We start from the raw sequence: 143,323 nt of genomic DNA, 5'->3' as shown, positions 1-143,323 counted from the left end.
GGCTCTGAGGCAAGGGGATCTGCCGAGGGGAGAGAGCTGCCAGCTCCCAACTCTCCCAGCCAGGAGGGGTGCATGCCTTAGTCTAGGGGAGGTAGGGAGTGGAAACTGCAGAGCTCCCCACAGAATCGACTACCGTGTTCCACATTTATAAGGAAGGGGTCATTTACCGGCACAGCATCTGACGGGGGCTTGGTCAAGTGCCTGGTTTGCCTCCCAGCTCAGTCGTTTCCTGGATGGAGAATTTTAGCAATTCGCTTAACTTCTCTGCATCTCCATGCCTTCATCTAAAATAAAGATAATGCCCATTTGATGGAATCGTTGAAGAAAATCGTATATACAAAGTCCGTGCTACTAAGTAAAATCTTCCTCCTCAGTTTTGTAGAAACCAATACTCCACAGAGAAGGGACAGGGTGAAGGATGGCAAAGCTAAAAGGGGGCTGCTGTATATTCAGAAGGGACAGGTTCATAATGGGCCATTTAGGGAGACACCAGGTTTTGCCTGGACAACTTCAACCTTTTGAAGTGTGTGTCATGAAAACCAACTACTTTTCTCTGTTGGATGCTTCCCGTACTGTCAGGCGGAACAGGGATGGAGGAATAGGGAGGTGGGATGAAATGGGGTAGGGGGGATGACTATGTCAATTCCTTTAGTCGCTCTGTCTTGACATTCCAAAACACTGCAAAGCTGATCTGACAAACGCTGTCAGAAAGAGACAGAAAATGCCAAACAGGAAGAGTGGTGGCCTTGGCAATATCAGACGCCATGATGCTCCCTCTTGCTGGAATGGCACCAGGCAGAAAGCCAAAGGTTTCTTAACAAAACAAAACTAAACAGCTCAGCAGGCTATGGACCATGATTTGTTGGGGAATGTGAGCAACTACAAATGGCCAAGGCACTCCTAATATGTGTAAGATATTATTATTCTCGCCACCTAGCCCAAATGTGTACTGATCTCAACCCATGTCCTCCAGAAGATGATATCAGTTTGGGGGACAGTGGGGCTGTGTGGAAAGGGAGGATTTAAGGTAGCATATGCCACAGTGAGGAGGAGGAGGGGAAAGAGCAAACCGCCATTTAGTGAGCAGCCTGCATGTTGCTAGGTACTTAGCTAATTTCATCTTCCAAACAACTCTATAAGTGGATATTGGCATTATCCCATTTCTCAGTTTAGAAAACTCAGGTGCAGGCTGGGCGCAGTGGCTCATGCCTGTAATCTCAGCACTTTGGGAGGCTGAGGCAAGTGGATCACCTGAGGTCAGGAGTTTGAGATCAGCCTGGCCAACAAGAAGAAACCCCGTCTCTACAAAAATGAAAAAAAAAAAAAATTAGCCAGGTGTGGTGGCACACACCTGTAGTCCCAGCTACTCAGGAGGCTGAGGCAGGAGAATCACTTGAACCCTGGAGGCAGAGGTTGCAGTGAGCTGAGATCCCACCACTACACTCCAGCCTGGATAACAGAGCAAGACTCTGTCTCAAAAAAAAAAAAAAACAAAACTGAGGTGCAAAAAGGTAAGTATTTTCCCAAGTTTACTGTGCTAAGTAATTTAATGGAATAATTGGGATGAGAACTTGTCTCATCCCAACTATTAAGAGAGCATGTCACGGCGTCTGACATCACTAAGGCCACTGCTCTTCCTGTTTGGCATTTTCTGTCTCTTTCTGACTGGGTTTGTCACATCAACTTTTCTGTGTTTTGGAATGTCAAGACAGAGCGACTATAGGAATTGCCACAGTCATCTGCCCCATCCCATTTCATCCCACCTCCCTCTTCCCCTATCCCTGTTCTGCCTGACCGTACGGGAGGCTTGCCCTCTTCCCACCACCCCAGGGCCTGTAGATGGTCTGTATCTACAGCAGTCAGTACTCTCCTCCAGCCAATGACCTCTGCAGGCCTGGAACAGCCTCAGGTTCTGACACCTTCTTAGACCCCCACTCCCCACAGCAGGCCTAGCCAGTGGCACTTCAGGCAGGAAGGTGGCTGCATGCACTACCACGGCTAATATGTCAAAGCTGCAGCAGGCGCTTAACTGCCTACTGCAAAGATCCCCTACTGCCCTACTCTAAGCGCATGGACCACAGCCATCTCCCCAAGGGTGTCAGGGTTTCTCAGGCTGCTGAGGACCTCAGCAACTCAATTAGCTCAATGACCATAAACTTGTAACAGAAAACACAGGCAAATGCACCAGTGCTCTTAGGCAGGCTCCATCATCAAGCCTACTGAAGTCTGACACATTTCTCCCGTGTTTCCTCGAGAAATACCTCAATTCTGACTGTATCTTTGACCACTTATGTCTAACCTTGTGTACACTGTGTGACCACACTGAGCTTCCGTCCCACCTGGAAAATGGATAGGACTGTGACTTTCAAAAGACAAACTCACAAACTCACAGCCCAGTTCCATCACTTACCAGTTGTACAACGACTCCCTGCAGGCTGGTTGCATGGCAGAGTTTCCTTTAGCAGGAAATGGGGACCCGTACAATTATTTATGTGGTAGACAGACAGAGCATTAAGTAACATGGAATAGCAAGTGAGAACGTTGTTCTTTCCCCAGTTCTCTTTCAGTGGTTCAAGTTAAGGCAAGAAGAAATGCCTGTTTGGTTCTAGTGCACTATCTATTTGTTTATTTATTGATACGGAGTCTCACTCTGTCACCCAGGATGGAGTGCAGTGGTGCAATCTTGGCTCGCTGCAACCTCTGCCTCCTGGGTTCAAGCAATTCTCTGGCCTGGGCCCCCTGAGTAGCTGGGATTACAGATGCCCACCACCATGCCCAGCTAATTTTGGTATTTTTGGTAGACACAGGATTTTACCATGTTGGCCAGGCCGGTCTCGAACTCTTGATCTCAAATGATCCACTCACCTTGGCCTCCCAAAGTGCTGGGATTACAGACATGAGCCACGGTGCCTGGCCCGGTTCTAGCACGCTTTACAAAAGCTAACACTTGTTAATCTTCCTTAAAGAGATCAGGCCTCAGGTCCAGAGTATTATCTAGTTGGAACTTGATAACACTGCTTTGTTTTAATTGTATTTCTTTTCCTGGTCATCTCCTATTTGTGGTAGTTGATGCTGGCTTTCTATTAACAGTAGCAATAACAACTTGTCTTTTAGAAAATACATTTGTTTAAATAATAATGTTAGTCCATTTTAAAGAAAATTATTAAGCAAAATAATGGTTTAGGTGGCACACAGAAATGGCAAAACTAGTGAAGATAGAACACAAATGGCCGAATTTTTGTGAACACTGTTAAAAAGACTACGGACTGCATGCCAAATGCTTCATGTACACCAACCATATAGTGGGTACTCAATAGATTTTAGCTCTTGTATTCTAATTTTTTTTATTATTAGCCTTGGAATTTAATGGCACAGCTCACTGCTGAAGTACCCAAGAGCTCCCATTTCTGTTTCATGGTGCTCTGGCACTAACACGGCATCTTTTCTAATAAAAGAAGAGTGTGGCTGGGCATGGTGGCTCACACCTGTAATCCCAGAACTTTGGGAGGCCAAGGCGGGTGGATCATTTGAGATCAGGAGTTCAAGACCAACCTGGCCAACATGGTGAAACCCCGCCTCTACTAAAAATACAAAAATTATCCAGGCGTGATGGCAGGCTCCTATAATCCCAGCTACTCAGGAGGCTGAGGCAGGAGAATCGCTTGAACCCAGGAGGCAGAGGTTGCAGTAAGCCAAGACCGTGCCATTGCACTCCAGCCTGGGTGACAGAGCAAGACTCTGTCTCAAAAAAAAAAAAAAAAGAAGAAGAAGAATTGAAGAAAAGGAAATCTATCGGGGGAACCAGTCCCCAATATTTTAATGTAGGTCTTTTCTATTTTCCCTAAGTGTCGGCCAGTCTAAGAAATAAAGAGAAAGAGTACAAAGAGAAATTTTACAGCTGGGCTTCCGGGGGTGACATCACATATTGGTAGGACCGTGATGATGATCCCGAGCTGCAAAACCAGCAAGTTTTTATTAGGAATTTTAAAAGGGGAGGGAGTGTAAGAACAGGGAGTAGGTCACAAGGATCACATGCTTCAAAGGGCCATAAAGATGACAAGGCAGAGGCAAAATTAGAATTACTGATGAGGGTCTATGTCCCGCTGTGCACGTATTGTTTTGATAAACATCTTAACAGGAAACAGGGTTCGAGAGCAGAGAACCGGTCTGACTAGAATTTACCAGGCTGCAATTTCCCAATCCTTGTAAGCCTGAGGGTACTGCAGGAGACCAGGGTGTATTTCAGTCCTTATCTCAACTGCATAAGACAGACACTCCCAGAAGGGCCGTCTATAGACCTATCCCCAGGAATGCATTCCTTCCCCAGGGTTATTCCTTGCTGGGAAAAGAATTCAGCGATATTTCTCCTACTCGCACGTCTGTTTATAGGCTTTCTGCAAGAAGAAAAATATGGCTTTCTTCTGCCTGACCCCGCAGGCAGTCAGACCTTATGGTTATCTTCCCTTGTTCCCTGAAAATCACTGTTACTCTGTTCCTTTTCAGGGTGCATTGATTTCATATTGTTCAAACACACATGTTTTACAATCAGATTTCATTTTGTTCAAACACACATATTCTACAATTTGTACAATAGTGGTCCTGAGGTGACGTATATTCTCAGCTTACAAAGATAACAGGATTAAGAGTTAAAGTAAAGACAGGCATAAGAAATTTTAAGAGTATTATTAGGGAAGTGATAAATGTCCATGAAATCTCCACAATTTATGTTCTTCTGCCTCGGCTCCAGCCAGTCCCTCCGTTCGGGGTCCATGACTTCCCCCAACAGAAATCAATTTCAAAAGATGAACTCACAGCCCAGTTCCATCACTTAATAGTTGTACAATGCTGGGTAAGTCAAGTAACCTAGCCAAGTTCAAACTCTTCATAATAGCTCCGTTTATTAAACACTTATTACATGCCAAGCCACCTTGTTAAGGAACTTACATCAACCATCCTGTTTAAATCTCATAACAACCCTATAGAGGGCGCATTATTATCTTCATTATGCAGATTAGGAACTAAAACTCAGTGAAGTCACTTGAGGGACTGCATGTCACACCACTGGGGAATGGCAGCATCAGCATTCAAACCCAGTTCTTTCTGACTCCATACCTACCTCCCAGAGGTTGATATGAGGATTAAAATATAGTAGAGAGGATGCTCCTTCTGCATAATACCCATTTGATAAGTGGTTCTGCCTTAATACGTTTAGAATATTCTTAAATATTCATTGTTCGTAGAGGCAATGAACGAATGTTAGTTTCTCAAACTGAGTTCAAAAGATGCACAGAGGAAAGAAGGAGAAACCAGCTGCTGTTTAGGAAGAGTTAAGTCAGTGAACATCCGGCTCTCAGCATCTGCAGCAGGACTAGAGCTTGCATTCCCCCGGCAATTTGCCTTGCAGCGAGACAGCTAATGAGGTTGAGCAGAGTGGGTGTACACAGCACATCTGCTGCTGCCAACCACGTTGCACTTTAAATGCTCAAGACTGACAAAAAGGGCATTGTCAGTGGGAAGAATTACCCACTTCCAGCCCAGCACAGGGACCGACTTGCAAATCACAGGCTGCAGCACAGGCTGCACAGTGCTGAGAAGCCAGAAGAGGTTGAGAGGCACTGATGAGGCTGGCAGAAAGCTGCAGTTAGAGCCATGAGTCCCCAAAAAGCAACAACAAAACAAACACAGTGCGACTAGGGAGAGTTGCGAATGGCGCAAATCACTCTGTTGTCTACACATGACAAGAGCACCCTCAGAAGTAGAGAACTGCCCTGATTTAAATGAAAAATAAGGTTCAGACTGCTGGTCCTACACTTCAGGTGCTTGTACTGTACAATCAATCACATCATTATTATGAGATTACATGCTTAATTTTTTTTTAATCATCATAAAAAGAATGCCTTAAATTTTCCATATACTGGTAATAATTTTTCAGTTTTCTCAAAAATTAAGCTGTGAAAGGGAAAAGAACATGGTTCATTGGAGAAAGTACCCAGATAGCGTGAACAGGACATTGAAGGATTGCTGACGGGACGCACGCTGTTCCTCTCTACTTTGCTAGGGAGAAAAGATAATTGTATCTACAGGGAAATGGCAGAAGAGAGAGAACTGGGTGACTGGAGGCTCTGTGTTGGAGAGATAAAAAAGAAAAGACAGTTCCACAGAAGCATTCATGGAATGATTCCATTAATTTTGAAGGGCATGAGCTGATAGATGTTGGTTGTACTGGCTCGTGTGTGTATTGTGCAAATGAACCCAAAGGGGACAGATAATGCTTCAGGGTGACCACCTGTCATATGCCAATACCTTGCATTTCAAAAAGGGTTAAGAATGGCTGACTTAGTCCTTAGAGTACCTGAGTGGGAGTCAATAGACTTGAACACCATTCTTTCACATCTGACTCATTGTGAGCAACATTAATTTCCTATTTACAGAAACCACTCTCCGAAACATCCTATTTATTCAATTTACCACCTACAATATCTGTCAGATGTTACTGATGTCCAGAGACTCTATTAGGCTTCCCTCACTGACTTGGAAAAGTTATGCTTTTTCAATTATGCTCTTAAAATGGCAGCATTCAATGTTTGTCTCAATCACATTAAATTAATAGTCGACAGGTCATGAATTGTTAAAAAGACTTAAAAGTGCTGAAGGGGGAAGAAAACTGTATCAAAGTAGGTCAGTCCACCCAATGACAATCTTACCACAAGACAGTCCCATACCAGCTAATCCCCTCTCTCAGCCAAGGCCACAACAATTCATCACCCTGGTTCAAAAGCATGTATTGAATGCCTTCCAATGACCCAGCCAGCCCTCAAGAGATTACACCAGAAGACAGAAAATGATTTGGAAGCTGCATTGCCTTCACATACAAGACTATGCAGTGGGAGAAAGGTAAATAAACATTATACAGATTCCTTTCTTTATCTTTACTTTCCTCCAGCTCCTCCAGCTTAAATTGTAAGAATAAGGACTATAGTTTTACTTGTCTAGCCAACACTTATTTTAAAATTCAACAAAGCTACATTGCACTTCATACTAAGGTACCTCTTGGTGCTATTACAGAATGAGAGTTTTTTTTTTTTACAAGTCCACATTTAAAGGATGCAAGATAAATTGAAGACAATATTTACACATCTGCCAAGGGCCATCTATCTCTTTAATAAGACGGTCACAGTATTCTACTATTTTTCCCTTTCTTTTCATCCCTTATTGTTGTTGTGATGTTATCTGTGCAATAAACAAAAACCAGGAGAAAAGCCTAAAAAGCATCTGGTCTTTTCTTAACCCATTTTTTAAGTAATAAATTCAAAAAGAGCTAAATCACCATAAGCCAGACAGATGGACAATCCTGCCAAGGTGGCAGTCTTCCTCTCCCCAGCACACTGCTACAACAGATACTAAGATGGAAGGATGAGGTTCTTCGTCCCACATGGCAAAATGGGACTGGATAATGAGATCGGTGGCCAGCCTCCTACACACCCCGAACCCATCCCAACTCTGTCTTCCCTTCTGATTTCTCTCCGGAGAGACAATCAGTAGACTGATAGGAACTTTGGTGAGCAGAGCACTGGAAGAGGGGCTCTGGCCATTGTAAAGAACTGAATGAGAGTCCAACCCTCCCAGGCCACTGCAGAAACACAAGAATGACAGACAATTCTCAGCAGTGGTCTCTCTCTGCTCCAGTCTATTCTTTACATTACCACGCTGACCTTCCTTCTTGTAACGGACATTTGTTGGTTTGGGGCCCGGCCTTCAAGCACTGTTTGCAGCCACAAGCCTGTCTTCACTTAGAAATTCACTCCTCCCCTGCTTTCATTCAATGTGGTTGGGTTGGGGCCAACCCCACTCTGAGTTGGGGAAGGGGGACTGTAAATTTAAACTAGGCTTAAGGGACTTGGCACAATGCATTCTTCCAGTAACAAATACTGGTCCTGAGGTGTGCATATAAACCAAGCCAGGCGGTCCCAGCCATCTAGACTTAATTCAAGGATAGTTCTTGGAATCACTGGGAAAGCTAATAACCTCTCTTCCCCTAGACCTCAGCCTTGGAAGACGTGAGCCTGGAGCTCATGCACCATCCCATCACCATGAGAGGAAAGACTGCCTGAGAAAGGAGCCTACACAAAGGATGCAAAGCAGAGAGACACAGGAAGAAGCCAGTTCTATCACTTGCGCTGCTGGATCAAGCCATGCCTAAAGATGTCTCTATCCCTGGACTTTCCAGTTAAGCCTATTTGGATGGCTTTCTCTCGCAGGCAACTCAGAGTCCTAATAGAGATATTTCCAATGCCACTGATTTCCAGATATTACCACTTATGCTCAAAAACTATCAATGGTTTCCTACTGCCTATAGGATAAAGTTGAAATTCCTTAGCCTGGCACCAAGACCATCTACAAGATGGCCTCAATTACTTCCCCACCTTTATTTTGAATTGCTACCTTAAATATAGCCCTTCTTCTGTCAAGCTGTACACTCTGTCTCCTGAATATTCACCTTTGAAAAGCAGTCTTGTTTTTCTAAGAAATATCGTCTCACCCACCACAGGCCCCAGTGATCTCTCTTCTCTGAATTTCCATCATACCCAGTGTCTTGAGCTTTTCTCTGACACTCGTCATAAGCTACCTAACTGCTCTCATTCTTTAACCATTATTTAATGGGCATTAGAGGTACTGAGAAGACATGATATCTGTCCTCAAGAAACTTGCAGATTAATAGGCGAATCAATGACCAAATATTTATGCAAAGAGTATTACATAATTAAGCAGTAAGAAAAATAAAAGGCCAAGTTTTCATCAGAAGGCATTAATCAGAAGTGGCCTGATCTTTTGTACCTAAAAATAAGATCATAAGCCCCTCAGCCGACTGAACAGACCCCCTCTTGGCCACGTGGACCGCAGAGAAACCTTAAAAACTGCGTTCCCAGCCATGGCCCAATGGAAAGTCAGACGTGCCTCATTATACCTCCTTCCTTTTGCAGTTTAGACACAACAAGACACCAGCACTAATATGAAAATAGAGATCATACAACTGACAGAATGGACCCTCTGTAGCAATAAGATACTAAACTATAAACAGGACCTAAGGCCACACCAGGCAAGGGTTAAGTCACATATCCTACACTTAAAGGATAAACTGTGTTCTAGCTGCCACAAGATTTTTCTTTTCCTCCAGAAGCTAAACAAGTGCTGGCCTGGAGATAAGCAATACTGAAACAATGGCAGCTCATCCACTGCCAGATGCTGACCCACTGACCCCCTGCTCCACAAGCCGTAACTACAGCTTTGATTGGACAGGAAACTGATTTCAACAACTTTCTGCTGGTAAGAAAACCACCGACCATGCACTGGCTCTGGCCGGTTTACAGAGGCTACGCACTTGAGTGCCTTTGCGTCCTTTTCACATATAGGCCTGACAGTAATATATTTAAATGTTAAGTCTTCACCCCAAAGTGAACATGGGTTGTATGTAACATGCATGTTTATTCAGTATGCAGGTGTTAGGACCACCTTCGTGAATATTCATAGCTCCTTCTGTAACCTGTTGAGTATGTATACTTGGCCAACCCATTAAGCTTATGCTCCTGTCTTACCCCTTTCTCCCTCAAAGTGCCTGCCTTTTGGGCTCTGTCAGAGGCTATGCTTCCCAGCCTGTCAGGATGGCCACTGTGCATGCTGTAACCCTTTATAGAAAATAAAATCTCCTTTTGAAATTTATAAAGTGTGTAATTTTAAAGTTAACATAATGAAACTTAATCTAAATTATAGGGGGCAGGGAGGGCCGCCCTGAAAAAGTAATCATCAATGCACAAAGAAATGGCCACGGTGGGCCAGGCATGGCGGCTCATGCCTGTAATCCCAGCACTTTGGGAGGCCGAGGTGGGTGGATCATGAGGTCAGGAGATCGAGACCATCCTGGCCAACACGGTGAAACCCCATCTCTACTAAAAATACAAAAAAAATTAGCCGGGCATGGTGGCAGACACCTGTAGTCCCAGCTACTCGGGAGGCTGAGGCAAGAGAATGGCGTGAACCCGGGAGGCGGAGCTTGCAGTGAACGGAGATCACACCACTGCACTCCAGACTGGGTGACACAGCGAGACTCCGTCTCAAACAAAAACAAAAACAAAAAAGAAACAGCCAGTGTGGCTGGAAGGGGAGTGATGGCAGCTGGGGATCGAGAAGCCAGTAGAAGCAAAGTATGTTGACTGTCAGAGGACTTGGGAATAACTAAACTTTAATCCTACCAGCGAAGGCATTGGGAGATTTTCAGCAGGGAAGTGGCCTGATCTTTTTGTACCTAAAAAGATCACTCTTGTTGCCATGTGGAAAATGGATTACAGGAGAGTTGAGACAGACAGCTGTTACCATTGTAAATAAACTTTTTTTAAAAAAAAATTCTAAGCTCTCAACCAATTGAATGGACCCCTCCTCCCAGCCAAGAGCATTCCTAAGTTAACCTGAAAAACTAGGTCAGGCCATGATGGGAAGTGGAGGTCAGACATGCCTCATTATACCATCATCCCTTGGGAATTCAGGCCGAGGCTGACCAGTATTTAACATTAAAACAGACCTTAAGACTGACGAAACAAGGCAGGCATGGTGGCTCACATCTGTAATCCCAGTACTTTGAGAGACTGAGGCAGGTGGATCACTTGATGTCAGGAGTTCGAGACCAGCCTGGCCAACATGGTGAAACCCCACCTCTACTAAAAGTACAAAAATTAGACGAGCATGGTGGTGCATGCCTATAGTCCCAGCTACTCAGAGGCTGAAGCAGGAGAATCCCTTGAACCTGGGAGTTGTAGGCTGCAGTGAGCTGAGATCATGCCAGTGCTCTCCAGCCTGGGCGACAGAGCGAGATTCCGTCTCAAAAAAAAAAAAAAAAAAAAAAGACCCCCTCCCTCTCCCTCTCCCCTCTTCTTTCTTCGGTCTCCCTCTCCTTCTTTCTTCGGACTCCCTCTCCTTCTTTCTTCGGCCTCCCTCTGTTGCTGAGGCTGGACTGTACTGCCCTGATCTCAGCTCGCTGCAACCTCCCTGCCTCGGGCTCCTGTGATTCTCCTGCCTCGGCCTGCCGAGTGCCTGGGATTGCAGGCACGCGCTGCCACGCCTGACTGGTTTTTGTATTTTTGGTGGAGACAGGGTTTCGCCGTGTTGACCGGACTGGTCTCCAGCTCCTGGCCTCGAGTGATCTGCCCACCTCGGCCTCCCGAGGTGCTGGGATTACAGACGGAGTCTCACTCACTCAATGCTCAATGTTGCCCAGGCTGGAGTGCAGTGGCGTGATCTCGGCTCGCTACAACCTCCACCTCCCAGCCGCCTGCCTTGGCCTCCCAAAGTGCTAAGATTACAGCCTCTGCCCGGCCGCCACCCCGTCTAGGAAGTGAGGAGCGTCTCTGCCTGGCCGCCCAACGTCTGGGATGTGAGGAGCCCCTCTGCCCGGCCGCCCCGTCTGGGAAGTGAGGAGCGCCTCTGCCTGGCTGCCATCCCGTATAGGAAGTGAGGAGCATCTCTGCCTGGCCGCCCATCGTCTGGGATGTGAGGAGCGCCTCTGCCCGGCCGCCCCGTCTGGGATGTGAGGAGCGCCTAGGCCCAGCCACCCCATCTGGGAAGTGAGGAGCACCTCTGCCTGGCCACCCCGTCTGAGAGGTGAGGAGCGCCTCTGCCCGGCCGCCCATCGTCTGGGATGTGAGGAGCGCCTAGGCCCAGCCACCCCATCTGGGAAGTGAGGAGCACCTCTGCCCGGCCGCCACCCCATCTGGGAGGAAGTGAGGATCGCCTCTGCCCGGCTGCCCCATCTGGGAGGTGAGGAGCACCTCTGCCCAAACGCCCCGTCTGGGAGGTGAGGAGCGCCTCTGCCCGGCCGCCACCCCGTCTGGGAGGTGAGGAGCGCCTCTGCCCGGCCGCCACCCCGTCTGGGAGGTGAGGAGCGTCTCTGCCCGGCCGCCCATCTGGGAAGTGAGGAGCGCCTCTACCCAGCCTCCCCGTCTGGGAAGTGAGGAGCGCCTCTGCCCGGCCGCCGTTTGTCTGGGAAGTGAGGAGCGCCACTGCCCGGCCGCGCCATCTAGGAAGTGAGCGCCTCTGCCCGGCCGCCCCGTCTGGGAGGTGAGGAGCATCTCTGCCTGGCCGCCCATCATCTGGGAAGTGAGGAGCGCCTCTGCCCCGCCGCCCCGTCTGGGAAGTGAGGAGGCCCTCTGCCCGGCCGCCCCGTCTGGGAAGTGAGGAGCGCCTCTGCCCGGCAGCCCCATCTGGGAGGTGTACCCAACAGCTCCCAAGAGACAGCGACCATGGAGAACGGGCCATGATGACGATGGCGGTTTTGTTGAAAAGAAAAGGGGGAAATTTGGGGAAAAGAAAGAGAGATCAGATTGTTACTGTGTCTGTGTAGAAAGAAGTAGGCATAGGAAACTCCATTTTGTTCTGTACTAGGAGAAATTCTTCTGCCTTGGGATGCTGTTGATCTATGGCCTTGCCCCCAGCCCCGTGCTCTCTGAAACATGTGCTGTGTCAACTCAGGGTTAAATGGATTAAGGGCAGTACAAGATGTGCTTTGTTAAACAGATACTTGAAGGCACCATGCTCCTTAAGAGTCATCACCACTCCCTAATCTCAAGTACCCAGGGACACAAACACTGCGGAAGGCTGCAGGGACCTCTGCCTAGGAAAACCAGAGACCTCTGTTCATGTGTTTATCTCCTGACCTTCTCTCCACTATCATCCTATGACCCTGCCACATCCCCCTCTCCGAGAAACACCCAAGAATCATCAATAAATACTTAAAAAAAAAAAAAAGACTGACAAAACAGATTCTTCATAGCAATAAGATACCAACATGACAGATGGGGGGCCCTAAAAGAAATCGAAGTATTTTACCCCAAAATGTATTTCTTTGACCTTTTTTTTTTTTTTTTTTGAGATGGAGTCTTGCTCTGTTGCCCAGGCTGGAGTACACTGGCACGATCTTGGCTCACTGCAAACTCTGCCGCCTGGGTTCAAGTGATTCTCCTGCCTCAGCCTCCTGAGTAGCTGGGATTACAGGAACCCACTACCACACCCGGCTAGTTTTTGTATTTTTCGTAGAGACTGGGTCTCGCCATGTTGGCCAGGCTGGTCTTGAACTCCTGATTTCAGGTGATCCACTCACCTCAGCCTCCCAGAGTGGCGTGAGCCACTGCACCCCATCTTCTTTGACATATTTTGAAACAGCCCTTGCAAAGTTTGTCTCTACAATCTACAGATTTTCCCTTCCCTTTCCAGATCTTTTTCCTGATCCACGAGGAAATTAACTAAGAGTCTGGCACCTTTTCCCTTTCCAGATCTTTTTCCTGATCCACGAGGAAATTAACTAAGAGTCTGGCACCTTTTTAAGTCTGATAAGAAACATTTACAATCTATTCTCTCTGAAGCCTGCTACCTAGAAGCTTCACCTGCATAATAAAAACCCTTGTCTGTATAACCCCTTATCTTAACCCCAAACACTCCATTTATTGGTTCCAGGTCTTAAGATAAACTCTTCAACCAACTGCCAATCAGGAAATCTTTGAATCCACCTATGACCTGGAAGCTTCCCACCCTACCCTGCTTCAAGTTGTCCTGCCTTTCCAGATTGAACCAGTGTACATCTTACATGTACTGACTGACATCTCATGTCTCCCTAAAACATATAAAACCAAGCTGTAGACTGATCACCTGCACATGTTCTCAGGACCTCCTGAGGCTGTGTCCCAGGCATGTCCTTAACCTTGGCAAAACAAAATTCTAAATTGATTGAGACCTGTCTCAGATACTTTTTGGTTTATGCAATGGTACAGGAGACAGATGATGGTAGCTTAAACTTTGGTGATACGAGTGGATATGGAGAGAATTGGGTGATTTCAGTTATATTTTGGAGGCAGAAGCTATATGACTTAGTGATTTACTGGATATACAGGCAGGGGAGATATGAGAGACAGGAGATCACAGGATGATGCCTGGGTCCCTGGTTTCAACCACTCCATGAAGATGGGCAACACTGGAGGTAGAGCAGGCTTGGAGAGATTTATTTCAGATAAGTTTAATGTTAAATAGTTGTAGAATAGGTGCATTTATTAAAGACAGTTGTAGATATGGGTTTGAAGTTTTAAAGCCTAGGCTCTTAAGTATGAATTTGGAAGTCTCTGGCATGTAGAAGTCTCTGGCATGTGCCAGAAGCCACAGGGGTGGATGAGTTTACTCAAGAAGAGTGTAGAGCTAAAAGATGGCCTGAGAGAACTCCAGTTTTCAGAAAGTTTACTTGTTGGGATAGAGGCAACATGGATAAGAGGAAGATATTCCCAGCTTCCCAGATAGACTGAAACTTCTTGAGAAGAGTAACATGTCTCATCTCATATTTCTTTGAAAAGACAGTACTTGAAACTTAACAAGTGTTAAGAAACATTTGTGAACTACACTGAACAATGGACAGAGCATCAGGCTGAGAATCAGAAGTGTATTCTAAAATTTTATGATTCTGGATTAAGAGAAAAAACTTTAGCCCACATTCATAATTTAATTGGATGTGACAGGCTCTCATTAATTAAGCTGATATTAAATGGAATCTATAGGCACAAACACTGTATAAGGCTGGGAACAGAAAATAAAAAGGGGTTCAGGGAAGGAAAGAGAAGTACTTCCCATCTTATTTAGTTATTTAATTCTTACCATGTGTCTATGAGTAACAATCCTGCAGAAGGCAGGTTTTACAGATACGTGATTGCTGAAGAAACTGAGGTTCACAAAGTTTCAGTTACACAGCCAATAAACAGAGGGACCAGAATTCAAACAAGTCTATTTATCTTCCAAACCTGTGCTTTTTCATCTACCGCACATCGTCCTCCAACCCCTGCTCAACGACTCACAATCTTAGAATGAAAGTTAACTAACAATGCAAACTGGCCTACAATTAAATGTCAAGAGCCGTGTACCATGAATGCCACAGTTTCAAGGGGTGAACAATATGATACAGATGGTTAGGAAGGTCTGGTGGACTAGCTGGACCTTGAAGTAAGGATAAGAGAATATAAGAGTCATGGGACAGGGCAGCAAATCCCGAAGCCACACCACCAACACGAAAAGCAAAGTTAAGCCTCAGAAATTCTCCTTTTATGTATGTGCCTCACTCAGGTCCTTAGAGAATGTATTCCCAGTTACGTTGCATGTCAGTGATGATGGATACTGGAAAGGAGCAGGTATAAAACTTAAAATCTCTTTCATGACAACTAAGGGTCTGAAAAAGCATGTAACTTTAGCTCTAAATGTAGTGTTCACTGGAAGACATGACACCAATCACAAGTAAAATAGCTACAAATTACTAACTCATTTTAATTCATTTGAAGGAGTATTAAAGATATATTCTACAGCAAGGACAAAATCAGTCGCCTATCTGTACTGGGCCAATCCTATTCTCAACTCTTCCAGTGATTAATTGGATCTATTTGCAACAGATCTGGCCAGGGAGAGTGGGTGACCAGAGCCCAGGAAACAGCAAAGTTCGCCCTCTTTCTTTATAAAAGCTAACTACATATAAGGCTCAGTCTTTCATAAGAGGTCACATTTATATCATGCTTAAAAGCGTGCCAATGGCTTTCACTTTCATCATCTCATTTGATTTCCCCATAATAATCTTGTGAATAAGAAGCACTTAACACAGTGCCCATTAAGAGTGCAATCAAAGGCCGGGCAGGAACGGGTCATCCCATTTCACACATGAGAAACAGGTTCAGAGAAATAAAAGTAAGCGGCTGAAGCTCTCTCCAGGGCTCCCAGAGGGGACACGGCTCAGTCTGCCCATCTGTGAAATGTGCGCGTGGGTTGAGATGATTATCTCTGAGGTGTGGTGCATTCTACGACGTCCGAGAAGCTCCATACGGCCACCCGCGGGCCCCAGGGCGGCAGCCGTTCCTACACTCCGGGCCCTCTCGGGGCCAGAGTTTTCCAGGCTGCTCTTGGTCCCTCCGCTCCCACTCTCCTCGCTACCCCCGTCCTCCGCCCTGCCCCGTGGCGCCTCAGCTGCCGCCTCCCCTCGCCCACCTCGACGGCCATGTTCGTGGGTGGGGACAGGCCAGCCCGACCCTCGGACTGCAGGACTCGCGGGCTACTTTAGGTGGGCGCGGACCTGGGCTCTAGCACTGACTAGGTCACTGCGCCTGCGCAAGAGTCTCCGCCACTCTTGTCCGGGTGGGAAACCAAGCCAATGACTTCCATTGCGGAATCAAAGTCTAGTGCCGCTTTTCAGCGCTGCGGATTTGTTTCTAGCTCTCACTCCCGAGGCTACCCAGGGCCTTTTTCTCTAACCCTCAGGAGGAAGAGCAAGCTCCGTAACAGACAGAAGTTTAGATTGTCATTCTCAACTGCTAATCAGGAAGCGGAAGTTAAACTCTTAGCAAAATGGCAGCACCTGGAAAGACAAATTGAGCCAAACTACCTGGGTTCAAATCCTGACTCCACCACACACTACGTAGGTGACCTTGTCCTTTATTATAGTTTCCTCATCTATTAATATGAGGTTTGAATGTATAAATAGTTGTAAATCAACTGTACCAGAATAGTGCCTGGCATACAGTAAGCATTATATAAGTGTAAAGTATTATCCCAAATATTTTACTTGGCAAACATTTTATCAATACTACTCTTGAAATAGGCTTTTTGATATTGTTAACAACGATTAGAAGATTTGTCTTCTCCTCTCCCCTTAATTGCCAAGAAGTGTTCTCTCCTTTACCTGAGATTTTACCATCCCTCTCAATCTGCTGACCACAAGACATTTTTCCAAAGGGGGTGTCTGTCTTAGGTTGTACTTGTATATAAAAGAAAACCTATAATTTTGATGTGTTAAGAAACTGAGATGTAGTTGTCACTCAACATATGACTAGTGGGGGCTCTCTCAATATTTCACTACTTAGTACAAACATTTCAATTAACAAAAAAGCCTTACTTTCATTTCCGAATCTGTGGTCTTACTTTCCATAAAACCTGTAGTAGATTGCAAAAACAAAACACTTCTATTCCTGTATGCATTTCCCTTTGCAACATGTGTTAACTGTATTTCTCATCAAGAGATGAAGCTTCGTAACATGCTTTGACAAATAGAATGCAACAGAAGTCCCACTGTGGAATTTCTGAGCCTAGACCTCAGAGACTTTGTAACTTCCACCTTCTTTCTTTCTTGTTGATAGGGTTACCAACGATCCTGATCTGCCCAAGGCTGAGGAGTTTCCCAGGATATGGGACTTTCACTGCTAAAACCAGGATAGTCCCACGCAAAGCATCATGACTGATCACCCTACTTGCTGCCATGAGACTACCACCATCCTCGAGGATGATAGATCCCAAGGAGAGAGTGCAGTCAACATCCAGCCCCATCAGCATGTGACTTATCCAGCCCCAATCCAGTCACCAGATAATAGCAAATGCATGAGTTAATTCAGGCGAGACCATCAGAATGATCTAGCTGAACTTATCTCAAATTGCTGTCCTCTGTTGGAGTTTTTCTGCACATAAAAAATAAAATTGCCGTCCTACATAACTGTAAACAAGCAAAATGGTTGTTTTTATAAACCACCTAGTTTTGGAGTTGTTTGTTATATAGCAGTAGATAACTGTTACAATACTGCAACCCTTTAACTACAGGGAATTACGCTTAAAACCTAAGGTATAGACTCCAATTTTAAGACAATAAAGCCCAGCCCTCCCTCACCACTTGTTCATTTCTTAGACTCAAAAAATATTGATTGAGTGCTTACTGTGTACTAGGAACTGTATCATGGGCTTAGCATCCACTACTGAACAAGACAGGTAAGTACTCTGCCTTCAAAAATAGTGTCCAGTTTGGGATACAGATATTAAATGAATAATTGTAAGTTATGGGGTGCTTTAAAAATAAACGGGGCTAAATAGAAGTGAAGGAGTGTAAAAAAAGCAAGTCTTTTTTAAAAAAGAAGTGGCATTTAAACTCAGTTCTGAAGTGGGAGTTATCCAGGTGAAAACTGGGCTGAAGTGTGTTCCAGGCAGAGAGAGCAGCATATAGGAAAGCTGTGGACTAGGAAGGCTCTTGATGAAGAGGGACAAAGTAGCTGGAGTTTAGGAGCTAGGGAAAAAGAGGCAGAAAGTGAAACTAGAGATGCAGGCAGAAGCCCAATCCTGCAGAATCTTATAGGCACAGTGAGGTTAAAATGCACCTATCTGGCATCCAGCTTTTCAAAATATGTCCAGCTCCATCTGCTTTTTCTTAAAGACATCTTATGAGGCGACTGTGCTATATGGAAAGATTGATAAACTAGAAGATAAAATGCTGTATTTGTTCATTTTGTGCTTCTGTAACAGAATACCACAGCCTGGGGAACTTATAATAAACAGAAAGGTATTGGCTCACAGTTCTGTAGACTGGGAAGTCCAATATTAAAGTGCTGACGTCTGTCAAGGGCCTTCTTGCTGCATCATAACATGGTGGAAGATCAAGGAGAGGGCGAGAGACAGCAAGAGGGGGCAAACCCACTCCCTCAATAACAAACCTATTCCCATGATAACAACATTAGTCCATCCATGAGAGTGGATCCCTCATGACCTAAACCACCTCTTAGAAATTCCACTTCCCAATACTTTCAAAATGGCAATTAAATTTCAACATGAATTTTGAAGAAGACAAACATTTAAACCATAGCAAATCCCTAAATCCATTTCAGCAAATAATTAAATTCCACCAACCTAGGTTTTCTTATCTATAAAAGGAAATAATAATCCCTATACACTACAATATATATTTCAGGCATGGGATGAGTACAAAGTGAGTTAGTATGGGAAGGAACACTATAAAATGACAAGCGTTCTATAAATATAAGGGCTATGATATTGAGGTGCTGATAGGCCCACACCCCATGTTTTTGGTCACATATCGTGTTTGGATCCACCTATCCCAGTAAGAATCAGAGATGATTTCATCATTCCTTTTGCTGTGCCCAGATTCTCCCCACCCCAGATAAAAAAGTTTTGCCCTACTTTCTTACTGAACCAACTGATAATTAACACTCTAACTTCTGTGTTGCACTTTTTAAAGTGTTGTAGCATTAAGTGTTTCATCATCTGATTATGCGTTCATTCAGCAAATATTTTTTGTGCATCTACAACTGTGTCAGGCACAGTCCTAGATATCGAGGATACGATCATGAACAAGACAGAGTCTCTGCTCTCTAGTGGAAGAGACAGATACAAAAAAAAATTCTGTAAATGTAATGTCAGGCAGTGACAAATGTTATTAGGAAACAAAAAGCTCAACAGGAAAACAGGAAGTGATGGGGTGAAAGAGTGTTCATTTCAAACAATGGTGTTATGCATGAACTAATTACCAAGGAAGAAAAATTGTAGTCAGTGTCCAAGGTTTAAAAGAAGCCAAGAAGCTGTTATTTCAGCACCTCTCTCATTAGTTCAGCTCTTTCATACACCAAAGATATTGGTTGTTTATTGTGATGTGGGGTGTTGCTCTGGTAGGGTGAGAGGAGACAAGATAAAAATCAACTTTCTTCAAAGGGATCACTGTATAGTTGGGAACATCATGAAAATGCACAGTGCTACAGAACATTAATTTTGCTTAGTGCCATGCGAAAGGCAGTTACCTGTATACTTTCCTTGCCAGTCTCTCCCACCATGCATGGTCACCCTTGGCTCTCTATGTGCTCACCCCTAGGAACTCCTGGTTTTTTTCACTTTCTCTCTTAAAAGTTCATGTCCTTCCTGTTTCAGGACTTTTGCTCATTTTGCTCCCTCAGCCTGAAATGTTCCTCATCTCTTCCTTTACCAACTTAATTTAGTTTTCACTGAGATGCCATTTCTTTAGGGAACCCTGCCATAGGCTGCTCAGACTAAGTCAGTGTAACAGTTAACTATAAACAATAATGCTGCGTAACAAATAGCCACAAAAATCTCAGCAACTGACAACTTAAGCATTAATGAACTCCCAAATGTGCGGTTTAGCTAGAGATCAGCTGGCCTGGATTGGGATTGGCTGGGCAGCTCTGCTAACCTTGGCTGGCCTCTCTCACTCATCTTCAGGGATGAGGAGCCAATCAGGGCTCCTAGGCTTCACTTAGCTAAGGCAGTTCAGCTGGGATAGGTCGGCTCCACAGGTCTCTCATCATCCTCATGGGACTAGCAGGCCAACCAAGACATGTTTTCAAGGTGATGGCAGAGGAGCAAGAGGGCAAGTGGGAACACACTAAGACCTGTCAAGGCCCATGCTTAGAATTAGCTCACTGTCACCTCCACTTCATCTTACTGGCCAAAGCCAGTAACATGAACAAGCCCAAAGTCAAGGGGTTGTGGAAATATACTTTGATCTTATGGAAGAAACTTCAAAGTCACATGACAAGTTTGAGAATGCAAGGAGAGGTAAAGAATAGAAGCAGAAGATGCATTTTACCGTAATCAAATTCCTCTTCCTACCATCTTCAAGCACCCTAAACTTCTTCTTGGGGCTTGCCACACTTAAAATCATGTTACAGGATAAGAATTTCTTTGTTTGGTGTTTTATTTTCTCACTAGATAATAAACTCCACAAGGGTAGAGAATAAGTTAGGATTGTTTATTTCTAACATGGCGTCTAACACAGCACATGGCACATAATAGGTGCTCAGTTTATATTCATTGATTGAATGAATGAATGTCAGAAGCACTAATGGGAGGCATTCACAGGAAGGATAAATAATTTCTGCATGAGTTGAGCAAGGCAGGCTTCTTGGAGGAAGGGGCTATGAGTTAAGGATTAAGTGCATTTCTCTTTGGCTCACTTTACTCCCTCTGACTGGTTTTGAAGCAGAGACTGGAGTTTACATCTCTTTATTCCAAACAGCAGGAGGCTTGCTACTTTCCCCACCCTCCCTTTGTGGGTGGTGATGAGGCCTTTGGGAGGGTCCAGATGGTGGCTGAGGATGCCCTGGACTGAAGCCGCAAAATCTCTGGATTCTCCACTCATTCCCTCTCCGGTTGCCATTTCACCTTCAGCATCCCAGTCCCGCAATCCTTTCTCCACGTGGCAAGCAAATTGATTTTGTGAAAAACTTGGTACCAAAAGTGGCTTCCCATTTTCCCTAGGATTATGTTTGAAGTCCAGGCAGGTGTCAGAAGCATTCAAACCAGAGCAACTCCATCTTAAATAGGAGCTGGGTAAAATGAGGCTAAGACCTACTGGGCTGCATTCCCAGATGGTTAAGGCATTCTAAGTCACAGGATAAATTAGAAGGTCAGCACAAGATACAGGTCATAAAGATCTTTCTGATAAAACAGGTTGCAGCAAAGAAGCTGGCTAAAACCCACCAAAACCAAGATGGCCACTAGAGTGACCTCTGATGTTCCTCACTGTTACACTCCCATCAGCACCATGACAGTTTACAAATGCCATGGCAACATCAGGAAGTTACCCTATATGGTCTAAAAAGGGGAGGCAGGGAGGGGAACATCATATACTGGGGCCTGTTGGGGGGTGGGGGGGTGGGTAGGGGAGGGATAGCATTAGGAGAAATACCTAATGTAAATGATGGGTTGACAGGTGCAGCAAACCAGCATGGCACAGGTATACCTATGTAACAAACCTGCATGTTCTGCACATGTATCTCAGAACTTAAAGTATAACAGAAAAAAAGTAAAAAAAAAAAATTAAAAGGGGAGGCATGAATAATCCACCCCTTGTTTAGCACATCATCAAGAAATAACCATAAAAATGGGCAACCAGTAGCCTTCGGGCCTGCTCTGTCTATGGAGTAGCCATTCTGTATTCCTTTACTTTCCTAGTAAACTTGCTTTCACTTTACCCTATGGACTCGCCCTGAATTATTTCTTGTGGAGGATCCAAGAACCCTCTCTTGGGGTCTGAATCAGGCTCCCTTTCCTGTAACAAAGGCATGGCCTACAGCAGCCTCAGCAACCTCAGGCATGGCATGTCCACCTCCCTCTTAGACCTCATCTCCTTTTCTGTGCCCTGCCTTTCACCATCTAAGTACCAGCAATACTATACTACTTTCGATTTCTAGAAAACGCCAAGCCATTTCCTGCCTGGGCCTTTGTTCACACAGCCTCCTCTGCTTAGAACACCCTGCTCCACTTTCCCCACCTTCACCACTGGCTTCTAAAGGCTCTACTCATTCATTATATCCTCTGGAAAGTTTTGCCTGACATCTCTAGAAAATTGGTCTTCCCCTCCTTCATTTCCACCTCTCAGACTTCTATTATAGCACATGAAGTACTGTTTAAGAGTATTCATTTCCATGATGAAGTGGTTAAGATGAGAAATTTCAAACATCAGGTGTGCCGCCTGCTTGTGTTAGATGACAGCCCTTTCTTCACAACATATCGGTTAAATAGATTAAAAGCACTTGGAACATTGCTGGCACAGGGTGAGTGGTCATTAAGTGTCAGCTATTGTTTTCTTTTCTCTTCTTCCTTCCTTGTCAACATGTTTCCTTTCTTGCCTAGGCTGCTAGGAACCTCTGAGAAAACAGGGATAGTCAACACATCTATAATCACCTCCCTGGTTAGGGAGTGCTTTCTGTCCAGAAAGGGAACAGACATTAAATCAATAATTTTACAACTAAGCAGTGAACTACAATGTTGATGGCCACTGTGAGTAAGGAGTATAGGTGCTTTGAAAACATATAGATTGGGAAAATTAATCTGTGTGAGGGGTGGTGTGGTAGGCAGAGTAACAGCCCCCAAAGATGTCCCTGTACAAATGCCAGAACCTGTGCATAAATCATCTTACATGGCACAAGGGTCTTTGCAGATGTGATTAAATTGAGGATCTTGGGATAGGGAGATGACTCTGGATTACCACGGTGGGTCCTTGTATAACCACAGGGGTCCTTGTACATGAAAGATGGAGGCAGGAGCATCCATGTCAGAGTGAGAGGACATGAGAAAGATTTGACTGGCCACTGTGGCTTTGAAGATGGAAGAAGAGACCATGAGCTAAGGAATGCAGCAGCCTCTAGAAGCTGAATAAGGCAGAGATGGCTTCTTCCCTAGAGCCTGCAGAGGAAGTGCAGCTTTGCCGATGGACGCCATGATTGTAGCCTTAGTGAGACCCATTTTACACTTGTGAGCTCCAGAACTGATAATAAATAGAAGATAATAAATGTGCATTGTTTTCAGTCACTGAGTTTGAGGTTATTTGTTACAGAAATTGTAGGAAACTAACACAGGTTGTCAGCTCAATGCATTTTTGGGAGAAAGGGAAGAAGGGAGAGAGGAATGGAAGAGGGGAGAGAAGAGTCTAAACCTAGGGAGGCTGAACCAGTAGAAGGAGATGGTCTCTAGGGTCTGCTCTAAGCTAATAGCTTCAGAGCTGTTTGTGGGAAGGAAAGCCTCTTGTCAGTCAATATTTACTCAAGGGGAGTCTTGACCTCTGTGCTGTTCCTCACGCTGCTTTATTATGAGCCACCTTTAGCCTTCATTTTAAAACACTCAAAATCAAACACACTGCTGGCCCCAGGGCTCCTGCAAACATATGGAGCTGAGATCCCCATGGACACAGGAGAAACATTTTAAATGTAGATTAATACTTTAATATGAGCCCGGCTCCAGCACAGTAATCCTTCGTGCCACGTAGCAGACCCCAGGGGAAGCTGTGATTGGTTTGGTGGGATCACCCAGTCATCTCTGTACACAGAGACTGCACGGCTGTGCCCCGAACTGCCTGACAGTTAAAACAGGATGGAGCTGAGCCAAACTTTGTTTCTCAGCCTCTGCCCTAGATTCTTCTGGGTGCCTCTCTGGCCAGGCCCATGGAAGACGGGATAAAGGCAAAGTCCAAGTTCAGAGCCGACCGTCATGTGCCACAGTGTCCTGGGATGTTCATATACTCTAGCGAGGCTTGTTTGATCTGGTTTTTAAAGTTTCTCTCCAGCAAAACCAATATGACCCTCGAATTCTCTCTCTTTCTACAACAGCAGAAGTTGCTCTCTGGATGGAAAGGCCTCATTCCTTTTTTAAAAAAATGTTTTATTTTTATTTTAAGTTCCAGGGTACATGTGCTGGATGTGCAGGTTTGTTACCTAGGTAAATATGTGCCATGGTGGTTTGCTGCACCTATCAACTCATCACCTAGATATTAAGCCTGCATTAACTATTTTTCATAATGCTCCCCCTCCTCCCACTCCACCCCCCAAGAGGCCCCAGTATGTGTTGTTCCTCTCCCTGTGTCCATGTGTTCGCATTGTTCAGCTCCCACTTATAAGTGAGAACATGCGATGTTTGGTTTTCTGTTCCTGCATTAGTTTGCTGAGGATAACGGCTTCCAGCTCCATCCATGTCCCTGCAAAGAACATGATGTTGTTCCTTCTTATGGCTGAATAATATTCCATGGAGTATATATACCATATTTTCTTTATCCAGACTATCATTGATGAGCATTTGGGTTGATTCTTTGTCTTTGCTGTTGTGAATAGTGCTGCAATAAACACACACGTGCGTGTTTATTTGTAATAGAATGATTTACATTTTGAGGAGTATGTACCCAGTAATGGGATTGCTGGGTCAAATGGTATTTCTGGTTCTAGATCTTTGAGGAATTGCCACACTGTCTTCCACAGTGGTTGAACTAATTTACATTCCCACCAACAGTGTAAAAGCATTCCTATCTGTCAGAGGTCTAATATCCAGAATCTACGAGGAGCTTAAACAAATTTACAAGAAAAAAACAAACAACCCCATTAAAAAGTGGGCAAAGGACATGAACGGACACTTCCCAAAAGAAGCCATTCATGCGGCCAACAAACATATGAAAAAAGCTCAACATCACTGATCATTAGAGAAATGCAAATCAAAACTACAATAAGATACCATCTCATGCCAGTCAAAATGGCGATTATGAAAAACTCATTCCTTATTTTTGACCACACTGCCTCTGCCAGGAATGTTCCACCCAAATGGGGTATTCAGATGGTGATTCCTGTCTCTCCTCTGAGTATCAGCTTTCAGATCTCCTTAGAGAGGCCACCTCCATCTCTCTAGCTAAAGTCAACTCAGTGCAGTCCCTCTATTGTGCACCAGGTTTATCCTTCCAGGGCTTGTCATTGTTAGAATGCTGCAGTGTATACGGATTTGTTTGTTTGTGGAGCTCTTGCTCCTGCTTCACCCGTTCCCACTAGAACGTAAGCCCCTTGAAAGCAGGGACCTCTTCGCTCTTGAATGTTGCTGTATCTTCAGGCCCTCAATATGTTTTGTTCCTGCCCAATAATCACATTCCCATTTCTCAACCACTATGTTAAGGGCTGAATTGTGCCCATCCCCCCCACCAAATTTATAACTTGAAGTCCCAACCTCCAGTACCTCATCATGTAGCCGTATCTAGAGATAAGGTCTTTAAGGAGGTAATTCAATTAAAATAAGGTCATTAGGATGGGCCCTAATCCGATATGATAAGTATCTTTAAAAGAAGAGGAAATTTGGACATAGACAAGTACAGAGGGAAGACAGTTTGATGACACAGAAAAAAGATGGCCATCTACAAGCCAAGAGAGAGGCCTGAGATATATCCTTCCCTCACAGTCCTCAGGAGGGACCTACTCTGCTAACACATTGACCTTGGACTTCTAGCCTCCAAGAACTGTGAGAAAATCCATTTCTGTGGTTTCAGCCACCCAGTCTATGGGACTCTGTTACAGCAGCTCTAGCAAACTCATACACATCACCACAAAGTGGACCAGGAACTTGCAAGAAAATACTCAATGGAATGTCCATTACCTTATCCATGAACGCGCTAGCAAGAAATAGATGCCACTCTCAATTTGCATAATTTGAGGTGAGTTTAATAAAAGGACTACCTGGAAGATGTGGGCAGGGTATGGGGCAACATAGGGAGGGTGCAGCACTGTGGGGCAAGCAACAGTGGGGAACCAGTACCACCCTGGGCTGCCAGGGAGAGGGAAGAGGACAGTTAGCAGGAAGCCGAAGAGAGAGAACATTTTGTGGAGAGAGAGTTGCCTGGATAAAAGCTGTGGTCTTTGGAGATCAGCCAGCTTGCAGTGATGCTGCGGGGAGCGGGGCAGGGAAATAAATACCCACACCTGACTCTCTTCCCTCCCACGCCAGGCAAGGCTCACAAATGGCAGAACTCACTGACATGGTCCACATGGTCCAGCCTTCTGTGGCAGGGCAGAGTAAAGAGGAGTGGAGAGTGGGTCTGGAGGGCACGTGGAAGATTTCAGCATAACACCCTCTTTCCCCAACTATTGTCAAAGCACGTCTCTTCCACTTGCTAACTCCTACAGAGAAATGAAGCAAATGCGCTTTCATCTTCACCTCCTGCAGGCTAGGAATGCCATTTCTAAACAATGCTCTCAGTATTGAATTCCACTGCAGATGGCCAAATGAGTCTATTTATTGAGTTTTACCAAAGCTTTATTGATACCATGTTGGAGAAGGATAGCACAATCTCAGTCCTGCCTCACCCGGGCTAGAGAGATTGCCTTCCCTAATTATTCTCAGGCAAGAATAATCTACAAGTTTGATGTAAATAAGATGCGTCACACGCTCCATTTATCAATGCCCAGGAAGACTCAGAAATAGAAAGAGTGGGTGGCTAACATTTGCTGAACACCTATTAAGTGTCAGACAGCTAACTAGCTTAATCCTGGCAAGAATTATGAAGTCAGACCAGGCTTAATGGTGTGGGATTGTAGCCCCAGCTACTTGTGAAGCTGAGGTGGAAGGATTCCTTGAGCCCAGGAGTTTGAGACCAGCCTGGGCAACACTGCGAGACCCCTGCCTCAAAAAAAAAAAAGAATTATGAGGAGATATTATGCCAGCTTCACAGATGAGGACTCAGGCACAGCCAGCAAGTTAGCAGAGCTGGGATTGGTGCTCCAGGGCACCTCACTCCAGTGTCTTCCTCCTTCCCTATCCCAGATGCCTTTCAAGAAAATGAAATGGCTCAAAAAAAAAAAAGCTAACAAATAAAGTTAGACTCTCAGAATAATAATAATGCCAGATACATTTTGAGTATTTACCATCTGCCTAGGTACTCCGATTTACATAAGTTATCCCATTAAAGCCTCAAAACCACCCTAAATAAGTTTATGCTATTTTAGCTCCATTTTAAAGATGAGGACCTTGAGTCTTAGAGGAGTTCAAGGACTTGGCCCAGGTAAGGCCTAGACTCTCAGTTCAAACCCCAGATAACCTGGCTTTAGAGCCCAAGTTCTTCATAAGAATCGGAACTACAAAGAATGGAATTACAATGAACAAGAATATAGGACATGGGTGAAGAAGGGAGAACCCATGTGAGCAGAAAACCCAACAAGCCCAGGGTATGCTTGCTGCCTTGCACTGAGTCAGCAAAGGGAGGTGAGAATATGGCAAAAAGTGCTCAGGAAACCTTCCAGAAAGAACCTGTTCTCTTGGTGTTCGGGAAGAATACAGGAGACTAACTTGGGTTTCTCAGCCCCAGCACTACTGATATTTTGGGCTAATTTTTTTCTTTTATTTATTTATTTATTTTTGACGGAGTCTTGCTCTGTCGCCCAGGCTGATGTGCAACTCAGCTCACTGCAACCTCCGCCTCCCAGGTTCAAGCGATTCTCCTGCTTCAGCCTCCCGAGTAGCTGGGATTACAGGCGTGTGACACCACACCCAGCTCATTTTTGTATTTTCAGTAGAGATGGGGTTTCACCATTTTGGCCAGGCTGGTCTTGAACTCCTGACCTTAGGTGATCCGGCCGCCTCAGCTTCCCAAAGTGCTGGAATTACAGGCTGGGTTAATTTTTACTGGGATAATAAAATAATTATTGGAGGGATAATTTTTTTTGATAATTTTTATTGGGGATAATTTTTATTGGATAATTTTTATGGGGGGTAATTTTTTTTGGATAATTTTTATGGGGGATAATTTTTATTGGATAATTTTTATGGGGGGGTAATTTTTATTGGATAATTTTTATGGGGGGATAATTTTTATTGGGCAGAGGTGAAGTGGTTCCTGTGCACTGCAAGGTGTTGAGGAGCATCCCTGGCCTCTCCTTTCTTAGATATCAGTAGCATCTACCTGCCAGTTTGTGACAATCAAAGATGTCTGTAGGCTCTTTTTTGGTTGAGAACCACCGCTGTAGCTCACAAGGGTGAAGGGTAGGAGGGAAACTCAAGGTAGAAGCTCTTCATCTTGCAGAGCCAGAAGTAAAACCTCCAGATGGAAGGGCTGACCTCCAGAAAGAAGGCGGAACACAGGACCAGGAAAGCCACCAAGAACATTTTGTGGTATGATGAAAGGACCATGGACTTCAGCACCAGATGGGCAAGACTCAAATCTAAATATGTCACTTATTGCTCTGCAATGGGGTGGGAGGGTGGCAAATTGCTTCACCTCGCAGAGTTCCGGTTTCCCAGGCTCTCAAAAGGATATAAAAATATCTACCACACAGGGTTGTTGTGGGCATCAGCTGATGCCTCAGTGTTCTCTCAGATGATTGGTTGTCATTTCTCCTCCTCCCTTGTTTCTAAGACCGGCAAAGCCAAGTTCTGCAGTGGGGCCGTGTGACTGCTCTCCATCTTCCTGCATACATTTCACTCAGATGAAGTCCTTTCTCGCCCTCTAAACAGCTGGCCGAGGATGAGTCACCACCACAGGAGAGCCATATCCTAGAGAATGAAAGGGGAGGGGCATTGCAGGCAGTAAAAAAACCATCTTGTGGAAGGGCACGGAGATATAACAGAGTATGGAATATGTGGAATGGTAAATTGTCTGGAGCTCTAAAGCATGCAGAATGTCTTAATCCCAAAAACTGAGGCTGAAAGATTACATGGTAATTGGAGTTTGAAAGTTCTCACTGTTGTCTGGAGAACTCCTACTCATTTTCCAAGATCCATCCCAAAGAAGGAAAAATAGAGCTAGTTATAGGTGGATGCAAAGCATTCAGAGTGGAGTAATTCCAGGAGCTGGGGCCAACAGGGTGTTTGGGGACCAGCTTTTCAAACACCAAGCCCTTGCTGTGTTTCCCTGGACATTCCTGTCCCATTGTCATCCATCGCAAACGTCATCTTCTTTGTGATAGCTATTCCAGCTCCCCCAGGTAATCTACTTAATTTCTCCTGCTCACTTTTCTGTGCTCTGTCACTCTTCTAATGTTATCTATGTTGTACTGTAAAAGGTTGTTCCCATGACTGGCTCCTCTACAAGGCAGTATGCCCCATGGTGGAAGCGGGGTGCATATATATTAGTCATCTGTGTATTCTGCTCACCTAGCACAGAGCCTAGATGACAGGTATTGCCAGTGACCTGCCCAATATCCATCCTTCCCATCTTCCTTTCCAATAGAATCCCAGGTGGGCAACATGCTTAATTAAAGACATTCGTGTCCCAGACTCCCTTGAAGCTCCGATGCCATACGACCCAGTTTGGGCCAGTGAGATGCAAGTTGAACTCTATAGGGTGTGCTTCTAGCAAAGCTGTTGTTTTCCTGATAAAAGGTCAGCCCCAGGCGGCTCTTTACCTTTGGCCTTCATTTCTAACCACCTTTACCCCATCTTCCCACCTAGAAGCTTAGACTTCACACACAGAGGTGGAACAGTCATCTTGAGACCATGAGGATGCAAGACACACTGGGGATAGCTGCACAGGTCCCTAGAGGGATCCTGAGTCCTCAGGATCTCCTTGAGCAGCTACAGCAGCCTAGGACTTCCTTCGTCTGGATGGTTATTAGATGCAAAAAACAATTCCCAGTTTGGTTAATCCACTGGCTGGGCTTCTGATTTGTGTAGCTAAATGCTACAACTTGGCACATAACCAATGCTTAGGGAATTTTGATGACCCAGTTGAATGGTCAGCACTCCCTCTGTGCAGCTTAGGCCACTCAGCCTCCAGTGATGCAATAAAGAGCCATAAGGGATCTGCAACGTTGATAGACTCCTTCTTGGGTTAAAAATTCTCAGGTATTCTCTCTCTCTCTCCTTTTTTTTTCCCCCCAAGACAGAGTTCCACTCATGTTGCCCAGGCTGGAGTGCAATGGTGCGGTCTTGGCTCACTGCAACCTCCACCTCCTGGGTTCATGTGATTCTCTTGCCTCAGCCTCCCAAGTAGTTGGGACTACAGGCATGTGCCACCAAATCTGGCTAATTTTTGTATTTTTAGTGGAGAAGGGGTTTCATCACGTTGGCCAGGCTGGTCTCGAACTGCTGACCTCAGGTGATCCGCCCACCTCAGCCTCCCAAAGTGCTGGGATTACAGGCATGAGCCACCACGTCCAGTATCTCTCTATCCCCAATGCAGCAAGGACTCCAGGGCTTTCTCCTTCTGGGAACCCTTCTTTCTTAGAAGAGGCTAATTTTGGAGACCATTTCTAACTAGTTGATATACATTTTGGGGAAATCTGTGAAACTGTGGCGTGGGTAGAAGCATTGACTTTGGAATTGGTTGGACAATTTGCCTTTTCTTTCTTTCAACGGATACATGTTGATGGGGTGGAGGTGTGTGGGCAAAAACAGTCCTCCTTAAGGAACTTAGTCTAGTGGAAGAGCAGAGCTGCACTGATGAGTGACTGATTATAAAGGGAGATAAGTAACACATAGAGAATGCTAGAGTATACAAAAGGACTCTTCTGGTGTTCAGAGAAGGCTTCCTGGAGGAGGTGGCACTTAGATTGACATCAGCAAGTGACCTGGATTCAAATCTCTATCTGTCACTTACTAGTTGATATACTCCGGGCAATCATTTAACCTCTCTAGGCTTCTATTTCCACAATTGAAACGTCGAATTTCTCATATTTCCCTCTCGTATTTGTGAAGCTTAAATGAAACAATGTTCATGGTGCTTGGCCCACAGGAAGCACTTCTTAGACTGTCACTCACTCTTACGTTTTTTGTTTCAGACCAAGTTCCTGGCTTCTCTGGCCTGGGGTTGGTGTCCTCAACACCAGTGCTCAGGGTGGGTCAGACACTATTGATCTCTGCCAGTTCAATAGTGTAGACAGGCTCAGGAGATCATATGCTGGGGAGGATGAGAACAAAGGCTTCAGGCAACAGTAAAAGATAATTAAGTCCCCAGGGCCGACCCCAGGAAAGTCTCCATCTCCTCTGCCTTGGCCCCTTCCTGGGGTCCCTCAATTACCCCAAGATTTCACTGGAGTCAACCTAGTCAAAGGGATGGCTAGGGTAGGGAGACAGTGGGGATCACCCCTGGGATATCCTGGGGAGATCCAAAGATACTGGGCTGTGAGGGGGCTGCATAGAGCAAAATGAGCTCCTTGAACTCAGGATGTCTCTTCCCCAGTCCTCCCACCAGGAGGGCCACAGGGCAGGCCCACGCTCGAGGGAAATCCACTTCCCTTCTTTGACCCCCAATTCCCTCACCTGTAAAATAGGTAATTGGACTAAATTAGTGGTTCTTAAACTTTGCTGCACATTAGAATCATCTGGGGGAAATTAACGCCCCCCACAAGTACCCAGCTGCTGCCCGCCAAACCAACTAAATTGGAACCTCTGGGGGTGGAAGCTGAGCATCAGCGCTGTGACTCCCTAGATGGTTCCATGTGCAGCCAGTGTTGAGAACTGGTGGCTCTGAACGTCTTTCCAGCTGTGAGAATAGATGCTGCTTCCTGGCTGTGTGAACTCAGAGAAATGACTTTAAAACTCCATCCCTCCACTTCCTCATCAGCAAAGGAAGAGTAAGAATGATACATCCCTCATGAAGGTATCATGAGGATTAAAAGGATGGATTTCTATAGAGTGCTGATAAGAGGGACTGGGCACCATGGAAGGGCTCCAGCAGGGCAGTTGGAGGTTGCTGTTGCTGCCCTTGTTATAGCTCTTATTGTGATCTTGGAGAAGAAGGAGGAAAGAGAAGAGATGGAGGTTGGGGGTGGGGAAGAAGAAGAAACTCTGTGTTAGGCCCTGAACTCTGTCCCTCTCTCCACTGTGGCCATGGCCTTCGCCTCAGTCACAGCAGTAGAAGTAGGACAAGTTCTACTCTCACATACTGAAGAACCCAGGGGGCAGGTGTGCACTAGCTTTTGGGAGTGCCCCATTAGTAGGAGAGAGAGTGAGTAAACCCACTCTCCTTAGTGGGGCCTTAGTGTTGCACTGCCCAGCGTCTTTGGGGAGCTACTAGAAGGAGTCTTAGACATTACCTAGTTCTAACTTTTTCTCATTTAAGCAATGAAGACTCTGAGTTACAGAGAGGTTAAGTAATTCACTGAAGGACACACAGCCTTGCACCAAGCCAGGTCTCAAGTCTAGGTTTTTAAACAAAAAACAAAAAAAAACTTCAGTCTCAAAGTCATTAAAAAATAACAATAGCACTCTGCAGCCTCCTCTCAGAGTACAAAATCCGTCAGCATTAATCAGTCTTTTTTACTTTGGCAGGGATGCCTTATCTCTTCCTTCTAAGCAGACACAGTGCCTGCAGCCGAAAGAGCAATTGTGATAATTAATAATAATATTTTGTACTTGGAATTTTCCCCAGGCAGCAGCTACTCTAAAAGCATCTCCTCATTCAGCCACACATATCAGCCAATTGACCAGTCCACAGGAGCTCCTGGAGCTTCTGCTGCTGGTTCCACAGCCCTGCGTGGGGTCCTGGGAGGAACCCAGCCACAGGGGAAATGCTTCCAGCACTCAAAAAGCTTGTTCGGGGGGCCAGGCAAAATAAACCAGACTAGAGGCTGTCACTGAGAAAGGCTCCTGGCCTCTGCAACATCACTTTCCTTGGCACAGTAATAAAAGCTAGATATTATAGGAGCTTCTGTTTGATTTACCATCCTGTTTCCTTCATTAGAATGATGCCTGAAGTTCATTGGCCAAGGGTAACTAGTATCCATTCGGGAATAATGCCTGAAAACATCTACTCCAGAGGGAGGGTCAAATGAGTTAAAACACGTACAGCACTTAGAACAAGGCCATGCATATGGTGAGTACCCCATAAATGCTAGCCTTTGTTGTTGTTAACTATATGCCTTGGTGTCTGCATCAGCAAGGATCCCACTCAGAAACAGATGGAGTGCCCAAAAGGTTTACCAGGAAGACATCATAATAAAGAGACTATTTTTGAGGTGTGGGCAGGGTTAAGGGAAGCCAGAAGGGATAGTGAATAGCTTTCTGGCAATAGCAGAGAACTGTTACCATTAAAGGACAAGACCTTAAGGCACAAGGGGAGGGACTAGCTGCTGGTGAGAGCTGGCGCCACAGAAGAGGGAACTCCACAGGGGCTGTGGCCACTGCAAGACCCACCGTAGCCAGGCAGGTAGGAGTGGGGAGGATAAAGGCCCCAATCTCTCTTTCTTCCTTCCTTGCAATCTCCTCTTGGTACCTCCTACTGGAAGCCAAAGCCAAGGACAGATGATAGATGGGGTTTGCAGTGGCCGGCCTCTGGGGACACAGAGCAAATCTGAGAACAGCAGATGATGAATCTAGCACGGGGCAGTAAAGGTAGGGAGGGGCAAACAGTGATTAACCAAAGTTAAGCACAACCAATAATTCAACATGGCGGTGAAGGTTTGGTGTGACGATGCTTTGCTTTGGTGTGATGATGCTTTTCATGCCATTGGCCCTGGAATGTTGCAGTTGCATTCTTACATGTCCTCCACACTCAGTTCTTTCTTAAACATTTTAATTTTTCTGGAGAATGTAGTATACCTATTCCTTGTTCTAGAATTCTGGCCGTGGCCTTGGACCAAATGCTTTAAAGCTTTGAAAAGGTAGACCCTAGGAAATAGGTGTGAAACTGTGGGAAAAGGTACACCCATATCTAAGCAGCCAAGGAGAGCATCCTGATAGCAAGGCAGGTTCACACCCTCACTACCTGGAACTCCTCTCACAACCCTAATCTCTCCTCTCCGGGAAGGGAGCCTCTGTGCTGGGCATACTTCCCACTTGCTCAGCAACATAGAGGTATCTTTCCCTTGGGCTCTGGAGTTGGACAACCTATGTCTGGCTCTCAGTTGTCCTCACTCAGAGGCTCTGTGCATTTCAGCGAGTCACTCAGCCTTATCTGAAAATGGGGATAGTAATTGTCCTAACCTCATACGGGCGTTGTGAAAACTCCATGAGACCATGTGCATAAAGCACTCAGCATAATGTCTGGCACATAGCAGGTGCTCCATAAATATTGGCTCTCATTACACCCCACTGACTGTTAGTTCCTTGAGGTCAGAAGTCATGACTTTTTAACTCTGGACCTCAGTATGAAGGACAGTGCTTGACACATACCTAGTAATAATTGTTGTACAAAATAGGACAATCATTCCTATTTTCCCAGTGAGGAACCTGAGGCTCATGGAAGTTGTTTGCATTGCTCAAGGCCACAGAGTTATTAGAACCAGAGCTAGGATTTAAACCCACGTGGGTCTGATTCCAAAGCTGCATCTTCTACCTGCGTGGTTCTCAAATTCTAGCAAGCATCAGAGTCACCTGGGGGGCTTGTTAAAACATTGTCCATGTTTCTTATTCAGCAGATCTGGTGGCCCAAGTGTCTGTATTTCTAACAGGTTTCCAGGTGACATTGATGGAGCTGGTCTGGGGACCGCACTTTGAGGTCCTGGCCTATACTCTCAGCCTCCCAGTCAGTGTCCATCTCCTCTGTGAACCCTGCCCGGACTTCTTCAGTCTCCCACCAAACATCTGCACCATCCAGTTCCAACCCGAGCCCATAATCCTATCTCACCTTCCAGGTGAGCTCCTAAAGTTTGTCTGAGCTTTCCCACAGGACTGGCAGCTCCTAGTGGTCAAGAGCCCTGCACAGCATTGCCCCCCACCCTGTTAGAGACCACCTATCATCTTTCCTTCCCTTCTCCTCCCTCCCCCTGGGGCAATCTTGCTATAGCCACTTCCATGCCAATCTGTATTCACACAAACATATACACACTTGAAGCTTTCCCTTTTTTTAAAACAAAAATAAGTTTATACTATACAATTTCTCTATCCCTTCCTTCTTTATTTCCTTCCTTACCTCCTTATTTCTTCCTTCCCTTCCTTTCGTTTCCTTCCTTCTTTCTTTCCTTCCAGTTTTACCCTTCTGGAAGAAAATTTCTTCCCCGTTCTTTTTTTTTTTTTTTTTTTTTGAGATGGAGTCTCACTTTGTTGCCCAGGCTGGAGTGCAGTGGTGCGATCTCAGCTCACTGCAGCCTCCGCCTCCTGGGTTCAAGCGATTCTCCTGTCTCAGCCTCCTGAGTAGCTGAGATTACAGGCACGCACTACCATGCCCTGCTAATTTTTGTATTTTTCATAGAGATGAGGTTTCACCATGTTGGCCAGGCTGGTCTTGAACTCCTGGCCTCAAGTGATCTGCCTGCCTCAGCCTTCCAAAGTGCTGAGATTACAGGCGTGAACCACCGTGCTCAACCTCTTCCCCACTCTTGACGAGTCCTCCAGGAGCTGAGCTATCATGACTCTGCTGACTGTCTCACCCCCCCCACATGCCCTCCCCTCTGAGTGACCTATCTCATTGGTGAGTCTAGGCTAAGGAACTGAGTGGCAGTAGCCCAGCCCCTTCCTCCCCACTGTCTCTTGGGTATGAGCTGCCCACGGGGAGCCAGGTTCTGTTTGGCTCTTCCAGTCCCTGCCACGGCCCAATGCTGCCTACACCCAGGTGGGCGAGTCTGCCTATTCTGAGTACAACATAAGGCAACCCACTTCCCCACAGAGCACCGTCTCTCCCAGAGCAGCTTTATCTTTAGTGAAGGTGATGTTTGGGGCTCCATCTGCCTTTCTCTGGTGCTTATTTCTCAGTTGGTTCAGAATGTGGGTGGGGAAAGAGGGTTATTGTTTATCAGCACTTACAATATATCACATACCTAAAGACCTGGCTCATTTTAAGCCACTGATTCTGTTGGGATGCTTTTGGTGGCACATAACAGACGGTCCAACTAAAAGTAGCTTGGACAATAAGGGGGCTGTACTCTCATATGGTAAAAATTCTGTGGGCAGATCTCTCCACCCACCTCCTGATCTTAGACTCATTTCCTTCCTCAACTCCTGGCCCAGCTCTGGGTCAACTTTCCCATCACTATGCCCGCTGTAACGGGAGAAAGGGGACAGGAGAAGGTGCACCACTGGGGCCCAAGATCTGCTGTGCTACTTCTATCTGTGGGTCCTTGGCCAAGTGATCTAAATGCTCTGACCCTCAATTCCATCCTCTGTGACATGAAAATAACAAGATCTTCCTGCTAAGAGTGCAGTAGAGATGAAATTAAATCATCGAGAGTGCCTAGCACAGTCCTTGACACATAGTAGGACTCAGTACCCAGTAGTTCATGCCCCATTTCCCCTCCTATGACCTTCTCAGTGAAGAAGAAAAACTTAAATCATCCACTTTAGTGCTTAGAAATTCTTTGATTTATGCCTTAGCTGTGTGTGTGTGTGTTGCTCTTTGTAAATGGGAAGCCACCCTCATGTACCTGTGCTTTCAACCAGGTCCCAGGCAGTAGGGAACGAGTTTCTCCCATTAGCCACTCCCTGACCTATTTCCCTTTGAGACAAGAGATATTCTTGGGGCTAAAAGTGCAGCTCCTAAGGCACAAAACAGCGTTTCTCTCTTAGGCCATCTGCCGATACAGATGCAATAGGCACCAAACAGACACCCCGTATGAGGCCGCTAGGGCTGCTGTAACAAAATACCACAAACTGAGTGGCTTAAACAACAGACATTTATTGTCTCACAGTTCTGGAGGTGGAAGTCCAAGATCAGGGTGTTGGCATGGCCATGCTCCCTCTGAAGGCACCAGGGAAGGATCCGTTCCACGCCACTCCCCCTGGAACACGTGGTAGTTCCTTAGCACATGGCAGCATCACGCCAGTGTGCACATGGCATTCTTCCTGAGCATACATCTTTGTGTCTAAATCTCTCCTTTTCATAAGGACACCTGCCATATTGGATTACGGGCCCACCCTACTCCAGCATGACCTCATTTTAACTAAATACATCTGCAGTGATCCTATTTCAAGGTCACATTCTGAGGTGCCGAGGGTTAGGAATTGGACATAGGAATTTGGGGACACATTCCAACCCATAACATACCCCATGCTTAGCCATAGTATCTCTCAAACACATCCCCCTCTTCCCTCTCTCTGTTCTTGCTCATGGGTTTCCTTGACCTGAGATGTCCTTTCCCTTCCATCTCTGTCAACATTCTACCCATCCTTTAAGGCCTACTCAAACACCACCTCCTCCATGCAGTCTTCCTTCAACCATCTGGTCAGAAACAGTCTCTCCCTTCTTTGTCTTCTCTGACATTCTCTTTGTGCCCTCATTATAGTGCTGTTCTGAAGTCAGCCCCACACTTGATTCAGTTGTGAGATGGTGTGTCCAGGGGCAGAGCCCAGATCAGCCACCTTCCAGCTATGTGGTCTAGGACCTCCTTACTCAAGTGTGGTTCATGGCCCGCAGTATCCATATCGCCTGATTAGAATGCAGAATCTCAGGCCTCACCACAGCCCTACTGAAGCTGAACAATCTAGAGTTTATCAAGGTCTTCAGGTATTTCATAGGCACACTACATTGTGAGAAGCACTGGTCTAGCACAAGTTACTTATTTGAGCCTCAGTACTCTAACCTGTAAAGTGGGGATAGTGATAGTACCTGCCTCATAGAATTGTTAGAGGAATAATCGAGAAAATGTGTGTACAGTGCTTAACACAGCACCTGCAGCAGGGTAAGTAACTACTAAATAATGGCAGTTATTATTAGTATTAATATACATTCTTAAAGAGCAAAGATCAAGATTAAATAAAGGAATGCAAATAAAGCTTTCAGAATAACCTCACTAAGCCCTCAACAGGGGAGAGCTGTTGTTCATCTTAATGACTCCTGTTTTTCCTACCCACCCCACCTCGGGCTGGTGCCTTGCTAAACTGTTTATTGGTGTTTATTGAGAAGAAGGCAGTGGCCGAGTTAACAGACCCATATGGAGAGGGAGCCCTGGGCCTCATCAGCGCTAATTGCATTCTCTGGCCAATGCCAAGGCCCTCCTCCCAGGCAGCTGCCCCTTGCCCCAGTTCCACTCACAGCCAAGAGCTCTGGACATGGATACACAAGAGTTTCCTGTCTTCATTCACCTCCTGCAGTGTCCACAGCAGAAAGAGAGAGAGAGAGAGAGAGAGAGAGAACATGCTGGAATTGTCACTGAGAGTGTAGAGAGGTTGTGGAATGTGATTTTGGAACATGAGACACTGAGTTTCTGCTGGGAAGGGAAGGGACAGGCATTTCAGGGCCACCCACTCTGTGCTGGGATCCTCTTGGACCTTTGCAAGTTCCTTGTCTCATTTTCTCCTCACTACAAAGTCCCTAAGAAGCCATTATTTTTCTTTTCATTTTGTAGATGAGGAAACGGAGGCACATAGAGATTGAAGAGCTTATGTGAGCTCACTAGACTGGTCAGTGACAGAGTTGGGATTCCAATCTATATCTCTCTGATCCTAAGCCCGCTACCCTGAAACAGATGGGAAGAAAGGGGAAATGGGAAGACCTTCAAAACCCCTACTGCCCAGTTCTGTTCAGAGCAGAATAAAGACTAGCATGGAGAAGAGGGCTGCCACACAGGTGAGGACCACAGAGGAACCTTCTGGAGCAATCTAGAAGGAGGGTGTGTTTGAGCTGGGAGGAATCTCTGTTTTTTTGTTTTTTTGTTTTTTTTTTTTGAGATGGAGTCTTGCTTTGTCACCTAGGCTGGAGTGCAGGGGTGCGACCTCAGCTCATTGCAACCTCCACCTCCCAAGTTCAAGCAATTCTCCTGCCTCTGCTTCCCAAATAGCTGGGACTACAGGTATGCACCATTGTGCCCCGCTAATTTTTGTATTTTTTAGTAGAGATGGGGTTTCACCATGTTGGCCAGATTGTGTCTCGAACTCCTGACCTCAGGTGATCCACCCACCTCGGCCTCCCAAAGTGCTGGGGTTACAGTCATGAGGCATCGCATGTGGGCTCAAGCTGGGAGGAATCTTGGTGAGCATCCCATTCAGCCTTCCCGTGGCCACTCCTCCCACAGACAGGCAAACGGAGGCCTGGGGGTTTCAGTGGGCCTTGTATTAGCAACGTAAGGAAAATGCACATTTATTGAGTCCTGCACTAGGTGCGTCGCAAGTGTCTCATCCCCTCCTTTGGAGGCTGCATGAGCTCACCAGCCCATGACAATCCCTATCAGCTGCCATTCCAAATCTTTTTGGGAATTAGGTGGGGAACACATGTTTCAAAAACTCTTATCACTCCCATTTTGCAGATAAAGAAACCGAGACTCAGAGCGGTGAGGTGACTTTCCCAGGGCCTCAGAGCCAGTGAACAGCAGGGCCAGGATCAAAACCCAGCCCTGCCTGATCCTGAAGCCCGAGATTCCTGCCACTGCCCCACTTAAGAGAAGGAATCTCAGAGAAAGAACACAGATGGAGGCTGCCCTCTTCTGCCCCCTGTAACCACAGCACAGCTTGTCCCAGGGGGTGGGGGACAAGAGTTCCTTTTCCCAAAGCACAGCATGCACAACCCTACGATATTAGGAGGTGGACAGAAGTCCAGTCTAGAGGCCCCTGCTCGGTGGGAGCCTCTGACACCTACTCACCATTGCCAGAGGTGGAATATTCCAGACGTCTCCAACTCTGAGCCCAGGGCCCCTGATTCAGCCAGGCCTTGCTTTCCACTGTTCCTGTCCACTATCTCCAGCCACGTTTGTCTCCCCAATACTCACCTCTGTAAGCACCCTGTTTATAGCTGCATTCCTTTGATCGCCGCATCCTTTTTCCTCCTATACTTTTATTTACTTAATATTTTTTGTTAAAGTGACTACCTCTTATAATCTGACCTCTTCCTGAAAAATAGCCACAAAATTGCAGCCATAATATCCTCATCATTCATGTTGAAATCCATAGAAATAAACATGCAACTATTAGAATAAAATTTGTTTATTCTTGTACCAATTAAAAGTATCTAAAGTTGCACCAGAAATAAGAGTACCAAATTCCAGAAAACTCTGGCCTATAGAAACTGAACTAATCTCCACAACGACTTTTGCATGGCAGTGTTATCCTTACCCTCAATTTGACAAAGAGGACATTGAGCATCAGGGCGGCTTGCCACCCAAGGTCACATAGCCAGTGAGTTGAGGAACCCAGGTTGCCTGATTACTGGTGCCCCACTCTCCCTACTGACCTGAAAAATACAGTTACCTCTGCTTCTCCCTCACCAACTCTTCCCTGAGTCTCTGGCAGTGGCTTCTGGGCTGCTCTGCCAAGGCTACCATCCAAAGAGCTGTCCAGTAGCCTTCCCTTTGCTTGAAGCTCCTGTTTTCTTTTTTTTTTTCTAACTATCATTCCATTTTTTTTTTTAAATTTTTTTCTTGTTTTTTTAAATTATACTTTAAGCTCTAGGGTACATGTGCACAACGTGCAGGTTTCTTACATATGTATACATGTGCCATGTTGGTGTGCTGCACCCATGAACTCGTCATTTACATTAGGTATATCTCCTAATGCTATCCCTCCCCCCTCCCGCTACCCCATGACAGGCCCCGGTGTGTGATGTTCCCCTTCCTGTGTCCAAGTGTTCTCATTGTTCAATTCCCACCTGTGAGTGAGAACATGCGGTGTTTGGTTTTTTGTCCTTGCGATAGTTTGCTGAGAATGATGGTTTCCAGCTTCGTCCGTGTCCCTGCATTCTTGCAACCTTTGGCACTGTAATATTCAGTCTGTGAACCCTCCCCCTGCAGCCTTTGAGGCAACTGGGAAGGAGCAATCAAGACTCTGCAAGGGAGGAAGCCATGCAATGCCTCCAAGTTGTCTAAAAGGGGCACATTCTAACTCTCCCTCCCCAAATGACAGCTTGAAGAAAGGTCTTCCCTGAGTCTAAGCTTCTTCATGCTACAAAGGCCAGCAAAGACATGCGAGATTTCTGCAGCCAAGATCAATGTTACAGATCGTTGATTTCCTGAAACAGAAATCCACACTGAACCACTTAAGCAAATAAGAAATTCATTGGGAAGATGGGGGAAAGCTTTCAAATTAAAGGAAAACGGAAACAAACATACAAGCCAGATCTCAGAAAGAGTAAGAAACCAAAAATCCAGGTAGCGGGAGCAAAAGGGCACCTGCCAGGGCCCTGAGGGTGAATTGTGTTCACACAGTCACTATCTCTGTGTGACTCCCTTTATTTAAACTCCAGAGCAATCTCGGGTTCTGAGTTCACCTCTTAGCTGGGCATTGGACAGGATACCTTGACTGACAGCCCCACCAATCCCGTTCATGGCAGAGAAGGGGGTGCTCATACCAGGAGCATCAGGGCTGTCTTATCATAATGAAGAGGGATGGGTACTGACATCCAAGATCACCACCACATCACCTTTAGAAGACGCCAAGGGGTCCATTATTTTCACAGTCAAGGCAATTCTAGGTCCTTATCAGAGCTGTGAAATGATGTAGGTTTCAGTGTGAATGTTCTCAGATAACCAGCTAGACTAAAGGAGGGTGAGAAGAAGTTCTCCTGAGGATGTCTTGGCCTACAAGTGGTTCTGCCTCCAGATAACTGTCAAGTCCCTTGGTGGTGACCAGAGGTCTAGGGAGAATTTTGCAGGTTCCTACTCACTCATTCTCGAAGCCTCTGTGATGCCTGCTTCCAAAGATGGGCACACAATCTTTCCCATCCCACGTGCCCTTTTGCAAATGTAGCTTTGCTACTCCTCCCACCAAGAGATGAAATCTATTCTCCCCACCTTCTTGAATCTGGACCAGCTTTAAGAGTTGCTTTGACAAATAAAATATAGTGGATGCAATGCTGTGTGACTTACCCATTTAAGTCTTAAGTGGTCTTTTAGCTTTTGGTTTTGCATTTGGTACCTGGCACTTAGGAAATCTACCTGTTATGGACTGAATTATTACTGCCTGCCCACCCCCCACCACCCCCCAAAATTCATATGTTGAAGACCTAATTCCCAATGTGACATTATTTGGAGATAGAACGCAGTTGAAGACCGCCCTCTTCTGCCCCCCATAACCACAGTACAGCTTGTCCCGGGGGATAGGGGACAAGAGTTAAAGTTAAATGAGGTCATAAGGGTGGGGCCTTAATCCAGTAGTACTGGTGTGTTTACAAAGAGAGGAAGAGACACCAGGAGTATGTGTTCGCAGTGGAAGGGCCATGTGAGGACACAATGAGAAGGTGGCCATCTGAAAGCTAGAAAGAGAGGCTTCATCAGAAATGAATTCTGCCAGCACCTGGATCTTGGACTTCCAGTCCTGCAAGTGATAAGAAAATAAATTTGTGTTTTAAGCCACCCAGATTTTGTGACATCCTGTTATAGTAGCCCAAGCAGGCTAATGCACCTCCAATTTTTAATGGGTGGAATCCCTCAAGGATTAATCCTGGCCCCTTTCCTCATCCCACACTTTAGTGCTGGTATATCCACCCCAGGACTTAAATGTCACCTATATGTTGGCAACTGTAAAATATAGCTTAAACATGGCCACTTCTCTCCAGCCCTGTTGCCATCACCTTAATTCAAGCCAATCTTATGTCTTGCCTAGTGTATCAGTCAGCTAATGCTATGATAATGCTGCATAACAGATACCTCCCCACCACAACACACAAATCCCATTGACCTGCCACAACAAACATTTATTATTCTTGTCGATAGGTTTGTGGGTCGTTTCAGAAAGTTCTCTGGGCTACAGGTCAGATTCTGATCTTCTCTGTAGGTCTCCTCATTCTCTGTGAACCAGCAGCTACCCAAGGCATGTCTTTCTCATGGCAGGTGGCAGATGCATAAAAGAGTGAGCCAAACCATGCAAATGCTTTTAAAGTCTCTTCTGTGTTCCATCCACTAACATTCTAACATTTAACTAATGTTAGAGCAAGTCACATGGCTAAGCCTAAAGACTAGGGGGCAGAAAAATATATTCCTCCCGTGGAAAGGAAGCCATGACAGGGGGCAGGAAAGGAGGAAGAAACAAAGACAAATAATACAGTCTACCACACCTGGGCTGCTATGATAGCCTCTATTATGGGCATCCCTCCCCAAACCACCAGAAGAGCCATCTTTTAAGATAAAAATTGGATCAAGTTGCTTTTCTGCTTAAAACCTCTTGGTGGCTTCCCATTGCTCATGGAAAAAATTCCAAATTCTTACTGCTGCCTGCAAGGTTCTGAGTGGCCTGGCCCCTGCCTCCTGCTGACACTGTTCACCCACTATTCACTCTACCCCAGCCACACTGGTCCTCTTTTAATTCCTTGAACTCACCCATCTTAGGAAAGTTCCTCTCCCTAGAAATCCATCTCCATCTTTCCTCTCTGATATGTTTTGGCTGTGTCCCCACCCCAATGTTATCTTGAATTGTAGCTCCCATAATCCCCATGTGTTGTGGGAGGACCCCGTGGGGAGTAATTGAATCATGGAGGCAGGTTTTTCCTGAGCTGTTCCCATGATAGTGAGCAAGTCTAACAAGATCTTGTGGTTTCATAAAGGGCAGTTCCCCTGCACGCTCTCTCTTGCCTGCCACCATGTAAGATGTGCCTTTACTCTTCCTTCACCTTCCACCATGATTGTGAGGCCTCCCCAGCCATGTGGAACTGTAAGCCCATTAAATCTGTTTTTCTTTATAAATTACCCAGTCTCAGGTATGTCCGAATAGCAGTGTGAGAACGAACTAATACACTCTCCCTTCCTGGAAAACTTCTAGTGCTTCAAGTCTCTATTGAGTTGTCATTTCTTCAGGGAGGCCTTGCTTGCCCCTTTCCCACCCTGATACTTTGTATCTTCCTCTTATACATTCTCCTCACTTCCTGTTAGGGGCTTAATTGTGTCCCCCCAAATTCATATGTTGAAATCCTAACCCTCAGTACCTCAGAATATGACTATATTTGGAGACAGAGTTCTTAAACAGATGATTAAGTTAAAATAAGGTCATTAGGGTAAGCCCTAATCCAATATGGCTGGTGTCTGTAAAAGAAGAGGAGACTGGGACACATACACACACAGAGGGAAGACCATGTGAAGGCAAAAGGAGGAGGCAGCCACGTACAAGCCAAGGAGAGAGGCCTCAGAAGAAACCAATCCTGCTGACACCTTGATCTTGGACTTCCAGCCTCCAGAATTGTGAGAAAATAAATTTATTTTGTTTCAGCTACCCCATCTATGGTATTCCATTATGGCAGCCCAAGTAAACTTTTATACTTCTGATACACTTCTTCACTGCATGAATCACAAAGGTAATCACATGTTTATGATGTAATTTCTTTTACATGCCTGTCTCTTCCACTAGATGGTGCAACCATACAGAGACGTCATCTGGTTTACCTAGCATGGTGCTTGGCACATAGTAGGTGCTCAAGAAATTACTTGAATGAATGAATGAATGAATGAATGAGCTTCATCTTAGTTGACAAAGCAACGGGAGAGGCTGGAGATGGACTTGGTACGGATCCACCCTGCAACTTCCCTTGAGGCATCCACCCTTTCCTCGTTCCTCACAACCCCTCCAAAGCAAAGCTGTTCAACTGTGAGATTTGCAATTTGATTTACTCCCAAGTGACATCATAGCCATCGCCATGGCAACACCCAGCGATGCCTGTCTGCCAGACAAAGTCTCTCCCATCAGCAAAGGGCAGATGGACACCCAGGATGGAAAGGAGCCATTTGTGAGGCACAAGCATCAGCCTTTGCTGCCCTGCAGCCAGGGGCTGATGGAGCCGGTGCTGGTGTACCAGGGGTGGGTGCCCCTGTGGGGTGGCAGCCTCAACATCCTTCCTTGCCATGGAAGAACTCTTTATCTCTAAGACAGGCCAGCTGCAGCCAAAAGCAAAATTATGCCAGTGGGGGCCAAGTATAACACAGGCAACTCTGGCTGGCTTATCCATGTAATCCTCCCTTCGGCCCTCAAAACACTTGAGCAGTAGACAAAGCTATTGTTTTCCTGTCTGACTATCTCTCTCTTTCCCTTCCTGATTTCTTACTTTCCCTCCTGCTGTCTTTCTGTCCTCTCTTTCTCTTGCCCTGCCTCACTACCATCTTCTCTCTGTTTTTGTCAACAGTTATCACAAACCTGAAGTGTGTCAGACCCTGTCTTGGACAGACATGGAGTATTAACTGGTGTCTAGGATGGGTCTCTCTCTCATGGAAAAAGGAGTAAAGCCCCACCCTTTCCTTTTGGGAGGAGGTCTTAGGTTGCAGCTTGTGGGTGAGGGGCATTGAAGAGGAAAGAAATGTTGCTGGTATGATGAGTAAAACCTCAGAACACATTTCTTATAGCAACAGAATTATAAACAAGAGTTGGTTGTAGTTAAAATACTACTAGTATCTCTGCAAGTATTTAGGGGTCAAATAAGATTTTATGGATCAGTCTGGAAATCCAACCAGCATCTTAGGTGAAAGGATTCTGATTCTAAACTTTTAGACACTATCTCACATGCACTGAGAGCTGTATCTAGTGTTCTCCCATTTCCTCTCTCTGTACCTCTCAGGGCCACGTAGACTTCCTTCATCCCCAGAACCAAAGGGACCAGAAACTTAGAAGATGTCACAATTTTATCTACTACTGACCCTGCAGGCAGGGCTGCCTGGTGGTGAAACAATATGATACGTAACAGAGTTGAGACAGGTTCATGTTGGACAGACACAGGCTCTCACCCTGCGCTGCACTGCCTGGCTGCCCGATCTCCCTCAACGAGCCTCAGTTTTTCACCTGTAAAGTGGGGATAATGCATCCACATCTCAGGATCATTGTGAAGAGTGAGGACATCGCATATAAAAAACTGGCCCACAGAAAGCATGGAGTAAATGCCAGCTGTTACAGCAGCTTCTGTAGGAAGGCAGAGCCTGCCTTGCAGCCACCTCACTGGCAAACGTGTCAACAGGAAGAGTGAGAAATGAGCAATGCCTCCTGAGCTGATGCCTACAGAAGAGCTGTGACAATCTGCCTCTAGAACAACCTCAGCAAGCTGCCTGGCCCAGGGGAGATCCAACCATGGTGACTTTGCCCAGACTCTGCAAGATGCTTTCTAATTGTTGGTGTTCACGAGGGACAAGCAACAGCTGAGCTCATTCCCTTCCTATCAATTTGCAACATCTGCCCCAGCCCTTACTGACAGTAGAGAAAAATAACGACTTTCTGATCACACCTTTAGGCCACCAATCTTCAATAAGTTACTGGGCCCTTCCAGAAATCAGATTTTCTAACTGGTCCCTGCATTGGCCCCAGCAACTTTGGAGTGTGAGTGCTGTATCTTTGGAGAGACTGTGGGCTCCTTGAGGGCTCTACCTTTTTGTTCTGTGTAGCCCCAGCACATAATAGGGGAAGTCACACAGTAGGTATTAATAAATATTGGGCGGATGGATGGATGGATGGATGGATGGATGGATGGATGGATGGATGGATAGATCAATGGGTGGGTGGGTGTATGGAAGGGTGGATGGATGGATGAATAAATGGATAGATGAATGGGTGGGTGGTTGGATGGGTGGATGGGTGTGTGGGTGGATGGATGGATGGATGGATGGATGGATGGATGGATGGATGGATCAATGGGTGGGTGGGTGTATGGAAGGGTGGATGGATGAATAAATGGATAGATGAATGGGTGGGTGGTTGGATGGGTGGATGGGTGTGTGGGTGGATGGATGGATGGATGGATGGATGGATGGATGGATGAATGGATAGATAGATCAATGGGTAGTTGGGTGTATGGATGGGTGTATGGATGGATGGATAGATAAATGGATAGATGAATGGGTGGGTGGGTGGATGGATGATGGATGGATGGATAAATGGATAGATGAATGGGTGTGTGGGTGGGTGAATGCATTGGTGGATGGGTGTGTGGGTGGATGGATGGATGGATGGATGGATGGATGGATGGATGGATGGATGAATAGATGGATAGATCAATGGGTGGTTGGGTGTATGGATGGGTGGATTGGATGGATAGGTGGATGGGTGCGTGGGTGGGTGGATGGATGGATGAATGGATGGGTGGGCCAATGAATTGATGGATGGATGGGTGGATTGGATGGATAGGTGGATGGGTGCATGGGTGGGTGGGTGGATGGATGGATGGATGGATGGGTGGATGAGTGAAGTACAATGACTGAAGTAAAAATTGGCTCCTTTCCATAGGGAAATCCAAAAGCATGGGAAGACCCTGGGCTGAGAGAGCAGAGGCTGAAACTCTGGGAAAAGCTGTGAGGACCACAAAAGTGGTTGGGCCCCTAATGGCCTCGAGACCCGAGGCAAGTCATTTCTTGTACCTATACAAGGCATACTTCATAGAGGCGGGTTGGTGGGCTTGGGTCCCAGTGCAGCCTTTTGCATTGTAGATGAGGGCTTGGGCCTCCATTTCCTCTCCATGGCAGGGGCATAATTATGACAACTCCCTTGTGAGATTCTTGTAAAGTTTTTATTGAGATAATGCTAGCTAAGCAGTTCACAGAGTCTGACGTTTATGCATACTCATGATATAGTCAGAATATATTCATGTTATTTATAACATACAAACATTTGTAACACATAAACTATTAATATAATTGTCCACGGCAGAGGAATCTCTAGAGGGGGGCAGCTACAGAGAGAGGGAGAAGTTTGCCTTTATTTAGTTACATTGTTTTCTGATTTCTTCCCTCCCCAGGTACAACAAACCCCACAGGAGGCCCAGTGACACCCCCTGTCCTAACTCAGCTCAGGAAGAGGCAGCTGCCATGGTTTAAAGAACGTGGGTTTTTAGGGTAGATAGACCCCACATCTGCTGCATACTTTGCTGCATGAGTTATTTCCCTTCTCTGAGCCTTAGTTTCCTCATTACAAAAATGTAAATAAAAATATCTTCTTTACATGATAATTGTTACTAGGATGAGATGAATTTATGCATTTTTAAGAACCTGGGCCGGGCGCAGTGGTTCACGCCTGTAATCCCAGCACTTTGGGAGGCCGAGGTGGGTGGATCACGAGGTCAGGAGATAGAGACCATCCTGGCTAACACGGTGAAACCCCGTCTCTACTAAAAATACAAAAAAATCAGCCGGGTGTGGTGGCGGACGCCTGTAGTCCCAGCTACTCGGGAGGCTGAGGCAGGAGAATGGCATGAACCCGGGAGGCGGAGCTTGCAGTGAGCCGAGATCGCGCCACTGCACTCCAACCTGGGTGACAGAGCGAGACTCCATCTCAAAAAAAAAAAAAAAAAAAAAAAAAAAAAACCTGGTCTGGGTAGATATTCCCATCAATTCTCTCCTTCGCCTAAAGAGGCAGGGTAGATATAAATCGGGATTTGGTCCAAGTACAGGAGAGAGATGGTCAATCAGGGGCAGAGCCATCAGGAAAAACTCTGCTCCCAGTCAGCTCTGAAAGGATGAGGCAGGGCATTCCTGGCAGAGAGCAGTACCTGGAAGTAAATCTAATGTTCCAGAAGCTGAGGGGAGGAAGGGAAGAGGGGAGGAGGGAAGGAGAGGCAGGTGGGGAAGTTGCAACCTCAATGACAGAGCTCTGCATTTCAGGCAGAGGGAAAGAAGACACAGAACAGCTTGTAATCATGGACGACATGATCAGAGCTGGAGTTTTGAATGGGAAACTGCTGGCCACGTGCGAGGCGGCTAACAGATGGAAAATAACAGAGGCCATGCATCCACTGTGGAGGAGATGAGGGATCCTGAGCCAAGGCAGTGGCAGTGAGGAAGGGAGACTGGGGAATGGATTTTAAAAATAGTTTGAAAACATCCATTGAGCACTTTCCCCCAAACTCTGACCACTCCATATCCACTCCAATCCCTCCCTCCAAAGTTTCACTCTGCAGCCAAGTGATCATTTTAAAGTAGATCTCATCACATCTCCCCTGCTTACCAGTTCTCTGATGGCTTCTGAATTCCTTTGAGATAAAAGCCCACGTTCCTTAGACCCCGCAGGGTCTGGTGGTCAGCCTGTCCCATGCTGCTCCTTGCTCTCGCTGCACCAGCCCATGTGTTCCCCAAGCACAGGGCCTTTGCACGGGCTGTTCCCTTTCCTGGGAGGCTCTTCTTTCTCCTCCTCCTGTGGTTAACACTCACTCATTGAGATCTCCATTCAAGTAGATGTCCCGACCTTCCTGATTAGCTCAAATTCCCCTAGGACAGGCAAGCACCGTGTAGCTCTCTTGATGGCATTTGTCATCCCAGTTGTTTTTGTACTAACTGATGGCTTCCTCCTCCACTAAAATGTAAGCTCCATGAGGGTCAGCACTGTGTGTTTCTTATCTCATTGTATCCCCAGGACTTGGCAAATAGATGTGCTCAATAAACATGGGTTGAATGCTTGAGTGAAAGCATGAGCACGCACTGCATGGCAGGTACTGTGCTAGGCATGGTGGGAGGCATTGACAGGCAGGGACTCATTCAGGAGCAGAGGACCAGCCCCCCTAGAAGAGAGCTGTCCTTCTGACCCCCTGTCCCCATTTCCCACTGGCTCCTCTCCAGTGTTCAAAGGGCCAGAGCATCTCACAGCCAGCATCCCCTTGACAACGTTGCCACCAGTCAGACATGATTTGATGCTTATCTGGACCATGCTGGCTGGGCCCAGCCTTGGAAGAGCTAAGGCGGATGTCATGGCAACGACCTAGCTCCTCAGAGGCCCTGGCTTGCTCCTAGGGATATCAAATCAGGCTTCTCCATTCTCTGGGGACTGCACCCAGCATCCAAGTTCACAGCGACAAACGTCTGAGGGAGAAAAACCACCTTCAAACTTACTGGGAATACATCATTGCAATCAATTTCCTCTGAGAGCCCAGGGGAACCACAGATCAATTAGCCCAGCCCATAGGTCTGTCCACATGTCCATAGTGACTGTCACCATGGGGACCTGAGGCTCCTCGGTGGAGAGAGAGAAGTCACATCTTAGAGCAGGTCATGGAAAGCTCCATGCAGCAAGCAAGAGGCAGTAATATGGTACTGAAGAGAGAGGCGGGCATCCTAGGCTCGAATCTTGGCTCTGCCTCCCACTTCCCTGCACCTCTCTGCATCCAGTGTCCTCACTTACAAAATGAGGATCATCATAAAGACTTATCTTCCGAGGCTCTTGTGAGGACCAGATCTGCTAATAAGAGAAAATTTCCTGAGCCACCGAGAGTGTACAACAAATCACAACTGCCTTCATTGGTATCACTGTTGAGAATTCACAAACAGGACCCTATAGAGAGGTGTTGCTAGTTCTTCTCTGTAGATGCTTAAATTGGATTAGTCACCTTTGGAAAATGGTGTGCCAAGGTCCTCGTTCTTTAGGTAGGGCTGAGACCAAGGGTTACCTATCTGGATGTTGAAAGGTATGGTTTCCTGGCCTGAGAGAGGATGGTTTATCTGAAATGAACTAAATTTCTTAAGTCTTGTGCAATGCAGGTGGAGGAAGATTTCTGTGTCAACTCTGTGTGGGGTAGGGGAAGAGGCAGCTTGGCCTGTACCAGGCCCTGTGCTGAGCCCTTGACCTACCTAATCTCTTCTGTCTTCACGACAGCCCCACGAGGCAGGTATGGCCATTCTACTTTATAGAGGAGGATATCGAGTTCCAGTAACTTGCCCATGGTCCAGTAGGTAATGAGTTCATATATTCTCACAAATACAACTGAGAAGACACAGGGGTAGCTGCTAGCCCACATGCCATGAAAACCACATGGGCCATCTTTGGCCAGGAAGCCACCAGTCCCAGTCTCTCCCTGGACTCTTCCCCAACCCAAATACAAATGCTTTTTGATAAGGAGGAGGATTGCATGATTGCTTTTGCTTGGACGATGGTCCTGGCTGGACCCTGGGCTCTTCTGCCAGCGTGTACTGGTTTCCTCCAATTCCATAGCTGGGACTAAGGACCCAGAGCAGACAGGTGCGCCCCTGGAGTATGTCTGTGAGTTAAATAGGCAAACGGACATCCCTCAGCTCCCAAGCACTATCCCCTCCTTTTTCTCTTTGAAAAAGACTCAGCACAGACCAGAAGCCACTTTCATTTATGCTTTTTGCCCATGTTACACAGGCCATGGAATGTCTGCAAAAGTAAGGAGCAAAGAAGCAGTTGTGAGAGATGATTTTTTTTTCACGCATTCTCTCCAGAAGCCCTTGTGAGAGATGATTCTGTTCATGTGTTTTCTTTTCTTTTTCTTTTTTTCTTTTCTTTTTTTTTTTTTTTTTTTTGAGACGGAGTTTCACTCTGTTGCCCAGGCCAGAGTGCAGTGGCGTGATCTCGGCTCGCTGCAACCTCCGCCTCCCGAGTTCAAGCAATCCTCTGCCTCAGGCGTTTTCTCCAGAATTAAGTCATATTGTTGCAGTAAAGGCCTTCTGCCTCTATCAGAGCCAACTTTAGAAGTGTGTGCTGATCCTGACTTCCCGTGTGAGGATGCAAGACTGGTAGGAACACAGACACGCTTACTAAATCGAAACTCGACTTTGATTTACTACTGAGAGCAAAGGGCCATAATTAAGGTGTCTTAGTCCATTTTGTGTTGCTATAAAGGAATATCTGAGACTGGGTAACTTATAAAGAAAATAAGGTTTATTTGGCTCATGATTCTGATGGTTGCAAACTTCACGATTGGGTATCTGCCTCTGGTGGGGGACTCGGGCTGCTTCCACTCATGGCAGAAGGTGAAGGAGAGCTGGCATGTGCAGAGATTACATCTCAAAAGAGGAAGCAAGAGAGAGATGGGGGAGGTGTCAGGCTTTTTTCAACAACCAGCTCTCTTGGGAACTAATAGAACAAGTTCTCACTCACCCCTGAGAGAAGGCGTTAATCTATTCATGAGGGATCCACCCCATGACCCAAACACCTCCCATTAGGCCCCACCTCCAACATTGGAGATCAGATTTCAACGTGAGATTTGAAGGGGACAAATACCCAAATCACAGCAGAAGCTGAGCAACCATTAGCAAGTGTCATTAACATGAATACACAAAACCCACAGGCCTGGGGCTGCTGCTAGCTGGGTAGGGCCTCAGATGCCTACAAAATCCCTTCCTTTGAGTATTTCTGGAGGTCCAAGAGTGGGGAAGGGCTTGTCCTGCACATACCCTCAAACAAGTCCATGCTAGCTGGACAGCACCACACCATCGTGATTGTCTGCGCAGGGCTGCGTCTAATTTTTGTGGATGCTCAAACTGCTGTCTAGGATAGGATACTATAGTTTAGTGTTCTCCAAGATGAAGCCTCAAGATGTCAAAGTGGCCTCTCTTCCCATTCTATCCTCCCCATGTGGGAGCCATACTGGGGTCCGTGCAGGTTGGGAAGAATTTGTTCATGCAACAACTATTTATTGAGCATCCACTATGTACCAGGCACTGGGATAAGGTGGTCAGGGAGGACCTCTCTGAGGAGGTAACATTTATGCTGAAGCCTAAAAGTCATTCATGCAAAAAGTAACGGGCTTAACACTCTGGTCAGAGGGCACAGAGTAGGGGGAGGACCTGAGGGTTGGGCTTGAGGCACTGAGAAGAGGTTGAGTGGCTGGAACACAGGTTAGGGACAGGGAAGTAGGAAGTAAAGTTTGTAGGGGAGTCTGGGCCCGGTCATCCAAGACCGTGGTGAGGAGTCAGGGTTTTATTTTGAATGTGATGTCATCCCCAAAGTATTTTAAGCAGAGCAAAGATGTGATTTAATTTATGGCCACCAAGCAATGAGTGCACAGTGGGGTGAAGCATGAAGGGCAGCTGAGAGCGGGCAGGAACCACCATGTGAGCCGGGAAAGGGGCTGGGGTTCGGTCCTGCAGGGAGGCAGGGGGAATGATGAGGGGTGTGTGGACTTGAGAGATATTCTGTAGGGAGAATCAACCATGCTTGCTTATGGACTATCCACGGATAACTTGGTTTTTTGTTTTTTGCTTTTTAATTATAAGAATAATATGTGCTCATCATATCAATGCCTTTCTCAGTAGAGCCCAGACCTGGCCCATGTGTCTATGTCAGGAAAAGGCCCTCCACAGATTTCTCCCTCTCTGGCCCTGGGCATTGGCACCCAAAGCTTCCTCTACGCAGTCTTCCTTCCCCAGACAGAGGTTGCGACTGCCTCCGTGGCCTGTACTGGCTTCAGTTCAGCCAGGAGCACCACGCCCCCCAAAAATGAACACGTACAAATGGGTACATGCTATAGACAGCAGGAAACCAAGCATTGCAGACATTTCTAGGCTATGCCTAGAAGAAACCACCATGTGGGCCAGGTGACTACATTTCTAGGCTATGCCTAGAAGGCCCAGAGAGGTCGAGAGACTTACTCCATATTCCACAGCTACCATATAATGAGTTTTAAAACCACAAATGTAGTTTTATTGCCATTGGATCATATATAGTAATTCCGAGAAGCATTACCTAAGAGATATTTTTGAGAATCTGTTTCAATAAGTAGCTAGGAATTCACTTATGCAATAAACCCATCAAGTTTCTATTATCTATTATGGTCATGAGTTATCTATTATCTGCTAGATATCTGGCACCCAGCCATCCCCTGGAGTTATAAAGATAAATCAGATAAGGCCTCCTACCCTTGCAAAGCTCCAAGTTTGGTGGATGAGTGGGTACGGGGCGGGTGGGGAGAGGAAGAGTAAGGGTGCCTCCAAACAAAAGGGCTACAATACCACCAGAGAAGTGCTGTGACAAAGTCATTCTTAATATGCTACAGGAAAGCAAATTAATTGTGCATAAGCCCATCAAATGTTTCTGATATAGAGCCTGTAATAGGTACTTCTAATGGCTTGAAAAGAGTTGTTCTCAAGCTCTTTATAAACATTTTCCTCACAAGCGTACTTAGCCTATTAATTTGGACCACCTACCACAGCTGGTTCTGTGAGGCTAAGGAAAATGTCAATCCTGATGCATACAAATGGTCCCTGATTGCAAATTTGTCATGTGACTGTTTTACGTATTTGAGGCTGTGTTTGTTTCTGGATGCCCTCACCTAGCATAAGTTCCTTGGAGGAACGGATCATGTCTGTGGCTTCCTTTTATGTTCTCCTTTCGGTCTTCAATAATGACTCAAGTGCCTACCACGTGCTAGATTGTAGGTGACGGGCAGAGAGCAATGAACAAGACAGGCATGGTCCCTGCTGTCATGGAACCTGCATTTGATGCTCACAGAGGATCTTGTTGCTGGGTATTAATTTCCATGTATAGCTTTACGACTCCTGAATTTCATCTCCAGCTCAGTGTCATCTGAACTCCAAGCTAATATATTCAACTATAGTCTGTACCTGGATACATGATTTACTATAAACTCATTACACCCTAAACAAATTTCTAGATTCCCACCAATGCCACCGCCCAACTGGTCCTCCCCCTGCCTTGCCTATTTCTACAAACGGCACCACCACCCAGGTAATTACACAAACCCATAACTGGGGAGGCACCCTTGATTCTTTCCTTTCCCTTTCACCCACACCCAATCCATCCACTGCTCTCCATCCCCCACCACTCCCCGCCACCACCATCATCTTTTATCTATTACCACAGTAGCGTCTCCATGATCTTCTCCCAGCTTCCCCTACTCTAACCCATTCTCTACCCAGTGGCCAGGATGAGCTCATAAAATGCAACAAAAGCACATTTGCCCTCTTTATATATCCCGCAGTGACTGTCAATGGCGCTCGGAGTAATATTCCAACTCTCATGGTGACCCATCTGTCCCTCCGACCTCTTACTTGCCCCTCTCCTTGGTGTGGGCCACTCTCACTTTGCTCTGGCCCATTTCATCCCCTTTCTCTTCCCTGGGTTTACGGAGCCCCTTCCTACCCTTTGGAATTACTGCTCCCACTGTCTCTGAATGCTCCTCCCCTGCCCCACCCTTTGAAGAGCTGGGAGCTGGGTTCCTCCTCGTCTTGCATTTTTCAGCTCGGGTGTCACCTCCTCAGAGAAGCACCCTCCTGACTTCCCAATACAACATAGTAATCCCAGTTGCCCACCCTAGTGACTCTGTAGCAAATGACTCAAGTTATTCCCTTTGCAGCACTTATCAAGACTTTAATGACCTCATTTTTGTGGAGTGTAGGATCCAGATGGTGAAGACAATGTCTGTTGGGTTGACCAGTCATGGCCCAGTGTCTACACAGAGGAGATGCTCAAATACTGGTTGAATTAAAACAAAACAAACAAAACCCAAACACTTCCCAGGGCTGTTTTGAGGATGGCATGAATCAGCATGTGCAAAACATAGCCCCAGGTACCTGGTAGGTCCCCAATATACTCACCCAATGTCCCAGGTAGCCTGAAGATTTCAGGCACTAGAAATGCACTATCCTTTTCTCCTGGGTGTGGGCAGGGGGAACATGAGAGACCAGAGGGCAGGAAACACATGGAAGTGCTCCTGACCACACTTGAAAGAATCTATTTACCTTTGTTTTCCTCCTTTTTTAAAATTTGTTTTTGCCATGTGTCTATTTTTAAAGAGCTAGAAGAGCACGGTACAAGATTGATAGCTTCAGAGATTCAGCCCTTTTTTGTCCCTCTAGCAGCCCTCCCTTGGCTTGATCAGCCACCTGTTTTGAGATGCTTGCATCTGCCCAGCCCCTGGCTCTCCCTGCCATCAGTGAGCTGCCCGGGGCCCCTGGCCAGGCCAGGCTGTGTTCCTGCCCCCAGGACAGCTTTGAAGCCAGGAGCTGTCGCTGCTTGTTTGTTTGTACCGAGGCACTATGAATGGCAACAGATCATGAATAAGAAACAGGCACCTGATGACAGAGCAGTCATCTCCAGCCAGCACCGACCCCTGCCAGCAGCCATCTGTACACTCCAAGCAGCCTGCCTCCAGGAGAGACAGCAGGGTGCAGGGCACAGGGTGCTGAAGTTGTAGGGAGAACCCAAGTCAGCTCAGTAAGCAGGGATCAAGCCCCTCTGTGTGCCAGGAACTACGTCTGGGTTCCAGCCCTGGCTCTGCCACTAAGCCAGGAGACAGATAAGTTCCTTAACTTTTTGGATCTTCAGTTTTCTCACCTATTAAGTGGGTATAATAATAATTCCAAATGGGTACCTTTTATTCTTGATAAAGGTCTTTTTCATCAGTGATTTCATTTGGCTTATACTCAGTTGTTCAACAAATATTTTCTGAGTGCCTACCTGGTACAGGCGCCAAGCGTGGCATAGCAGAGGAAGTAACCGAAAGAGCTAAGGTATTGGCCTTCATTGAGATTGCATTGTAGTAGAGGAGAAAGACATTCATCAAGTTGTTAGTTGCAGTTGTGATAAGTGCTACACAGTCTACAGAGGGACTGGTACTCAGGGCACAAGAACTGGAGATTGGAGGGTGTGACCTTGAAGGTCTCCTGGGGAAGTGATGCTTGAGCTGACACCTGAAGAACTAACAGCTTTAATTGAAGGGAGGAGGGAAGAATGTTCTGGGTAAAGGAAACAGCTTAGACAAAACCCAGATAGCCCAGAGCCAATGAGGGCCTGAAAGGGATCCAGTGTTTCTGGACGGTGCGGAGTGGATGGAAATGAAGTGGGAGCCATTTGCAGGGACCAGACCTGCAGGCTCTTGTCGGCAGGGGTGAAGAGGAATTGTGTCTTCATCCAAGAGCAATGGGAAGACATTGACCACTTTAATCAGGGTGTCTTAAGATCGAATTTGATGCCTTGCAAGGTCCATTCTGGCTGCTGCATAGAGAGCATTTGGGAGGTGTCTGAAGGGAAGCAGGACATGAGAGGCTGTTGCAGTTGTCCCAGAGGGAAATGAGGGCAGGGCTGGAGAAAGCATCACGGTGGCCTGGGCTGCCGCTCACCAGTGGGGAGACAGGAACTCCCATCTCTACTCAAGATAAGAGAATCAAGCCTCAGAAAGGAAAAATGGTCCCCACAAATAGCCAGTGATGGAACAAGGACTCATGTTTGACCCCCAGGGATCCAGGGGTGGGTGTCATTATTTAGGTGAGTGCCGGGTGGCTCTGAGTAAAGACTGGTCCCCGAAGCCGGGGAGGACCTCTTTCCTAAGGCTCTTGCCACTAAAGTGATGAGAGCAGGCTGCAGCCTGACTCCTCCCTTCTCAACAAATGCTGAGCCTTCAGCCAAAGCCCAAAGGGGCCGGCAGTGGCCAGAAGGAGACCAAGCTCGAGGACCAGCTACAGACAGGACCTGGAAGGTGCATTGTGTGAGCTTTGGTAGCACAGAGACCTGGCGCAAACTCTGCCTTTACCACCTTCTGGCTATGAGCCCTGTGAGCTTGCCTGTGGTTCCTGGCATCCAACCTAAGCTACATAGCATTACACTGAGGGCATAAGCCTTTGTAACCTAGGCTGGATACACAGCGGTTGTTAGGACCCCTTTGACAGATTCTCAGCTGTCCTGTCTCCAAGGCTGTCCTCTGGTGGGACAGACTCAACATCAGGGCTAGAAAGGGGTGTATCCTCCCCGTACTGGGGCATTAAGGCATAGGCACTGGCACGGTCAGTGAGGAGGATTATTTTCTCAGTGCTTTGTTTTAACATAACACCACAAGGTGATAATAAAATGAAAACTGACTTTTAGTTGAATTGTTTTTAAATTCCCTACAGAAAATGCAACTCTTATTGCCTGGACCCAGAGCAGATGGCTTCCACCACCCGGCCCCCTGGCATGCCATGATCTCTCTCCCACCTTCTTCCCACCTATGTCAGGTTTCAAGGCTTCCCCACCCCCTGCCACTGCCACCTTCTCTGGGGAGGAGAGGAGTAGCTTACCATGATTCTTTGGGTGTACTGAGGTAATAGGGTCATGTGTTCTTTCATTTGCTGATTCAACAAATAATTATGAAGCCCCTCTCTGTGTCAAGATCAGCAATAGATGCCGTGAATACAGGTGTACATGAGATATGATGCTGCCTCTGAGGTCTCATTTACTTCTTCGTCCAATATTATATTAATTGAGCACCTACTGTGTGAGGGGCCCTGTGCTGGGCATGGGACACTGTGGCCCCCTAAGTCAGGTAATCTAACAGGATGGTTCTGCTTCCTGGAGGAGATGCTTCAGCTCTCCTTTACAGGGCAGGTAGAAGAGAGCCAGGAGGGGAAGGGGCAGGGTGTCTTCTAGATGGAGGGATCAACATGGGTAAAATCTCAGAGGTGAGAGACAACTCCAAGTCCAGGGAACCACAAGTAGTTCTATGTGGTTGGAGTGAAGAGTCCATAGGAGCAGGGCTAGACGTCAAGACAGATCATAAAAAGCCTTGAATGTTATGCTAACAAGTGGAACTTTTTATGGAAGCCCATGGGAAAGTCAATGAAGGGCTTCAGGGCAGGTTGAGAAAAGGGATTAACAGATGGGGACAAGTGTCATCAGATATTACAAAGATCTGGCTACAGTGTGGGGAATGGACTGGAATCTATGAGACTAGAGACAGAGAGACCAGGTAGGAAGCTGTTAGGAGGCTGGAACTAATGCCAGGGGAATGGAGAGGAGGACCTACCCAAAAGACATCAGGAAGGTGAAATGTACAAGAGGTGGTTGATATGGTTTGGCTGTGTACCCACCCAAATCTCATCTTGAATTCCCACATGTTGTGGGAGGTACCCAGTGGGAGGTACTTGAATCATGGGGGCAGGTCTTTCTCGTGCTGTTCTCATGGATATTGAGTAAGTCTCATGAGATCTGATGGTTCCTATAATGGGGAGTTTTCCTGCATGCACTCTTTTTTGCTTGCTGCCATTCATGTAAGACATGACTTGCTCCTCCTTGCCTTCCTCCATGATCCTGAAGCTTCCCCAGCCACATGGAACTGTAAGTCCAATTAAACCTCTTTCTTTTGTAAATTTCCCAGTCTTGGGTATGTCTTTATCAGCAGGATGAAAATGGACTAATACAGTGGTGTATCAGTTAGCTATAGCCAGAAAATGCTGCATAGCAAACCACTCCAAACTCAGTGACTTAAAGCAGCAATAATTTATGGTCACGTATCTCTAGATTAGCTAAGAATTGGTTGATCTTGGCTGGGTTATTCTGGACAGCTCTGCTGAGCTGTGCTCGATTTGCTTATGCATCTGCAGTTGGCTGATTTCAGCTGGGCTTGATTGGGATGGTTTGGTCCTGCTCTGTGCATCTCTTCTCCTCCTGGAACCAGTGGGCCAATCTTGGCATGTTTTTCTTATGGCAACAGGGGCAGAGTCCCAAGAGAAAAAAGACAATCAGGCAAGCCCTTTATCAGCCTTTAATTATGTAATTCCCACCAATATTAAATTGGCTACGTCATGTGGCTGAACCCAAGGTGAAGGGATGGGAGCAACATTCCACCTTTTTAGAAGAAGAACTGCCAAATCACATAGCAAAGGGCATGGACACAGGGAGGGGTGAAGAACTAGGGCACTTCATGCAATTTCCTGGACCAGGTAAGAGGTTGGAACAGGAGAGTAGAGAGAAAGGGAGTTCATGAGGGTTTGTTTGTTTGTTTGTTTGTTTGCCAAGAATGTGGTATCAGCCCAACTGTCTCCAAAACTTGAGCTTGGCCCCCTTTATACCCCACAGCCATACTTGGCTGGGTCCAACCCCTTGAGGAATTAAGCCTGAGGCAGGGGTCCTCTCAGATGCAATGCCTATGCAGACTGGCTACCCTGCTCAGGATGTTCTAGGGAAAGAGCCACCCCTAGGCCCCTGTCCTCCATCTAGACTCTCCCTAGTCTCTCTGACAGCCCTGCTCTGGCCCCCCCACAGGCTGCATCACTGAAGGACTAGCTTTCCTTTCTTATCCAGACTGTGTTGGTTACACACTCCAGAGATTTGTTTCCCTCCATGTGGGCAGAAAAAGCCGCACAATTGCTTTCAATCATGTAAACAAGAGGGCTGGGTGGGAAAAGAGGTATGTGTTTGCAGGCAGGAGGAATCCATTGCTTCTGTCCTCTGAATTCCCTCTTCATCTCTGCACCCACCTCTCTCCTCGTGCTGCCATTCCAGACCATCCACCTTGCATTCTCCAACTGCAGAACAAATAGGAAGGAGATTTAGCCTCTCCAGAGGGCAACCCTGAAGGAAGGAGGCAGAAGTGGCCTGTACCCTGGCTAGCCTGACCAGGTGACCTGGGAGAAGTCATCTCCCGTTTCCGGATCTCAGTTTCACCCCTATAACATAGTAATATTCATCTAGGGAACATCGCATGTTTATTAACATTGCATGTTATTTTAACAGATGCTCGTATGGTGCTTACTAAGCCCTTTGCAAATATTAACTCACTTAATGATCATAACAGCAATTTAAGGCACCATCATTTTACAGAGAGGCGACTGAAGCACAGAGAGGTTAAGTAATTTTCCCACGGGCCCACAGCTGGGAAATGATCAAGCCAGGGATTGAACCCAAGCTGTTTGGTACCAAAGTCCACATTTAATCATCCTATTATGCGGCTACTTCCTTTCCTGGCCCCTCTGAATTTCTAGAAGTTCAGCAACCTGGCCTCTTGGAATCATGCCTGTCCTGTGTCCTTTATTTCCTCTGTACGGGTATTGTGGATTAAATTGTGTCCCTTTAGAAGATATGTTCAAGTCTTCTTTTTTTTTTTTTTTTTACTCTAAGTTCTGGGATACATGTGCAGAATGTGCAGGTTTGTTTCCTAGGTATACATATGCCATGGTGGTTTGCTGCACCTATCAACACCTCATCTAGGTTTCAAGCCCTGCATGCATTAACTGTTTGTCCTGATGCTCTCCCTCCCCTCGCCCCCACCCACAGGCCCTGGTGTGTGTTGTTTCCCTCCCTGTGTCCATGCGTTCTCATTGTTCAACTCCCATTTATGAGTGAGAACATGCAGTGTTTGGTTTTCTGTTCCTGTGTTAGTTTGCTAAGGATGATGTCTTCCAGCTTCACCCATGTCCCTGCAAAGGACATGATCTCATTCCTTTTTATGGCTGCATAGTATTCCATGGTGTAACATATGTTCAAGTCTTAACCCCCGGTACCTGTGAATGTGACCTTACTTGAAAGTAGGGTCTTTGCAAATGTGATCAAGCTGAGATGCAGTCATACTGGGTTAGGTGGGCCCTAATCCAGTGTCTTTATATGAGAAAGGAAAGGGAGATTTGGAGACAGACATGGAGACACACACAGGGAAGACGGGCCTGTGAAAATGTAGGCAGAAGTTGAGGGTTGCAGCTACAAGCCGCAGGATGACAAGGATTGCCAGCAACTGCCAGAAACTATGAGGGAGCAAGGAACAGTTTTCTGCAAAGACTTCAGAGGGGGTGCGGCCCCACTGGCACCTTGATTCCAAACTTCTAGCCCCTAGAAATATGAGAGAATAAATGCCTGCTGTTTTGATCCACCCAGTTTGTGGTCATTTGTTCTGGGAGCCCCAGGAAACTAATACAATGGGGTAAGAAAATCTTGAACCCTTCAAGAAGAGGCAGCTCACAGCCTTCTCCACACACACCATTCACTTCTCAGGTCCTCTGTCTCCCGCCACCTCTCATGTCCTCTTCATGCCTTGTATCCACTTAACCAGGCTGATGTTGTTCTCCCAAACAGTTTTGGTCCTAAAATGTAAACTCCAGGCTTGGGACAGTTTAGTCAAAAGGATGACCAGTGGATACAGAGTTCTGGTCCCATGGGAGACAGGGAACTTGAACTTTGTCGGGGACTGAGAATTGGACTTTGGGAGCCGGGGATGTGTGGGGGTGGTGGGGGTTAGAATTCTAAGTGGCTATGTCCCCAAGCCCCTGTCCCCTATCTCCAAGGAACCAGGACTCTCTGAGCTGAAAAGTAACTCATAGGCACTCTAAGAGGCATGAGGTCGTGTGGCATTGTTGCAAGGGTGATAGACTTGGGAGTCATGGAGAACTGAGTTTGAATCCCAGCTCTGCCACTTCTTGGCTATAACAAAAGGCCAGTCACTTCACCTCTCAGGCTCAGTCCCCACCCCCTATGGAGCCGGGCTGATGATACCTGCTGCACTGGGTGATTACGAGGGTTAAATAAAATAATGCACGCAGAAAGGCTTCAGGGAACTGTTGTGTGGGACAAAATCTGGTTGGGAGCCTGTGTGCCAGGTTCCTGGAAATCTGTGTCTTACTCACCATCACTTTCCCCAAGCACTGGCTCCAAGGCCCGGCTCAAGGTGAGCAAGTGTAAGTATCGAACTGAAGGTAAACTTTGTCTCATCCTTGGTTAGCTCTTGTATGACAGAGGCACCTTTCCATTGCCCAACTTATCATTTTCTCCTCAGCCTATGACAGCAGTTTTGCTTCTCTCTAGAGGCTGATCCAACACCCCAGCAGGCATTCAGAGGTAATCCAGGCAAAACAGCCAAGCCTGAGAAGTTCATTTAGCCATGTCTAATTCACCTTCCTCTCACCCCCTCCATTCCCTCTGCCCAGCAGTCCCCCCCAAATTCCCCCTCCAGAATGTTCTCTAAGGTTCTTTTGCTGGGGCTTCCCTTTCAGCTGTCTGACACCTTCATAGATGGGGAAGTCCTGAGACTTCAGGTAGCATGTTTCATGAAGTTCTGGGGGGATTCAAAACTCTTTTGGAACTCTAAGGTGTGACTGCATAATGGGGAATCACTGGTTTGTGGACTTCTGGCTAAGATCACATGTCATCTGTTACCCAAGCAGGGAGTTCTTGCACCCCACCTGACATCTGTGCTCCCTTTTCCCATTGCATCCACCCACTACCCCTATCCTATCCTCAGGCTCCTCTCTCCTTAGGCAGAGAGTCCAGGAGAGGGGCTGATCATCTGTCCCAGATGAAGCCTCTTGTGTGGAGAAGGAGGTAGGGTGGAGAGGTGGCATCAGACAGACCTGGGTTCCAACTTTGGCTCTTCTACATCCTGTGTGGCCTTAGGAAAGTCACGTCACCTCTCTGAACTCATATTTGAAATGAACATAGCATAGCATCCACCTCCCAGTGTTTGGTACAGAATGAGTGAGATGCACTTCTTCCAGGCTATGTGTGTGGTGCCCAGCACAGTGACAGCTATAAAAAGCCAATAAGATACAGTGGAGTTTCCGTTGTTGGGATCACTGTGAATTTGAATCCCTGCTCTGTCATTTCATGGCTGTGTACCTTCAGCAAGTCACTCTGCCTCTCCGAATCACAATTTCTCTGTCAACCTGGAAGAAAGGCCCTCTTCCTGAGGATTTTTATAAGGCTTAAGTGAGATGTGTGATGATTTGCTCCATCCTGTACCTCTGAAGCATCTCTCAACTTGGAACTCTTTAACTCTAGGTTCTGAATTTAGATTTTGCAGTCCTAACCCAGCTGGCCACTTGGCTTCCTTGATTATGAGAAGCCCCTGGCTCTCTGGGCTACCCAACTTTGTATCTCCAAAGGCCAGACCTCCAGTCTGATGCCTCCAGGAGCTGCACCTAGAATCCTAGCAATTTCCCGTGTGGCTTTGGCATGGCCAGGGGCAGCAAGGGATGGCTTGGGACTCTAAGGGTGAACAGGCATGACCAAAGGCCCCGGCAGAGGACCTGCCTGTGACCACAGTCACCAATGCAGTCTGTTCACTATACCGTGGCCTCACTGGGGAGAATGGATTGGCAGCTTGTAACACTTGGCTAAAAAATCAACTTGCTGGGGGGCAGGGAGATATAGAGGGGCCAGCTCCTGCACAGGCAGTAGGTACCCCTGGGGAAGGCAGACTCTGCACAGTGCTGAAATACCCTGGAGGCAGCCCCACTCCCCAGGGAGGAGCTGCCCGCAGGACTGTTATCACCGGCCAGGCCCTTTCCTGCAGCCCCAGCAGGGATTAGCTGAGGCTGCTAAGTGGCCTCCAGCTTTCTCCTGTGCTCCAGAGAAGAGGGGAGGGAAGGGCGAGGGGTGGGGAAACAGCACCAGCGGTGTGTGCATATGGTGTGATTGTCATGGTTACGCTCTGACAAAACAAATGGCTCGGCTTCCTGCAGGCCACCTAAACAGCTATTGCAATGTGGGCATTGATCAAGCCAGCTGCCAGGGCAGCAGGCGCAGGGCTTGGGCACTGGAGCCCAGCCCCGGACCGCACCTCCAGCAGTGCTGGGTGCAGAAGGCAGTCACTGTGGCAGTGGAGAGAGGGAGTGTGTACCCAGACACGTGTTGCTTCTGGGGTAAGGTAAGGGCTGGCCCCACTTGTGTGAGGAGGAGAGGCTGGACAAGGGGGCTGCTCTGGGTGGGCAAGCGCATGCATGAGTGTGTGTGTGTGTGTGTGTGTGTGGTGAGTTTGTGTGTCTATGGGCATGTGTGTCAGGGTGTGTACACTGTGTCAGGCACCATGGGGAGGAGCCCAGGATGCTTCAGCATAAGAAGTGAGGGAGCATGGCCACATGTTGCTACTCAGGTCCAGCTCTCTCTCTCTCTCTCTCTCTCTCTTTCTGTCTGTCTCCTCTATTTCTCTCCCTCCCCACCCCTTCTCCTGCTCCCTCTTCTCTTTCTTGTTTGCTTTCTGTGTGTGAGTCTCTGCGTCTCCTTCTCTCTGTGTCTGTCTCTCTCTTCTCTGTCTCTGCCTCCTTCCTCCCTCTCTCAACCTTCCGTCCCTGCCACCTGTTTCCACCACTTCCTGGTCAGTCCCCCATCATCCCTCGTCTGTCCTCCAGAGCTCTGGGGCAGTCAGGAGCTCTGCAGGGTGCCCACCCCGGCAGCCGGGCTCATGCCTGCTGCCCTTCGGATGCCCCGCAGCTTGTGACCGTCCCCAGAGCCACCGGCCAAGCGCACACCCTTTCCTGAGCCCCGCGTCCCTGGGCTCCTGCAAGGTAAGAGGGGAAGGAGAAAAGGTCCTCGGGCAGAGGGAGGCGGCTAGGGGAGAGGAACTCAGCAGCGGGTGCAGTGTGGCGCCTGCTAACGCATCAAGCCTCCACTGGAAGTTCCACCATAACATCTGCGGCAGCCCCAACAGTTCCACCCCATGCTCCCGCCGGCACCACAGCAGCAGAAGGAGGCCTGTGGGGCGGGGGCCAGAACCATTCCCTCCTCCCTTCTGAAGAGCAACAGGCGTCACACCATCCTGCCTCTTCCACTAACCCTGTTCCTTCTTTTGCTTTTTCTTTCTTTTTCTCTCTTTCTTTTTTCTTTTTCTTTCCCTCTCTCTCTCTTTCCTTTTCTTTCCCTCTCTTTCTTTCTCTCTCTCTCTTTCTTTGCTCCCCCCCTCCTGTCCTTCCTTACCTCCTTCCTTCTTTTTTTTTTAGACATAGGAAGTAAGTCTTTTCTGCTGAGGCGCGGCCCCTTCCCTGGGCTCACCTGTCTAAACCCAGCCAGCTCATGGGGACTGGACAAGGCTCAAAGGAGTCTAGATGAGCTCCGGTCCTCCTGCTCCTGGGAAGAGGCCGTGAGGCCACAAGGCTCTGTGGTCAGCTGGGTTGGCCAGTGGGGCTGAGCACATGTGCATGTGTGTGTGTGTGATGCATGCAGGCATATGCTCCTGAAAGGTATATTGGGGCATGTGTGTGTAAGGGGATTACCTGGAGGGTAGTGATGTATATCGGAGAACTACATGAGTTGGTAAGCAGGTCTGTGTGTGTATATAAATGTGTTTACATGTTTGTGGGTGCATGTGGGGGACACCCTGTGTTTGCTGCTGTGCAGGGATTTAAGAGTGCAGTGTGTGTGTGCACACGTGTGCACATGCAGAGGATTGTGAGTTGAACTTGACCCAAAGGTTGCTGGGCAGGGTCCCCAAGGTCTGGTATGTGGCTGTGGGGCCCTCATCACCCAGCCTTGGCTGGCATCTGTCTTCAGGGATAGTGCTTCAGTTGTCTCCAATCCAGCCCCATCCAGGTGATGGTGCAGGGCTGGTGGTCACTGTGCCCAGGTGGGTGGCCTGCAGACCCCACTGCCTTGCTGGCCTGAGATGGGCCAAGGCTCCTGACCTGGAAATGGCTCAGGCTCTGAGCAGCCTCCTCAGCTTCAGGGATTAGGAAACTCAGGATCTGTGACCTCACAGAAAATGGGGTGAAGACCAGCCCCAGATCTGGGCCAGACGCAGCTCTCAGAAGGTGCTCTAGACATTGGCGATTAGGCTGTTAATAAAGTTGTCCTGGCTGGGGGGAGGAGGTAGAAGACAGGGAGCCCCACCCAGGGTGATGACACCGGTGTTCTGTTCCAAGGGGCTAGGACACCCACTCAGCCATCCCTGCGGCCCCTACTCACCTGGCAGCCCCTGGGCCCAGAGGGAAGAAGCACCTTTGTGCTTCCTCTGTCTCACTCATTGCGGCTTTGCTCCAGGCTCTGCTCCAAGCCAGCACCTTCACTGACTGGCTGGCCTCTCCTTACCAGACAATGATGCAAATGCTGTTTATGGCTCTGTGAGAGGCCAGCTCCATGGGGACAAGGGACAGCTCTGAGGAAAGGAGGGTAGTGGAAGAGGCACCCAGGGGCTCAGGGACAGCACTCCTCCAGGCCACTGGCCGGGGCTCCTTGTCAGATACCAGCTGTCGTCTCTGCTAAATACTTACCTGGGTTTCTCGCGGTACTCCTGATGGTTCCCTCTACAACACAACCTCGAGTGACCAATGACCAGGCTATGCAGACACAGGTTTCTCATGGTCTCACAGGCGTCCTTGCTCCAGTCAGCCTGGGAAGGAGCTTGACCAAGGCCAAGAAGAGGGTCACCTAAACAGGAAGCTGACAGATATCCCTGGGGGAACTGGGAACAGCCCAGTGGGGTCACTTCACTGAGTATGACTCCAGGTCACCAGAGGTGCACAAGTCTTCTCATCCTATGAAACCCTCTGGGTTCCTGGATTTCTTAGGGAGAGGGAATTGGGATCAGCGGTGTTCTGTGTGGGGCTAGGCAGGCTTCCTGAAGGAGGTGACACTAGAGTGGGGATTTGGAGGAAGCAATGGATGGATGTGACTACGTGGATGGGCAGAGAGGAACAGGGAACTGTTTCCCACATAACCGGAGTGTGAGTGCAGGCAGGGCTGGGAGGGGCAGGAGGTCTTGGTCCATCAGTGTCAGTTTGAATCAACAGACAAGAAAGGGTGGAAATAGGGAAAGGAATGAAAACCATCGGATCACTGGGCGCCCACTTCATGCTGGGCTCTGGGCAGGATGTTGTGTCTCTGTCCTCAGGAGGCTTGCAGTCTCAAGTGGGGAGACCAATGGTCATCAATTACCCAAGCTTATGCAAAATAGCACTCAGGAGAAGAGCTTCTGGATTTGAGGCACAGAGGCAAGGGCTGGGTCAGAGGCACATCTTTATTGAGTCAACTGCTTATGCATCAAAGCAGGGCAGGGCAAGTCTGAACCTGGAGGAATTTTTGTCTTCAGCGGCTGGTCACTTGCATCTCTATAGTCCTGGCCCCAAGGATGAGCCTGCAAAACTAGCAGAGAAGGAACAGTTAGACACGGGGGTGGGGGAAAAAGGGACAAAGAGTAGTACCTAGTTTCTTCCTTGCCTTGTGTCATTCCCTTACCTGGTGCCTTACCCATGGGGTTTTATTTATTTATTTATTTATTTATTTTTGAGACGGAGTTTCACTCTTGTTGCCCAGGCTGGAGTGCAACGGCATGATCTCGGCTCACCGCAACCTCTGCCTCCCAGGTTCAAGAAATTCACCTGCCTCGGCCTCCCAAGTAGCTGGGATTACAGGCATGCACCACCACGCCAGGCTAATTTTGTATTTTTAGTAGAGACAGGGTTTCTCCATGTTGGTCTGGCTGGTCTCAAACTCCCAGCCTCAAGTGATCCACCTGCCTCACCCTCCCAAAATGCTGGGATTACAGGCGTGAGCCACCATGCCCGGCCTCCCATGAGGTTTTACTAATCTTTACTTTACAGGTGATAAAACTGAGTCTCGGAGAGCTCAAAGAGCTAGCAATAGCAAACAGCAGTGCCACCCTCTAGAAGAGAACTTAAGACCGCTCCATGCATGGAGATTGTTACAGCAGGATTTAGCTGAGCAAAGTTGGATCCTAGATGCCCAGAGGAGGGAACAGTCACTCCTAGGTAAAGGGGTGGGGAAAGGCTTCAGGGAGGAGGTGGGTTTGAAAGGACCCAGCAGGATGAGTAGGTTTCAAAACACAGAGATGGGATCACAGGGCTCTGGGTTGAGGGAGAAACATAAACAAGGGTGCAAAGTTGAGGCTCACAGAGGTCTGGTCTGGGGAAGAGCACATATTCTAGTCTGGAACACAGAGTCAGAGTGGAAGAGAAATACGGAATCAGGCTGCAAAGGGGGATTGTGGGGGCGGAGCTGAATTTGACGTGAACAAGTCAGGCTTAGTGAAGACTATGAACAGTCCCAGAGCAGGGAAGCACCGTGGTCAGATCAAGATCTCAGGAAGACAAATTAACAAGCCTGAGAAATTGAAATCTCACCTCTTGAATCCTCACTGGGGTCTGGAATGGAAGGATCCTCGTCTCCAGTTTGAAAACCCTTTGCTAGATCGTGCATTGTGAATCTTCCTAAGGCAAGAGTCCCCAGGTGTCTCAGCACAAAGCTCTTCTCCCTATTCCTATGACCACAATAAGGATCAAACTGCTGGGTGCAGGACTCTCTGCCAAGAGGTTCCTTCCATGGGTGCCACCGTGGAGACAGAGACAGGACCCAGGGCCAGGGCAGGCAGCTGGAGTGATGGTCCCAACCCAGCCTAGAATGCGGCCATTGAGGGAGTGGCTGGAGGGCAGGAGATGGGTCTACCTGGTTCGCCGTAGTATCTCCCTTTCCTTATTCAGGCCCCATGGAGGGGTCTGCTTAATCATTATCTGTGACCCCATAGATGTGAGGTTGTAGGTTGGTTTGTTTGACGGAGTTTTGCTCTTGTTGCCCAGGCTGGAGTGCAATGGTGCGATCTCAGCTCACTGCAACCTCCGCCTCCTGGGTTCAAGTGGTTCTCCTGCCTCAGCCTCCTGAATAGCTGGGATTACACGTGTGCACCACCAAGCCTGGCTAATTTTTTGTATTTTTAGTAGAAACAGAATTTCCCCATGTTAGCCAGGCTGGTCTCGAACTCCTGACCTCCGGTGACCCGCCCACCTCAGCCTCCCAAAGTGCTGGGATTACAGGCGTGAGCCACCGTGCCCGGCCAAGGTCGTAGGTTTTTTAAAATGTCACCCTAATAGAGAACGTGAATAGACTGTCCACTTACAAAAGTAGTCCCTGAATAAATGTCTGTTCTTGCTCAGAACCAGCGTTGATCCCTGCCCTTCACCCGATACCCATGTCCATCAGTTTCTCCGTCAGGTGGGGTAAGCAGCTGATCATACAAAGCCAAAGGATTGCACGGTGAAACTGACATCATGTGAAAGTTGTGGGAGTTAGTGAGGCCAATCAAAGAGGACATTGGAGGACTCCTAGTCCTACACAAGGCCATAGATGAATGAGAACCTGGCATTTAGGCCAGAGAATGACAGAAGAGAATATGGACAACAATGAGTTCATGATAAGAAACTGTAATCATTATGCTGTGACAGTGAAATACGACCTTTTTAAAAATGTCACATCATGCTAGCATATAATGTTGTTCAGGAAAACCATGCCCTGCTAAACCAATCAATATTTGATTTGTCCTTTGAGGACTGAAAGTTTTGGCACATGGTTGTAACTATAATCTTATTTTGGTCCAACATAAGGTTCTGTTTTCATATTTTTAGTCTCATTTTTCAAAATGAAATCCCAACTGAAATCTTTTCTTCATTCACCCTTTCCTATGACACGTTGGTCTCTGTTTTAAGTGGATTCACTTACAGTGGGCTTTTTCTGGTCAAATTATTGGGTTAACATGCGGATCTCTCATGATAAGTGTTTAATGCTTGTGGAGTTTGTGAATGAATGACTATGGAGTTCTTTCCAGAACTATTCACTTTTGCCTTTCAGGCCTCTTGCTTCTGCATTGCCTGCCTCACCTCAAGTCATTCATTAGTTTATTCAGCATTTAATGAGCACCTGCTGATTGTCAGTGTCTCTTCTAAGGCACTGGGAATACAATTGTTGACAAAATATACAAAGATCTCTGTCTTCCTAGAGCTTATATTCTAGTGGACCCACTGGCCAATCTCACCTTCCTCCATCTCTTACTCCCTTTGGATACCATGGATTCTATTCCTGGGACCATCACCTTTGCTCAAAGACCCAAACATTCATGGCTGTACTAGCCAAGTTAGATTAGGCTACGCTGCAGTAAAAAAGCAGCAACGTAATTCCTGCTCTTGCTCCATGTCCAAAGTAGGCCATGCCTCTAATGGAGGCTCCTCAGGGGCACATTCCTCCATGATCGCTGTGGCAGAGAACATGACATGGGCAAGCACACACTGGCTTTGAAAGCTTCCACCCAGAAGTGACACACGTCACTTCCACACATTTCATTGGCTGAAGCCAGAGGCACATCTAGGCCTTCAAGGAAGCTGGGAGCTGCAGCTTACCATGCACCCAGCGGAGGATAAGGCAGAAGATCTGTACAATTGCATGAAGATCACATGCAGCCTTATTCAAGAGCGGCGCATCATAGCCTTGATCAGAATACTTATAGGAAATACAGGAGAAAGGAAAGGTCATCTTTGGTTGAGTCCCTTCAAGGATCTTAGCCCTCCTTCTCTGACCACTAGCACTCAGGGCTGACCAGCAGATCTGAATGCTTGGTGGCCAGCAGGATTGGCCTCTGCCTCAGCACAGCAAAGTAGCAGGTCCCCTATTCACAGAGGAAGTTCTGCCCTGGAAGCTACAATCCTCTTGTGCTATTTCCCCTCTGAGCCTCAGTCTCCTGATCCTTAAAAATGGGATAATAATCCTTATTTTGCCCCTATTCATAGAGCCCTAATTAATTCATGGATGTGAAAGTGCTTTAATTATAAATTGCTTTCTATGAAGGCTCATTATGATTACTTTCATGACTCGGTGGTGGATTTTTTTTTTTTTTTTTTTTTTTTTTTTTTTTTGGTGGGGGGACAGAGTCTTACTCTGTCTCCCAGGCTGGAGCACAGTGGTATGATCATATCTCACTGCAGCCTGGAACTCCTGGGCTCAGGCAATTCTCCCACCTCAGCCTCCCAAGAAGCTGGGATTCAGGTGTGCCACCACACCTAGCTAATTTCTGTGTATGTGTGTAGAGATGGTCCCCATATGTTGCCCAGGCTGGTCTCAAACTCCCGGCCTCAAGCAATCCTTCCATTTCAGCTTCCCAAATGGTAGGATTACAGGCATGAGCCACCCTGCCCAGTCTCAGTGATGAATTTGAAAGGGTAAGCTGGTCAGGGGCTACAGCCTCTTCAATACATACAATTCCATCATTTTTAATCCTTTCCTTTGAATTCTTGAAGACTTTTCTAAGATACTGCATTTCTAAAAGATTCCTTACAAGCCTATCAGGAAGTCTGGCCTTGATTAGCTTTATCCCCACATCCCACCTTTCCCTACACAAGGCAAAGCCACCAGCTCACCTTCACAGTCAGCCAGGCACTGTGCCTGGCACTTTACCCACAGTCCTCCTTCTCATCATCATGAGGCAGGGAGGTGAGCTCTACTTCTGTGCCCTTTTATAGATCAGAAAACTGAGGTCAGGGAGGTGAAGTAGCTTGCCTGTGTCACCCAGTGCTACAAGTCAAAGCCTGGCTTTGAGCCTAATTCCTAGAGCCTGAGGAGCTCCTGATGCCCAGGCTGGCTGACGAGGGGGACTCTGCAGCTGGCCTCCTCTCTCTGCTTCCTTGTCCCTGGTTGGTTTAGTCTGTGTTGCTGACAACCCCATGTCGTACCTGGGACTCTCAAAGAGAGGGCTTTTCTCTTGCCTCTGGGGATGTGGGATATCATTACCATGGATTTTGCTATGGCATAGTGGTAAATGCAGAGGCACTGGAATGGAAACGCCCGGGGTTCAGTTCCCAGAGTCATCCCTTCCTAGCTTTATGACCTTGGGCAGTTTTACTAACCTCTCTTATATTCACTCAGATCACCTGTAAAAAGAAAGAAAGATTGCACTTACAGGGTTATGAGGGATCCGTGTGATCATCCACATAACTTTCTTAGCACAGTGCCCACGACCCAATGGAGGAGTTTGTGCAAAGTGTCGGGAACCTCTAAACCCTAAAACCCTGCCTCCTTAGACCTGGTTGGCAGTGGGAAACTCGGTATTCTAAATGCAGCCTCTCCAACTGTCTCTCCCTTCCCTCTTAACCTTCGGCTGGTTCTGCACCAGCTGGAGCCCAAGAAGGGGGCAATACCAACCTTGCCCAAGGTTTTCCTGCAGTAAGATGCCCCATGAGATCCATTCTGAGGCCTCTTTGTGTGTCCCTTGTGTTCCAGTTTTGTTTTTTGTTTTGTTTTTGTTTTTGCTTTTTGAGACAGAGTCTCACTCTGTTGCCCAGCCTGGAGTGCAGTAGTGCGATCTTAGCTCACCGCAAGCTCCACCTCCCAGGTTCAAGCGATTCTCGTGCCTCAGCCTCCTGAGTAGCTGGGACTACAGGCGCCTGATGCCCCGCCTGGCTAATTTTTGTAGTTTTAGTAAAGGCGGGGTTTCACCATGCTGGCCAGGCTGGTCTCAAACTCCTGATCTTAAGCGATCCACGCACCTCAGCCTTCCAAAATGCTGGGATTACAGGCGTGAGCCACCGCGCTCAGCCTCCAGTGGCGTCTTGTTGAAATGACTTCAAAATGGGAGTCATCTCTAGTGTGCTGATTTGGTAGGAGAGAGAGCCAGGGTACTGATCCACTATCCCACTCAAAACATGGGGAAGATGCTGTCTCCTTTCCCCACTCCTACCCCCACCTCCCCACTCCTAGAAAGCACAGCAAAAGGGCAGGAGCCAGTGAGAGGTGGAGCCCTGGGGGTTTGCCGCAGTCGGTGTGGAGGGGTCACAGGCCCTGCAAAAGAGCAGCTGGCTGGCAGGTGCACTAACTCAGCCTGGGCACCTGGACCTCGCTGGAAAGGAGCAGGCAGCAGGGGGGGTGCCATTAACAACCCAGGATCTGGGACCAGATGCTTGGATTCAAATCCTGGCTCTACACCCACTCACTGTGTAACCCTGAGGTTTTCTTCACCTTTCTAGGTCTTGGTTTCCTCTGCTGCAAAGTGAGGATGAGCTGCTTCATAGGGTCTTTCTGGGGATTCAGCGTGAAAATCCCCCTGGCACTCAGGAAACAGTGCCACCTCTGAGAAGAGACTAAGTAGTCAGACACACAGATCCCTTCAACTGGGCGGGGCGCATGAGGAATGAGTATACATCTTCAGTCCTGATATGGGTTGTCTCTCAGAGCAGCTGAGACCCTGGACTGTCAATCTGAAGAGATGGGTGGGATGAATTCTCCAGGTGCACCTCCTCTTGTTGTTAGATAAAGATGCCAGTACTCAGAGCCCAGAGGGACCCTGTGGGAAGGACCTTCTCCAGGTCATTCATGTATTCATTCAGCAAATAAGTATAGAGGGTGATGAATCTTTGTGGTTAGGAGCTCGATCTCTGAAGGTGGAGTCCAAATCCCACCACCAGCTCCACCACTTACAAATGTATTACCTTGACCAAGAAATGTAACCAACCTGGGCTTCAGTTTCCTCTTCTGCAAAATGGGGATAATAGCCTTGCCTTCTTGATAGGATTGTCCCGAGGGCTACTAGAACTAATTCATGAAAAGCACTTAGAACACTAACTGGCATCTACTCATGGCTCAATATGTGTTAGCTGATATTTTTTGAAAACTGTTTTAGGCACTGTTCCATGTGCTAAGAACCATAACAAGGAAGAAGTACAGCTTTGACCCCCACCCCAGGGTCTTAAGACCCCACCAATCTTTATGCCCCACCAGCTGTGCTCCGTCCAGGCCCAAGAGGTATGGACAGACCATATGCATGACAGCAGGGTCCCAGTCTGGAGTTCATACGCAGTTGGTGGCAGAGCTGGCAGAACAGGCTGAGTTAGTGCACCTGCCAGCCAGCTGCTCTTACTCAGGCCAGGGGGCGCTTTGACTCCCAGTCCAGTGCCCTCTGCCTCCCCACAAAGCCTCTCTGTGGAGGGGGCGCAGTGTGTGCGGGGAAGCAGTCTCACTCACAGGTTGGCCCAAACTGCTCTGGGACCTCAGAAAGAAGGGAAGGCAATGAATGTATTCTTTAGCCAACACCTAGGCAGGGGGCCCTGGGATGGCTGGGTGACAGGTCTGAGGGCTGTAGGTGGCCAGAACCACCATGGGGAAATGCCAAAAGCTCAGGTGCACAGATGCAGTCATAGTGGGTGAGAGAGTGAAGCCGGGAGGATAACCCAAAGAGAAAAGGGAATTAAAGCAATGGCCAACATTTACTGCGGACCAGAAACTGAGGCAGACATTTTATAGGGCAGTGTCTCCCTTGCAAGCTTCTCAATAACCCTAAGAAAGAGAAGACATTTTTACCTGCCCACTATACAGAGGGTGAAACTGAATTTCAAAGAAACATCCAATGAGAGAACACTGGAGAAGGAAAAGGAAAGGCAGGTTCCAGGGGCAGGAATTTACTTCCTAGCCTGTCACTTTACCACTTCGAGGTTTTGCCAGCAGGCACAGCACAAGGATTTACTCTTCAACTCCCTAGGAGCCCCACTGCAACAGAGTAGCTCTAGAGGGGCAGTGGCTGGATTCAAAAACAGCTCTCCCTCTGAGCCACCAGCCGGTGAGCCCCTCAGCACATGGAGAGCTGTGTGCTGGAGACAGGGACAAGGCTTGAAGCCACATAGAGAATTTACTTAGTGCTTTTCAGTGGAGCCACAGGGATGCTGGCAGCTCGGCTGGGTGAGCTCACCTTGCAAACATGCCCCTGGAAAGGTGGGTGTACATTGAATTTGTGTAATAAAGCCCAATTTTCCCAGCGATGTGTGGGCGCATTTTTGAGTGACCCTCAGTGAGCAGAGGCTCCAACGCAGGAATCTTACTGGGCCCCCCAGTGGACCAGCACGGCGCAATTTCTGTATATGTAAACCACTTCCTCGTTGATCTAATCTGACAAGCATCTTTTCAGACGCTTAGCCCAGATAGATGGCCCTCATTTATCTTTTCAAATGTGGATGTGCCTATTTCTCCCTTCTTCAGCAGGCCTAAACACAGTCTTCTAGCTGGAAGCCCCAGACACCGTGTGTGGCTTGGCCCCAGCCTCCTGTCCAGACTGACTGTCCAGGACATCTCAACTGGCTGGACTCCAGGTCTCTAAGGCAGTGTGAGGACGCAAAGCACTGAGAAGCCTGAGCATTCTGTACTTTGACTACTCCCCCAACCCCCAGCCCCTACCAAAGGAGACTACAGCTATCTCCAGGATAGAATCTCATGGGCTCTGGGCTGAAATAAATTTCTCCCATTGTTAGATTCTTTAGATGAACCCGTAGCCAAGTCCTATATCCACCCCATGGCACATTTCATTCTATTTATTTGGCCACTGACTCATTCGTTCAACCAATAGAGCACATGCCATACATTCATTGTTAAGCACTAACTATGGGCCAGACACTGAGGAGAGACAGAGTATCCTGTCTCAAGTTCTGGGGACTAACTGCTCCTGGTTGGGGTGGGTGGGGGACAGGACACAAGGCCTGAGGGCAGAGGCCCTGTACTTCTTGGTCGTTGCAGTAGCCCAGCCTAGCAGTGTCTGGCACAGAGCAGGTCCTCCATATAGGTCTGTTAAATGGACACACGGCACATGGATGATGAGACAAATAACATGAGTGGTGCTGACTGTGCTGGTGGCAGGGGGCAATCTTAGGCAATGCAGGACCCAGAGAAGGCTCCATGGAGGTGGTGGCATTGAAGCTGGCCTTGAAGGATGGCTAAGGAGGGAGAGGTGGAGACAGCATTCCTGGCAAAGCCCACAGTGCCAGAAGAGATAGCAGTAGCAGAAGTCAGCCTTGTTTGGAGGCATAGCAAGAGGTCTTGACTGGCTGGAGCATGGGGTAAACGGGGTGAGGGTGGGCCTCACAATCAGGGATTTGTTACCCATGTTGGCTGGATATAGGCCTACGCGGGGAGGTTAGAGGAAAGAGACCAGAATACGAGAAGCCCAGAATTCTAGAAGGTTAGAACAATCAGACCAGATCCAGAGAACCTACCGACTTGGCCCCACTTTGATAAGAGTGTTGGTGCTATCTGTGATTGGGTGGCCCTTGCAGCACAGGCTTCTAAAGGGGCTATGAAAGCAGGACTTCCTAGAGGGGCTGGAGATGAGAAAAGAAGCAAAGGCCCCTAGCCCCAGGTAAGAGGGCAGGTGGCAAGCCCAGAATTGCTTGTGGGCTCACAGTCTTCGTCTAGCCCAGGCCTGGCTGAGCCCACACAGCTAGGGGACCCCAACTCTATGGAGAAGCATCTGGGAGGGATCAGGCCAGGTTGAGGGTGAGTTGCTTCCAGAATGGGCTTTGCAGGTGGGAGGAACATGTTTCTGGGACAACAATGTGCGGGGGATGCAAGGGAAAGGGTAGATTTCAGCAATAAGATCAGAGTCAGGGTCAGGATTTGCTAAGGCAGATGCTAGGCAGAGGCCCATGGGACCTTCCCAGCTCAGACCTGGAGGAAGCTAAGGCACACGGAGGTTTAGTAACTTGCTCAAGAACACGCAAAATGTGAGTGGCAGAGCCCAGCAGAGTGACTGGGCCAATTACTATAAAAGTGGCCATCCCAGGAACTCTAACCTCAGGCAGTTCCCCAGAGACTGGGACCTAGGCACCCCTAACCACTACCCCACGGGCAAGTTTCTGCCTTCTCAATCTCTTTCTGAAAAGCAAATATCCCCCAGCAAGAGGAGCATGAGGGCCTTCTCCTTGACCCCAGGAGCCCTGACACAGCCCCCTGCCACCTCCACCTCCCTTGTGATGGCTGAAGCCAGCAGGGCCCCAGCACTCTCTTCCCTCCTGTGCTCAGCATGAACTGGGAAGCAGCCTGAGCAGGGGAAAGAGCAGGCTTTGGAGTCCGGGCTGGTTTCCATTCAGCTTGGCCACTCTCTGGCTGTGTGATGGCTTTTGGACCTCCGTCCGAACCTGGAAATTGGGAGTAGATGTATTAGCAATGCCTGTAAAGCACTAGAACCTGGTAGATGCCCCTATTCAGAGGCCCTTGTCCAAACCAAGCACAATCCAGGGAGCTGGAACAAGGCAAAGGAGGAGGTGCAGCCATTGCTCTTTCAGAACTCACAGCCCCATGGGAAGATAAAGCCATTGCAGATGAGTGGTTACAGTGCCGCAGGATGTGGGGTGTGATAGACAAGGGCCCAAAGGCTATGGAAGCCCCAAGGAGAGCGTGTCTGATGGACTGGAGTGTCAGAGAAGGAGAAGGCTTCCTGGAGGAGGTGGATCTAAGCCTTGAAAGATGAACAAGACTTTGACGGCAGAGAAGGCAAAGGGTGGCAAAGAACCTGACGTGTTCAGGGCATGGTGAGAGGGTCAGTGTGTTTGGAGGAAGGCGAGCATGTAGAACGTGGAGGGCGGTGGCACTGGAGAGAGACGGGGACCCAATGGGGAGAGCCTTGAATGCCACATTAGATGTTTGACTTACTCTTTTGGACAAAATCAATGGGAAGCCATTACACTCAGGAAAAATGGAGGTGTGTGTGCACGCGTGTGTGTGTGTGTGTGCACGCGCGTGCACGTCTGTGTGTGTGTGGTGACAGAGGAGACCAGAAGGGAAACAGCCTGGAGGTTGAAGGAACAGGTAGGAGATGATACAGTCTAGGGGAGATCAGTGAAGCAGCAGCAACAGGAAGAGAGAAGAGAGGATTGCAAGACTCGCTCAGGCAGAGGTGACAAGGCTTGGGGGAAGCTCAGCGCAGGAGATGGTGTACCCTCATGTTTAAGCACATGGTCCTTCTACTTTGGTTTACTCTTAGCCTCATTGTTTACTGGCTGTGTGGCCATGGGCAAGTTGCCTCACCTCTTCAAGCCTTGGTATTTTCGTTTATCAAATAAGGATAATAAGAGTACCTACCTCCGAGAGATGCTGAAAATCATATATGTAAAGCACTCAGAGTGGTATTTCATCTATTCAGCAAATACTTATTGAGCATCTACTATGTGCCTGGCACTACTCTGTGGGCAGTGGATACAGCAGTGAATAAACTAAAACAAAATCCTGGCCCTCACAGGGATTACACCTTGGAGAGTTAGGAGACACATTAAACAAGATAAATAAGCAAGATATATATTATGTCAGATGGTGATAAGTGCTAAGGAAAAAAACAAAGAAAGGAAGCTGGAAAGTGTTGGGAGGTTGCAATTTTAGGAATGAGCAAATGGTCTTGAAGATGGACCCATCACAGATGGTATGTGAAGTTCAAGGCATGGGAGTGGAAATGCAGGCTGAGCTGGGAAGGAAGCAAAGGTTGCTGACATGCAGGATCAAGGGGTAAATGCCCAGGTTGTTGATGCACTGTTCCCAAGGATGCTCAAGTCACCTGAGATGATGGCAGGGCTTGGGAAACAGAGGAAGTCATGAGCCAAGCGCCAAGTGTTGACTAAAGGAGTATGATTGAGACCTTAGAGAAGGCAAGCCACAAGGATGGGATAGCCAAAATGCATCAGCCCCCCAAGGAGAAGGGTTTTGACAGGAGGACAGAAGAGTGACAGTCTTGGAGCAGCAACTGGGACCAAGGACACAGAGAGTTTCAGGAGAGGCACAAGATCTGGGGGAGTTTGCTGGCCATGCAGGGGCAGCTGTAGATGACACAGGGGGAGGTTTGGAGAGGTGGGCAGTGGCCAGGAACTGACTCAGGGGCACAGAATTACAGAGCTTCCCCCGTGGGTTGACGGCCTGTTACAAGACGGGTGGCACCTGTGGTGGGCAGGCAGGTAAAAACTGGAATGGGAGCCCAACAGATTGAACCTCCATAGCTTCTCTGTGGAGCCGCGCCTGACCTCATGGCCAGAGGATATCTCTCCCTCAGCGGAACCCATGAAAAACCCAGAAATGACCAGCCTGGCATTGTGATGACATATGGATCCATGCATTCATTCAACAGATATGTTTCACCCCTTTCTATGAGGTCAAGCATAGTTCAAGGTACTAAGGATGCATCGATGAGAAAAACAGGCCCCAATACCTGCCCTTGTGGAAGGAGGCAGATGAAAAGCAATAAATGCAATAAATGTTTTCTACATAATACATTGGAGAGTCATGCTATGGAAAAAACTCCAAACAGAGCAGGATGAGGGATCTGAAGGAAAGGAGGAGAGGGGTGCAATTTTAAAGCAGGTTTTCAGGGCCCTTCCTGAGAAGGTGCCACCTGAGCAGACGTGAAGGGGTGAGGGAGCGAGCCACGAGCACGTGCATGTCTAGAGGCTGGAGTGAATCAATTAAGGGGGTGGTCAGAAGGGAAACCAGCAGGGGCTCAGATCAATGGGGGCTTGAGGGACGTGGCGGCCATCAGGGAGTTTGAGCCATGGAGTCACACAACTGGATCCTTGTCTTCAAAGGACGACTCTTACTGCTCCACTGGGAATAGACTGCAAGGGGACAATGTGGCTGCTGCAGTGGGGATGACAAGAAGAGGCCAGATCGTGAACTTCTGTCTTTATTTACTGGCTGTCTCTTCCATTAGTAGCTCTACTCACACCTGCCTGTTCCCACTGCATCCCCAGCACCTGGTGTCCTTCAGTGTCCTTGGGAGGCTGCTGGCACTCATTCATTCATTTCACTTTAGAAATATTGATTGAGCACCTATTATGTGCCAGGCATAAATATGAATAATGTCCTGCCCAGAAGGACAGCAACCATTTGGGATTTAGCATCTCTAGGCCATCACAAAAGTGTTGGTATTTAACAGGCACACCAGGAACCTCCTCTAAGCCATATAGAACTCTTAGCATCCAGGTTTGACCCAACGTTTCATCAGGAAAACACAGTCCAGAGCCTCAAATCATTCCAATCTTTCTATGTGCCTCTTAGAGAATATGAGAGGGGATCCAATTTATAACTCCGGGCACTCCTTCTGAAAAATCCTTTTTCTTGCCCTCCCCAGTCCTCCCTCCCTTGTTCTTTAAGGCCCTCCCTCTTCTGCCAGGCCCCTTCTGCCAGCTCCACTCAATCCCTTTCTGGTTTCTCTCACCTCACCAGCTCTTTTCCAGATGTCGCATCCCAAAAGTCAAGGAACTCGGCAAAGACATGATGTCTGGCACACTGAGGAAGGAGGTGGGGAAGGTAAACATAGTGTTGACCCTCACACACTTGACAAGCCCCACTCACACCAGACACCATTCCTAAGACTGAGCCTTGGCTTCCCACACCCTGACCCGGAGATGCCATGGCCTCGTCCTTGTCCCTGGATGCTTCCTGTGGCCCGTGCCCACCTGAGGCCCAGGTTGGGACAGAGCTGGAAGGGAAGACACTCAGCACAATCTACTCTGGTCCTCATGGTCCCCGTCTCTCATGGGGATGGCCCTGGGCCCCTCCCAGGAGAAAGTCCTACATGCACACCCATTTACCTGTGTGCCATTGAGGCACCCCAAACCCACATCCAAAGCCAGCACACTCCCTTGAGGCTTCACTGTCCTCATCTGCAGAAGAATAATACCTTAGAAGGTTTTATGAGGATTAAATGAGATAATATATATGCCTGGCACATTTTCACTGTTTAATAAATTCCCACTGTCATTGCTATGACCTTTCCCCAATCCCACATTTCCTCTGCTGCTAGATTATAAACTCCTTGCCATTTGGGCTGGGTCTCATCTTTGTATAGCCAGTGGCTAATTCAGGGCCTGGAATACAGTAGGTGCTTATCAATGCTGGATGAATTGATAAAAAATTTGCATTAACCAGGCCCCTACAGGATTTAAAGTTTATTATTTCCAAGGGATTCTGACATTCTTTTTTTTTTTGAAATATAGATTTTGGTTTTTTATTTGTGTGCATGTGTGTGTGTGCGTGTGTATGCTTTTTTAAGATAATTTCAACTTTTGTTTTAGATTTAGGGGGTACATATACAGGTTTGTTACATGGATATATTGCATGATGGTGAGTTTTGTGGTATGACTGATCCCATCACCCAGGTATTAGCACAATACCCAACAGTTAGTTTTTCAACCCTTTCCCCACTCCTTCCCTCCCCGACCAGTAGTCCCGAGTGTCTATTATTGCCATCTTTGTGTCCATGAGTATACAAAGTTAAGCTCCCACTTACAAGTGAGAATATGGGGTTTTTGGTTTTCTGTTCCTGCATTATTCGCTTAGGCTAATGGCCTCCAGCTGCATCCATGTTGCTGCAAAGGACATGCTTTTGTGCTTTTTTATAACTGCATGACATTTCTAAAGGGTCAATGCTGAAGGAGTCTGCCGTCCGTTATCAGATGTCCCTCATCTAAGCCCCGCTCCCTGGGCCAGGGACAGTGTGGGTAGATTGGGTTGGATAAGATGCCTTCGGCAGAATCTCACCCCAAGGTGGACTGGAGCTGAGGTCTGGGATCGCTGCATGTCTGGGTGCTGGCTCCCTAAGGCTGCCTTCCCCAATCAGCATTCCAGACAAGAGCGAACCAGGATGCAGGGGGACTGGGGGGGAGTGAACATTGGGAGGGGGGATGTGGCTCTGTCAGGAAATGAAGGCCACCATCTTGTCCAGCACCCTCACATCTTGCCTCCCCACCCCCTTGAAGTTGCCAGGCTTTGCTCTGGCCACCAGGAGAGAGATCTCCTGAGAGAAGGCCACTTGGGGAGACAGCAGTTCCCTCCCGGCTCTTTATCTGCCTGCTGCTGTCAGTCAGCCCGACAGGAGATAAGCCCAGAGCTGTCTGGGCCTGAGCCCAGAGGGAGAACATAATTAAAAAGCCACTGCTGGCCTGGCGGGGTGCCGGGGTGTGGGGGAGCACCTAAGGATCTCAGCTGGGGACATGGAGAGGACCCAGGGGGAAACAGTCCCTTCTTTGAGAAAGAGCAGGGTACTCAGCACTCATTGAACAGCCTTGCAAATAAAGGGCAGCAGGCTACCAGCCCAGGGAAGATTTGCCTGGCACCTACCCCGCAGACAGGAAAACCAGAGGGAATCTGACCTCAAACTTCTATCCTACACCCTTCATTTGACTCTGCTTCCCATTCCCACCCCACTTCTTCAAGGCATGTGATTACTTGGGCGGGGGTCTTGGGAGGCCCTAGATCATTGAGACGTGGTCCTGAGAAGTGCTATGGAAGCCTTCATGCTGCAAGGATGAAAGCCATGCATCTCTTATTCATTCAATCAACACAAAGGGGGTTGTGAAGCCAAAGTCGAATCAAGGTGAAACCAAAGTCGATGTGGCCCGTGCCCACGTATGTAGCACCTATGCTCAAACGGGAAACAGAGAGTAACAGACATTGCTCAGAAACAGAATGCAGCACAACAAATGGATAGAGATATTCTTGGGGAGAGAAACTCAGCTCTGTGGGGGGATGACGGAGGATGCTGGGCACACTGGCCTGGCCTCCCTGCAGAGAGGACCAGAGTTGACCATGAAGGATGAGTAGGGGGTTACTAGTTTAAAAATGGGCGTGACGTGGGCCTTCCAGGAGGAGCAGCAAGCACAGGGATGGAAGGAACAGGACACGTGTCCAGAGGGGAAACTGCTGAGACCCACAGGGTGTGTTTGGGGACTGTGGTGATGCTGGGCTGGAGAGGCCAGCAGGGGCCCAACCCCATAGAGCCTCAGGCCACCTTAAGCTTTGGTTCTCTGTCCAAGAAGCAAGGGAACCCATTGGTGGGTAGAAGAGGGTAGTGGGGTAGAAGAGACCTGTCCAGTTTATGCGTCCAGAATGTTTGTTCTGGCCAGTGGGTGGAAGATGGATTCTTGGGCAAGAATAGATTCAAGAGGCAGATCAGGAACTGCAGTCCAGGCAGAGGTGGTGGTGGCCTGGGACAGGGTGCTGGTGGCCATGAAGGGAGGATGTGGATGGATACAAGGGCTTTTCCAGAGAAGACACACGGGTCTTGGCGATGGATTGGCTCTGTGTGTGTGTTGCGGGGGGCGGCGGGGAGGTGGTGAGAAGGAGGTGCAGGAATGACTCCCAGGTTTTGGCCTCTACACCTGGAAGACTGTGGCTCCCCTTTCTTTGGTGACTATTGGGGTTGGCCCTCACCTACCAAGTGTTCACTGCATTGGGCAGCCTCACTGAAGTCAGAGAAGGAGGGACGTGGTGAGCTATTCCAACGCCTTCATTCTGCAGAGGCAACATCTGAGGCTTAGGGATTATGGGATGCACAGAGGATGGGGTCAGAGCCTGAGCCCCTCGACTCCCCTCCGCTCCCCACATGGTCTGTTGGGGAGAATTCCAGGCTGAACATAAGGCTTCCTGGGCTCTAGCCCTGATTGTGCGCCAATGCTTTGAGTGAATCCCAGCAGGTCACATGCTTTCAAGCCTCTGTTTCTCTACCTGTAAAATGAAAGGAAGAGAATGGCCACTTCTCCTCTTCTCAGGGAAGATTGGTAGTTATCCTGCAGTCACTTCCTTCCCAGGAACTGGGAAGTTCTTGGGGAAAATGAAAACAATGATGCTCTGACTGCTTGGGGGTGTCTGAAATGGGAAAACTAGGTTGAGGGGACCTGGGGGAGCCTCTTCCCACTTCCTGCCCTTCCTGTGTCTCGTAGGTTCTGAAGGCTGAGTAGCCAGTGGGATGCCCGGCTTGCTGAATTGGATCACGGGGGCAGCCCTGCCCCTCACTGCATCTGATGTCACCTCCTGTGTCAGTGGTTATGCCCTGGGCTTAACTGCCTCCCTCACCTATGGCAACCTGGAAGTCCAGCCCTTCCAGGGTAAGGACACCTGCTGGGGCCTCCCCGGGACCACCCCCTCCTCCACATTGAATCCCTGTCTTGACATTTACTCGCTGACTGACCTTAGGCAAGTCATGCCACCCCTCCGAGTCTGTTTCCCCATCTGTAAAATGGTGAGACTATTTCTGCTTTGCAGGCCTCAAAGCTAATAGCAAGGAGGGTCAGGATTTGAGCTGAGGAGGTTTGGATTCAGCCCCAGCCAATTGTCCCTGCACTTTTCTTTTTCTTTGAGACAGGGTCTCATTCTGTTGCTCAGGCTTGAATGCAGTGGTGCGATCACGGCTCACTGCAGCCTCCACCTCCCGGACTCAAGAGATCCTCCCACCTCAGCCTCCCAAGTAGCTGGGACTACAGGCATGTGCCACCACACCCAACTAATTTTTGCATTTTTTGTAGAGACGGGGTTTTGCCATGTTGCCCAATCTGGTCTCGAACTCCTGAGCTCAAGCAATCTACCCACCTCAGCCTCCCAAAGGGCTGGGATTACAGGCATGAGCCACAGCGCCAGACTGTCCCCACACTTTTACAGTCCACAAGGCACACTGTCCACTGATCAGTCCCACACTTTCTCCAGGGAGCCTCACAAGAGGAGAGGCATCAAGACTCAGTCAAAGCCAGGAGCCTCCACTCCTAGCCATGGTTCTTGCTCCTATGACCCTGGGGAAGCTGCCGCCCCCTCAAAATCACTATGCTCCTCTCTGCTGTCCAGATGCCCTGGATTGTGGTGGAGCAGATGAGGTAATACAGAAGGCAGGACTTTGTGGACTGAGAAACCATCTGTGAATATGAACCACAGTCTGGGATGTGGAGTCACACTGGCCTGCCAGAGTCATTTGTAAATCAAACTCCTCTCCTTCCACTTCAGGAGGGGAATTGTGGGAAAGCTAGGAGGGCACCGGCCAGGATTCCCTTCCTATCCGCAGTGATGGGGCCTCATAACCACCAAACTTCATGTCTTTGGTTACCAACCTTTGGTGACCAAACCTCAGCCCCACCTGAGGTTCTGAAACCCCTGCAGGGCTGCCCTGAGGACCAACACTACCCAAAGGGAGCTGCAGGGAAACTTTCTTCCCCTTAGAAATCTCCTGGGCAGGGCAAATGGCCCTGTTCTGTGTTCAAGGAGACCTAGAGAGGGTGACTTAAATTAGGATCCACCTGCGGACTCAGGGGTCTAAATACCAAATAACTTCCAACAGCCCTTTGGCTTTCCACATGCAGAAGGAACAAGTGCCCCCATTTTACAGATGAGGAGACTGAGGCCCAGAGGGAGTGGAGGTCGGGGTTTGTGAGAGGCTCACCCCGGACCCAGCATTGTGCTGTTCCGATATTAAGAGAGTAGATAAAATAAGACCTTAACACTGTAAATGTGATCCCCAGCCACCAGCATTACTCAGAAGCTGCTTAGAACTGCAGGATATCTGGCCCTACCCCAGAGCTACTGAATCTGAATCTGCATTTTAACAAAATCTGAGGTCATTCGTGAGCTTCGAAAGTTTGAGAAGCACTAAGATATAATAATGTGTGGCACGTGGCTTAATAAATGGTGCCTATTTTTCGATTCTCACTACAACCCTGGGAATTAGGTTTCATTATCTAGGAGGCCTAGAGAAGCTAAGCGTCTTATCCAAGGTCACCTGGCTAGAAAACATGATGGGGTCTGGATTAGAACCCTAGTCTTCCTCCAGAGCCCCAATCTTCCATGCCACAGGTGGCAAACTTGTGGCCCATGGACAAAACTGACCACACAGATGTGCTATATGAGGCCCACACAAGTCCCATAAAAAACCATGTTTTCCCTCTCTTGGAAAATCAGAAGTTCTGGCCACACCAGTCTCACACACCTGCAAAATAAGAGCTGGCCCTGTCGCTGTGCTTACCCACCTGGTCCCAGAGCTGGGAGGTCCCAGTCTGGCTCCCTGCCGAGGCCTCTCAGCATCCACTAAGCGGCAGTGGGCACCACCCAATGGGCAGGCCAAGGGTTCAGGTTCCTTCCAGGCAAGGGGTGTGCAGGGTGGGCCTGGGGCACCCCGCGATGCTGGGCCCTGCTCCAACAGGCCTCTTTGTGTACCCCCTGGATGAGTGCACCACGGTGATTGGCTTTGAGGCAGTCATTGCCGACCGTGTCGTGACGGTACAGATCAAGGACAAAGCCAAGCTGGAGAGCGGCCACTTCGATGCCTCCCATGTTCGATCCCCAACAGTCACAGGTAAGGAAAGGAGAAGCGCTGCAGCGGGACCTGGGTTTGGCCAGCCAGAGGCTGCCTGGGCTGGAGCCTCAGGCCGACTGCAAGGATAGCAGTGGGATATGAGGGAGAAAGAGCACTGAACTAGTCAGGAATCTTGGACGGAATCCTGTGCCACCTTGGGCCAATAATGAACTTCTCTGAACCTCAGCTTCACTGTCTGTAAGACAGAGGTAATTGACTTTCTGTAGTCACCTCGAAAGTGTGAGGATCAAAGGAAGGGAGGCAACAAAAGGATTTTAAAGGTCTCTCTAGAGAACAGAATAACACATCTTTTAAGTTCAGAGGCTGTGGGACAAGTCACACCAAGATTTGACTCCCTTTCCTGTTGCTCACAAATGGTGCGAGCTTAGAGAAAAAATTAACCCCCTCTGTAAAATGGAATAAATAGCTGTCTTCACCCGATGCTCAACCAGGATAATGCACGCAGAGGACTCACATCACAGTAAATACTCAAAGCATGGCTACTAATGCCTGCTACTGAGGAAACTGAGGCTCAGAGAGGGAGAGCAACTGGCTCAAGGTCAGTAAAAGACAGCTGTTACTGCCTTTTAGGCAGCACATCACACAGCATGTTAGTGGAAGAGCCAGGGCTAGAACGTAGACCAGGTATAATATAATGTAAGAGATTCTTACTATTGGATCTGTGATCAAGGTGAAGTTTGTTCACGTGGTTATTAAAATGTTCAGTGAGCACTCATCCTGTGTAATGTGGAAAGTTGTCCCTGAGTTGTTATGATTTATCACAGTCTGAAAGGCCAGTTAGGATCTGTCTAGGAGTAACCATGATGGGAGCAGGGGGTAGAAAGTGGCTGTGTCAAGAAAGGTTGTGATGATGTTAGAGGAAAAGACCAGCCCAGATCAGGGACCAAGGAGGTGTTCACAGAGGGGTTGCGTGGGTGGGTAGACTGGCTAATTAGGGATGAAGGAATGGGTGTTTTGATAAAAGGAAAGAGCATGAGCAAAACTATGGATCCCCAAGGTGGAGGATGCTTCGATTTGGTTCTTGGGGTGGGAAGTAGAGTTTGGAGGATGAAGATGTAACCCTCTGTTGGGAGTTTTGTGAGTCCAAGTTTTCCACTCCCAGCAAGGTAGAGTGGAAAGTTCACAGGCTTAGAGTCAGACGCATGGGGGTTCAGATCCTGGTTAAATGGGTTACTTATTCACAAGTCACCCTCAAGCTGAGCCTTGATTTTCCCATCAGCAAAATGGGGCCACTCACCCTTACCACAAGAGCAATCTTAGAGGGGATCAGAGATAATCTATGTACAGCCCCTGACACCAGCCTGGCACTTAGGGAACATTCTGCAAGAGGGGGTTTCCATCACCCCTCATTCCTGCACACCAGGAAAGTTGACCTTGGACGAGGATTTGGAGCGGATCCTGTTCGTGGCCAACCTGGGGACCATTGCCCCCATGGAGAATGTCACCATCTTCATCAGCACCTCCTCGGAGCTCCCAACGCTGCCCAGCGGGGCTGTGAGGGTCCTTCTGCCTGCTGTCTGTGCCCCAACCGTGCCCCAGTTCTGCACCAAGAGCACTGGCACCTCCAACCAACAGGCCCAGGGGTAAGGAAGCCCTGCCCAGACCAATCAGAGTCCCAGGTGGGCAGCAGAGAGTGCGTCAGGTGACATTAGTAGGGGATGGGGTGGGGGGAGACAGGGAGGAGATGGGGAGGCTCTGCTATACGGTTGCCACCCTCTGAGTCATTTGCTTCTCCCCTGCTCACTTTTAGAGCACTTAAAAGTATCCCTGAAATGCCCCTGTAATGGTACTGGCCAGAAGTTATGAAATTTGGACAGCTTGGAATCAGCATTTCCAAGCTGCCCAAATTTCATAACTTTACTCAAGAGGTACTTTCTGAGCATCTACAATGTGCCAGACACTGGGCTGGTTGTTAGGGATAGAGAAAGAGAAAAAGCAACATGTTTCCTGACATTTTGGAACTTGGAGGAAGACCATTATACAATGAATAACACAACTAATTACGTGACTAATTATGTACTGGAATGTGTTATTGACTGAAAAGTACAAGGAAGGAGAAGTTCATTGGGCTAAGAGTATAAAAGAGGGACCCAACCCGGGGGACCAGGGGCCAGGCCAGGCTTCTCCGAGGAGTGATGTTTCAGCTGAGAACTGAACAATGCGGAGGATGTAGGCACAGAGAGGAGCATTCCCGTGGGCGAGAGCAGCAGGAACAAAGGCCCTGGGGTAGCAAGGACAGGGCCCTGGAGAGGAACAGAAGCACAGGTGGCACGCAATGAGGCTGCAGAGGCATTGGACACCCTTTGGCCCTGGCTAAGACTGCGTTTCTCCCAAAAGCAACAAGGAGCCATTAAGAGGGTTTTCAACAGGATGGGGAGGGGAACATGACAAGCCCAGTACTTGGACAGTTTCTCTGTCCTCCCCTGGTGTATAGGAGGGAAAAGGAGGTGGGTCACAGTCTAAGGCACTTACAGCTGAGATCATTTGCTATGAAAATAAGTGCTATAGGGGATGGAAGGGGACAGAGTGGGACAAGTGCTATTTTAGCTCCAATGGACAAGAACTAGGCATCATTTGTGGCCTGACCTGAATGAAGGGTGCAAGCCATGGATATATTCTAGAGGGAATATTTTGCACAGGGAGAGTCACAAGTGCAAAGGCCCTGAGGCAGCAGCAGGTGCCATGTGTCACGGCAGCAGCAGAAAGGCTAGTGTGGCTATCACAGAGTGAGAGAGGAAAGGAGAGAGGTCAGATGGGTGGTGACAAGGGGGAACGTGCAGGGCCTTGAAGGACGACACTTGGCACAACAGAGAAGCTGGTGGCATAGCCAGTCTCAGACCAAAGAGTGCCAGCCTGTGTGTTGTCTTTGTAAGTGTTGCCAGTGATGATGAGCCTTGTGCATTTGAGAGGCAGGGCCTAGCTAGGACATCGGGACCTCAGTGGATCAGGGAACAAGAGGCTCAGGTAGCCCTGATGCCACTGAGTGGGTCCTAATACGCTTATTCCTGCCCATTCCAGCAGGCAGAGTTAAGAGTGACACTCTTGGGAAAAGACTGCCTCAAACCCATGTGAATCTCAAAGGAGCTCAGATAGAGTGACACAAGACAAAATTCAAAAACCAGATGATGCCAAGTATTAGTGAGGAGAGGGAGGATGCTTGTTCACTGCTAATGGAATTAGGAACAGGGACATCCACCCTGGAAAGCAATCTGGCAATCCTCGATGTGGCCTTTCACCCAGGGATCATGGAGAAATTCTTTCACAAGTCCAAAGGGAGCACGGACAGGGATATTCATGGTGGCATCATTTGTGGATGCAGGGAGGCCAATCTGGGAACAACAAGTACAATGTAATGGATGCCCCCAAGTGACATCAAGTTGGCAGCGAGGACTTGGGTTTGCAGCCACCTGGGTAGAGTTTTAAGACATAACACGGTGCCAAAAAAGTAAGAGATCGAGGGAGACTCATAATATAAGGCAATCTTGTCAGCTTAAAGCACAATCACACCCAAATGCTGGCACGTATTTTATAAGGATGTATGCATACGGAAGGACATAGATTAAAGACCTTAGGGGGTGTGCCTGTGGAGACAGAGCAGGATGGGAGATGGGGTGGAGATTGCAAAGAAAGAGGGTCCCGAAATGTGAGCATTCAGCAGGTGACAGACACTTGGCTCAGCCGTTGCTCCTGGAGTCCTCAAAGCAACTGCAAAGTATTGTCCCCATTTAAAGGATGGGAAAACAAACACTTAAAGGAGAAATGACTTGCAAGGCTTGTAGCTCACAGAGACAGAGCAGAGATTCAGGATGTGGTGTGACGCAGTACAAACTCTTTCACCGTGGAGCCAGACAGACCTAGGCTAGGAGATCTGGGCCAGGACTCTGCCAAATCTTAATAGTGGGAATGGAAGCCGAGAAGGGCGGATCACGAGATCAGGAGATCGAGACCATCCTGGCTAACATGGGGAAACTCCGTCTCTACTAAAAACAAAAAAATGAGCTGTGCGTAGTGGCGGGCGCCTGTAGTCCCAGCTACTTGGGAGGCTGAGACAGGAGAATGGCATGAACCGGGAGGCGGAGTTTGCAGTGAGCCGAGATAGCACCACTGCACTCCAGCCTGGGTGACTGAGCGAGACTGCATCTCAAAAAAATAAAAAACAAAAAAAAAATAGTGGGAACTTGGGCCAGTCACCTCACCACACTAAGCTTCAGTTTCCCCGCATGGAAAGTGGAGACCCTGACATCTTCCTCCCAGAGCTGTGGTGAGAACGATGTGAGCTACCCCCTCGGGAGCACCGTGCCTGGTGCCTGGCCCAGCATGGGTGCTCCTTGGAGGTGGCTGTGCCTTACATCAGAATCCAGGCTCTCCCTGGGGTCAGGTTGAGTGGGAGAGTATGGGTCTGGGGGCCCCCTTGGTGGGCAGGGCTGCCTGGAACTCATCGTCCTCTCCCTGTCTTCTCGCGCTGGGACCCTCCTTCCACCCTGACTGGTCTCCTTTCCTTCTCCCTGCCCTTTTCCAGCACAGACAGGCACTGCTTCGGTGCCTGGGGCCCAGGCTCCTGGAATAAGTTGTGCCTGGCAACTCTCCTGAACACCGATGTGTCCAACCCCATGGAGTATGAGTTCAACTTCCAGCTGGAGATCCGTGGGCCATGTCTGCTCGCAGGTGAGAGGGAGACGTCCAGACGGGATGGGTGGGCTTCAGGCCAAAAGCCAAAGACTGCCAGGGATAGGACGGGGGTGGGAAGGGAAGCCAACTGGCCCAGATGGCAGACCAACTAAAGTACACAAAGCCTGTGGACCCCCATTTCCCATGGCCCCAACAAGCAGCCCAAAGATAAGTCTCTTCCCAGGATGGATTTCAAGGCAACCGACTTTCACCCCAGTGGCTTCCTCAGAAGAATGTCCATGGGGAATGGTGGCCCTTGGTCCTCTCCTAGAGGCCACAGCTGTAAAGCTGCTTCCTGGTTCTCACCTTGTCTGCATGTCAGAAGCACCCAGAGACACCCAAACATCCTGCATCCTAGATCCCACCCCCCAGAGATTCTGGGGTGTGTTCCAGGCATGGAAACATTTAAAAGCTCCCCAGGAGATTCTAACATGTAACCAGGATTAAGAACCATTGCTCTGAAGGTTCTCCCCACAACCACTCAGAGCCTTAAAAGGACACTAGGATATGGTTTCTTGTCAGTGCGTGCTCTCCTAGAGCAAGATTGCATTCCAGTGTGAGGTGCATTTATGGAGCACCCATCAAAAAAGCGCCCTCTGACGGAGCACTGAGAGCCATCTGCTTGGCAGCATGCTGGGGGCTGTGCATGCCCTATAAGAATGCAACTCCTCCAACCCCCACTAGATCCTGAGTTCAGAGCAGGAAGAGCCATCAGACACCATCTATCTAAGCCTGCATTTTACAGGTGGGGAAATTGAGGCAGCCTGGCCATGGTCACACTGCAGGTCAGGAACCCCTAATGGGGCTGGCATGTCACTCATCTCTGGCCTGGATCTTGGTGTGCCCCAGCGAACTCCTCTCTCTTCTGACCTTATGAGCGTATATCCCCCTTGCTTTTCTATGCCGCTCAGGGGTGGAGAGTCCCACGCATGAGATTCGTGCCGACGCCGCCCCATCTGCCCGCTCGGCCAAGAGCATCATCATCACCTTGGCCAACAAGCACACCTTTGACCGGCCTGTGGAGATCCTCATCCACCCCAGCGGTACGGTGCCCCGCAACGGGCCCCTGGGCTGCCTGTGGGAGGGAGGAGGTGCTGATCCTGTGGGGACAGAACATGTGACCCCCTGCCCAGAAGCTAGCTAGCCAGGGAAAGGGTCAGGGGGGTGTGGCCAAGGAGAGGAGACCCACTACTTGCCTTCCGGGAAAGTTGGCTCTAGCTGGTGGAATCGAGTGTCTCCTGCCCTGATTCAAGCTCCAGAGGCCTAGGGTGTCATCCACCCATCAGGGCACTTTACCCCCAGGCCAGCTGAACAGAGGATCTTTGAAACCCAAAGCTCAGTGAGACCCTGGAAATTCTGTAGCCTCAAGGAGAAAATCTTGTCTGTTCAAGAATTCACAGAATGTCAGGACCTAAACACATTGGAGAGTCATGTAACCCCAACCTACTACCATTTTACAGATGGCCCAACTGAGGCCCAGAGAGGGGCAGTGAGTCACCCATGGCCACCAGGCTCCCCTGCCTCCCAGCTAAGGAGTCTTCCCAAGCCCTACACTGCTTCAGGCAGCCAGAACTTCCACCCCACTTCCAACTGGGAGTCCCACCCCTGTGAGAATCTTGCACCTAAACCAAAGCCCCCAGCATCCTTCTCCTACGATATCTGGCCAAGTGCTGAAAGTCAATCTCATCTCTGCAGAGCCCCATATGCCCCATGTCCTGATAGAGAAAGGGGACATGACGCTGGGAGAGTTTGACCAGCACTTGAAGGGAAGAACAGATTTCATTAAAGGGATGAAGAAGAACAGCAGTGCAGAGCGGAAGGTGAGGGCAACTGAGGTGGGGAGCGGATGGTGGCAGATTTGGGGTGGCACTGAGGCCTGGTCTCCACTGAACCAGTGAGGTGGGGAGGTAACCAGCTCGAGGTCATCCAGCAAGCTGGAGGCAGACACCAGGCAAAAAGTGTTTCCTTCCGTGGGCCCCGGGGCACTGCAGGACACTTTCAGATGCCCCGTCATCCTGGCTCTGTTCCCACCTCCTGCCAGATCACCTTTCTCCAGGACCTAGCAGGTGCCTAAGCCAGGAAAATTTATATATGGTGGCAGAAATGGCCTTGGCCTCCTCCAGGCCTCTGCATCCCCAGGGGTGCCCAGGACCCTTCAGCTCCTTGCCTCCTGGACCTCCCTTACCCACCAGCTGAGTAGCCTCTTGCTCTTCCTCCCTCTGGGGCCCTTGCTCGCTATGACATAAAGGACAAAGGCAGAGTGGGGAAAGCCTGAGAAAGATCCTCTCCTTCTGTTGTCCCCCACCCCATGAAGCTGCAGGACAAGGAGGCCTGGCCAGGGGGCAGGAATGGGAAAGGGAACGTTGGAGGCTGAGCGTCAGCCACAAGTCACACCCCGTGCTCTGCCTCCTGCTCATGGTCCTGCACACTGAGCCAGGTCCTGAATGCCAAGATAGGTTTCAGAATGATGGCTCATCTCTTTCCATTAGCCCCCTTTTTAGATGAGAAAACTGAGATCTAGCACCCAAAGAACACCAGTAAGCTGGAGGAAGGGAAAGACTGTGATCTCAGAAGTTAGATTTGGTGACCAGGAGGCTAAGGGATGAGAATGGATTCTGTGGGGGCAGTTGAGCTGGATTTCATACCACCACCCATGCTCTGCCTCCCTAGCTGGCACAGAGCATGGCAAGGTGAGGAAGTGGACAGAGACCCCCCTGGAAGCACATGCTCTCCCAGAGGTGCCCCTCAGCCAGATGAGTCAGTTGGGAGAAGAAGCTGGAGCCGGGGGTTCTCAGAGTAGGGGACGGCAGTGCCAGAGGTCCCACTGAGCTCTGAAAACTGCTGCCTGTGGGCCAGTGGGGCCCAATGGGCCTCCCAGGCCTGGGGTTGGCTGCCCTGCCTGCCAAGCCTTAAATAATTAGCCCTGGGATGGCGGAAGCAAATGAGAATTAACTTGCCACCTTGGGTTTGTTATGCAAATAGCTTGTATTCTCACAAATTCCAGGGATGAGAGCAATCAACCCACGGCTGCTAAGAAATGATGAGTTTATTGTAATTGGATAATGGCAGCTTGAGGAGACATTAGAGAATCCTGAGCCAGGGCACCCACCCAGTCCCTCTAAGAGGCAGATAAGGTTTCTGGAGGTGGCTTCTCTCACTGGCAGATGTGGCTGCTGCTGCCTAGGGCTCTGTCATCAAAAGAGCCAGTCTGGGCTGTGGCCTCTGGTGGAGGGGCTTCACGTGGGAGAGAGACAGCGAGATCCCTTGGCAGGGAGAAGAGTGGGTTGTGGGTATCCACAGGGTGAACATCAATCAGGAAGAGTGGGTGGGACAAACTGGCAGAAACCCTGGTTTAGCAAGGAGAGCGTAGAACACATAGAAGGGCACACCACGCATGAGAGACAGAGATGCCAAGAGTAACAGAGGCAAAAAAAAAAAAAAAAAACACGAAAAGATGCCCACACAGGTCAGTGGCAGACAAAAAGGCCCACACAGATTAATTCCCTCACTTATTTATTCAACAAATAAATCTTAGGGGGGCAATACTGAGAATGACACAGTCTTTATCTTCATGGAGCTTATATTCTGGGATGGAAAGACAGAGGAAAAAAAGCAAATCAGGCTGGGCGCAGTGGCTTACCCCCGTAATCGCAGCACTCTGAGAGGCCGAGGCAGGCGGACCACAAGGTCAGGAGATCAAGACCATCCTGGCCAACATGGTGAAACCCCATCTCTACTGAAAATACAAAAATTAGCTGGGCATGGTGGCGCATGCCTGTCATCCCAGCTACTCGGGAGGCTGAGGCAGGAGAATTGCTTGAACCAGGGAGTTGGAGGTTGCAGTGAGCCGAGATAGTGCCACTGCACTCCAGCCTGGTGGCAGAGTGAGACTCTGTCTCAAAAAATAAAAATAAAAAAGCAAATCAATGAGCCAGATCTGTTTGGAGAGGGCTGATATGATCATGAGTAGTAGGTGCTTGGGTGTTCTTTAGCCGGAAGTCAGCAAAAGCCTGTCTGAGGATGAGACCTGGCAGAAGACCAAGAGCCCAACGTGGGAGGAATGGATGGAGAGGGCACAAGGGATGAAAGAACAGGAAGCAGAACAATGGTGACCTGTTTGGAAAACAGGAAAAAGGTCAGTGCGGCTGAAATGTAGGGAGCAGAGTGGGTAGACAGGATGTGGACAGGCAGGCAGGGGTCAGGCCACAGGGGGCTTCCTAAACCATGGTCAGAGTATTCAGTGAGGGCACTGCTTGAGCAAGAGAATGACAAGAACAGTAGCTCTGGCTGCTCTCTGCAGAATGGACCACAGGGAGATAAAAGTTGGAGAAAGAGAGCAGGAGGAGACTATTGCAAAGGTCTAGAGAGAGAGACAGTCCTCTCCTGTATATGAGCAGTAGTGGAGTCAGAGAGACGTGGACGCGTTCTGGCTGCATGTTAGCAGCAGTACTGGCAATGCTTTGCTGCAAGATGGAATGTGTGGAGTGAGGAGAAGAGGGGAACTGAGGACAACTGTTAGGCGTTTGGTTTGAACAACTGGGTGGGTGGTGATGTCATCTATTGAGATGGGGAAGGAACCCAAATAGACAGAAACTGAGAAACAGACACAGAGACACGTGTACACACAGAGACAGCCAGATAAGGAGACAGAGAGAGAAAGTTGGGGTGGAAAGTGAAAGCAGCGTGAGAACAAAGGGAATGAGATTCTGTGTGAAGGGGAGGGGGCGAAGCAAGGGGAAGGGTCCTGGCCTCAGGGCCAGCTAGGAGGCCACATAAAAGGATAAACACCAAGGCGCTGTCCTTCCCTTAATCTTTACTGAGCCATCTCTGGACTAGGCCCTATATTAAATTCTGGAGATGTGAAAGAAGCTAAAAGATGACCTGCCTTCAAGTATAATAGCAAACAAGTTGATGGGAGGCAGAGATGGGAGCAAAAAACTATTCAGTATGAGAAGTGCCTGGGCCTCCAGGACCAACAACAGCAGCACCAGCAATGGCAATGATGGCTGATGTTTAGAGACCATTGCTCTCTGCCAGGCAGCCAGCTTCACAAGTGCACTGAACCCATGCAACAACTCAGTGAGGTATGTCTTCTTGTCCTCATTTCATGGATAAGGAAACTAAGTAATTAAGTCCACCTGGAAATTGGAGAAGCCTTTCCAAACAGGTAGAATTTGAAGAGTGAGTAGGAATTTAACAATGGGAGAGAATCGGTAAACCAAGGGAACCCAGTTCACAGCCAAGATGAACCAGAGAGCAGTTTACACACTGAGTGTAAAAGCGAGAGACCATTACTCAACCAATGGTCTTCTCGCATCTGTGCTGACTCAGTTCATCCTCACAAGCACCCTGAGAAGCGGACATTATTTGCCCCCTTTTACAAATAGGTAAAATAGACCCAGAGGAGGGACCCACCCCCATATCACACAGTCGGATGGTGACAGAGCTGGGATTCAAACCCAAGTCTTTCTGTCTGCAAAGTCCATGCTTGCTGTTGCAACCCGTGAAGGTATAGCAAACAGAGGAGCTGAGCACCGTCCGCCCGGAAATCTTCTGTGCAGAGCCTGAGCAGGATGTGGGTGCACGGTGAGTGACGGGGACCAGCATGAGTCCCCAGGAGTACATCTTGACCCCCTGATTGCCCAATCAGAGCGTTCTTTTCTCTTCCAGACAGAAATCATTCGAAAACGCCTCCACAAAGACATTCCCCACCACTCCGTCATCATGCTCAACTTCTGTCCCGACCTCCAGTCAGTCCAGCCTTGCCTGAGAAAGGCCCACGGGGAGTTCATCTTCCTCATTGACAGGAGCAGCAGCATGAGCGGGATCAGCATGCACCGAGTCAAAGTACCTGCTGAGAGAACCCCTCCCCAGGGCCCAGGGCTCCAGGGGAAATCAGCTGTGTGCCCCCAATCCAGCTTCCTCAGCACTTTCTGTTCCAAGAAACAACTTTTAAAAATCAGTTTAAACAGAGACACCCAAACTCCATTTGCGTCCCCGTAAAAACATGAAGTGGTGTGAGCAGAGGCTGAGCTGGCATCCATTTATAGGGGATGAAGTCATCCGTAGCTGTCCTTTGCATTCTACAAACTTTAGCTAAAACACTCCAGTAGGTACTGAGTGGAGCAGGGCACAGAGAAGAGGGGAAGGGAAGTAACATTTGCTGAGGGTCTGCTATGTGTTGGATATGGTGCTAGCCACTTAACGTGAAGCTTGGTGTCTAATCCAGACAATAAGCTTATGCGTTTGATCCTATTTTTGCCATTTTCCATATAGAAAAGCTGATCTTGAGAGTTTCAGTCACCTGCCCAAGGTCACACGGCCACTGTGGTCTAAGATTAAACCCATGTCTAACTGACTGTTCCCACCACGTGACATCAGAGCTTCAGTGGACATGGCCCCTGCCGTCAAGGAAAGTGTAGAATTTGGTAGAAAAGACTTGGTTTCTCTTTTTTTCAAATGCCTGATAGGTGCCAAGCCTTGCCCTTGGCCATCTGGAAAAACAGCAGAATGTAAACACATTTGCTGTCCTCAAGGAGCTGACAGTCAAGAGAGAGGCACAGGCCTGCTAGCCAATCAGAATACATGGGAGCTTGGTCTCCCAGCTAAGGAGAGCTCCTCAGGATGGTGGAAGCAATGGTGATAGAATCCTCCCCCCTCACATTCCAGATGCATTTCCCCTGCCCTCTGCCCCACCCCCAGGAGATTACTGGTCTCCCTTGTGGCATTATTCAACACTCCCTTGTATTTTTGATTGTGCAGATGTCTGTCTCTCTGGAGTTATGAACTCATTTAGGAAAAGGGTCATCTATCCTCTCACCTCTCTTTTTCCATGGGGCCTAGCTCTGTGTTTATGCATAAAAAGCCTTCTACCTCTTTACTGATCCCGGTAAAGGATAACTGAGCTCAGGAGAACAAGGAAGGAGGGGGCAAGAACAGAGTGGGGCTCTGCCGTCACCTGAAATTTCATCTTTCCCCCTAATTTGTTCCCAGAGCAAGCTCTTGTTTCCAGGGCAGCAAGCTCAGCAAGGAGAGGAGGGTTGGGTGGGATCTGGGATGCCAGGTATCTCCGTAGGTTTGCTACAGTTGTCTTGAAGTATGACAGAGGAGTCATACACGGGACCCAAGTTCCTGTTTGAGGTCTCATGACACAGGGGTGTAGGGCTGATTGGCACCTTCTTCCCCAACCTGCCCACCATCAAAGGCAAACATTGGAATGAGAAGCTGTCCTTGGTGCTGGAGTGCTGAAGCACGCTCAAGGCCTCTGTGGCCATCTGTATCCCATTCCGCATCTTTATCAGTTCATAAGATGTCTCAGTTACCCTAGAGCATCACAGAAGCATAAACCTAAAACATGCCTTAGGGAGCATTTAATCGATTTTCCTTCCACTTTCCAGGTAAAGAAACTGAGTCGCCAAGAGGCTAAATTCTTTTCCCAGCATCACAGGGCTAGTGAGAGAGCCTGGACCTTCTATTACTTGCTTCAGAGCTTATTTTCCTTGCATTGCTTATGGAGAATTATGCATACTCTTCCACTAAAAAGTTCTCTTCTCTGATGATGTCATCTCTGCTGCATGGCATCATGCCAAAAGCAACACCTGGGTTCCAGGGTCAATTCTGCCACTGATTTGCTCTGTGGCTGTGGACAAGTTGATTCTCAACTCTGGGCTTCATTCATGCTTTCTGTAGAGTGAGAAGGATCAATTCAGGCAGAGTGAACATATGTCACATGTCTCTCGGCTCCCCTCTCCCAAGCCCAGGTAGACATCAATTCAGTAATTGGTCATGACATTTTTTTTCCTGCTGAGCCTGGACTCAGTCTATATCCTTCTCATCCCAGTGCTCCAGGCGGTTACTACCAGTTAAATGGAATTAGTTCATAAATGGAAATCCACTTCCTGGACTGAAAGCCTGTCCAATCTTTGCATTCCGGAATTCTCTGACAATAACTTTCTCTGGCTTTCCTTTCAGTCCTCTTTCTCCTTGGAATCTCTCCTGCCCTTCTCCAGTTCAGTTCACTGAGCTCAAGGTCATGCCTTCACAAATGGCTTTGCACTGGTGCCACCCATTCTGCTAAACATGACCCTTTTAGAGAAAGGCACAGAAATTACTCAGACTACACACCCCTTTCCCCACTGACAATGAGGCCACTGGAAGGTTGCTTGGGTCCTTAATTGTGACCCATCGGGTTGAAGTTTCAGGAAAATCTAGGCTCAGGGAGGAGGGAGAAAATAGAAATCCAAACAGCTTATGCCAAAGGGGAAAGTCCGGCCAATTTAATTTCCTGCAGCTGGTCTCATTCTTCAGCTGCCACTTTTGCTGCCAAAAACATGGCTTTAAAAATTCTAATAGGTGTGAGCGGAGACAATCTGTATGGATCAGCAGAATCTCCTCCTAGCAGGAATATGCATTAGTGACTAATGAAAAAATAAGCAGACATTGACTTCTTTTGTAGAGAAACCAAATGTATTGACGCAAGAAATGAAGAGAGATTGAGAGAACGTTAATGTTAATGTTTGCAGGGTGGGGGATGGGACTGGGGTGTGAATATGTGGAGCCTGGAAATCTGTGTGGTGTAAAAGGTGCCAGAATCCTCTTGCAGCTGTTTTCTTCTAGATCATGAAGGATGACGGCTTCCCTGAAGCCATGCTGAGATCCCTGGGGTACTATCAATAAACAAGATGGGGGACATGGGGGTGAGGGGGAGACAGACATTCATTCCTCTGCCAAGGCAGAGCCAACATGAATAAAAATCTCAGAGCTGTGGGGTTTTTTTGTTTGTTTGTTTGTTTGTTTGTTTTTGAGATGAGTCTCGCTCTGTTGCCCAGGCTGGAGTGCAGTGGCGTGATCTCAGCTCTCTGCAGCCTCTGCCTCCCGGGTTCATGCGATTCTCCTGCTTTAGCCTCCTGAGTAGCTGGGATTACAGGCGCGTACCACCACGCCCGACTAATTTTTGTGTTTTTAGTAGAGATGGGTCAGGCTGGTCTCGAACTCCTGACCTCATGATCTGCCTGCCTCCACCTCCCAAAGTGCTCGGATTACAGGCTTGAGTTACTGTGCCCAGCCAGAGCTGTGTTTTTAAAGCCTCTGTCATTAGTCTTAGGTTTTGCAATCCAGTGCAATTCCTTAGCTCTCCTGAGCCTCAGTTTCCTTATCTGTAAAACAGGGTTATTAATATTAATATAGATCTCATTGGGTTAATAATCATAACCATTTACTGAATGTTTACTATGCACCTGGCTGAGGCTCAGAGGGGTGACATAACTTAGAACGTTTAGCACATAGTAATTGCTTGATATTTATCATTGCATTGTATCATAACCATCGTCACCATCATGATCATCATCACCATCAATTTTGCTTCTACTGTCACCTCCACCTCCCTCATTGTCACTGTTTTTTTTCAATCTACCTTTATCAAGGTCTCCTTGTGGGGCATAGTTACATGGGTTATGTTTAGTGTCCATAGACTTTGGAGGCAACGTGACATGGCTTTGAGTCCTGACTCCATTATTTACCTCTGGATGCTCACCAACATGTTACTTCCTCTCTCTGTGCCTCAATCTTCTCTTCCATAAAATGGGGATAAGAGCGTACCTGCCTCGAAGGGTTATGGTGAAGATCAGTGAAGTGATGCATGTAAAGTACATCCTGTGTACCTGACAAATATGAGCTGAAGAGACTGCCCCTGAGGATGTGTCCTTAGTGATGGTTAGGTTGAATCTGATGCAGGTGCCACAGGAGGGCCAGAAGCCATTCCATCCACAGTGTGACCTGGACCAGGCCACTTTCCTCCCTTAGACATCAATTCTGCTTTGGCAGCAGGGAGAGGGTGTTCCCTGCTCTCCCCACCTCTCAGGATCAGGAAGAGGTTAAATGGAACTGGAAAGCCATAAAAGAAAGGCTTTAAGAAATCAGACCTGCTACATGGATAAGTTTGATGATGATGATGATGATGATGATGGTGGTGGTGGTGGTGGTGGTGGTGGTGGTGGTGGTGGTGGTGGTGGTGGCTTTGGTCCAGCCTCTGGTCAGTGTCAGCAGATTTCTTGATATGAGGGAAAAGGAGTTGCTGGGTGCAGACAGGGGAGGGTAAGGTCTGTTTGGAGGCTGCTTCTGTGCTGGGAAAGGGAATATTGGAGTGTAGTGGCTGAGTGACAAGAACTCTTTCCTGAATCCTGAAAACCCCTTTCTCTCCTGCCAGGATGCCATGTTGGTGGCCCTTAAGAGCCTCATGCCAGCCTGCCTCTTCAATATCATTGAGTTTGGATCCACATTTAAGAGCCTTTTTCCTTCCAGCCAGACCTACAGTGAGGTAATGAGGGGGCAAGGCTGGGACCAGGAGGGTGGTGCATGGTGGGGAGCAGAGGAAAGGAGGGAAAGGGGAAAAAGTAGTTAAAACCCTAGTGCTGACCTCAGAAGCTGCCTACCCACAGAGAACCCAGATCACACGCGGGGGCAGAGAACTAAAGAGAAGCTATCCCTGTTGGGACATTTTTCTGACATCTCAGCCTTCTGACATCCCCCCCTCTTTAGAATCAAACAATATTTTGGGCAAAGTGTGTGTGTGTACAGAGATGAGGTACAGAAAGTGGGTAGAGAGAGGACATAGCCCAGGCCTGCCACTCACTGAAGCCTCCGTTTCACAAGGATGATGGACGCATGCAAGGTTGAGCTAAGGAAGCGGATGATAAGGAGTAGGGGAGTGAATAGGTGGTTGAGTGGGCGTGGCAGTGGGCTAAGAATGGAACTCACAAGGCTCAAGATACTGTGTGAAACAAGAAGGCTGTGGCCCCAGCAGCATGTTCAAAATTGGAGCATCCTACCCAGATCTAAGAAGAGGAAGAGAGGGAGGGAGGAAGGAAGGAAAGGAGGGAGGAAGGACAAGCAAATGGGACACTTTTCAACTAAAAATAATGTTATGAGTTTTAAAAATACAAGAATAATATATGTTGCATGTGCTTGTAATCTCAGCTACTCGGGAGGTTGAGGTGGGAGAGTCGCTTGAGCCTAGGAGCTTTGAGTCCAGCCTGGGCAGCACAGTGATACCTCATTTCTACAAACAATGACAACAACAAAAGAATAATATGTATTGATCGTTCCACAATTTTTAAATGTACATATCAAAAACAAAATTTGTTAAAAAATCTCCTGTGATTATGTCAGTCAGGATAAGAGGAAGAAGAGACACTGCTAAGAGCTTAGTATAAATCCTTCCAGCCCTTGTTCTATGCATTTACACACATTTTCAATAAAGATAGGATTACGCCTTCCATACTGTTCTGTAACCTACTTTTCTAACGCAGCAGTCTATCATGAATGTATTTCCATGCCAGTAAGTATTAATCTTTAATGTAACTGTAATGGCTTCCTAATATTTCACTACACGGATAGATTGGGACTTATTTAACAAAACCCCTGCAGTCAAGCATTAAAGTTCTTCCCATTTTATTTAGTCATCTTTGTATCACAGATTTTGCATGCATCTTTAATTATTCCCTTAGGATTAATTCCTAGTCTTGCTGGCTCAAAAGCTACACATACATCTTAAGACTTTTGATACATGCCATTACTGCTTTTTTTTTTTTCTTTTTTCTTTTCCCTTTTTTTTTGAGATGGAGTCTCTCTTTCTCTGTCACCCAGGCTGGAGTGCAGTGGTGCGATCTTGATCTTGGCTCACTGCAACCTCTGCCTCTCAGGTTCAAGCGATTCTCCTGCCTCAGCCTCCCAAGTAGCTAGGATTACAGGCATGCACCACCACACCTAACTAATTTTTGTATTTTTAATAAAGACAGGTTTCCACCATTTTGGCCAGGCTGGTCTCGAATTCCTGACCTCAAGTGATCCACCTGCCTTGACTTCCCAAACATGCTGTTACTTCTAAGTCCCGTCCAAGAGTGGATGTTGAAATAGCATCCCCCTGAGCAAGGAGGAGGAAGTCACCATATCCAGCGGGAATTTACTCTTGCTGCAAATGACATCCATCCTTGGCCAGTTGGGACCCACACAGTTGGTCCAGAGCCAGGAAATCTGAAGCCCGGATTAGAGAAATGATTTTCTCAAAATGTCATAGGGGGCTGGTGCCAGAGTCAGTCTCTGGACTCAGATCTTAAGATTCCTAGTCCAGTGCTCTTTCCATCACACCATCCACCTCCCTCATTAGAAAAAGAAACCTCATGTATGCTAAGGAATCAGGGGTTTAATGTGTTTCAGGAGGGCTTCTATTTTTAAAGGAGAACCCAGAAAGGACAACTGGTTGGTGTTTCAGGCATTGGTAGGGGATACTGTTGAGCAGGATGACACCAAATGAGTGGCCCCCCATCCTTCCTGTGAGTGTGGGCAGGGATGAAATTGGGACCATGGGTCAACTCTGGTGAGGCTAAAAGAAGATCTAGGGAAACAGAGGCCTCTTCCTTAGGTGGTCTAGAGTCTCTGTGCCATACGGTGACCCTGAGGACTGTCTGCTTCTCTGCAGGAGAGCTTGGCCATGGCTTGTGATGACATCCAGAAAATGAAGGCTGACATGGGTGGGACCAACATCCTTTCCCCTCTCAAATGGGTCATCAGACAGCCAGTGCACCGAGGCCACCCACGGCTCCTCTTCCTGATCACAGATGGCGCTGTCAACAACACAGGGAAGGTGCTGGAGCTGTTGCGAAATCACGCCTTCTCCACCAGGTCGGCCTTGGCTGAGGGTCTAGCCTCAGTGACTCCAGGCTGCCAGGGCTAGGGCACCAGAGCCCAAGGGCAATGTGGAAAATGCCAGAGGGAGAGGACAGGACCCACAATTCCCACAGGGCTTTGCTTCCAAGATAGTGTGGGCTGATTTCAAAGTTCACCTTTTTCCCTCTCAAGTTCTGAATGGGTGAGCTACCCATGTCTCTGCACACGACTCACAAGAGCAGCCCAGGGAGAGGTCCCACAGCCAAGGGAGAGGCTGCTCCCACTCTGTGCTAGGTGGGAATTGATGGACTGTCTGTGAGTGAATTGATGGATGTGTATGTGGGTACCCCCGATGGCCCCTCTTCCTTCTCCCTCTCCCTCTACCTGAAGATAGAGCCAGCTCCAAGATCCTGCTAGGCCATGCTCTGTCCCTTTCTGCATCAGGAGACAAAGATGCAGAGAGGATAGAACGTAGCAGCCTCTCTTCTCCCCTTCCCCCAGGTGCTATAGCTTTGGAATTGGACCCAACGTCTGCCACAGACTGGTGAAAGGGCTGGCATCTGTGTCCAAGGGCAGTGCTGAGTTCCTGATGGAGGGGGAGCGGCTGCAACCCAAGGTAGGCAGCAGAACCCACGCAGTCCCTTCTGGTGCTGGAATCTCAGAGGCCCAAACCAGTTATATGGCAACTCAGTGGTGGAGCTGGGATGACACCCCAAATCTGAGCTCTTCACTAGGCCACACTGCATCCCAATGAGAACTTGCACAGAACTTGCCCGAGACTTGCAAGCCACAGAACAGGCAACTCTTGAAGCAATGCCAGGAGGCTAGATCCCCTGGTCTCCAGCCACTGGACACACACTCCATCCACTGCTGGACAAGATGAGGCTCCTGAAAAAGCTACCACCTATATGGATTGCAGTTGTGTTTGAGGTCCATATCTGGATGCATTCCTGATGATGACAAACGGTGGCTCAGAAGAATCTAAAGAACCCAGAAATAAAAGAGGCTATAGTCTTCTTTCCATGTCCTGCACATTTGACACAAATAATCTAACCCTTAGAAAATCCCCTTGTCAGTCCAGTAAACAAAGATGGGCTGGGATTAAGAGTGAAGATGTTTATGGGGGATAGTGTTTATGAAAGGTGGAAGAGGAGGAAGCAGGAAGAAAAACTCTTCAGGCCAAGAGGCCGATCCAACAGCTGTGAAAGGAAAATGGGAGCAGAATTGGGCAAGAGAGCCTCAGACTGTGATGCCCTGGCAAGGTCTCAGCCATCTAGCGGGGAGCTCTGGAGCAAAGGTTGCCCATCAAAGTCTGTGATGTGCTGAAATTTCCAGGCTCTAGTATCCCTGCCATGTTGAATCATTGACTTGGGGCTTCCAGGGAGAGATATGGTCTTGGCTCAAAAGCTAGGGTGCTGCATCTGGAAGCTGTCACCTAACTGCATTTCTTGCAGCAAGAAGGCATGGTCTTTCTTGAAGAGAGATTTGAAAGCTCACCTCTATACTTGCCACAACCCCCAAGTCATTTTCTCCAGGTTTGCAGTACCAAACATCCAAGGAAATCAGTCTAGGTGATGACAACAGCTGTCATTTACTAAACCCCTACCATATGGCAAACACTTCAAATTCAGTATTGCAAATAATCCTTCAGCTACACCCTCCTACTTTAACAGAAGGGAAAACTGAGGCCCAGAGAGGTAAATGAATTTGCTCAAGATCATTATTCAGTCCATGGTTTGACCCAAACCTGTGTGCCCCTGGGCTAGTCACAGCCCTACTTTGAGCCTCAGATTTTCTCATTTATAAAATGCTAAACTGGCCAGGTGTGCAGTGGCTCACGCCTGTAATCCCAGTACTTTGGGAGGCCTAGGCAGGTGGATCACTTAAGGCCAAGAGTTTGAGACCAGCCCGGCCAATTTGGTGAAACCCCGTCTCTACTAAAAATACAAAAATTAGCTGGGCATGATGGCGGGTGCCTGTAATCCCAGCTACTCAGGAGGCTGAGGCAGGAGAATCACTCGAACCCAAGAGGTGGAGGTTGCACTGAGCCGAGGTCATGCCACTGCACTCCAGCCTGGGTGACAGAGCCAAACTCTGCCTCAAAATAAAATAAAATAAAATAAAAATGCTAAGCTTAGAAAAGATGACAGCAAAGATGCTCTCCAACTCTGATATTCTATGAGTCTAAGAAGCTCAGAAGTGTGCTCACTGCTAGGCAAGTCACCACAAGGCCTGCTGTCCCCTCTTCCCTGCTCCCACTCCCCACTAAGCTGATACTTATATGATCTTCCATACACATCTCTTCTCACACATCCCCCAATCTGCATTCTGATCCTGCCCTACAGATGGTCAAATCCTTGAAGAAGGCCATGGCCCCAGTCCTAAGCGATGTGACTGTGGAGTGGATCTTCCCTGAGACCACTGAGGTCCTGGTCTCACCCATCAGCACCAGCTCCCTCTTTCCTGGAGAACGGCTGGTGGGGTATGGCATTGTATGTGATGCTTTTTTGCACATCTCCAATCCCAGATCTGTAAGTATCCTAGAAACTCCAGGGGTTCGTGGGGGCCCAGAACCCATGCCTACAAATCATCCTTAGCTGGAAAGACTATTTGTGACAGCTAGAAACTAATTGGAATTGGGTTTACAGTTGTGGGTTTACAGTTTTCCCAGTTGTGGGTTTACAGTTGCCAGGCCACAGGCATTCAGTCACAGTGGCATGGCTAAGGTAGATGCCACCATCTCAAAAATGTGGTTCTTAAAACCCCTGCAGTAGAACCACTTGAAGAACTTGTTTAAAATGCAGAGCTTTGGGAGGCCAAGGCAGGAAGATCATTTGAGGTCAGGAACTTGAGATCAGCCTGGCCAACAGGTTGAAACCCCGTTCTCTACTAAAATGTAACAAAATTAGATTGGCATGGTGGCAGGCACCTGTAATCCCAGCTACTCAGGAGGCTGAGGCATGAGAATCACTTGAACTCGGGAGGCGGAGTTTGCAGTGAGCCAAGATCGTGCCATTGCACTCCAGCCTGGGCGACAGAGCGAGACTCCGTCTCAAAAGAAAAAAAAATGCAGAGCCCTAGCTTCCACCCAGGTCAGTTGAATAAGAATCCCCTAGGATAAAGCCCAGGAAACTGCATTTTACATAATTTCCCCTAAGTGATATGGTGCACACTTTAGTTCAAGAACAAATGCACTCAGATTTCCTTCTCCACACACTCTAGTAAGCTCATATCTCCTTAGATGAGTTTGTGTTTTATTTCTTTACGTGGATGATTCTCTTGTCTGTGGTGGCAGAAGTGGGATGAAAGCCAAGAACTGAAAGGGAGGTGAAATTCATGCTAAAATGTGAGAGATTGCCAAAGAAGCTGTTTCCTCACCTATCTTTCCTCTTTCGTGAGTCTGTCCACTCTCTCTAAAGGATTTCTCATCTTGTTTTGTTTTTCAAAAAAGAAGTCACAGACTCAATGCCCAGAGAAATTGGGCAGGTGTGGAATGAATGAAACGGACTTGGTGTAAAAATAAAAGGGGCCAATGCTGTGATGGATAGCAGTTACCACTGAGCTCACAGTTGGAAAGGCAATAGGGAGTGGTGAAGAATATGGCAAACTGGATGGCACACGCCCTGTCTAAACTGGGCAGCCCCTACGCAGCCCTAACAAAGTGTCATCATGCAGAAATGTGAGCCCTATGTTAAACGTGTGTCGCATTTTTCAGGAGAAATTGGAACTTTATGTGAAAGCTCCAGATTTTTTAATGTTATGAAATGTTTTCAGAACTGTGATCAGGTTAATGGTTAATGTGTTATGGAAAATGGAGTGTTCGGCTGCAGAGAGAAAATGCTAAACAAAATGCTGGCTAAGTCCTTGCGGCCTTTCTGGGAGGTCTAGAAAGCACCAGTTCATCAACAGGCCCTCCCACTAGAAGGGACTGGACGCAGTCATCAAATTCATTCTCCTTTGCTTACTCAATACTGGCAACGTTTGCCCTGCTACTGGTAGGGATAAAGAGGACTTTCACATATTGTTGGTGTAAATATAACTTGCCACAGCCCTCCTGGGAAGCAACCTAGAAATAACTAATAAAATTAGAGATAGGCCGGGCACGATGGCTCACGCCTATAATCCCAGCACTTTGGGAGGCTGAGGCAGGTGGATCACCTGAGGTCAAGAGTTCGAGACCAGCCTGGCCAACATGGTGAAACCCCATCTCTACTCAAAATACAAAAATTAGCCAGGCGTGGCGTCAGGCACCTGCAACCCCAGCTACTCAGGAGGCTGAGGCAGGAGAATCACTTGAACCTGGGAGACAGAGGTTGCAGTGAGCCAAGATCATGCCACTGCACTCCAGCCTGGGGGACAGGGTGAGACTCTGTCTCCAAGAAAAAAAAATCAGAGATACATAAACCTTTCAACCCAGAAATCCTTCTCCTAGGAGTCTAGCCCATAAAAATAAAAGTGACGTAATGGATTTATGTCCAAGGATTTATTGTAGTATTTTTTATGGTGACAAAAATAAATGGCCACAAACTGAATGCTTAACAACAAGGAGTGGTAAAATATTGTGCAGTCAAATGCTCAAAAGAATGGTTGAGGCCAGGCATGGTGGCTCACACCTGTAATCCCAGCACTTTGGGAGGCCAAGGTAGGTGCCTGGCTTGAGGCCAGGAGTTCAAGACCAGCCTGGGCAACCTAGTGAGACCACTTCTCTACAAAATATAAAAACTAAAAAATTAGCCAGATGTGGTGGCATATGCTTGTAGTCCCAACTACTCTGGAAGCTGAGGCGGGAGGATTGCTCAAGCCCAGGAGTTGGAGGCTGCAGTGAACTGATGATGCCACTGCACTCCAGCCTATGTGCAATGTGGAGACCCTATCTCTAAACAAACAAACAGAAAATAATAGTTGAAATGCAGAATTTCCAAAATGTTTTAAGTGCAAAATTCAAGATACTGATAAGTGTGAGCAGTATAGCAAAGTTTTTATGAAACAAAACATGACCCCCAACACCTGATGTGTTATTTATACATAGAGGTGACCCTTGAACAATGTGGAAGTTAGGGATACCGACCCCCCATGCGGTCAAAATTTCACATATGACATTTGACTCTCTAAAAGCTTAACTACTAATAGCCTACTGTTGGCTGGAGGCTTTACTGATAACATAAACAGTCAATTAACACATATTTTGTGGGTCATATGTATTATTGGGTCATATGTATTATATGCTGTATTCTTACAATAAAGTATGCTAGAGAAAATAAAATGTTTTTGAGAAAATCATAAGGAAGAGAAAATACATTTACTATTCATTAAGTGGAAGTAGATCATCATAAAGGTCTTCGTCGTCATTGTCTTGACATTGAGTGGCAAAGGTGGAGGGGTTGGTCTTGCTGTCTCAGAGGTGATAGAAGGGAATAAATGGAGGAGGTGGAAGGAGAGGCAAGAGAAGCCGACACTCAGTATAACTTTTATTGAAAAGAATCTGCATATAAATGGACCCACACAGTTAAAGCTTGTGTTGATCAAGGGTGAACTGTATGTTTATATCGGGGAGAATGGAATGGAAGGAACAGATGGTTTATTTTGTTAATTTCGGTTACCTATTTGGAGACAGGAGTGGCATTTAGACTTACATTAAAAAAAATTTAATTAGGTCAATAATTAAAAACATAAACAACCTAAGTGTTATGAAACGATAATTCCATTCACTATCTCTTGAATAGAAGTTTGTCTCAATTCCCTAAGCAAACACAAAGCTTTCCTACTGAGCTGTTTCTTCAGAGATGAAAACCCCACCACCTCTGCTCACACCCCTTGTTCCCTGCAGAAGTCCCTCCTGACACCTAGCCTCACTCCTAGCCCTCTTTTCTGTTTCTCCCTCCAGGACAAGAGGCACCGGTACAGCATGCTGCACTCTCAGGAGTCTGGCAGCTCTGTCTTCTACCACTCTCAGGATGAGGGACCCGGACCAGAAGGTGGAGACTGTGCCAAGCACTCGGGGGCACCCTTCATCCTAGGGCAGGCCAAAAATGCCCGGCTAGTCAGCGGAGACTCCACCACCAAGCAAGGTTGGTCTGCGGCTCTACTGATTGCTGCCTTACATTGAGCACTTACTATGTGCTAAGCACTTGGTAAAAACCACCTCATTGAATAGTTAGCAGTTGCAGAGGTGGTTACTGTTATACCCAGTTTACAGATGAGGAAATTGAGACTTGGAGAATTTGAGCAACTTGGCTAAGCTCATAGAGCAATAGGTAGAGTACAAACAGTCTGGATCTATCTGACTCCAAAGCCTCGTTATGATGTTAGTTTCCATTCAAAGGGTACTTATCGATTCCTTACTAAGGTTAGGGGCTGAGAGCAACGTGGGAAGCAAAGATGACTCAGATACGTCCCCTGCCCTTCTGGAGCTTTCCACATAGTGAGAGATACATCTGGCACTAACTGATAGAAAGCAGAGTGACAGGGTGCCAGGGACCCCTAGAAAATTTAACAAACTATGGGAATCCCAGGAGAAATGAGCACATATGCTAGAGGATATCCACAAAGACTTCACAAGGGGACTGCTTCTTAGAGGTGGGAAGGGAGAGGATGTTCCAGGCAGCAGAAATTGCCTGAGCAGCAATGTGGAGAGCGTGACACTTAGAAAGCACACACACAATTGGCTTCTGATCTAGTGTGTTTGACCCACTTTGTACCTTTTATTTTATTTTTTATTTTTGAGGCAGAGTCTCGCTCTGTCACCCAGGCTGGAGTGCAGTGGCATGATCTCGGTTCACTGCAAACTCCACCTTCTGGATTCAAGCAATTCTCATGCCTCAGCCTCCCGAATAGCTGGGACTACAGGCGCATACTACCATGCCTGGCTAATTTTCTTATTTTTTGTAGAGACGGGGTTTCGCCATGTTGCCCAGGCTGTTCTGGAACTCCTGGCCTCAAATGATCCACCCACCTCGGCTTCCCACAGAGCTGGGATGACAGGCGTGAGCCACCACACCCAGCCACATTGTACTTTTTAAAAGAAGCAGCAGGGAGAGTAGCTGGGAAGCTAGACTAGGGCCAGATCCGGAGAGGCTTTGGATGCCAGGGGAGGCACCTGCACATATTTCAGTAGGCCAGAGGTGGAGAACGTGAGGAGCTGCCAAACAAGAAAGGGGGATGCAAGCCCCACTCTTTCCCTGCTGTCCCACTCTGATGGTTCCCCATCACTATCCCTGTCCAGATCTGAACCTCTCTCAGCGACGGAGGGCATACAGCACCAACCAGATCACCAATCACAAGCCCCTCCCAAGAGCCACCACGGCAAGTGACCCCATGCCAGCTGCCAAGAGATACCCACTGCGGAAAGCCAGGCTGCAGGACCTCACCAACCAGACCAGCCTGGATGTCCAGCGGTGGCAGATTGATTTGCAGGTACCCAAGCAGGACAGGTTAGGGAGGAGCTGGGGAAGGCGACAGGTAGGGGAGAGCTGTGCCCCCTGCTTCAACCACAGGATGTGGCCATCCACAACTTACACTGCCAAGTGAGTCACTCCCTCTTTCCTTCCCTAGGCCTTCATCTGCCTTACCTCCGAGGACACCTTTCAAATCAGGACACCCACCAGTCGATAAGCTCACTCATTCCCTGCACACACACTGCCCAGTTGGCAAGGAACATTTGCATGTGCTCTTTCATTTGACTTTACAGCACCCCTGGGGGAGGAGAGAGTTTAGGGGCCCACCTTGGCTCAGTACAGATGTGGAAATTGAGAGCCAGAGAGGTTGGGCACTTATCCAAGGTCACACAGCCAGTCAGAGGATTGCAACCTGTCTGACCTTTGAAGGACCCCCTGCCTTCAAAGCCTTTTATTCCCCCTCATTAGACTGCACCTCTTACAAATTCCAGGGGATATACATTTACCCAGGGCAGAGAGGTTTTTTTGTTTATTTGTTTGTTTGTTTGTTTGTTGAGACAGAGTCTCGCTCTGTTGCCCGGGCTGGAGTGCAGTGGTGCCATCTCAGCTCACTGCAACCTCCACCTCCTGGGTTCAAGCAATTCTCATGCCTCAGCCTCCCAAGTAGCTGGGATTACAGGCGTGTGCCACCACGCCTGGCTAACTTTTGTATTTTATTTACTTATTTATTTATTTATTTTTGAGATGGAGTTTTGCTCTTGTTGCCCAGGCTGGAGTGCAATGGCACAGTCTCGGCTCACTGCAACCTCTGCCTCCTGGGTTCAAGCGATTCTCCTGCCTCGGCCTCCTGAGTAGCTGAAATTACAGGCACGTACCGCTATGCCTGGCTAATTTTTGTATTTTTAGTAGAGACAGGGTTTCACCATGTTGGCCAGGCTGGTCTCAAACTCCTGGCCTCAGGTGATCCACCTGCCTCAAACTCCCAAAGTTTGAGGATTACAAGTGTGGGCCACCACACCTGGCCTGATTTTTGTATTTTTAGTAGAGACAGGGTTTTGCCATATTGCCCAGGCTGGTCTTGAACTCCTGGGCTCAAGCAATCTGCCTGCCTCGGCCTCCCAAAGGTCTGGGATTACAGAAGTGAGCCACCGTGCCTGGCAGCAGAGAGAATTTGAGAGTTAGAGAGCCACAGCTAGGCCAGGGTTTCTCAGCCTCAGCACCATGGACACGATAATTTTATATTTGGGGGCAATTCTGTGCACTGTAGAATGTTTGGCAGCATCCCTTGGCCTCTGCCCACTAGAGGCCAGGAACAAATATCATCCCCAATCATGACAACCAAAAATGTCTGCAGACACTGCCAAATGTTCCCTGGGGAGCTAAATCACCTGGCTGAGCACCATTGTCCTAAACCAAATTGTGGTTTAATCCATTTTATTCAGAATGGGCTTGGCCGGGCACGGTGGCTCATGCCTGTAATCTCAGCACTTTAGGAGGCCAAGGCAGGCAGATCGTGTGAGCCCAGGAGTTCCAGACCAGTCTGGGCAACATGGCAAAATCCTGTCTCTACAAAAAATACAAAAATTAGCCGGGTGTGGTGGCACATGCCTGTAATTCCAGCTATTCGGGAGGCTGAGGCAGGAGAATCACTTGAGCCCAGGAGGCAGAGGTTGCAGTGAGCTGGGATGATGCCACTGCACTCCAGCCTGGGAGACAGAGAGAGATCCTGTCTCAAACAACACATAAAACAAACAAACAAAAGAATGGGCTTTATGTAGATTTGTCCTTGTAAGGCTGTGGTTCCATAAAAGCAGACTTTTCACTCTCCCTATATGCCCCCTCCCACTTCCAACCACCACCCCCATCCCTCCCTGCCTCCACTTACACATAAGCCCACTCTCTAAGGGTAGGGACACTGCCATCTTATCCCTGAGGGCCCTTCTCTGTGCTTATTGAGGGACCACTTGATGCAATCAGAAGGCAACTGGCCCTGCAGTCTGGCTGACTCTGCTCCTCAAACATGTCACTCCACTCTCTGAGCCCCAGCTGCCTCATCTACAAAATGGGGAGAATAGCTTAGGCACATGATTGAGCTGCCATCCATCAAAAGATATTTATTGAGAGCCAACTCTAAGTGGAGGACTCTTCCAGGCATTGGCTGATAAAAGATGCAGTGCCTGGCCCAGCACCTGGCACCCAGCAGGCATCCTTTGCTGGCAGGTCTATTTGGTGAGAGCTCTGGACAGGCTGGTTCCCCTTTACTTCTTTCCTGCGTGCTCCCTAGCTCTTCAGACCCATCTCTGCTCATCTCTCATCCCCTCCTGCCTGGCTTCTTCCCCAACCTGATTCCCCCTTATGCATGCACACGCAACACACTTATATGTGTGCGTACACACACACACACACTCCATGCACCCTCTGGCTGGATGAAGGCCTGGATCTTAGACTCATCTGTTGCCATGGAAACCTTACCAGCTTCAGTTGCTCTCTGTGACCCAGTATGGTGTTGATGGATGGGGGAATCCTAGTGTTTGATTGGGCAAGGAGCAGAGGGTAGGGATCCCCTGGGACTTAGCAGCCCTGGCTGGGGTCATCCTGGGAGTGACCAGTCCCCTCCTTCTCCCACATCCTTGTACCATTCCTAGGACCTCTGGCTTAGAAAGACAGAAAGGCAGCCCCCATTTAATGGGGAAGCACAGTCCCCCTCCTAATAAATACTTGATGGGGTGGAAAAGCCCCCATGGTTAACTGTTGGCCTAAAAAATTGTTACACCTGGTAAGTGTCTTTTCGCTCTCATCCCCTCCCCCTACCAGGGGATGTATATGGTCCCAGAGGCTTAAAATTCATTTCTAATTAATTTAATATTCTTCAATTACAAAAGTAATACATACTCAGTGTTTGCAATAAAAACCCTCAAACAATTCAGTCAGGTATAAAGTACAAATAAAAGGCCCCCTGCCCTATTCCCAGACCCACTTGGTTTTGAGTGTTTCCTTCTAGAAATATTAATACTACACACACAAACACATACATACACTACACACATATGTATTTTTAATAATCACATATATAAACTGCTCTCCAACTTACTTTTCAAATGTCTTTTTAATTCACTTTTTAAATAAATAATAGTCCACGGTATTTATTTAAAAGTGAATTTAATTACCCTTTTTGGTGAACAGTTCTATGAGATTTGACAAACGTATATGGTCATGTAATCATCGCCACAATGAGGATACAGGACAATCACAATTTACTTTTTTAAAATAAGTTTTATCTTGGACGTCTTTTCACTTTGGCATGAAGACGTCTCATGGACGTCTTTTCACTTTCTACTTCTTTATTTTCATTGTGTGACGTTCCATTGCATGGGATATACCAGAACTTATTTGCCAACCCCTACTGTTGCCAACCCCGACTGATTTGGATAGTTTCCAGATTTTTACATTTACAAACAATACTGCAACAAATATACAGTACTTGCACATCGTTATTTGCACTCTTGTGTATTTCCACAAGATCGAATTCCTGAAAGAGGAATTACCAAACCAAAGGGGCTTGTGCATTTTGATTGATAGCACATTGCTAGATTGTTCTCCCACAGCTGTGTACCCATTTACATTAGCACTGACAGTCCATGAGAGACTGTCTTTCCATTGACCACAGGGGTGCCATCAAACATTTAAATATTTGCCAATCTGCAAAATGGAAAAAAATTATAAACTTGTTTTAATTTACATTGTTCAAATTTTTCATGAGGCTGAGCATTTTTTCATGGGTTTATTGGATACTTTTGCTATAAACAGCCTGCAAATGCCCTTAACACATTATTGTATTAAGTTTGTCTTTTATCCCCAGCGATTTATAAAAGCTTCTTGAAAATGATCTTTTTCTTAACTATTGCAAATGTATTTCTCCATTTATCCCTTGCCTTTTGATATCTGTTTGTACCAGCACAAGAATAGATAGATTAAATCAACAAAACAGAACAGAAAGTCCATAAATAAAACCAAATGTGCATGAAAGCTTTGTTGGGATAGAGGTAGGAAACTGATTAAACTGCAGGGATTCAAATGGAAAAACTGCATTCAATAAATTGTGAGATTCTTACCATTTGGAAAATCAAGAAAAATCTGATTCCTTTCTCCTTACTCCAAAATAAATTTCATGTAAATCAAAGACTTAAACACACAAACAAACAAAAATGAAATCCCAAAAATTCTAGAATATTTTTTGAGTGAGAAAGACCTTTTAAGTATGACATATGGGAAGACATAAGGAAAAAAGGTTGATAATTTTAACCATACACACAGAAAAGTTTAAATTTTATGGCAAAGAAAAAAAGTGGGTTTAGAATTATCCATGGTGCATGATTTTCCATGGTTTGGAATTATGATTGATGTTTCTCATGGATAATGGAGACTGGGTCATGCGTCCCTGAGTACTGGAGGGGCAGTGCCCAGGAGGAGCTGCTGTGCCCCAGGAAAGAGCTGGTGGGGTGGGGGTGGGGGAGCAGAAGGAAGGAGGGTCCAGCCACCAGGAGCTCTTCCTCCTCCTTCTCCTCCTCCTCCTCCTCCTCGTCCTCCTCCTCTTTCTCTTTCTCCTCTTCCATCTCTAGCCCTTGCTGAACAGTGGTCAGGACCTGAACCAGGGCCCCAAACTCCGTGGCCCAGGGGCCCGAAGGCCCTCTCTGCTGCCCCAAGGCTGCCAGCCCTTCCTGCCCTGGGGCCAGGAGACCCAGGCCTGGAGCCCTGTGAGAGAGCGGACTTCTGACAGCCGAAGCCCCGGAGATCTGGGTAAGTGACCACAGGGTCCAGGACCTGACTGGAGACAGGGAGGAATCACTGGCTGTGGTTCAACTTCAGATGACAGGCCCAGAGGGCAGATGCCTGGGTCTGTCCCCTTGGGGTCTGCTGCGGCTCACCCCTCTCTGAGGACCTCACCAATCCCACGCTTCCCAGTCACCTTGGTTCTTGGGTGGCCTCTGAGGCTGCAGCTCCATTCTCTGTGCCCCTGTCCCACCCCATCCTATCTGGCCCCCTCAGGCACTGGCTTCCTGGGAGGCGGATCTGTCCTCCCTTGGGGACAAGCCCATGCCTCCGCAGCTGTCCTAGGAAAGCAGTTGGAGTTGCCTGTTCCCTGGGGAGATGGAGTGGGCTGTACTTGCTTAGAAGTGTCTGCTCCCTGGGGAGGAATGATGTCCCCTGGGAGTTGGCCGTCTGTCCCCCAGGTTAGCGCTTGGCCCACTTGTCCCTCTGCCCGCAGAGCCGTCCCACCACCCCTCTGCCTTCGAAACAGAGACGTCCTCGGACTGGGAGCCCCCAGCCGAGTCCCAGGAGCGAACCAGTCCCAGCAGGCCCGCCACCCCGGGCCCGGTGCTGGGCAAGGCCCTGGTCAAAGGCCTGCACGACAGCCAACGCCTGCAGTGGGAGGTGAGCTTCGAACTGGGGCCCCCTGGACCGGAGAGGGGCGGCGCGCGGGATGCCGACCTATGGAGCGAGACCTTCCACCACCTGGCGGCCCGCGCCATCATCCGCGACTTCGAGCAGCTGGCGGAGCGCAAGGGCGAGATCGAGCAGGGTGAGCGCCGCGGACCTGCGCCCCTCCCGCGGACCTGCGCCCCTCCCGCGGACCTGCGCCCCTCCCGCGGACCTGCTCCCCTCCCGCGGACGGCCTCCGGAGGACCGCCCCCCTCCACAGCCGTTCCCCCTTCCCCACCCGCCCCCGGTGATCCTCCCAGCCCCGCGTGGTCCGCCCACCTCCTTCCCCGGTCCTGCCCCAACCCCTCTCTACAGTCCCGCCCTATTCCCCGCCCACTCTCCCTGTGACCCGCCCACCTCTTTCCCCGCTCCGGGCCCCACTCTCGCCCCATCCCCTCATTACAGCTGTGCCTAGTGCCCCGCACACGCCCCTCCCCCCCACTATGGCCCGCCCACCCCGCCACTCCCCGCCATAGCCCGTCCCCACCTCCATGGTCAGCCCACCTCCTTCCCTGACCCGGCCCCCACCCTGTGCCTGTCCACTTCCCCCAGGACCCGCCCTGCTCTCTCCCGTCGGCCTCCAGGACCCGCCCCCTTCTCACAGCCCCGCCCACTGCCCGCCCACTCGCCTCTCCGGCCTCCATGCTCCGCCCCCTCCCCATTCTGCTCAGTGCCTGGGCTCATTCCCTACCCCTGCTCCAGGATCAGCCCTTCATCTCTGGCTTCAGTCCCCTTCATCTCCCCACAGCCCCGCCACGGCTCACTGTTCCTCCACTCCACCTCACACCGCAGACTTCAGGTGACTCCCCTCATTCCCAATCGCCCTTCCCCTCACACCCGCCCACCCACCAACACAAGCACAGCCCAGGGCTCCATTCCATTCCCGCCAAGATCCACCCTCTTCCCTCTGCCTCCGAGTAAGTGGTCCTGTCTCCCAGCCCTGGGCTCTTCCACCCCCATCCAGTGACCCGTCCTCTTCTCTCCTGCCTCATTTCTCTCTCCTAGGGGCGCCCCATTTCCCAGTGCTTCTCCCCTGCAGCGGCCCCTGTAGGGCTCCAGAGACAGAAAAATGGCGACAGCCCACACCTTCCTCCAAGTCCCCCAGTCCAGGGGCTCCACGCACTCATTCATCACGCCATTATTTACTGTGGATCTGCTGGGGACCAGGCTCCCACTGGGCCCGGTAAACCAGCTGAACAGCCCAGTGAAAAAGCAGTCTCCATCCCTTCCTTACCCATGAGTGCTTGACAAACTAGCAGGGAAGCCAGCATTAATCAAATCATTACACAAATAATTAATTGAGTGCATTTGTCCTAAGTGCTATTAAGAAAAAAGACAGGGATCCAAGAGATTGTGTAACAGGGACAGTGGGGGAGCTAATTTAGTCCAGGAATTGGGGCAGACTTTACTGAGAAAGTGACTGGTGGGATCTTGATGGAACACACTTGGAGAATATAAATATAAATAGAGAACGGTTATATCATTTCTTTGTCGTGGGTTTTGCTTTATTTCTATAATAATATTATTTTGTTTATATTTTACTTGTATTTTTGTACTGTACATGTTACTTTTTTTCTTCCCGTGAGCTCCTCACCTTACAGCTTACGAAGCACTCTTCTACCCTCTCTCTCCTTGGGTCCTCGCACAGCCTTCTGGAGGCTGCAAGCACAGAGACTGCTCACCTGTTCAAAGGAAAGGGATTGGGCTTTGGGGTCAGACCATCCTGAGTCCTGATCTCAGATCCGTTCCTAACTTGCTATGTGACCCTAAGCTCACCAGTCTCCTCTGATTTGCAATGTCCTCAGCAGTTAAATGGGTCAGATCAGTGGTCCCCACCCACCAGCCAGGGCACCTATGAAGTTTTACGGCAACGTTCCCATTAGACATCTGCAAAATTGAAGTACAAAATACAGACAACATAGTGGGATGGGTGTTTTTAAAAATAAAACTACAGTTATTTAAAGGAAGTAGCTGTCTTTTATTCTGAGACAATGTCTTACATTTTTACATTAAAATATCCTTTATTTTGTGAAATGATGACGTGAAATGATGGTGTTTTTTTTAAAAAATGCCTTTAGTTAGCAAGTTGGCAAGCCCTTGATTTTAAAGGCTTATTTAATCCCAAAGATGGGGACCACTTAGGTAGAGCTCCCTTTTTAGCTTCCAAAGCTTCTGTGTCAGGGAAGACTTTCTGAGTCCAAACAGTGACCCCAGTTTCTCCCTCCACAGGGTCCAACCGCCGCTACCAAGTGAGCGCCGTGCACACCAGCAAGGCCTGCAACATCATTAGCAAATACACAGCCTTCGTGCCTGTGGACATGAGCAAGAGCCGGTACCTACCCACCATGGTGGAGTACCCCAACTCTGGTAAGGCAGGCGAGCGGCCAGGGGCACTCCTGGGGGCCAAGCAGCCCTTGTGGACTGGGGGAGGGGGCTGAGATACAAAGGACCACAGACCAGCAGGGAGCGGGGTGAGACAGAGCCTAGAAGCAGAAAGGCCCCCAGTGGATGATTTGGCTGCTAGGGAGTGGGTGCCCCTGGGGCCTCATCCTACTGCTCTGCAGAGGCTGTTAAATCACCCCACTCCCTTTTCTCCACCAGATGAAAATGATTTTATTGTATTTCTTCAACTGGGACAATATTTGCTCATTATAGAAAATTCTAAACTATAGAAAGATATAAAATGTAAAAAATAACTGAGACCAACAGTCATCCAGGAGTGTATACTAGTCACTCACTTGGTGTGACCATCCTTCCAGACTTCTCTCTATGGATATCAGCATGTAGAGAAATCAAAAGACAGATCATTTTACATGAATTGCGTTATCCTAATATGTGCTATATTTTACAAAATATGAGCGTGGAAAGTGTCACTCCATGAAATGAATCTATATCATTTTAATAGCATATTCCTCTGCAGGGAGCTGTCATCCTCAGAATAGCCAATTAGTGTTCGAAAGCACTTTGTATATATTTTCAATCCTTTAATCCTCAAAACAGCTCTACAAAGTAGACGCTATTATTATCCCCATTTTATAGATGGAAAACAGAGGCAGAAGGAGCTAAGTTACTTTCCTGAGGTCACACAGCCATGATGGGCTGGAGCCAGGCTTTACATTTATTGACCTGGCTCTGGATTATGTATTTTCTTCCACTCCTTTCTACTGTCTCTGAAAATTTATTGCAATCTTTTAAAATCTATTTAGACCTTTAGTTTATTCCCCATTTGGTTATTGTAAATTATACTGCAAAAAACGTCTTTGTGCATCTTTCTGATTATCTCCTCAGGGTTAATTAATTCTCAGAAGTAGGATTGCAATGTCAAGGGGATGCCCATTTAAAATTGTGATGTATGTTACCAAACTGCCCCCTTACCGTCCCACAGGTTATTCAAATCTCCATCCTCTCCAACACTGAATATTGTTTATCTTTCTAAACTCTGCCAGTCTGATAGGTGAGAAGAGAATCTCTCTTTTGTCATTTTTTAATTTTGAGGTGCTTTTCATGTTTATGAACTATTTGTGCTTTTTTTGTTTCAAATTACATTTTCCTGTCCTTTATGGTCACCCCTCCCCTGCTTTTTATTAGCAGACGTCCAGAAAGAATTGTGTTTGGAAATAAAATATGCCCTTCCTAATTCCACCTGTCCCCCTTTTCTTATCTGTGGTACCAAAATGATCAACCCTCCTCAACTGCTATCATTTCAGGCAATGGAGTGGCCATTTAATCAGGCTGTTCGCTTATTCATGTTGCAAGGATGACCATCCCTCCCACTCATCTATGACCAGCCTGCTGGCATCTGTAGCCACAGCCTAGGAAGTTAGGGACCTGGCCCATATCTTAACCAAAGTCCCAAAGCCCCCTAAGATCTAGATCAGCACTTCCCCAAGTGTGTTCCAAGAAACTAGAACTCTAGTCTCATGTCCTATGAATAGCCATCCAGCATAAAAATAGAAAATACCAGATTAGGAAATACATTTAAGAACCACTGGATTAGATAAAGTTCAAAAGCTTTCTTTACTGCAGAACTTCTCAGAGTGTTTAGTATGTTAATATACATCAAGAGGCTCAGAGAATGGGCTACGGTATGCAGCTTCTCCAAAACTTGTTTCCCAACACAACTCTAATTTTTAAGGAAAAACTTACAGACTAGTGCTCTCTGAGAGTGGGGTTCCCTAAAGCATACTTTAGGGTGCTGTAACTTCTTTCTTCTTCTTTTTTTTTTCTTTGAGAGAGTCTTGCTCTGTTGCTCAGGTTAGAGTGCAGTGACACAATCACAGCTCACTGCAATCTCTAACTCTTGGGCTCAAGTGATCCTCTCACCTCAGCCTTCCAAGTAGGTGGGACTACAGGCATGCACTACCACACCCAGCTAATTTTTTAATTTTTTTTTTGTAGAGATAGGGCCTCGCTATGTTACCCAGGCTGGTCTTGAACTCCTGAGCTCAAGTGATCCTCCCATCTCAGCCTCCTGAAGTGCTAACATTACAGACATGAACCACCCTGCCCAGCCCAGGGTGCTGTAACTTCATCTCTTTTCCATCCACCCCCTCTTGGTGATGCCCTGGGATTTCAGGGGCCTGCCCTGTGGGAGGGGTACTTGGGACACGGATCTCTGAGACAGTAAACAGAGAGAAGAACAGAATGTTCCTGAAAAAACTGGCCTTTTAACTTCCTGGAAAACATTGTGGCTTCTTAAACATTCTCTCAGCAATAGTATCTACCCAGCAAGCTAGATATTATTATCCCCGTTTTCTAGATAAGGAGACTATGGCTCAGTGGGGTCTGCACCCATCCCACTGGAAAGAGATGGGGCTGGGGCTCAAACCTGGGTCTTTCTGACTCTAAAGCTTATGGTCTTACCCTGTACAACACCTTCCTGCCTTTGGATAATTGAAAGATTGAAGCCAGAATCATTCCTGTCAGCCCTGGGGGAGAGGCAAAGGACTGGCACATTTGTACCCAACCACCCGTTTCCCCTTGTCTTCCGCGAAGGAGCTGCCCTGCGTATGCTCAGCTCTCGGGCCCTGGCCCAGCAGTGGAGGGGCACCTCTTCTGGCTTTGGACGGCCGCAGACGATGCTTGGAGAAGATTCAGTACCAGGAAATGGTAAATTTCGGGCCCTAAGTAAGAGCCACCCTGGGCACTTTCGGAAGCCCGGGCCCCTGAGGTTACTGCGTCCTCATGTCCGAGGCCCTAGGACCACTCTCTGAGTCTGCACTGTGGGCTTAGGCAGGCCCAAGGCAAAGCCAGGCCTCCCAGGCTCTCTGAAGCCTAAGAGGGACAGAGAGGCTTGGTATGGCCGGAGCGCACCACCACTGACACAGCTCTCTCTTTGCCAGAGAGCGGCACCACCTCCCTGCCGGCACGTCTCCCCTTCTGAGGTCTGCTGACCCTGGTGCTGTTCCCTGCCTCCAGCCTCTGAGTCCTCCCAGGCACCAACTGCCAGGAAACCTAATAAACAAGGGAAAAAGCAAAGAGCGAAGAGGCAGTCCCATCTGTTTGGGTCCCACCATCTGTTTCTTTCAGGATTCCCAACAGCCTCCTTTGAGCCTTCACCTGGTTTCATTGTGCCTGCAGCTTGGCTCCTTGAAGAGCTGGGATTTGACCTTCTTGTAACCTTGCACTAGTTCCCAGGATGGCTTTAACCCTCTGTGTCCTGCATGGATGTTGTCTTTCTGTCTCCCTAAAGACAGCCTAACTGCTGCACTCGTCCTAACCCCTTTCTAGGTACCCTCACACGCACAGGGAGGATCTCCTGCCTTTTGCTGTGCAGGAGGAAGACATCAGAGGTCCCGCCTGGCCACTAGCCCAGCCACCCAGACCATAAGGATTTTTTTATTCCAGGTCCTAGAAAGTGCTCACAGACATTGATGGGTTTTAAAACAAAAACAAAAACAGAACACAGTGTGAGGGGGTGGAAACCCAGAGGAGCTCTTCAGAATCAAAGTGTTCTCTCAACTTCTTGGTCCCATTGGCCTCCAAAACCCAGGAGAACCAGCTCCACCCCTGAGCCAAGCTGAACTTCCAGTCTTCGGAAAATTGCTGGTCTATACCTTCCTTTCTCCAAAGCTTAGCTTTTGGTGGCCCATGGCGTCCATCAAAATCACAAATCCTTTATTTTATTTATTTATTTATTTATTTAGATGGAGTCTCACTCTGTCTCCCAGGCTGGAGTGCAGTGGCATGATCTCGGCTCACTGCAACCTCCACCTCCTGGGTTCAAGCGATTCTCCTGCCTCAGCCTCCCAAGTAGCTGAGACTACAGGCACCCGCCACCACGCCCTGCTAATTTTATATTTTTAGTAGAGTTGGGGTTTCACCATATTGGCCAGGCTGGTTGCGAACTCCTGACCTCAAATAGTTCAACACCTTGGCCTCCCAAAATGCTGGGATCACAGGCATAAGCCACCGCGCCTGGCTACAAATCCCTCCCTTGAAATTGTTCTCCGATTCATGCCCACATTCCTGACTTTTTTTTTTTTTTTTTTTTTTGAGACAGGGCCCGTAGTCCAGGGCTTTACTAAGCACTTAGCAATGGACTAAGCATTATCTGCGTATTATCTCATTTCATCTTTACAACACTGTGAGACAGATAATATTATCCCCAATTTGCAATCAAAATTTGTAAAGTAATTTTGCCAAGTCCCCACAGCTGGTCAGTGGTGGTGGTGGTGGTGGCGGGGGTCGGGATTTGAACCCAGGCCTGTCTAACCTTATGATGGGGCAACAGTTATATCTGTGAAAGATGAAGGCCCATCCGAGCAGGGGTGGAAACCCTAGCCTTGTTCCCCAACCCACCTGCAGACACCGTGAATTAGACCATCACTCTCCTGAGGGGATGGGAGGTGAGGAAGGGAGGGGAGAGGTCCAGCCTCACTGGCTCCTCTGTCCTAGACATGGAGGCAAGTCCTACTGCTCTGTTCAGTGAGGCCACGTCCCCTGGCCGCGAGAAGCACGGTGCTTCTGAAGGTGAGTGGGCAGGCGGCGCTGCCTCTTCATCAAGATGGTGACAGGGATTGGTCCTGGGGTCAGGAGAGTATCTTAGCACCGACAAAGCCCTCAGGGCTTCATGAAGTCCTCAAAGCAGCCCTCTGCACGGGGAATAGGATTATCCCCAATTGAAAGATGAGGAACAGGTGCAAGGAGGTGAAGTGACTTGCCCAAGGTCACAGAGCACGCTGGTGACAGAGCTGGGCCTGGATCGGGCCTCCCAGCTCCCTGCTGAGGGACCATTTTTGCCACTCCGCTCTGCCTAGAGTCCTCTAGCAACGTGCCAAGGAGGTCAACTCAGTGTCCCCATTTAGGAATGAGCAGGGCTGAGTGAAGCTGTCACTGCCCCACAAGTAACGTTCCAGAAGATCCCAGGGGCTGCCGGCCAAGGAATCTTAGAGGCCAGCTTTTTGCAGGCAGACATAATCTCATCCCACCCCACACCAACTGGAACAGAAGGAGCTCTGCAGCCTAATGGTTCACTCAAGTCCCTAGGAGCTTAGCTAAGCCCCTGCCCCTCTCTGGGCCTCTGTTCCCCCAGTTGGTCAGTGAGCAGTTGGACAGGGTCATCTTCGGGTCTCAACTCGGTCATTCTGTGGCTCTCCAGGTCCCCGGCGCAGCCTGGCCACAAATATTCTTTCTTCCGTGAAGGCCCCAGAGAATCTCTTTGGATCCAGGTAGGTGAGATTTCCAATAAAGGTACACTCTCCTGCCACCTATTTTCCTGGGGTGGTCCCTGGGGTTTTCCCTGACTTGGAAGGCCAAAGGCAGGTTCAGCCTGACATTTAGGCAGGTGTCGTAAAGAAGGCACTCCTGCCCAGAGCAATCACTGTCTGCCAGGTTTCACCCTACCTCAAATCCCCCACTTTACTTATCTCCCACACTTCCAAGATCTCTTTCCAAATGCAAATATGCATGGGAGGGCTGACATAAAACTCGTCTGACCACTGGACTGGACAAGAATATGATAGCAAAAGAGGGTCACAATTCAGGTGTAGTAGTTCACACCCGTAATCCCAGCACTTTGGGAGGCCGAGGCAGGAGGATCACTTGAGGCCAGGAGTTCGAGACCAGCCTGGGCAACACAGTGAGACCCTGTCTCTACAAAAAATTTAAAAATAGGCTGGGCGTGGTGGCTCACCCCTGTAATCCCAGCACTTTGGGAGGCCAAGATAGGCGGATCATAAGGTCAGGAGTTCGAGACCAGCCTGACCAACATGGTGAAACCCTGTCTCTACTAAAAATGCAAAAATTAGCCGGGAGTGGTCACACGCACCTGTAGTCCCATCTACTAGGGAGGCTGAGGCAGGAGAATCACTTAGACCTGGGAGGCAGAGGTTGCAGTGAACTGAGATTGCTCCACTGCACTCCAGCCTGGGCAACAGAGCAAGACTCCATCTCAAAAAAAATAAAAAATAAAAAATTAGCCAGACATGGGTGTGTGCCTGCAGTCCAGGAGACTGAGGTGGGAAGATCACTTGAGCCCAGGAGTTTGAGGCTGCAGTAAGCTACGACTGTGTCACTCCAGCCTAGGTGACACAGTGAGATCCTGTCTCAGAAACAAAACAAAACAATAAAAGAGGGTCATCAGGAGAACACTAACCTCTTCCTAGTCCCAGCTGCTGCTAACTCATTGAGTGACTTGGAGCAGTTGCTTCAAGCCCATGTTTCCAGGCTTCCGCTTCCTTAGCTATCAGATAAGGAGGCTGGAGGGAGCCATCTATTGCATCCCTTCTGACCCTGACTTTCAGGGGCTTCTGGGTGGGCACTGGAGGTTGGGATGCCCAGGACCACCTGACTTCACCTGCACAGGCTAAATCTCAACAAGTCCAGGCTACTGACACGAGCAGCCAAGGGCTTCCTGAGCAAGCCACTGATCAAAGCTATAGAGTCGACCTCCGGGAACCAGAGCTTCGACTACGTACCGCTGGTGAGTGCCCTGACCCCAGGTGTCAGTGTCCCTCCGCTCCACTCAGCAGCAGGGCCTTCCTGTGATCCCCCTGCCCACCTCTCCACTTCCTCAAAGAGAAGAAGGCTTTGGTCTTAGAGCTCAGATCCCCTGAGTTTTGAGGTTTCCTAGAGCTTCCCACCCAAGTAGTTAGCAGGGAGGGCAGAGGGAGGTTGCATGAATCTCCCCTGCCCAGAGGCCTAGGGATATTGCTAGAAGCCAGCACCAGCATCACGAAAATTCTTTGCAATCTGCTATCTTTGCCTTAAAAATTCGTGGGAATTTTGCATTCTACTCCACGCATCTATGTGTATCTGTTTTTCAGTACATAAAAATAAGCTTTGAAATGACTCACAAGTGAGTAAAATTAACATCCCGGGGACATGGACTGTGTTTAGCAACTGGGTCTGCAGACACCTCAGCATGCTGTAGCAGGGTGAGAGGCTCAGGTCTGGAGTGGGCTTCTCTGAATTAAGGAACAAGGGAGACTGGCCCTGCCACATCTGGGGCCCCTCAGGGCTTGGGAAACAGAGGATGCTCAAAGGAGGAGCACAGTTTGAGCATCACTGCATACCTCTTCTGTCCCTCCATACCCAAGTGCATAATATTCTGAATTTCCAAATATCCAGGGCAACTGAGCCCTAGGCATGTTTTCACTCAACAAGTATTTATTGAGTTAGGCCCAGTGCTAGACCCTGGAGAGACAACTTTGAACTAGACAAACATAGTTTCTGCACTTATGGTGCTAAGTGTCTAATAGGATTCAGACAAGGAACCAGGCAATTCTAGCCCTTGGGAGTAGCAATGGGAGAGGTCTGGTTTGGTTGGGGAGTACAGGGGGTGGACATCTAGCCCAGGCTTGAGATGTGGGGAGCAGACCCAAGCATGACTTCTTGGAGAAGGTCAAGGCTAAGCCAAGACTTGCAGGATGAGGAGATATGGCCAAAGGCCTCCAGAGGAGAGACAGAGCTTGGCAGCTGGAGAATGGAGTTGGAGAGGGTAAGAGTCAAGGATTAGGCGGTGCAGAGCTTTATTGATCATATTTTGGACTTAGTCTATGAGACACCGAAGTCGTCAAACTGAGCCTCCAAAAAGTGTGTGATCTATGCCTCGTAGAGATCCCTCTGTATGTAGGACAGATGGATTGGGGGTGGGGAGAGGGGAGGAAAGAGGAGGCAGGAATAACATGAGGAAGCACGTGATGGATTGCAGAGCGATTTAGAAAGTAGACCTGTTGAGACTCGGAAACTGATGGTTACACAGGGAGAAAGAGGAAGGTGAGCTGCTAGAGTTCCCTGCATGGCAGGAGACATTCCCAGTGGCTGAGGTGGGCCCACCCACCTAGGACAAGAGGCAACTATGGAGTGAAGATGTTGACTTGGGCTTGGAGAATGATCTGTTTGAAGTGTCTGCAGGATAAAGGATAGAGATGCTCAATTGACCTGGGTATCCTGAAAATCCCCCAGGCAGTCAGGGTGGGGTGGGCAACTTGGATCCAGACTTTTGCATGGCCTGGGGCTCCCTGGGCTAAAACATCTGAGGCCCACTGAAGGGCTTCCCCCACACACAGGTGTCTCTGCAGCTGGCCTCCGGAGCCTTCCTGCTCAACCAAGCCTTCTGTGAGGCCACGCACATCCCCATGGAGAAGCTCAAGTGGACGTCCCCCTTCAGCTGCCACCGAGTGTCGCTCACCACCCGCCCGTCTGAGTCCAAGACCCCGAGTCCCCAGCTGTGCACCAGCTCCCCGCCTAGGCACCCCTTCTGTGACAGCTTCTCCCTGGAGCCTCTGGCCAAGGGCAAGCTGAGCCTGGAGCCGAGGGCAGTGGTGGAGCACACTGGGAAGCTGTGGGCCACAGTGGTGGGGCTGGCATGGCTGGAGCACAGTTCGGCCTCCTACTTTACTGAGTGGGAGTTGGTGGCCGCCAAGGCCAACTCATGGCTGGAGCATCAGGAAGTACCTGAGGGCCGCACGCAGGGCACACTCAAGGCCGCTGCCCGCCAGCTGTTTGTGCTTCTGCGGCACTGGGATGAGAATCTCGAGTTCAATATGCTCTGCTATAACCCGAATTATGTGTAGTTGGGTGAGGGGGAGGCTAGGCGGAGGGAAGGGTAGGGAGGAGAGGAATGGGCAGGGCCATGTCGGCCTGGTTTCGGGGAGCTTTTGGAGCTGTAACCAATATATCAGTTACTAGAAAGAGCCCTGGACTGGCAGCCAGGAGGCCTGAGTTCAATCCCAACTTTGCTACCATCCAGCCATGCAACTTTAGGCAGGTCCCTGCCCCCCGTCTGGGCCTCAGTTTCTTCATCTATAAAATAAGAGGGCGAGATGAGGGAGGTGGAGTGGATCTCAAATGGTTCAATGGTTCCTTTCTGCCCATTCAGGCAGTCCCAGGCCGACCACTGCTGGGGCTGGGGAGGGAAGACGCAGTGGAAGCCGGAGCCCTCTCTGAAGGTAGACTGCATGGTCACGGAGTGGACACAGCAATGCCCACTCAAATAAAAGGGCAGATGAGAGAACCCAGTGACCGCAAGTAACCAGGCCTACAGGCTTGCATAGGCACATAGAGACTAGCAAGTCTGGTGCCTGTAGGACAGGCTCTTGTCTCCATAGTAACAGCCAAGGACCCCCCCTAAATCCCACTTAAAAGCCAATTGGAGAAGCATCCTTCTCAACGCTTTACAAAAGAGTCGCTCGGGGGCCTTTTGTTTTGGCTAGGAAGCTTCCTTAATACATACTAATATTGCCTTGCATATCATTAGTGGCTCCCTCACTAAAAAGAGGTGGTGGCAGGACCAGGGGAGACACCTTGTGAGTTGATGTGTTAGATTTAAGCAGCAGTCTGTGCAAAAATAGTCCTAAAAGAACAGACATGGTCACAGAAGTCAATGAAGACACCAGACAACACCTTACTTAATTTACACACTTTTAGGAATTGGGTAAAGCGAACTGCATCACTTGTACTGAGGCACAAGGGAGCCACCACCAAGTAGGTCACACCATGGGATCAGGGGGCCCTCTCGAGCCATGCCACGCTGTGGGAGAGAGGCACCATTTTGCAACAGAGAACATGCTTGGCTGCAGTGCCTTTGGGGATGGCGGCTCTGGCCAGGGGAGGCCTGATTTGTTTGGTGAAATGAATGAATTGACACTTCAGGCAGGATCCCCTAGGGGCTTCCTGCCCTCAAGCCCACTGTGTGATGCCTACATGGGAACTGGAGTGCTGTGGCCTCAGATACCCTAATGGCTGGCCTTGAGCTGCCCAGTCTCCTCTGCCCCACTGACTCCCCTGGAGGTGGGTCTAGACCTCACCAAGGAACCCCACCAGCTTGGGACTTCAGGCTGAATCTATCCACCCTAGAAGCCCCCTCCTTCAAGGCCTTAATCTCTCCTGATCAAATTCCTGTCCCAGCCTTGGAGTGAAGCTCCACAGACTTCCCTCGTGGGAAGGCCTTGAGAGCTTAGCTTATCAAACCAAGACGTGGGTTCCTGTGGGCTCTGGCACAAGCCCCGGCCTCAGGAAGACTCGAGGGGTGTGCAGCCTCCAGCAGGGGCTGGAGTCAGGGAGGAGGCTCCAGCAGAACGCCCACCGGGCACAAGGGGAGAAAAAGCAGCCCCAACATGATATGGTGCCCTGCCCCCCATCCCCACCCCTCCATCTATGCCACAAGTCTCCCACGAGGGATTCTCACAGCCCTTTTGAATACTTAAGATAAAATCCCACTGCTGCCTCGTGGACCGGCTCTGCTTCAGACTTACCCTCTGGGGAGGAACCTAGGCAGGCAGGCCTGGACACTGCGGCCATCACAACCCCAGGTGGGGCAGGATGCCAATCTGGGGTGTTGGCTCAAAGTCAGTGCCACCAAGGCGGGTAAGAGCTTTGGGTTGTCTTGCTCCAGGCTTCCAGGAGATGTGAGCAGAGCTTTGTCATCTCCCTGTACACTCCCCATCCCCTGCCAAAAACACTTCTTTAGCTATGCAGGCAGCAGCCTCAGCTTCAGGGTAAGGGTGGCCGGGGGTGGCATCTACTTCCTGGACCACAAGTAATGGAAAAAAATGCCAAGTTTTGAGTCAGAACGCCCAGACTCAGGTCTCAGCCTAGTACTAGTTTGGGCAAGTGGTTTCTCCTCCTAGGTGCCCTGGAGCTGGGGCTTTCTCCTGCTCTGACAGTCCCAGACTCTCTGCCTCTGAGATGTTTCCCTCTTCATGAACATGAATTTGCTCAAGTTCTCTGTGTGACCTTGAACAAGTGGCGTGTGTGTTCTGGGCCTCTTTCCTCCTCTACATAACCAGGCTGAACTGGGCTGTCCAGCATCTCCCCGCCCCACCAGATAAGTCTGATTCTGGGTCTCCAGGCCTCAGCGTGGACAATGGCCAGGGCTCGAGGTGAACCGGTCTCTGCCAGCATAGAACTAGTGCTACAAGATGCCTAACAGGAGCAACCAAGAAATCCAGCAAGGTGGTGGGCACGCCACCCACTTCTCTAGGAAAGTTCCTCAGACTCTGCTCCCGCACCAGCCACTGGAGCTCTGCAACATGTTTGACGCCCAAGAAAACTGCTGATCTCTGCAACCCTGGCTCCCCTGCCCAGCCCCAAAGGTGCAGAAGAACAAGTCTTCATTGGTTGCGAATAACCCAAGAGCTATGGGGGCAGGTCTGGACAAGAGACATTTTTAAAGAACTTCAGTGGTATTAAGATGACATGCAGCCTCAAAAATGTGCTACCAGGACTGCTAGGCAGAGGACCTAGGGGACTCGCTTTAAGGAAAAGATAAGAACCTTCGGTAATTAGTACATGCATTGAAACTAACAGAGTTCTAAAGGTTCTCAAGCAGGGAACACATTGCCCCTGTAATCTCATTTACTTTGGGTTAATCTGGTTTAACTTGTTAAACCAGCCCTTGCTTTCTAGGTCATACAAAGGAATATTTATGCCCTGCACTGTCTAAAGAAAGGGCTAATGCCACCATATGACAAAGCCCAGCCTCCCAGCTGCCCTCAGTGGGAAAAACACTGAGCTGAGAGTTGAGGAACCCAAGCATGGGTCCCAACTCCACCACCAGTGTGCTGTGTGACTTCTGGCAAATTACTTGCTTTCTCTGAACCCCTGTTTTATCTTTTGTGGAATGACGAGGGTTCACAAGATCAGCATTTCCAACCCTGTTCTTCACTCAGACGAGACGTGAATAAGCAACCTATGAGAAACTGTGCTATGGGCAAAGATGTTGAGGAAGCAGTAGGAAGATAAACTTCTTTAGGTTAGGACAACCTGACCTGTTAATATGTTACTGTGCATTGTCAGGCTCCGAGCAGGTGACCCAGTAGCAGCTCTTCTCTGGTTATTAGGTCAGAAAATGCTGGTCTAGATCTCCCTCAGGGCTCCTGGGGCACTGGCATTCAGAAAGCCTTTACTGGGTGCCTACTGTATGCCAGGCATGGCATACTGGGGTACCAAAGTGAACATACGAGGTGCTGTCCTTGTCCTTTTTGGAGCTTGGCAAGGAGCATTTGAAGAGTGTCTGTTTCATGAATCATTTTCCCACTCCCTGGTTCTCTAGGTGGGTTTGTCTTCACTGGCCCTAGAATGGTCCTGCCACCTGTGGGTGTGGCCTGGTATTAGCACTACCTAGGCACCCTTTGCGCTAACGGCCAGCCCCCTGAGCTTTCAGACAATCGTTTATGGTATGGGTCCAGATGACCACAATAGCACATGGTATTGCACAGCCAGAGGGGAGTTCGTGCTGGGGGTCCCCTTGTTTAGGTGGAGCAGGAATGTCCCTGCAACAGAGTGTCCCGAGGGCCCAACCTCCTGCCACACGCAGATGCAGAACCCTGTCTCTGAGGCCCCTCAGCTCGAGACCAACTCCAGATGCCAAGATAATTGGGCCCCATCCTTTGGCAGACTTACACTGGACTTGTCCATAAGCGGCCTCGGTTTCCAGCCGGCACCCATGTTTCCCCAGCCAGTCCCTTCTCTGCGGGCAAAATGAATGGCATCCCCTGGCCTTCACTGACCTGAGCTGCCACTCACTGCCACTTGCTGTGGCTGATGAATGGACTAGCTGCTTCCAAGACTAGATTCTGGTGGGCTTTCACCTGCTCTTCAGAGACATGAAAACAAGGGTTCCTCCTTCTCCCTTCCAGCTGGTTCACCAGGAACAGCTGTCAAAAAAGGTTTCTGGAAGTTTCCTCTAGATCCTGACTTGCCCTCTGTTAATCCCTACCCTTATTTGAGGCCATGCTACTGTTCCCCTTCTCTCTTCCTTGGCAGGGACTCCCCATGAGAGGGAAGGAGGAAAGGGGTCTCCCCCATCTGTGTACAGTCTGCCCCCCACCCTGCGATTGCCTGCCCCATTGACCTGCCTGGCTGGATCCTGCGTGACACCCCAGCACCTGTCATTCAGGGGTCCAAATGCCCAAATGCACATCTCTCTATGTGCCCATTATAACATCTCTAAGTGGTCCCTAGATTTAAATGCATTCCGTACTTTTAGTGCCCTGGGAAAGGAGAGGGAAGGGTACTGCCACCCCAGGAATGGGGCACGTGCTCATTGCCTTGGCACCTGGAAGATTTTTTTCTCACCAATCTAGCAGAGACTAGAGAAGTCAACAGAAAAAAGATGGACACATTCTTCAGCTGTAACATAGCATGCTCTGCAAAGCCAGTGTAAAAATAACCGGGGCAGGGGTGTGTGTGGCATTTTGCAGCTGGGTAATCTGATCCACAGAGATCTGTCCAAGGTCAGGGGCTTGGCAGCAGCTCCTGGACACGCCTACAGCTCCCAACCGTGGACCTCTCTGCCCCGTGTGTCCAGCCCTGCTCCCAGCCCGTTGACTTTAGCCTCTCAACAGCACTGCCTCCCCGGGTTACCCAAATGAGGTGGGATTTTTCTCCTGTTCATGCTGCAAATCTCCTTGGCTCAGGGCCAGCCGTCTTCAGCTTGCAGTCGCGTCCCAACGCAAAGCGCCTCATCTCAATGCCGCTGACTGTGGTGACACATGTGGTATAGTTTCACTACCTGCCCAGGTGGCTTTGGTTCAGGTGGCATGGCTGGTGCTTGTCCCCGTCAGAGCCTCAAGTGCCTACAATATGCTACCCGTGCCCTCACCTGCTCATCTGTAATGTCCCCACAGTGCCTGTGACACGTTCTTCTTCTTGGGATATGCATCACCTGCTTGCCTGGTAGCCACTTACATAGATGTCATGGAAGTCCTGGATGTCAGCCGTCTAATGTCCACTAATACTCAGCAAATCCTACCCTGGGGCTGTGTGTGTCTGTTCTCAAAGAAATGGCTTCTTTGTACATGGTGGCTACTGTTATCTAGGCTTTGAGCTGATAAAAATTGTTGAACCTGATAATATGACAAAGTTATACTTGTGTCTCATCTTTTGTTCTCAAAGCCAAGGATACCTTGCTTTTAAACTAGCAGTTTGGTGATCTGTTTGCCTCACTTCATGTGTCACATCTGTCTTCGTTCGGGTTCCCCATAAGGTGACTAATTGTTGCAGTGTGCCGGGGACTGAGGAAGGTTACCAGGATGTGAGACTTTCAGTTTTAAAACTGGCACAGTTCCAGTCAACCTGGAAAAAGTTGGTCACAGCAGTTCCTCCAAAAGCAGAGCCTGAGACAAGGATTCAGTGCAAATAGTTTATTTGGGTGATTCCAGAAAATACCCTTAAGGAAATGTGGAAGTGAAATAGGAACGCAAAGAACACCAATAAAGGGAAGGTTACCAAGGAGATTACTGCTACAGGTGTGGACCCTCGCCCCACTGGTAACTCTGGGAGTCAGAGTAGATGCACACTCCAAAGCTCACAGTGAAGGAACGAGATGCGTGTACACCAGCTCCACTCAGCCCTTGGGGAGGGCCACTCTGGAGGATTCATTCCTTGGTGCTTCTGGTCTAGCACAGGTGCACCTGCTGAGCAGGCTCCTGCAGCCCTCGAGAAAGCCATCAGGCAAAGAAAGGTAGGTGCTGGTGCTAATAAAAGGAGAACATGATGCAGTGTCTACCATGCATTTCCTTCAGCCCTGGCACCTCCCTTGCACAAATGATTGAGACGTGCATACAGTATCTTTGCAGATTTTAAAGTTCCAGATATGCTATCTACTATTCCAAGACCTCTGTAATAATAAATGACCAGGATGTATCATTATTGAATAGAGACAGTCTAAATTACAAAGGGTAACTCGTATTTTTTTAGTACATTTGGTTTGAAATTAGGAAGATGAACCATGAAACTGATTTTTTTGGTTTTTTTAAAAAGAAAGAGATGCAGGTACTGGCAGATGGGAGTCAGGCCCAAGTGCACTGACCTGAAACACGCCAAGGGGCTGCAGCAAGGCGCTGACGGCACCTGCAGCAGTGTCTCTCCTGAGCTGCTTACCATGTTTCAGATTTCTCCCAGAGGCAATTCGTGATCACAAAATATATTTATTTGAAAATCATTACCAGCCACACCATCTTGTCTTGGAACCCACACAGACTGACCCCAAAATCAAACATAAGGCTCATTTAGAAATCCTTCAGCAACTTGCCTTGTTTCCTCAAAATCAATCATCCCTTTTCAGATTTGAGGGAGGACAATGGACTATAATAGGAATTCCCAATAAGCCAGAAACATTGCAGCGGTGTGCTAAGGGCTCCTAATGGGAAAAATTGGAGGAGCTCCCAGGCTGAAGCTGACATGGTAAACAGAAACCCTGTTCACACGCATGGCCCTCCTAGGTGATGTTCAGCTGGATAATGGGCTGTCACTGTGATAGACAAGCCCTCTCCCTGGCCCTCACCATGGCTGTAGGCTGCTGGGGGGACCTGACGTCCCCTTTGTAGTACCTCACTGACTTCTATGAGCCTGGCACTGCCTCTCCCTTTGTAAGACACGTGCTTCTTTGTTCTTTTCCTCCACTGTGCATCCTGTAAAGGCCAGTTGTGTGTGTGTGTGTGTGTGTGTGTGTGTGTGTGTGTGTGTGTCCTGCTGGGATGGCAATTAGGATTTCCTAGTCCCTCACGGGTGAAGAACACATTGAGGAAAGCAGGTTTTCGGGGCTCCTGGGTTAAAGAACTCTGTAGGAGATGAAGTCAGCCCGACAGTTCAGGATTCTGGGTCTCCTGGGTCCTCTGTCCCACAGTACCCAATTCCCTGCAAGGCACTGTTTGCCCCCGCCCCGGGAAATCTGAGCTCCCCTGGGCTCAATTAATCCGTATCCTGGTCTGAAACGGAGAGAAAATGCCAAGTCGAGTCCAGCCTAGCTCTGCCAAGCTCTGTTGTTCTGCCATCAAGCAGCAGTTGCCCTCATTTCCATCTGAGCATCACCTAGAATCTCCCAATTATGAATTCATCTTAGAAGCATCCAGACCACCCACGCACCAAGTCCAGCAACCCCAGATCCAGGGCCTGGGAGGAGGAAGGCGGTACATGTCCTCTATGATAAGTGAGACAAGGGTAGTCTGGGAAGGCATCTGCTGGGAGGGGTCCCTCTCCTAGCCTGGGGAAGGAGGGGCCCTGGATACCCAGGATGGTGGCCATGCCCAGTTCCTGAGCCCTCAGTAAGATCTCGGGGAAAGTTGTTTAAAACGGCTTCCTCAGCCATCCCGAACTGAACTAACCACCCCCTACGCTACTCCCAAGCTCCAAGATCCTCCAGGTTGCACATATGAGCCCTCTCGGGTGCTGACCCAGGCTCCATCTACCCTTCATTCCTGGCCTCAGAATCTGGGGCTCCCCATGGGTAGGAAACCGGGGATCCTTTGTAGGAATTGCCTTTGCCCTCCAAGCCTGCTGTTCTGATACCGTTCAGCAGAGGGCGCTGTGAGCGTGCACTGCCTTCCAGGCCGGGGCCAGCTCCTGCCAAAGACATCTGTGGAAAGAGGAGCGGCAGGGATGAAGGGAGGCTTCAGAAACTATTCCTGTCCCCTGTCAACAGTCTTTCTTCTCTGCTAAAAATGTGACACTAGCTCACCTGGGGCTGGAAAGAAGAAGGTGACCTCTTGGTCCTTCCCTGCTTGGCCCACTCCTCCTCCTCTCCACCTGTTGGTACCCTCTCCTCCTCCAAACTCCATGGGAAGCCACTCTCAGGAACACTTCCCAGAGCTTCTCTCAGCAGCAGCTTCACAGGGGACACTCTTATTACACGTATGTGTGTCCTGTCTCCCCCATCGGATTGGGAGCTCCAATCATGCTTGGAAGTCTCCTCCAGGGCAGGATGCTGTTAGGTGAAAGGCACTTAGAAGAGACCTCCTGACAAAGCAACACAGGATAGAGACCAGATTCTCAGGCTTCCCCAGACAAGCCATTCAAGTCCTTGCATGTTCACTCTGCCTATGAGGGACATTTCCCAGGGGCACACTCCACTCCTGTCATCCTTCAAAGTTCAATGCAGAGCTCATCTCCTCCAGGAAGTCTTCCCTGACTGGCACCCTCAGGGCAGACTGGACCTCTCCAACCTCTGCTCCCACAACCCTTTGTGCGTACTCTAGGTAATGCCTGCTACGAGCACTTCTCAATGGCATTTCAGGGCTGTGTGGCCATGTGTCTCTCCCATCCAACTATGAGCAACTTGAGAGAAGAGACCTGGCCTCAGTCATCTCTTGGCCCTCTGCAAGGTCTGGAACATCCTAGCTGCTCAGTAAATGTATGCTCAAGTGCAAGGTTAAAGTCTGACCCAATCATTCCATCTTTAGTGAAAATCATCAAAATTTACAATTAGAGAGTCTTAAATGTCAGATAGGAGTCCGAGGTCTTTCCATTGATTCATCTCATTTGATGAATCAATTGTAAACTCTACAGATTACCATGTTGGTGTTATGAATTAAGGACACTGAAGTTCAGATTTATTAATTAATTTTATTTTTAATTAGATAATTAAATAAAATTATCTATAATTTTATTTAATATAATAAATAAAAATAAAATAAATAAATAAATAAAATAATAAAAATAGATTTTATTATTAATTTACCCAAGGTCACCCAGCTAGAAACCAGTGGGGCAGGATTGAAACCCAGGTCTGTCCCACTCTGGAGTCAAGTCCCTTAAAGGCATTCATGCGTTCATTCATTCATTCCATCTGTGAATTCACTCCACATCTACTGAGTGCCAGGTGCTACCAGGCTAGGCTAACACAGCCAAGTAGGGGGAAGACGGGAGAATTTGTTACTGAGCTTTTCATTTTCTCCCAAGTTAATGGAAGAACTGTTCTTCCCTGCTCAACTGCTGGGACTGCAAGTTCCCTCTCCTCCCTCTCCTCTTGCCCACCAAGTCTCTCTCGCCACACCATCTCCAGGAGGCAAATGAAGCCCAGCTCTTCCTGTCCCTCCCCAAGGAGGCAGCTGGGAACCAGGAGGCTCAAGACACAGAAGGAAAATCAATGACACATCTTCTTCCTGCCTTTCCCCAGTTCATCACACACTGCTCATTGGGCCAGCAGGAAAAGCAGCAGACGGGCTCTGGCTTGGGGGACCCAAGTCCCAGCTGCTCCTACTGTGAGCAGTCCCAAGATGTCAGACCTGGAAAGGGTGCTTAGAAACCTCCAAACACTCACCCCCACCCCCATTTTATGGATGGAGATACTGAGGCCCTGGGAGGGTTAGGCCATGGGCCAGAATCACTCAGGTCCCCAAACACCTGCCTTCACTGGGCCTGAAGCTCTCACATTAGAGCTACTCTAGGGTAATGCTATGGTTTGAATATCTGTCCCCTTCGAAACACATGTTGAAATTTAATCCCCAATGTGGTAGTATTGAGGGGTAAAGGCCTTGAGGAGGTGATTGGATCATGAGTGCTCTGCCTTCATGAATGGATTAATCCATTAAGAGGTTATCATAGGAGGGGAACTAGTGACTTTATAAGAAGAGGAAGAGGGCCAGCTGCAGTGGCTCATGCCTGTAATCCCAACACTTTGGGAGGCCAAGGTACGTGGATCACCTGAGGTCGGAGTTCGAGACCAGCCAGGTCAACATGGTAAAATCCCATCGCTACTAAAAATATAAGAAATTAACCAGGCATGGTGACAGACACCTGTAATCCCAGCTACTTGGGAGGCTGAGGCAGGAGAATCACTTGAACCTGGGAGGCGGAGGTTGCAGTGAGCCGAGATCATGCCACTACAGTCCAACCTGGGCAACAAGAGCAGAACTCCATGTAAAAAAAAAAAAAAAAAAAATTGGGCAAGACCTGAGCTAGCACATTTGCCATCTGCACACTCAGCCTCCTCATCATGTGATGCCCTGCACCGCCTCAGGACACCAGAGTCCCCACCAGCAAGAAGGCTCTCCCCAGATGTACTCCCTTGACCTTGGATTTCCCAGCTTCCATAACTGTAAGAAATAAATTCCTTTTCTTTATAAATTACCTAGATTCAGTTATTCTGTTATAAGCAACAGAAAATAAACTAATACAGGTAATGTATTCATAACAGCCACCGTGAAAACGTATATGTTACACGTAGAGGTGAGGGCTAGAGATAAGTGACAGCAGAGGGGCCATGCACACAAGCTAGATACTTAGGATGGTGGAGGTGGGGCCCTAGGGCAGCAGGGAACCCTAGATGGAAGGGTAACAAGATCTGGAAACGGGCTGGAAGAACAGGTGGGGCCCGCAGAAGACAAATCCTGCTGCCCTCCCCAGTTGGTAGTAAAACCCAGATCCCTGGATCCTGCAATAAGATGGGGGGAGGGGCTGTCCACAGCTCCCAATAATCATTCAGCAAAGGCACAGCTCACTACAGGTGCACAGACTATGTGCCCCTAGGCAAGTGCCTTCACCTCTCTGGGCCTCAGTTTCCCTGTCTGTTAAAAGAGGGAGGTGAACTGGATAACTCCTAAGGTTCCCTCCAGCTCTGAGGCTGTACATTAAATATCTTGCTTCCAGACCTGAGAGCATTCAAGGATGACAGGGTGAAGGAGACTGCCTCCATCCCTCCCTTGCTTGCTGTGAGGTTGCGTCTGCTTTCCTGGAGACACGGACTCTTCCTCAGGCCAAAAAGCCCAGCTTTCAGGTGGCAGAGTCCAGCATGGGTGCACCTGGTCCAGGGATGGAGAAACCGGCTCCAGGAACCCAAACAGCCACCTTGAGCCTCCAGTAACCACCAACCAGGCAGAACACCCGGATTCAGTGTCAGAAGGCCCCACAGCCACCAGGACAACATCCCTCCAGGCTTAGGGACAGGAAGAAATTACAACCACCATCAATAAGAGGTTTGGCCTCGGGTAGCAAAACATGCATAAGCTTCTGGGCTGACCTCCCTGGCCAGCCAGCATCTGCCTCTCACTAGCTGGGCAAGTGACTTTACCTCTCAGTGCCTTCGTTTGCCCATCCGGAAAATCCCCGTACTACCTCACTTATGTTCACGCAAAGAAATGTGCTTGGCCCACATTTCTTTACTCCATGCACATTTCTTTACTTCACGCACAGAAATGTGTGGCTCAGCAGAGGGTCCCAGGAGGTCCCTGCACAGCTGGCTTTGAATCCGCCTTTATTGAGTGGGATGGGAGGGGCAGGGCACTGTTCCCTGGATTTTATTAAGCTGTGATTCCTAGCCCAGAGAACTTTCAGGGTGACACCAGCAAGGCCTAGGAGTTGGCAGACAGTACCCACAGTACCAGTAATAAAATTAAACGAATCGGTGTTCTCAAGTTAGCCGCTCTCCTAATCACAACGGCTGCCTAGAGTGGGGCAGTGCTAATGCATGGGGCATCGGTGGTCCCGGCAACAGGGGTGAGGGGTGAGGGGTGAGGGGTGAGGGGAGAGGGCCTCCACCAGGCAGGAGGCAGAAGCCAGCGTGGCAGGATCCCGCTCCCTTCTAGGTCTTTCCAGCCTCCAGCTGGCTTCTGGCTTTGCTGGGCTATATTTCATGTCCCTCTTCATCTGCTTCTCTGTCCCAATAGGTCGCCCACCCCTGGCTTTGTCCCATCTCTCCACGCTCCTCCGGGGTCTCTCAGTCTGTTTTCCCCCTCCCCTCACCCCTCCTTCCTCCAACGAGCACCCTCCCCAACCCCTGCGCGCGCGCTCCTCCAAACCCCGCAAAGCCACAGCTGTCCTTAACCCACAATCCTGCCAATTAAACCGCTCCCTCCGGCTCTGGCTGCTGCTGCTGACGTCGGAAGATCCAGGCGAGGCGAGGCCGCCGCCTACGCGGGTGGGGTTGGGAGAGGCGACGGCCCCTCCCCGGGCCCCGCGGCCGTCGGTCAGTCAGCCGGCGGCAACACGAGCCCGCACTAGACCCAAGCGCCGCCCGTCGGTCCCCACTCCCGACGGGCCTCGCATTCCTGGTCCCCCACCTTCTGCCAAGACCCTGCCCACGCTTCCCGCACCAGCCTTAGGTCCCGAGGTCCCCAACTTTGGCGAAGATCCCGCCTGGGCTCCCCGCATCTTCCCTTGGTCCCAAGGTCCCCAACTTGGCGCCAAGACCCCGCCTGGGCTCCCAGCACCGCCCCTCGCGCTCGGGGTCTCCCGCCCCACGCCAAGTCAGCAAATGCACCCCCCAGGTTCTGCCTCTCGCGCTGCAGCTCCGCGACCCCCACTCCGAGTTCCTCGCGTCCCAGCATCCCAAGTGCGCTCCCAGCACCCTCCGCGCCCCGACCGCGCACGCCCCGCGGACGCCGCGCCGCGACCCCGCTGGGTCCCCCGCCCTCCCGGCAGCCTCCGCGCGCTCAGTCCTTGGTTTCCCCGCTCCGAGCGTCGCTGGCTCTGCCTCCACGAAGGCGTCGCAGTGGGAACCGGGAGGGGGCACATTAAGAGCAATTAGCCTGCGCACACTTGGCAGCGATACCTTAATAAATACTAGTCTGAAAGTCATGTAAATAAATATTAGAGCGCATTACGCGGGCAGGAGGCGCGGCACGGGGCCCGCGAGCTGGTGGCGAGACACCGCCGCCTCTCGGGATTGGCACGTGCAGGCGGGGGACCGAGATCCCCGCGCCCCGGCGGCCTGCGACCCGCTGCCAGGGGCCGGGCAGGCAGGGGTGGAGGGAGAGGCCCGGGGAAGGAGCCCCAGGGAGACAGAGAAAGCCACAGAAAGAAATAGGGAGAGGGGAGGGGGCAGAGAGAGAAGGAGGGAGTTGGGGAAGAGAGAGAGAGATGGAGGGTGTGAGGATGGAGGGTGTGAGGATGCAGCAGCGAAGTGGAAGAGGCAGAATTTGGTCCCCTAAGGCTCTAGGAGATTCCTCCCTGCTCCTGGCCAGGCTTCTTTTCCTTGGCCGGGCTCTCCTCCTCTGCCTCTCTGACTGCCCCTTCCCAGTCTCCTTTGCTGGTCTCCCTACATCTCCCCAATCCCACAGCCCGCCTAGATGCTTCCCAGTCATCCGCCTGTCAGGGGCTCCCACCTGCAGACCTCCAGCCAGATCCGTCTCCTCTGACCCACAGGCTGACAGCTCCCTTGCACGTTGGACCTCAACTGGCCGGACACTGAACGCCTGCCCTCCCCTCTAGAACCTGTTTCACCCACGCTGTGCCCCAGTTCAGGAAACAGCTCTAGCTTTCCACTTGTGGAGGCCAAAAACCTTCCTGCCATTCTTGACACCGCTCTCTGACACCTCATATGTAGCCCCTCAGAGAGTCCTGCCATGTCCACCTCGAACATGTTTCCAGATTCCTCCCACTGCCACCTGCTCCGCGCTGCCGCTTAGCCCAAGCCTCCCCCCTCTCTCACTGGGACTGTGGCCACAGCTCCTCCTCCCTGGGCTCCTGCCCCCCTTAACCCTCACCATCACTGTGGACAGAGTGGAGGCTATAAAAGTACAAGTCACCGGAGTGGCTAGGACTACAGGCACGTGCCACGATGCCCGGCTAATTTTCTGTATTTTTAGTAGAGACAGGGTTTCACCATGTTAGCCAGGATGATCTCGATCTCCTGACCTCGTGATCTGACTGCCTCAGCCTCTCAAAGTCCTGAGATTACAGGCGTGAGCCACCGCGTCCGGCCAAGGCAGGAGAATCGCTTGAACCCGGGAGGCGGAGGTTGCAGTGAGCCGAGATCCCACCACTGCACTCTAGCCTGGGCGACAGAGCAAGACTCCAATTCAAAAAAAAAAAAAAAAGAAAGAAAGAAAAGAAAGAGAAAGAAAGAGAGAGAGAAAGAAAGAAAGAAAAAGAAGGAAAAAAGAGAAAGAAAGAAAGAAAAGAAAGGGAGAAACAAAGAAAGAGAGAGAAAGAAAGAAAGTGTTCACTTCTCTGCTCAAAACTTTGCTTCAGAGGAAAAGCCAAAGTTTTTAAACTGCCCCACCAGGCTCTACCATTTGCCCTCCACCCCTTCCTGGCAGCTCCGACCTCCTCACCCACCCCTCTCCCCCTCGCTTCTCTGATCCAGCCACCAGGACACCCTCCCTGCTCCTCAAATGCGCCAGACCTGCTCCCACCTTTGGGTTTTGGCCCCGGCTGGCCCCTCTTCCTGGAACATTCCCCAGATGTCATCTAGTTTAGCCCATCTCCTTCCAAGTCTTTGTTCAAATGCCCCATTCTCTCTTTGGCCATCCTATTAAAACTGAATTTCTCCTCCAGCCCAAGAAAACCTCCTCTTTGACATTCCGCTTTCTATTCCTTCATAGAACTCAACCCTTTCTAATACCCTACATCACTTACTGATTTTGTTCATTCTCTCTCTCTCCCAAATAGACAGTAAGCTCCATGAAAGCACGGATTTTTGCCATTTTTTCCCTTCACTGTTTTATCCCCAGTACTAGAAATAGTGCCAGGAACACAAAAGAGATTCAGTAAATATTTGAAAGAAGAAAAGAGGGTGGATAGGAGGCTGGAGGGAAGGAAGGGGAAAAGGAGGAGAGAAAGAGAGCCCAGAAGGAGGGAATGGTTTGGGCAAAGGCAGGGCAGCCTGGGCAAGCATCACCAGGAAGGGAGTACTTGGAAGGACCCTGCCTGCTTGGAGCTTGGGGTGGCCCCAGAGCTGGCATTTGTGAGCGACTCCTTCACCAGTTGGTGCCCAGGCTGAAGGGGCACCAGGTTGGGGATCTCAGATGCAGCAGCCCCACCCCAGCCAACACACCCACCACCAAACCCATGGCAGGGAGCACCAGCTCCACCTTAGGCCCCAGCTGGGTGTTGGACGCCAGTGCTGAGGGCGGCCCTGCATGGGTAGGCCCCTGGTAACAGCCACAGTAATTACTGGTTGTATGCGATTAGGGGATAATTATGCTTAATAAGTCCAAAAGTAATTACCACGCAGGCTGCTTGCTGCTTTGGAAAACAGGGGCCCCCAGTGAGCAGGAGCCAGATAATTGAGAAGGGGGAGAGTGGGCATTATAGGCATCGGGGTGCTGGGCCATTTCTCTGGCAGATGCCTGAGTCCTCCCTGCCTCACCCCCACCAGGGGCTTGATCACCTCCAGTGATGAGGAGCTCACTGTTGCGCAGGCAGCTCCTTGCATCATTGGAAGTCTGCGTATACAATTTTGCATACAATTTAGGCTATTGCTATTCCTGACAATAGCATAACCTCTTCACTTTCTTACTAACATCTTAGCATGTGAATAAACACAGACCTAAAGTATTATTCATAAAAGAAGCAAAGTGTATCCTCGTAGGTATCACCATGGATTGTCTTATTGACTCACCACAACACCGACATAGTGTTTCTCATTAGTGCCACTGCACAGTGAAGAAACTGAGGCTCTTGGGACCCAAGGTCACAACAGTGGAGGATAGCAGAGTCAAAACTCACATTGCAGTCTGCGTGATGCTGAAATCCATGTTCCTAACTCTTTAGCTATACTGTTACTCCTTGGGGGCCCCACAGAACAAATCCAACCCACTGTTCCAGAAACGAATCCATGTCTCCTTGAATCTTTCTTTCTTTAGACAGAAGCCAGTGGCTGGACACATTGCACCCTGCCAAGGAGGCCTTGTGGTGCAATGCAAAGGGTGCCCTGGTCCTGCTGCCAACTAACCTTAAGGCCTTGGGCAAAGTCGCTTGACCCCTTTGGGCCTCCATCTTCCTGTCTGTGCAAAGGGGGCAGGGGCATCCCAGTTTTGCTCCCTCAGGCCAACCCTAAGACTCAAGCAGCCCCAGGCCCATGCAGGCCAAGGGGCCCCATGCTAGAGGCTGGGGGAAACTCAGGGACCTTTTCCAAACCTGGAAGGGTATCCTTTCTTTCTCACCGGGCTGCCCTTTAGAGTTACCTCGGGAAGAGGCCTGAGAAAGAGCAGCGATCAACACTCTGATCTGGACATACAACCCTGCCCTTCCACGACCTCAAACATCTGCCTTCAACTTCATTGTTAGAACTCAATTTCTACTCCACCAGAAGAGTGGAAGTTTGCAGGACTCCAAGAATATCACAATAAAATGTAAATGCTTTTCTAAAGTTTGCCATCATCACTTGGGTGGAGATCCATTTGTATGATTGTAATAAGCTACGATGGTTTATAGGATGACACTTTATATCAATTTTCTTACTTGATCTGTACCTCAACCCTGTTGGGGCATGCGCAGTGCTGTCTGTATTTTACACATTAGGCAACTGAGGCCCAGTAACTGGGAAAGAAAA

At 48.7% G+C, this 143,323-nt stretch overlaps 1 protein-coding gene and 1 long non-coding RNA gene across 9 annotated transcripts; both read left to right on the top strand.

Moving 5' to 3' along the window:
* The first annotated feature begins 15,867 nt into the window (after positions 1 to 15,867).
* On the top strand, positions 15,868 to 17,566 carry LOC129051984 (uncharacterized). Its single transcript, XR_008516603.1, has 3 exons — positions 15,868 to 16,120; positions 16,318 to 16,474; positions 17,193 to 17,566. It is a non-coding gene; the product is annotated as an uncharacterized LOC129051984 (long non-coding RNA).
* Positions 17,567 to 63,693: 46,127 nt separating this feature from the next.
* VWA5B1 (von Willebrand factor A domain containing 5B1) lies at positions 63,694 to 132,267 on the top strand. Of its 8 annotated transcripts, none has more exons than XM_024257559.2 (22): positions 63,694 to 63,907; positions 83,265 to 83,429; positions 85,505 to 85,657; positions 86,991 to 87,261; positions 90,198 to 90,343; positions 91,258 to 91,389; positions 92,042 to 92,166; positions 96,017 to 96,193; positions 100,551 to 100,661; positions 102,822 to 103,024; positions 103,511 to 103,625; positions 105,355 to 105,540; positions 108,894 to 109,077; positions 110,232 to 110,422; positions 115,023 to 115,200; positions 115,670 to 115,984; positions 118,114 to 118,251; positions 120,880 to 120,993; positions 122,782 to 122,856; positions 123,485 to 123,554; positions 124,690 to 124,807; positions 126,396 to 132,187. In XM_024257559.2, the coding sequence occupies exons 2-22, from the start codon at positions 83,291 to 83,293 to the stop codon at positions 126,900 to 126,902; spliced, it is 3,648 nt and encodes a 1,215-aa protein (XP_024113327.2). In that variant the 5' UTR covers positions 63,694 to 63,907; positions 83,265 to 83,290; the 3' UTR covers positions 126,903 to 132,187. The 8 variants fall into 8 exon arrangements, with proteins under 8 accessions (XP_024113327.2, XP_054396418.1, XP_054396422.1 ...); XM_054540443.2 differs by having other exon boundaries at positions 63,717 to 63,907; positions 131,958 to 132,187; XM_054540416.1 differs by lacking the exon at positions 63,694 to 63,907 and adding an exon at positions 75,758 to 75,922 and having other exon boundaries at positions 126,396 to 131,949.
* The last annotated feature ends 11,056 nt before the right edge of the window (positions 132,268 to 143,323 follow it).

Source organism: Pongo abelii, chromosome 1 (genome assembly GCF_028885655.2).
Source record: "Pongo abelii isolate AG06213 chromosome 1, NHGRI_mPonAbe1-v2.0_pri, whole genome shotgun sequence".
Taxonomy (NCBI): domain Eukaryota; kingdom Metazoa; phylum Chordata; class Mammalia; order Primates; family Hominidae; genus Pongo; species Pongo abelii.
Note: the sequence above shows the minus strand (reverse complement) of the source record. Positions and strands in the feature narration are given on the sequence as shown.

Excerpts from the sequence above, each read along its gene's own strand:
- VWA5B1 (XM_024257559.2), top strand. The coding sequence starts at position 83,291 with ATGCCCGGCTTGCTGAATTGGATCACGGGGGCAGCCCTGCCCCTCACT. Across the intron at positions 85,658-86,990 it reads TCGATCCCCAACAGTCACAG|GGAACATTCTGCAAGAGGGG; the intron begins GTAAGGAAAGGA and ends CCTGGCACTTAG. Across the intron at positions 124,808-126,395 it reads GCTTCGACTACGTACCGCTG|GTGTCTCTGCAGCTGGCCTC; the intron begins GTGAGTGCCCTG and ends CCCCACACACAG.